Source organism: Meriones unguiculatus (assembly GCF_030254825.1).
Source record: "Meriones unguiculatus strain TT.TT164.6M chromosome 13 unlocalized genomic scaffold, Bangor_MerUng_6.1 Chr13_unordered_Scaffold_33, whole genome shotgun sequence".
Classification (NCBI taxonomy): domain Eukaryota; kingdom Metazoa; phylum Chordata; class Mammalia; order Rodentia; family Muridae; genus Meriones; species Meriones unguiculatus.
Window position 1 is genome coordinate 3,918,024 of NW_026843645.1, and position 144,179 is coordinate 4,062,202.

At 38.2% G+C, this 144,179-nt stretch overlaps 1 protein-coding gene and 1 long non-coding RNA gene across 3 annotated transcripts; both read right to left on the bottom strand.

The window, feature by feature from the left end:
- Positions 1 to 48,736: 48,736 nt before the first annotated feature.
- Positions 48,737 to 49,162, bottom strand: LOC132650775 (zinc finger protein ZFP2-like; the record flags this gene model as incomplete). The annotated part of the gene is made up of 1 exon (XM_060376096.1): positions 48,737 to 49,162. A coding segment is annotated over one exon (426 nt), but the record flags the coding sequence as incomplete, so codon positions are not given.
- A 1,971-nt stretch (positions 49,163 to 51,133) lies between these two features.
- On the bottom strand, positions 51,134 to 88,533 carry LOC132650776 (uncharacterized). Of its 2 annotated transcripts, XR_009588894.1 has the most exons (6): positions 86,977 to 88,533; positions 84,524 to 84,647; positions 66,787 to 66,915; positions 65,527 to 65,654; positions 65,052 to 65,164; positions 51,134 to 51,261 (listed from the first exon to the last, which is right to left on the bottom strand). It is a non-coding gene; the product is annotated as an uncharacterized LOC132650776 (long non-coding RNA). The 2 variants fall into 2 exon arrangements; XR_009588895.1 differs by lacking the exon at positions 65,527 to 65,654 and having other exon boundaries at positions 86,977 to 88,525.
- Between the last annotated feature and the right edge of the window lie 55,646 nt (positions 88,534 to 144,179).

Consider the following 144,179-nt stretch of genomic DNA (forward strand, 5'->3'; position numbering starts at 1 on the left):
CAGAGTTTGGAATGGCAAGCATTCAGCCAGACCAGAGACTGGAGTAGCAACTCCAGTATCTGTTGATCTTTACCAGATCTGAGACCCAGAGCAGTAGCCAAGCTATGCCAGACCAGAGACCAGAGACCAGTGGCAGAGGTGCCAAGCCTGGGGCTCTGCATACCACATACATCCCTTGGCACCTCCTTACCACTGTCACTTAGCCTTTGGAGCATGGCTCAAGGCTCCTTGAAATGGGAAATAATAGAATTTAGGGAGATAGAAGGATTCTGTCCCATGTCCTCAGTCAGGCCCAATAACAAAAACCAGGCAGTGACAGACAAGACAGTCAAACAAAAAGACAAAACAGCCAGATCCCACTGCTTGTGCAGTAGAAAAATAAACAGAGCCAGACAATAGATCCCACCACTCCTGCAATGGAAAAACTGAAAGTAGGAAATCAGCAAATCTGTGCTGCAGGAGCTAGCTGCCTTGTCCTTATCCAATGATCCAGAGATCACAGAAAACTGAGTTCTCTACCACCCTTTACAGATAGGGGCACATTCATGCCCTCTGAGATCCAGAGATCACAGAAAACTGGGTGTTCAACTCTCTTTACAGATGCGCCCCTTCAAGGGGGATCTGAACTGTCTTCCAGGCCCCGTGTGGCTCACAGCTCTCCAGAGCATCAGCTTTAACCTTTCTGACCACATAGATTACAGATTTTGTCTCAAGGCTTGAAAACAGAAACTACGGAAACACAGAGGCAGATGCAGACAAACAGACATGGGCAGAGTGCTCACTTAACAGGCTGGTGTTCAGCTTCATGTGCCAGTGGTGCTTGGGGCTCTTGGGAATCCTGTATGAGCACCCAAATGTTATGCCCTGATCTTAGGGTCCCCAAAGATCATCAGGAGCTGGACGACATATGCAAGAGCAGAGAGCTTTATAGGGGCTTAAGCCCAGTCCCTCCATGACCACCAACACAGCAGACCAGAGAGGAAAGCCCTGAGCAGTTGCATGGCAGGGTTTTGATTGGAGTCTGAAGAAGGAACAGGAAGTTCCAGTTTAACAGTTACAGGATTGGGTGACTTTCAGTGAGAGCAAACTTTTTACAAAGTGATTGGCTAGCTAACATAACTAACACTGAGTGAGGTAGCTATAGGTCTCAGGAATGTTATTTAATTTCTGTGCCATGGAATGTTCTAATACAAGGTTGGTGGGCTGCTCAGCACAAATATCCCAACTTGAGATAAGATACTTTCACATTCTTGTAGTTATCCTCAGACTGTTCCTTGGGTAGGGAATCTTATGACCTTATTTCTGGAATTGGTGATGCATCACCTAGTTTGTGGTGACCTTGTGGAGGGGCCACTAGTTTGGTTACCTTTATGTAACCATTTTAGGCCTAATTCATGGTTACCTTTGGAGGTGTCAGGTCTGGTTCTCTCAATTCTAATGATGCATTTGGATTTTGTGGGGATTATAAATGGTATGTCCTGTGTCAGAGAGCACTCCAATATTAAGCTGTGATATAGAAGATTAGAACTGATGATGTAAAGTATTTACTATTGCTTAGAAATAAGTGACACCAGTTAGAATTTAGATGAGAGAAGACTGCCTGTAAAACACTCCACAGATAAGTAGTATGCTAACCAGGCCTGTTAGAGATTAGGATCCCGGGATACATGTTTGCTCACCAGGATTATCTAGAAATGTGGCAGGATGAGGTTTTTAATTTGTAATTTTCCAACGTGTATTTATTAATTCATGAATGCAAATGAAAACATACCAGATTGGTGGGTGTACAATTTGGGTCAGGTAGCTTGATCCAGTGAATATTGAATTTCAAATTAAGGGACTGTCCTATGTCCATATGTACAATCTTCATTGACACAGTTATGTCAATTCAAATTTGAGACACAGGCAATTGGCTAAAGCTGTTTCTGTCAGGTTACAGATCTTAGCAGCTAATATTGTACACAGGGGCAAGGTCAAATAGTATCTTATTAACGGCTTTCCCTCTATAAGAGAATGACCTGTGTTTCTCAAAGTCAGTATATGTATGTGGGTTTTTTTTTCAACTAAGAGGTTAAGAGCACTGGCTGCTCTTCCAGAAGTGAAAAGTTCAATTCCCAGCAACCACATGGTGACTCACAACATCTATAATGAGATCTGGTCTTCTTTTCTGTCATGCAAGTATACATGCATGCAGTACACTGTGCACATAATAAATAAATATTTAAAATAGTCAGTTGTTGGTATTATTACATTTGTTTTGTTGATGCATTATTGCTCTAGTTTTTTATTTGTTAATATTCTGTGATATTCCCCAGTCATTAAGAATTTGTTTCCTTTTCTCTAGTCTTTGATATTTGTTTTTGTTTAAAGCAATGTCTCCTGTAGATAAGCCTTTCACATATTATGTAGTTTACATTTTATTTGAACACTGAATGCTACTTCTTCTGCCCAGTGCCTAGAACATAGTCCTGCAACTCTTTTCAGGTGTACCCTGACTGGTCAGTTTGAAGTAAAGGAGACCAGTGAATGAGTGTCCACTGACCTTCCTGGTTTGTTTGTTTGTTTTTGGAGGTGGGTGATTACAAATAAAGAGGGACCTGTGTAAGAACTGAGTTCACTGACCTACTTTGAAGCTGTAGTTACAACACAAAAAGGGAGAGGGTGAGGGAAGATGGCAATGAGTCAGGTAATCAATTTTAGACAGCAAAAGTGAAAACTGTACATTTGGGGGGATTCATATACAGTGAAATCAAGAATATGGATTAGGAGCTGAGCTTGTTTCTGGAAAGCAAATTTCTGTAGTTGAACTATAGATCTGGAGAAACTCATGTGGTAATTCCTAACAGGAATGTCCCCTCTGTCCCTGTTTGAAAATGCACAACCTGAGAGAAAAAAAAAAGGTTTGAGTAATAATTGATGTGCCCTAATACATACCTGAAGTACCTGAAGAATATTGGACCATAAGGCCATTTTCAACTTTTAAAAATAATTTTTGAGATTATAATGAAATCACTTCATCCTTCTCTCTTCTCTCTACTCTTACATCTCAAATGCTGGGATGAATCTTTAAGGAGGCTACTTAACAATCAAAGCAGACGTGGCTGTCAGGTTCTCCCAGCATCCCTCAGTCCTCATCTGTTATAAGGTATGGGTGTCATACACAGATCTCTAGCCCAGGAGTTGAGTTGCCCTCCTCCCAGCTGTCCTTACTATATATTCTAAATGTTTTGGTTACTTGGTCTTTTTCATTTGTTGTTTATCCTCCTGGCCCTTTGTTTAGGCTCTCCACTTCTCTCTCTCCTCTCTTCTCACATAGCTCAGGGTCATGTCAACTCTAGACTGTCCCAGATTTTCCTGTGTCTGACTATGTTCTCTCGTCTATCTATAATAAACTTTCTACTCCAACATACGTAGGAACAGCCACATCCTTTTTGTTTTATATCTCATTTTCATTGAGCTCCCATTAACTACTACTTTCTTTCAAATTCATGGCCATTTGTTTCTTTATTGGTTGTTACTCTTTGGCTTTGACTGGAGTTTGGCTGATGGACTTCCCAACTATGAGGTAGAGATGAATTCACTGGACACTGAGTGTGTAACATAAATTACCTGTATCTTGGAAAAAGAACAGGTGCCCTGGGAGAGTGGAAGATTGAATTTTAAATCATTTCCAAGATGAGGGTGTTGCAGGATATTTGATCCCAGGGTGATCCCTTAGATTGTGAACTGTAAAAACCTGTGCTTTGTTTGGTATGATTGAGCCCTAACACAAACCTTAATTCCAAGAATTTTCTGTTTATTCTAAAAAGGTGATTATGGGATGATTCTGTCAGCCCTGGAACATACCTTTAATTCAAAAGCTCTCTGTTAATTTAATGTTAACCCTAGGTCAAGAGGCAAAGCAAGAAACCAGCTGACAGGGATTAAAGAGTGAGTGGAAGTTTCAGCTGAAATGTATTTAAGACAAAGTGTAAAAGTGGAAGGAGTTTTAGATTGGTAGCTTTTGAGCTTTTTGAGCTTTGAGCTAGAAAGCCTTTGGCCTTGGGTTCTTTTGGCCTATCCCCCCCCCCCCCGAGCTGTCATCTGAACTGGTGAGCTTTTGGAGCTTTTCCTTCTTAGAGGTGAGGTGAGTAGCAGGGTCAGATGGGTGCTTTCTCTGCCTCTCTGAACTAGCAGGTTTTCTCCCCAGTATCTGGCTCCTGGGTCTGTATTGGTAAAATCGACCAATTGGGATTTTCATTCTTTTATAACAACACTAGGGTTTTGTGTGCCCATAGGGGTTAGGGAAAAGCTAGAATGCCTCTAATATCTGCATCATTTGATCTTTGATCCAGTGGTAGAGGAGCTACTACTGTTCTGAGACTCAGCTGTATTGTTCAAGCTAATTGAAGACTCTAGGTAGGCTTAGGAGTCAGGAGCATCAGCAAGAGGTAGCTTACTAGGTTGTTCATGGATTTTCCTTTGATGTAGCTGTAGGAAGCTATGAGTGAGTCGCCATGCCATACCATGGTGAGTGTGGGGCCATTGTTCCCAGGCCAGGCAGAGCAGGTCTACTGAGCTATCACAGCCTGATCTGCTTTGACTGAGATGGACTGTGGTTCAGACTGTGGTTCTGTTGTTCTCCATGTGGTGACCTGGGCAGAGAATCTTGGACTCTGACCCTTCCTGAGTATTGATTGTCCAGGAGGAGGGGACCATGCAGCCTGGGAAGTAGAAAGCTGTGGTGCTTATAATATCACTATTTAGTGTGCACACACAGGCATTGCTTTTGGTGTGCAGTAGATAGATTGGAAAAATGAAGATCTCATTTCTAGAAATGATGAATGTTGTATTCCACACTCGGTTTTGTGTAACAAATTGTACAAATAATTTTGAAACTGGAAGAAAAGAGTTGGTGGTGATCATCCTTCAGCAATACTTGGTTATTTTATTTTTATTTTTATTTTTTACCTTGCATTTACCACCAGGCACAATAGCATGCTTTAGAGAAATTAAATTCCAGGGTACAAAATTAATTTCTAAGATGCAGGTGTGCCTGGTTTTAGGTAAGTGGATAGGGCAGATTCCACATCTTGTGACATAATCCATGCATCAGGAAACATTAAATTATTCTCCAACATTGTTTTGGGTGTGAGTGTTGGCAAGGGCTGGGGTGTGCCTGAACCCACAAGAGGACATGAGGGACTGCAAGCCATAGCTTATCTTTATGATCACCTCCATTTTCCACTTCCAGAACAAAAGGGCTCTGTGGAAAGGAGGTTAGTAGTAGATGGAGGGTCAGAAATATAACAGTTTAGGTGTCACTGTGAGTTAGTCTTGTGTGAGTTGTGAAATCTGTTTTTATTTGGTTTATATTAAATAAACAATCAAAGGTATCTCTGGTCCAGTGCACATTTTTCATGTTAGAGTTTCCTTAGGTCTTTTCAAGTAAACTTGGCTATATTTTAGGCTTATGTTTTTGCCTTTTTCTCTTACTCCTTATTCTTTCACAAACACTGTACACATTCTTGATTATTGAAGTTTGTGGTAAGTATAGAAGTCACATCATGCCAGAAGATTATGAGATTCATGACAATAGAATCATCCCTTATTTTTCTGTTTTCTTCTGTTTCTTACCAGGTGGCTTTTCTGATACGAGATTGAGATTTTGGATTGTTCTTTAGCAATCACATAAAGACAATTTGCACTTATGTCTGTAGAAGACAGAAGAGATAACGTGAAGGTGAGTGATACCAGTTGGCCAGTTTACTCCTCTTTTGACATTTTCTTTTGTTGATCTGCCATTTTTTTCAGAAGTTTCATGTGTCTAGTGGTCTACATATTTTTTAGTTGGATGATTTTATTCTCCTGAAAAGGTTAAATCAAAACCCTGCCCCATTCCTAATTCTGGGTTGAGGGTTGTAGCTTTTTAGGCATGTCATACCTTTTATAGGGCAAAATGTTTTTTTGGAAATAGAAAAAGTATAATATCTCAATTAAAGTTAAAAAAATCTTTGAAAGTTTAAAAATATACCTTAGAGTGTATTTATTTCTAGATAATAAAGTGCATTCACTTTTATTTTCAGCCTGCCTTTTACAAGCAGCTTTTAAATAAAATCAATGTAAATCCCATGTGCCTGTCTCTGCCTCCCAGGTGGTATGTAAAAGGCACATGCTTCCAAATTCTGGGATTAAGGCTATGAACCACCAACACCCTGCCACTGTAACTCCTGAATTTAGAAAACAACTAATTAATAGATAATTGCTTGTCTCTGCTGGGATTAAAGGCACTGTCTATCACCACACAGCTCAAATATGTTATATTCACTCCAAATTATTCCAACTGAAACAAGTTTATACCTTTGAATTTACTTAAAACATTTAAAACCCTTAACTGTTTTTAATATGAAACAATGAAAGTATCCTTCTTTATTTAAGAAGAAAACACTAGTCTTTATAAGTTTGTTTGGACTCAAAGATCAAGCTGTCCGATGAACAGTTACCTCTGCTTATTCAGGAGATCTTTACTATTCAAATTTAATCATTATCAATTTTGATAGGATCCACCTTTCCTTTCCTGTTTTACCAGTGAAGACATGGTTCAGTAATTTCTCACTGTCTACTCCTTTTAGTTATGTTTACTTCTTTTTGTTCTAGAGTATTTAGGTGTGCTGTTAAGTTGCTACTAAGAGATCTTTCTGATTATTTTTCTGAATGTACTTAGTGGTATGAACTGTCTTCTGGTCAACACTTCCATTGTGTACTATGAGTTTTGATATGTTGTGTATTCATTTCATTGACTTCTAGAAAGTCTTTAATTTCTTTCTTTATTTCAGTTTTGATCCATTTTTTTTAATTTGGTAGAGAGTTGTTCAGTTTCTATAAGTTTGTAAGGTTTCTATTGTTTTTGTTATTGGTGATGTGCTGCTTTAAACCTTTGTGGTCTGATAGGATGCAGGAGGTTATTGCAAGTTTCTTATATCTTTTGAGACTTCCACTGTTCACGTATATCATTAATTTTGGAGAATAATATATGAGTTGCTGAGAAGAGGGAACAATCTTTTGTGCTTGGGTGGATGTTCTATAAACATCATTTGGGTATATTTAGTTTTTTGATGTTAGTTAGCTGGATCATTTCTCTGTTCAGTTTGGTCAGGGGGAGCTGTCCATTGATGAGAGTTATATATTGAAGCCTTCACCTATCAGTTTATGAGGACCAGGATGTGATGCAAGCTACAGAAGGGTTTCTTTTATAACTTGGGTGCTCTTATATTTGGGGCATAGATGTTAATTATTGATATGTTATATTGCTGGATGTTTTATTTTAATATGTCATATCTTTTGCCATGTTTTGATTAGTTGTTTTTGAAGTCTGTTTTGTTAGATACTAAAATTGCAATATGAGCTTGATACTCTAATTCATTTATTTGGAATATTTTTTCCAACCCTTTACCTTGAGATAATGTCTACCTTGAAGTGAAGCTGTGTTTGATGTACTTACAATAAGGGTGGATTCTGTTTTGTCATCAATTTTGTGAGCCTTTGTCTTTTTATTGGTGAATTTGGGTCAATGGTGTTAAGAGATATCAATGAACAGTGATTTTTAATCTTGGTATTTTGTTGGTGGCGGTGGTGGTGGTTTTAACACCTTGTTTGGAGCTGTATTTATAGATATATATTGTTTAAATTTGACCTTAACATGCAACATCTTATTTTCTCCATTTGCTGATTGAAAGGTTCTGGGCATAGTTAGTTATTTGTCTTGGCTTCTCTAGTTTTTTAGAGTCACAAGAACACTGTCTATATCCTTCAATTTCTAGTATCTTTACTGATAATACAGGATTAATTCCAATAGATCTGCCTTTATTTATTTCTTGGTTGGTTTTTATTTTATGTTTTTTTTTTTTTTTTTTTTTTGGTTTGTCTGTTTTATTGGTTAGTGTGGACTGTTTGATTTTTTTTCTGTTACAGCTTTTCATATTCTTTCTTTGTTCTGTATATTTACCGTTTTTATTTTTCTCTGGTAAAAGGACTTTCTTTCCTGGTCCAGTGTCTTTGGTATTTTTGTATGCTTCTTGTGCCTTGATAGACATCTTCTTCTTTAGGTTAAGAAATTTTTCTTGTATGATTTTGTTAAAAATATCTTCCAGAACCTTGATCTCATCCTCCTTTTGCTAATCTGATTATCAGCATGTTTTGTCTTTTCATATTGTCTCAGAGTTCCTGGATGTTTTTTGATAGGGAACTTTTGGATTTAACATTTTCTTTGACACGTGTATCTATTTCATCTTTTTTTCTGTTTTGTTGTTGTTGTTTATTTTCAGACAGGATTGCTTTTTATAGCCTTTGCTGTCCTGGAATCACTTTGTAGACCAGGCTGGCCTCAAACTCACAACAGTCCAGCTGTTTCTACATCCCTGACTTCTGGTGTTAAAGGAGTGTATAAAAACACCTGTCTTCCATTTCTTCTATTTTGTATTCAGTGCATAAATTTATCTCCTTGATCTCTGTTTTCTGTGTGAACCTTACCTCTGTATTTCCTAATTCATTTTTTATTTTGGGAAAGGAAAGAACCAGAATGTACAAGTTCAGTGCTGGCCAAGGAATTCTTTGACTCTAATCCTAATGTATTTGCTTATAGGACTGTGTTATATTTATAGGCATATCATTGTATTTCCTTTTGACAGGGGTGCTATGTATATTGTGTGGTTTGATTAGTTATAACTGTATTCTTTCTCTTGAAAGTGATAGACCTTCACCTCCTTTTGCCTTTTAAAAATTTATGTTATATTTCCTTGAGTTTTGTTGATTTGTAGACTTGATTTACAGAAACAATTTTACTGTTCTTGATCATAAAGGCTTATTTCTTGGTGTATCTGTGTTTTCAAATTGTTGCAATCATCAATGTCTCAAATTTTGCTACTTAAGTGATGGATAGAGTTAACACATTGGTTTGAGTTTTTAAAACTTTCTCATATATTGTCTCTGTGTCCTAATTAGCTTCACTTGTCAACATTTCAAAGCCTACAGTCATCTGAGGGAGCCTCAATTAAGGGCATGCCCTCATCAGAGAAACTGGTTGCTATATCTGTGAGAGATTGTATTGACAGATGATTGATGTGGGAAGGCTCTTCCACTGAAAGATGCAATATCCCTAAGCAAGTGAGCCTGGGCTGCATAAGACAACTACCTGAGCATGAGACACTGATGAAGCAAGAGACCAACCCAGGAAACATTTGCCCATGGCTTTTTCCTTAATTTTCTTCAAGCTTGGCTTTCTACGCTAAACTCCCAAAACAGTGGACTATGATCTGACAGTACCAAACTAAACAAGAAATCCCATTCATGACCTGAGATGCTTTTGGTTAGGGGATTTAGTCACAGTAACAAAGTAACAAATTAGAACAAAAAATTATATACACAGAATGATTTTGTTGCTGGAAAGAACCTTGGAATGTTCTCTTTTTAAGGAATGTGCAAAACATTAAGATTTAAGATGGTAAAAGCATTAGAAAGTTGTATAGAAAGCTTCATTATATTTTCTGGTATGACCTAGAAGATAGAGTGATGAGAGTATTGCAGACAGTATGTCAAAAGATTTAAGTGGGCAATCGACCCCATGGAAAATTAAGCTAGAGATTATTTGTGTGATATTTTAGTTGCAAATCATACTTATTTTGTCCATGCCTTGAAATTGAGTAAGGCAGAATTTAAAAATAGTGGGCTGGATGTCTTAGATGGAATATTGAATCTGTTGAATGGTTATTAGTGAGATGTTCAGGACCAGAGTCAAAGAAAGAGACAAGTGGAGTATAACTAAATGTAAATTCTTTGGTTTGTAGAGAAAAGCAGAACTAGGTAGTTTCAGATGGCAGTCACATGCTGAAAGAGAGGCAGGAGTTTTCAAGGAGATTATCCAAGAGATGGTTCTAGCTCTGGATTTGAAGCCTAAGATGTTGTCCATAGAGTAATACTCCCTCCGGCTAATTCTTCTATTAATGGAAGGAGTAAGCAAAGTGATTCCTAGTGCCAGGAAGGAATTTCATATAAAAGCTGTTCCAAATGTGGTCCAACTGTGGCACAGTCCATCCCAATTTGTCTATCCAGATTTAGAATCCAACTTGACTGGCTCACCTATGTTCTGCTGGTTCTGGAAACAATAAAGATGTAAAATTTAAAGTAATAGAGTCTTTCTTTGTGGTTTCATTTCAGCACTGTGCCAGCCATCTGTTTGGCAGAGTCTGATCCCCAGTGAAGATACTGTAAAGGTTCACTGCATGTAACAGTGAGGGTGAAGTCTGAGTTGCATCTTGACACCACAATATGTCGAGATACCTAAGTTATGAGACACCTCCTATAGAGTGCTGCCTGTAGGGAGTGGGAATAACCAAACTTGGAGATGTACAAGACATTGCCAGTATAGGACCATCTAAGCCTTTTGAAACAGCAACAGGATTTGTTGTTTTCCTTGCTAATCTTATTTCCTTGGTCCAGTTTTCCCTCACTATTTATACAATCTTCTATATTGGAATGAGGAGGGGTATTCTGTGCATCTATGTTGGAATGATGTAAATTGTTTCTGATGTTACAAGATGTGGCAGTCAAGAGATTTCCTTGTGTGTCAGAAGAGACTTTGGACATTTGAATAGTGTATGAGCTATTGCAGAATCTTAGGATGGTTGAAGTTAGACTACATTTTCATCATTGGATAACAATAAGCCTTTAGTGAATTTGGTCAGAACTTATTTGATTGAATCAAAAAAGCTCCCAGAGAAAATGATGTTTCTGTTTTGACATTGAAGAAAAAGTTTCTGTGTAGCGTTGCCTGTTCTAAAAGTCAGGATGTAGACCAGGCTAGTTTTGAACTTACAGCTCTAACTCCAGTTGAGTGTTGGGCTTAAATCTAGGCCAACGTGCCTGGCATCAACATCACCATCATTGGCTGCTGAGCCTGGAATATAGGGTTTTAGGTATTCATTCTGTTTTGTTTTGTATATGTAAGCATAGATTATTGTGCTGATCTTCATCAGCATCTTACATTTGAAATTTGGCAGAGAGTATATTTAATTTCTTAGGGTGGCATGCATTCATGACACTAACAGTGCCTGAGCTTTCTGAGCTTTTTGAATTGTGGGTGTGTGACATTCTTTCTACCTGTTGTATTTGTTTTTATTTTTTTTAGACTTTATTTATCTATTTATTTTATTCAAACTTTATTTGTTTTAATTTAAATTTGTTTTTCTATAATTTATTCTCTGACATGAATTCGGCTCTTTGAACACCTCCTCCTGGGTGGGTGCAGCCTTGTGAAGCTGCAGAAGAATATGGTGCAGCTATCCTTAATGAGACCTGATAAGCAAGGGTCAGATAGAAGAGGATGAGTTCCTCCACTATCAGGAGAATATGAAAAGGGAATAGGGGAAGAAGAAGGAGAGTGGGTGGGACTGGGAGGAGATGGTAGAGGGGGCTACAGTGGGTATACAAAGTGAATAAATTCTAATAAATAAATAAATAAAATTTAAAAATAATTTATCCACTTAAGATCCCAATTTTAACCCCCTCCCTTGTCTCTTCCTGGTTTCACCCCTCTGTTCCTCTTTCATCCTTATCCCATTTCCAATTCTCAGATAAGGAGAGCCTTCCTCTCCTACCATCTGAATCCAGACTATCAAGGCTCACTAGGACTACCTGCATTTTCTTCCTTTGTGGCATGGCAATGCCCCCTCTGCCAGGGGGAAGTGATCAAAGATCAGGCAACAGAGTCCATGTCAGAGCCAGCCCCTACTCTTCTTAATATGGATCCCACATGAGACTGAGATGCCTATCAGCTCCATCTGAGCAGGCGTCTGGTTCCTCTTCATGAATGGCCTTTTGTGGGTGCATCAATCTCTGCAAGTCCTCATGGGCCCAGATTTGTTGTCCTTGTTGGTCTTCTTATGGAGGTCCTGCCAGGTCTGGGTCTTTCTACTTTCTATCCCCCTACTCTTCCCTATGATTCTTTGTGCTCTACCCAAAGTTTGGCTGTGAGTCTTAGCATCTGCTTTGAACCCCTGCTGGGTAGAATCTTTTGGAGGAAAGATTAGGCTTTCATCCTGTTCCCTCTCCTCAGTCACTTCTGGTGTTGATTCTATTTTCCCTTTTGAATAAGAATTGACCATCCTCCATAGGGTCTTCCTTTTTATTTAGCTCATTTAGATCTGTGGATTGTAGTATGTTTATCTTATATTACGGCCCTTATCCACTTACAAATGAGTAAATACCATGCATGTCTTTCTGGTTTTGGAATAACTCACATAGGATGATCATTTCTAGTTTCATCGACTTGCCTGAAAATTTCATGGTTTACTTTTTGTATTTAAATACCCGAGTAGCATTCCATTGGGTAAATGTACCAGAATTTCTGTAAAACAATGGTTCAGTTGAGAGACTGTAGTTTGTGTCCCAATTCAGGCTATTATGAATATAGATGCTATGAACATAGTTGAGCAAATGTTTTTGTTGAATAGTGGAGCATCTTTTTGATATATTGCCAGGAATGGTACAGCTGGGTCTTGAAGTAACACTATTTCCAACTGTCTGAGAAAGCATCAGATTGATTTTTAAAGTGGTTGTATAAATTTTCACTCCCACCAGCAATGGAGAAGTATTCCTCTTTCTCCACATTCTCACTAGCTTGCTGTCACATCAGGTTTTCACCGTAGCCATGATGGGTTTAAGATGGAATGTCATTTGCATTTCCATGATGACTACAGATATGGAGCATTTAATGTCCACCTTTTGATATTCCTCTGTTGAGAAATCTCTGTTTAGTTCTGTACCCCAGTTTTAAAGTGGATTATTTGGATTGCCGGAGTTTAATTTCTTGAACTCTTTATATATCTTGTTTATTAGCCCTCTCTGTTGTATGAAGGGTTGGTGAAGAACTTTTGTCAGGCTGTAGGCTGTCATTTTGTTCTATTGACAGAGTTCTTTGTTTCATAGAAGCTTTTTGTTTCATGAGATCCTATTCATTAATTCTTGATCTTAGAGCAAGTGCTCTTGGTGTTCTGTTGAGGAAGTTACCTTCTATGCAAATGAGATCGAGGATCTTTCCCACTTTTTTTTCTAACAGATTTAGTGTATCTGGTTTTATGTTGAGGTCTTTGAAGAACTTGGACTGCAGTTTAGTGCAGGGTGATAAATATGTATCTATTTTCATTTTTCTACATGTAAACTTCAGGTTAGACCAGCACCATTTGTTGAAGATGCTGTCCTTTTTCCATTGCATAATTTTGACTTCTTTGTCAAAAATCAACTGGCCATAGGTGTGTGGGTTTATTTATGGGTCTTCACTTCAATTCCACTGATCCACTGATTATTTTTTTACAGTACCATGCAGTTTTTATTACTATTTATTTATAATAGAGCTTGAGATGAAAAATGGTGATACCTACTAAATATCTGCTATTGTACAGGATGGTTTAGTTATTCTGGCTTTTTTAATTTTTCCATATGAAGCTAAAAATTGTTTTTTCAAGTTCCTTAAGGAATTGTGTTGATATTTTGATGGGAATATCATTGAATCTGTAGATTGTTTTTGATACAATGGCAATTTTTCCTATGTTGATCCTACTGATCCATGAGCATGAGAAATATTTCTATCTTCTGGTATCTTTTTCAATTTATTTCTTCAGAGACTTGAAGATATATATATATATATATATATATATATATATATATATATATATGTTTTTCATATTTTTTCTAACAGATTTAGTGTATCTGGTTTTATGTTGAGGTCTTTGAAGAACTTGGACTGCAGTTTATATATATAAAATATATATATATATATATATGTTTTTCACTGGCTTGTTGAGGATAAAATTATGTTATTTTTCCTGGCTATTGTGAAGGGTGTTATTTTCCTAATTCTTTGTTAGTCTATTTGTCTTTTGTATACAGGAGTGCTACTAATTTTTTTTTTTTTTAGTTAACTTCATATCCAGCCATTTTGCTGAAGTGTTTTTCAACTATAGGAATCCCCTACAGTAGAATTTTGGGGTCATTTTTGTATACTGTCATATCTTCTGTGAATAGTGATATTTGACTACTTCCTTATCAAGTTGTGTCCCCTTGATCTCCTTTAGTTCTCTTATTGCCCTAGATAGGACTTTGAGTACTGTATTGAAGAGATTGGGAGAGAGTGTGTAGCCTTGTCTTGTCCCCGAATTCCGTGGAATTGCTTTAACTTTCTTTTCATTTAGTTTGATGATAGCTATGAAGTTTCTTTACACTGTCTTTACAATTTTTAGGACTGTGTCTTTGTCCCCAGTCCCTCCAAGACTTTAAACAAGAATAACTGTTGCATGTTGTCAAATGCTTTTTCAGCATCTAAGAAAATGATCCTGTTTTTTTTTTTTCAATTTGTTTATATGGTGGATTACATTGAGGGATTCCATATACTTAACCACCCCTGCATGCCTGGGATGAAGCCTACTTGGTCATGGTGGATGATATCTTTGATATGTTCTTGGATTTGGTTTGTGAGTATTTATTGAATATTTCTGCATCATTGTTCATAAAAGAGATTCGTCTGAAGTTCTCTTTCTTTTGGGGGATCTTTGAGGATTTATCAAGGTGACTGTTGTCTTATGAAAGGAGTTTGGTCATGTTGCATCCATTTCTGTTTTGTATTATAATTTGAAGAATATCAGTATTCGCTCTTCTTTGAAGGTCTTGTAGAATTCTGCTCTGAAATCATCTGGCCCTTCTTTTGGTTGGGAGTATTTTGATGGTTCCTTCTATTCCCTTAGGCAGTATAAGACTATTTAATAGCTTTACCTGATGTTGATTCAACTTTGCTGAGTGGAATCTAAAGATAATTGTATATTTCATTTAGATTTTCAAACTTTGTGGCATATAGTCTTTTGACATAAGAGTTAGTGGTTCTTTGGATTTTCTCAGTATCTGTTATATTTCTTTCTTTCAGATTTTGTTGATTTGGATAGTGTCTTTCTGCCATTTACTTAGTTTGGCTAAGAGTTTGTCTATGTTTTTTTTTTATTTTCTCAAAGAACTAGCTCTTGGTTTCATCGATTCTTTGAATTAATCTCTTTGTTTCTAATTTATTGATTTCAGCCCTGAGTTTGGTTATTCCTAGTGGTCTATTCCTGCTGGGTGTGTCTGATTCTTTTTTCCTGGGGCTTTCAGGTGTGCCAATAAGTTGCTTGTATGGGATGTCTCCAATAGTGTATGAAGGCCTTTAGTGCTATTAAAACTCCTCTTAGGACTGCTTTCATTGCATCCCATATGAAGTTCAGAATTTTTCTTTCAAGGTTTGTAGTTGTTTCAAGGTTTGAAGTTGTTTTTTTTTTTTTTTTTTAACATATATATATGTTTTTCACTGGCTTGTTGAGGATAACATCAGGATACATTATGTTTTTTTTTTCTGTTGTATTTTAATGGAAATTGCATTGAAACTGTAGATTGCTTTTGGTAAGATGTCCATTTTTATTATGTTAATCCTGCTAAGCCATGAGCATGGGAGATAGTTCTATCTTCTCATATTTTCTTCTAATTCTTTCTTTAGAGACTTGAAATTTTTTTCATACTTGTCTTTGACTTGCTTGGTTATGGTCACAGCAAGGTACTTTATGTCTTTTTTGTTATTGTGAAGGGTGTTGTTTCCCTAATTTCTTTCTCAGTCCTTTTATCTTTTGTATACAGAAAGACTACTGATTTTTTTTTCAAGTTAATTTTGTATCCAGCTACTTTGCTGAAGGTGTTTATCAGCTGTAGGAGTTTCCTGGTAGAAATGTTGGAGTTACTCAGGTATACTATCATATCATCTGCAAATAGTGATACTTTGACTTCTTCCTTTCCAATTTGTATCCTTTTGATCTCCTTTAATTGTCTTATTGCTCTAGCAAGGACCTCAAGAACTATGTTGAAGAGATATGGAGAGAATGGGCAGCCTTGCCTTGTCCCTGAATTCAGTGGGATTGCTGTAAGTTTCTCTCCGTTTAGCTTGATGTTGGCTATAGGCTTGCAGTGTATTGCCTTTACTATGATTAGGTATGTGCCCTGTATCCCTGATCTCTCCAATACTTTAAACAAGAATGGATGCTCGATTTTTTTTCAAATGCTTTTACAGCATCTAAGGAGATTATCATGTGCTTTTTTTCTTTCAATTTGTTAATATGGTGGATCATATCGATGGATTTTTGTTTATTGAACCACCCCTGCATACCTAGCATGAAGCCTACTTGGTCATAGTGGATGATATCTTTGATATGTTCTTGTATTGGGTTTGCAAAGTATTTTGTTGAGTATTTTTGCATCAATGTTCATAAGGGAGATTGGCCTGAAATTACCTTTCTTCGTTGGGTCTTTCTGGGTTTAGGTTCCAAGGTAACTGTGGCTTCAATGAATGAGTTTTGTAGTGTTCCTTCTGTTTCTCTTTTGTGGAATAGAATGAAGAGAGCTGGAGTTACCTCTTCTTTGAAAGTCTGTTAGATTTCTGCACTGAAACCATCTGGCTCTGAGCTTTTGGTGGATTAGAGATTTTTGATGAATGCTTCTATTTCCTTAGTGGATACAGGACTATTTTATTGATTTACCTGGTCTTGATTAAGCTTTGGTAAGTGGAATTGATCAAGAAAATTGTCCATTTTATTTAGACTTTTCAATTTTTTTGGCATATAGACTGTTGATGTAAGTCCTAATGATTGTTTGGAGTTCTTCAGTGTCTATTGTTTTCTCCTCCTTTTCATTTCTGATTTTGTTAATTTGGATAGTGTCTCTCTGCCTTTTAGTTATTTTGGCTAAGGGTTTGTCTATCTTGATTTTCTCAAATAAACAGCTCTTGGTTTCATTGATTCTTTGAATTGTTTTATTTGTTTCTAATTTATTGATTTCAGCCCTGAGTTTGATTATTCTACTCCTTTTTGGTGTGTCTGCTTCTTTTTTCTAGGGATTTTAGGTGAGCCATTAAGTTGACTGTATGAGGTGTTATAAATTTCTTTTTGAAGGCACTTAGTGCTATGAACTTTCGTCTTAGCATTGCTTTCATTGTGTCCCAGAAGTTTTGTTATGCTGTGTCTTCATTTCCATTGAATTCTAGGAAGACTTTAATTTCTTTATTTATTTCTTCCCTGACCCAGCTGTCATTTAGTAGTGAGTTCTTCTCTTTCCATGTGTTTGTAGGCTTTTTGCTATTTCTGTTGTTGTTGAGGTCCAGGTTTAGACCACGGTAATAGATAGGATACAAGGGATTATTTCAATCTTCTTGTATAGGTTGAGGCTCACTTTGTGACCAATGATATGGTCTGTTTTGGAGAAGTTTCCATGAGGTGCTGAGAGAAGGTAATTTCTTTTTTCTTTGGGTGTAAGATTCTGTAGATATCTGTTAGGTCCATTTGATACATGACATCTATTAGAGATATTCTTTGTGTAATTTCTGTTGGTTACCTGTACTTTGTTGAGAGTGGAGTGTTGAAGTCTCCCAGTAGTAATGTATGGGGATTTGTGTGTGTTTTAGGTTTTATTAATGTTTCTTTTACAAACGTGGGTACCTTTGTATTTTGGGCATAAATGTTCAGAATTTTGATTTTTTTCTTGGTGGAATTTTCCTTTGATGAGTATGAAATGACCTTCCTCATATCTTTTGATTAATTTTGGTTGAAAATCTATTTTATTAGATATTAGAATGGCTACTTCTGCATGTTTCTTGGGTCCATTTGCTTGGACCCATCCAGCTCTTTACTCTCAGGTAATGTCTATCTTTGTGACTTAGATGTGTTTCTTGTATGCAACAGTTTGTTGGGTCTTGTTTAAGTGTCCATTCTGTTAGTCTGTGTCTTTATTGGAGAGTTAAGTCCATTGATGTTGAGGGAAATTAATGACCAGTGGCTGTTAGTTCCTTTTATTTTGATGTTGCTTGTGGTAGTGTTTGTGTGCTTGGTTACTTTTAGTTTTGCTGTAGTGACATTATTTATTTCCTGTGTTTTCCTGAATGCAGTTAGCTTTCCTGGGTTGTAGTTTTCCTTCTAGGAGCTTTTATACCTCTGGATTTGTGGGTAGGTATTGTTTAAATTTGTTTTTGTCATTAAATATCTTGTTTGCTCCATCTATGATGACTGAAACTTTTGCTGGGTATAGTAGCCTGGGTGGACATCTATGTTCTCTTAGGGTCTGCATGATATCTGTTCAGTACCTACTGGCTTTCATAGTCTCTGTTGAGAAGTCAGGTGTGATTCTGATTGTTTTGTCATTATATGTTACTTTGCCTTTTTCCTTTGCAGCTTTTAGTATTTTTTCTTGGTTCTGTATACTTACTGTTTATTATGTGGTGGGAGGATTTTCTATTCTGCTCTAATTTATTGGGTGTTCTGTAGGCCTCTTGTAGTCTTATAGACCTCTCTTTTAAGTTGGGGAAATTTTCTTCTATGATTTTGTTGAAAATATTTTCTGGGCCTTGGAGGAGGGAATCTTATTTTTCCTCTATTCCTATTATTTTTAGGTTTTGCTTTTCATGTTGTCTTGGATTTCTTGGATGGTCTGTGTCAGGAATTTTTTAGATTAAACATTTTCTTTGATAGCTACATCTATTTCTTCCATTGTGTCTTCCACACCTAAGATTCTTTCTTCCATCTCTCGTAGTCTATTGCTTATGCTTACCTCTGTAGTTCCTCTTTTCCTCCTTAAGTTCTTTCTCTCCACAGTTTCCTTCACTTGTGTTTTCTTTAATTTTTTTCCAATTCTCTTATCAGGTCTTGAGCCATTTCATTGATTTCCTTCACTTCTCTGACTGTATTTTTCTTCAATTCCTTCAGCTGTTTGTTCAAACAATCCTCTGTTTCTTTAATATCTTTCGGTGATTTAAGTATTTCCTCTCTAAAGGCCACAAATTGTTTGGCTGCAACTTCCTGTATTTCTTTAAGGATGGCCATAATCTGTTTGACTTTATCTTCCTCCATTTCTTTGCAAATGGCAATAATCTGTTTGACTTTATATTCATCTAGGTCTTTACGCAGTTTATTTTTTTTTCCTCTATTATCCTGTTCATAAGCACAGATGTAAGGTCATCTTCTTGAATTTCATTTACCCTGGTGTGTCCAGGGCTGCTTGCCCCTGAATAAATGGTTTATGGAGATGCTATATTGCTCTGTCTTTTTGAGCTTTTACACTTGCCTCTACCCATTTGGCTATATTAGGTGTTGGGTGTTAGTTTCTGGTGCTTCTTGGAATCCTGTGGTGGGGATAATCCCCTTGACAGGAAGATGATTTTTCCTGAAGGAGGCTTCCTCAGCTTTTGGGGTTATGGTCACTGAATAGCAGGTATTTTTCAGGAATTGCCAAAACTCACCACAGGCATAGAGACCTGAGCGGTAATTGTGGTCTTTGTTAGTCAAGGGGGCGCTCCTCTCACCCAGAGAAGTGCTGGAGACAGTTGTCCTGCTTCTGGCTTTCTTGCTGTAAATTTAGTAAGCTGCAGCTGTAACCTGGGTACCCCATGGTTTGGTCAGTTTAGTTAGGGATAACTGGTTGTCCCTTGGAGCAGTATCTGGGGGTTGATCTTGGGTATCCCAGGCTTCTGTAGGTCTGAGGTTAGAGCTCTGTGCCCCAGTACCAAGCAGTAATCCATAGCAGCTGAGCACTGCTCTCACATGTGCAGCAGGAGGCTAGTGTCTGGAGCCTGTGAATAACCAGAAACTTTTCCAGAGCTAGGTGTCCTGAGGTAGGGCCAGATGTTTTCCCCACCTTTGGGTTTTCTCCCAACATGAAGACCTAATCTGTGGTGTTTGACGTGGTGTGTAGAATGGGTAGGCACTTGCCAGATGGCTACCAAGCTGGTGACTGGGAAAGAACCTGAAAACATTTCCAAGAATGTTCCCATGTGTGGTGGTGGTAGTGTGTGTGTGGGGGAGTTGGCTGAGTGCTCTAAGCTGGGACCTGCTCTTTCCCTGCCTGTGGGGTTTTCTCCAGACAGGGAAACCCATCTTCTAGTGTCCTGGGGCACACAGTTCTGTCTGTGATGGAGAGTAGGGCATGGAGGTCTAGTGACTGGAGGCCCACTCAAGGCTGACAGCTGTGTACCCACCAGTCTGCAGGACCTTTTGCAGGGATAGACTGGGTGACCTGAGGTCAGTCCCACTTTCTTCTTCCCTGTTTTTTTTTTTTTTTTTTTTTTGAGCCTGGAGCTCCCAGTCTCTGGTGCCCTGGAGCACACAGTTAGGCCTGGGAAGGTGATCAGGACAAACAGGTGTATCCTGCACCTGGAATATTTTCCCGGCTCTCACTGAGTGACCTGAGAGTGGGACTGAGTGATCCCCACACCACGGAGTTTCCTCTCACCTAGGAAACACGATTGCTGTTGTTTTAGGGCCCAGAGTTCAGTCTTTTAGTTGCTGTACCAACATTGCTGTCCTGTTCCTGTCGTGGTCCTCCTGGCAATGCCATCTTGGATTCCCTCTTCCTCATCCCTTTCAATTAATTTTGGTTGAAAGTCTGTTTTATTAGATATTAGAATAGCTTCCTTCTTGGATCCATTTGCTTGAAAATCTTATTCCTGCTGCAATATCCAAGAAATTTTTCCAGAGATTAGCTGGGTGCTCTGAGGTTGGACCCAATAGTTTCCCTCATCATTCGTTTTCTTCTTACCTAGGAAACACAGTCAGTGGTGTTTGGGGGCCCACAGATCCAACTATTGGTCACTGTGCAGTCTCTGCTACCCAGCTTATCAGAACAGTGTGCAATCAGCCCAGCCATCTGGGATCTATTTTTACTTTTTACTGAATATAAGTATTTTGATTGTATGCATGAATATGCACCTCTTGTGTGCCTAATCCTCACAGTAGTCTGAAGATGTCTTCAGAACTGATGAACTTATAACAATTGAAAGTAGCGGGTCCCATGTAAACACTAACAATTGAGCCCAATTATTTCCAAGAGCAGTAAGAGCTCCTCACTGCTGAGCCATCTCTCCTATCTTATGTTGCTCATTTATGATCAACATTTACACTGCTAATATTTTTGTCTTCTATTTTTACCTGTTTAAACATCCATTCCCTTTTAGTAAGATATCATTGAAGTTACAGTTTAAGCTGAGGTAGTGCAGATTTCTGGAAAATAAATATACAACAGGAGTGAATGTATAATTCCTCGTAGAATCTTCAGTAAAGAGCTCTGAGTTCCTTCAATATTTTGTTTGTTTGATTGACTTTTAGGGGAGGCTCTGTCTTAATATATAGGTCTGGCTGTCCTAGAACTCTTTGAATAGATAATACTGACATCCAGTTCAATAAGATACACCTGTGTCTGCCTCCTGAGTGATGGAATTGAAGGCATGACAGAATACACCCAGCTTGTCCACCATTTTTTGTAGTTAGTAACTGCTAATAAATTTCTCTGATCTGTAATTAGTATTGTTCATCTGTTAATTTCTCTCTCTGTGTGTCTCTGTCTCTATGTCTCTGTCTCTCTGTTTTACACTCTTCTCTCTGTTTGTCTTTGTCCACATAAATTGCCATGTCTATTCCAAAGCTATATCCTCTTCAAGAAGTTCAGATATGATACAGTTAAAACTTGTTATTCTGTTTTCTTCTAAAATGACTTAGTGATAACAATAACACTTATTTTTAATAGAAAAGTTTTAATCTTTATTTTTAATCTATAGACTACATTATTTAGTAAGGAGGATATACAAAACAATGATCAAAAAACAACCATGTGTTCTATTCCTTTGCTTTTGTCTGGTCACTCAGAAATAGCATGTTATTGGCTATGATTGTTGTTTCTTGCCACTCACATTATTTTTATTCATGTATTCACTGTTTTCCACTTTCCATTCCACAAATATATGAGGCCCCCTCTTCACATACTGATATGTCACATCCCTGAGCCCTGGTCAAAACATAATATTCAGTACCATGTTGTCTTTTGACTGATGTTACCCATCCGTTCAGTGTCCCCTGATCAACACATATCATTTGTTGCTAGATAAAATATAATGACTGTGTTTTGTCCTTCCACCTGTCTCATGACAGGGTCCTGACCTACTCACCCAAGTAACTGAAGAGGATTCATAGATTGCTCAAGAACCCAACTAATGGCTACTTTATATTCATGTCTTACAAACTGATGAAACACAAGTTTTTGAAGCACGCCTTTGGTTTTTATTTTTATTTTTCAATCTAACCTTTAGGCTTTTTCATATCCCCTACTTCACATCACGCAGAGCACCCAACTATAAAACATTCACACTTCTGTGTCAGAAAATGAATTGAAGATGCAGTAAAATTATATGATTATATTGACAATGAAGTATAAATTTATATTGTTGCCACTGTTTCTGTTGTACAAATGTATGGCATATTTTAGAATTCAGTGACCTTCAATGATGTGCATGTGAAATTCAGCCAAGAAGAGTGGGCCTTGCTGGAACCTTCCCAGAAGCAACTCTACAAAGATGTGATGCTAGAGACCTGTGAAAACCTCACTGCTATAGGTAAGATTGCAATTTTTCTTTCACTTTAAAAATAAAGAGACAACTCTTACTTTGTTATTGATCATCTTCTGTAATTCCAATTGAGAATGAGGAGGAATGAGGTAAATAAATCAGGCATGGTTCTAAGGGTCACAGAAGATAGTGATTTAAGTTTTGCCTTAATAATAACATGATATTTCCAATAATATATATTTTCTCGTACTATATTTTAGGCTACAATTGGGATGACCATAATATTGAAGAACATTTTCAAAGTTCTACAAGTAATAAAAGGTAACTTTATGTGCATGTTGATACAGATATAAATCTTAAATTTTAATGTGACCTGGAAGTTTGGTGTTTTTTGTTTGTTTTTGTTTGTTTTTTTGTTTATTGGCTGCTTTTTATTTTCTGTTTTTGAAATAGATTTTTTCTGAGTATCTGTGACTTTCTTAGACTTACTTGTTATACCAGCCTGACCTCAAAATCACACAGATCTGCCAGATTCTGCCTCCACAAGTGCCGGGATTGAAGGCATGTACCAGCACACATGGCTGTGTCCTGGAAGTTTTAAAGAAAGGCAACAGTATAAAGACAGCACTGCTTTAAGTGTACTGATGATCATTAAAATCTCATAATTCCATGTACTTCAATGTCAGGCATCTGATTTGTGTTTACAAGGCACTCCTCTAACATAGAAGAAAATAAAATAATATTGTAACAAAAATACCATTTGAATCATATGGACATTACAGCTACTGACTTGAACTGCCAATCTGTTTAGTCTCATTCTATCTACTCAGATATTGTAAAGGTATACACACTGAATTGGTGATCAGTATGTGTCCAAAACCTTCTAATAAGCAAAAATTTCATATTAGAACCAGTGTTACTTATTTTCATGCAGTAACATTGTAAAGTTTAGTGAAAGGAGCAGCTTATGAGACTCAAGAATATTGTTTTGGAGAAACCATAATCCCTATATGACATGTCTATGATGAACAAAAAACAAACTGTGTTAATTCAATATGGGAATCTTTATTATATTTGTAAATTAAACTGGTATATCATATGTCAAAATGATTCTAAGACATGAGCATAGGGATATTGAAAGAAGCAGTGTCCCTGTCTTTCTCCAAGAACAATTGATTTGGTAGTGGTCGCCACTGTGAGTAAATTTTCTGAATGTGATAAATGGTTACTGTTAATTGGTTTTGCAACTTCACTGAGAATTCATCAGCAAACTCATATTGCTGAAAATACCTATGAATACTAGGAATTTGGAACTTCTGCTTCTCTTGGCTCACTTTGAAAATGAAGTATCATTCATACAGTACAAAAATTTGTGAATGGGATTGGTGTGGTGAAACTCTGAATACTTACAATACTCTTCATATATAGGAGAAAACCTCTTACAGAAAAATGATGCTATAAAAGAGATCCACATAACAAATGCTCTTACCATCACAGGGATCTTCAAAAATACCCATAATGAAAGGGAATACCGTGAATGTAAATAAAGTGATAAAACTTTAAAATTTGATTCTTCTTTACCATTAGACCAAATTATGAAATTAATTCATGTAGATAAATATATTTATTAGTGTAATGAAATGACTGTGGTAAATCTTTCACATGTGCCAATTTTCTTTGCAGGCATGAAAGCAGTCATAGTGGAGAGAAACCCTTTAAATGCACTCTATGTGGGAAAGCCTTCCCCTATATCACTGTTCTCCTATGGCATAAAAGAACACACACTGGAGAGAAGCCTTACAAATATAATCAATGTGGTAAAGCCTTTGCAAAAAGCAGTCAGCTCATACGGCATAAAATAACACATACTGGCGAGAAACCTTATGAATGTAACCAGTGTGGTAAAGCCTTTGCAGAAAACAGTCATCTCATAAGCCATAAAAGAACACACACTGGAGAGAAACCTTATGAATGTAACCAGTGTGGCAAAGCCTTTGCAAAAAACAGTCATCTCATAAGCCATAAAAGAACACACACTGGAGAGAAACCTTATGAATGTAACCAGTGTGGTAAAGCCTTTGCAGAAAACAGTCATCTCATAAGCCATAAAAGAACACACACTGGAGAGAAACCTTATGAATGTAACCAGTGTGGCAAAGCCTTTGCACAAAACAGTACTCTCTTAAGTCATAAAAGAACACACACTGGAGAGAAACCTTATGAATGTAACCAGTGTGGTAAAGCCTTTGCAGAAAACAGTAATCTCATAAGACATAAAAGAACACATACTGGAAAGAAACCTAACGAATATACCTAACGTGACAAAGCCTTTGCACAGCAGAGTAGTCTCCGAAAATAGGAAAAGACACACAGTGGAGAGAAGCCTTGTGAGGGTAATTAGTGTGATAAAGCCTTTGCATGTAACAATCATCTCCTAAGACAACAACACATATGAATATAACTATGTGGCAAAGCCTTTGCACATAACATCTCTTAATATATAAAATAACACATACTGGAAAGATGTCTGACTGTAACCAATGTGAAAAAACTTTTGGACTTCAGAATAATCTCCACACTTATGAATGAAATCCTAATGGACAGAAAGCCTGTGAGTGCTTTTAACATGGTGAAACCATTCCACATTTGTATAATCTTCATCATCATGAAAGGATTCATAATAGAGGAAAAACTTATGAATGTGCTAAAAGGGTGATGCCTTGCACAAATCTAGAGTCATCATCATCATAAAAGTATTCTTACTGGAGAGCAATTCTGTGAGTATAAGCAAGGTGGAAAGACCTTTATGTACTTTGGTCCACTGAGATGCAACAGAACTGTAAAACTAGCTCAATGGAAAGACCTCCCTTTTCTGAAGGGGAAAGGTAATAGGGGACAATAGGAACAGAGGGCAGTCATGGGGCAGAGAAAGGAGGGGGATTACAATTGGAATTTAAAGTAAATAAACTTATTTTTAAAAAGAATACAATGAATGGTGAATATCAATTACATGCAACAGTACTATATAATAAGGTGTTTACGGAAGACTTTTTGATAGTCCTGTTTCTCAACCTTTACTATTTTCAATTGCCTCAGGTTAAACAAGAAACTTTTAGTCCAGTGGATGAATATGTAGGGAACGGTGAACTAACACCAGCCAGGAAGTTCTCTGAGAGTATCACAACAGTGGCAGCCTGTAGAAGTTTCTTTGTGTACACATACCTATTATTCCAGGGGTTCTATTGAAAACCATCACAACCCAGACTGAATTTTGAGATGTGAGGGAGGAGGCTTTCTCTTTCATGTATGACCCTGCTGCTGGCCTAGTTGTATAACCATGGCAAGGGTGAGTTTTCTCTGCCTGACTTCATCTGGAGAGTGTCTTTAGACATAGATGCCACCAACCAAAATTCATACATGGCCTTTGACACAGATCTCTGATAACTCCCCTCCCTTCAAATATAGGATAATCAGGTTCCATGTTCTTTTTCACATGATAGGAATGTGCTGTTTAATGCAAATCAAGCATCCTTGAAGTGCCCTGTTTTAAACAATTATCTACACCTATCCTTAGAGCATCCCAGTTACTCCCCAAGGGGTACATACCCTCTGTTTTCTAGAATTAAAGTTGAACTTACTTTCTGAGGTGGTTCCCCGAGTGTTCTGATCACTGTTATGCTTAGGTGGCTTCCAAGTTTTATACCTCATCCTCTGGGGCTCCTTCCTTCCTGGGCTGGTGGGAAACAGCCTCCAGGCAGCAAGAGAACCACGTTCTCTGAAATGCTTGTGGAAAAAAATGTTTCACACTTCATAGCATTTCAAATTTCACATGTTTCTTGATGTGAGATGGTAAATCAAACAGTGTCTTGGGGGTGGGACTCTCTAAAATGAGTTATACCTAGTGTTGATTTCACAGTAAGCTTTCAGGCAAGCTTCATAGTATGAAATCTTCTGAGGTGAGCACAGTGGCCTATGCAGAAGTAATAAGAGCAGAAATTTTATTTTCCTGATTTTAATAGCTGAGTAGTGTTCTGATAATGTGTGGATGGATGGGAGAGGAGGGGAACTCCCCCTTTGAGAGGATTAGGGGAAAGAGTTTGGGGGAAAGAGGGAAGGAGTATGGGACCAGTAGGAGTTGAGGGAGTGGCCTTTAAAAGGGGTATACAATGAATAAATTGTGAAAAAATAAAAATGATTAATAAAATACGAATTAATTAGAAAAGCAAAACTTGACATCAAAAATTTGAGTCCAGTCTGGGTACCCGCCCTCCCTCAAAGAAAAGAAAGATGATATAAAGAAAGCAAAGAAAAATAGAATCTTTGTCTTCGTGAGCTCATTTTTTAATCATTACCTAATGGAGACCAAGTGCTCGGTCTGAAGTTTATATTTCCATAGATGTAGGTTTCATACCTGGAACAAAAGGCAGAGGTTCATATTTAACATATCAATACAGAACTAGCTGCCAATTTTTTTCCCAGCAATCCTTCAGTTCTTCCATGTTATACGGTCCTCAAGGCTTGCATAGCCCACCCAATACCCTGAATTCACACCTCCCTGTAAGTTCACACCTCCTACCATGCTCCCACCTCCCTGCATGCTCATACCTCCTACAAGGCTCACACCTTCTTGCCCGCTCACATCTCCTTGCACTCTCACACCTCCCTACATGTTCACACATCTCCACACACTGACACATCTCCACATGCTCACACCTCCCTGCAAGTTCACACCTCCTGCCATGCTCACATCTCCCTGCATGCTCACACCTCCCTGCAAGTTCACACCTCCTGCCATGCTCACACCTCTCTGGACACTCACACCTACCATGCTCACAGCTCCCTGCACATTCACACATCCTTGCACATTCACACTTCCCTGTATGCTCACACCTCCCTGCAAGTTCACACCTTCTACTATGCTGACACCTCCTTGCATGCACACACCTACCTGCACATTCATACCTCTCTACATGTTCACACCTCCCTGCATGCTCACACATCCCTGCATGTTCGCTCCTCCCTATAAGCTCACACCTCCCTGCAAGTTCACACCTCCTACCATGCTCACACCTCACTGCACGCCCACTCCTCTTACAAGGCTCACACCTCTCTGGATGCTCACAAATATCATGCTCACAGCTCCCTGCACACGTACACCTCCTTGCATATTCATACCTTCCTACATGTTCACACCTCCCTAAAACTTCACACCTTCTTCCCCTCACACCTCCCTTCAAGTTCACACCTCCTACCATGCTCTCACCTCCCTGCACGCTCACAACTCCCTTAACATTCACACCTCCTTGCACCTTCACACCTCCCTGCATGCACACACCTGCCTGCACATTCACAGCTCCATGCATGTTCACAGCTATCTACATGTTCACACCTCCCTGCACGTTCACACATCCCTGCATGCTCACACCTCCCTACAAGCTCACACCTCCCTGCAAGTTCACTCCTCCTACCATGCTCACACCTCAGTGCACACTCACTCCTCCTACAAGGCTCACACCTCCCTGGACGCTCACACCTACCACACTCACAGCTCCCTGCACGCACACACCTCCTTGCACACTCACACTTCCTGCATGCTCACACTTTCTGCATGCTCACACTTCCTGCAAGCTCACACCTCCGTGCATTTTCACACCTCCTTGAATGTTCACCCATCCCTACATGTTCACACCTCCCTGCAGGTTCACACTTCATGCCATGTTCACACCTCCCTTCAAGTTCACACATCCTACCATGCTCATACCACCCTGCATTCTCACACCTCCTATGAGGCTCACACCTACTTGCCTGCTCACACCTGCCTGCATGCTCACACCTTCCTGGATGCTCACACCTCCCTGCACATTCATACCTCTTTGCATTTTCACACCTCATGCCATGCTCACACCTCCCTGCATGCTCACACCTCCCTGGACCCTCATACCTCCTACCATGCTCACACCTCCTTCCACACTCTCACCTCCCTGCATGCTCACACCTCCCTGCACATTCACACCTCCTAAAACTATCACAACTTTTACAATGTTCACAACTCTTACCAGGCTCACACCTCCCTGCACTTTCACACCTCCCAGTAGGCTTTCACCTTCCTGCTTACACCTCCCTGCTGGTTCACACTTCCCTGGACCCTCATACCTCCTACCATGCTCACACCTCCTTGCATGCTCTCACCTCCCTGCATGCTCACTCTTCCCTGCACATTCACACCTCCTTGCATGTTTACATCTCCCTACATGTTCACACCTCCCTGCAAGTTCATACCTCATACCATGCTCACACCTCTCTGGAAGTTCACACCTTCTACCATACTCACACCTCCCTGCATGATCACACTTCATTGCACATTCACACCTCTGTGCACATTCACACCTGTCTACATGTTCACATCTCCTTGCATGTTCACCCATCCCTACATGTTCAAAACTCCCTGCAAGTTCACACCTCATACCATCCTCACACCTCCCTGCAAGTTCACACTTCCTAACATGTTCACACCTCACTGCATGCTCACACCTCACTGCACATTCACACATCCCTGCATGTTCACTCCTCCCTGTAGGCTCTCACCTCCCTGCATTCTCTCACCTACATGCATGCTCACACCTCCCTTCATGCTCACAACTCCCTGCACACTCACACCTCCATTTTGGATCTCCCCTGTTGACTACTTTTGACTCAAAGTGCATGTTATCAGACCAAAAAATAAAAATATTCTCAGATGATAGAATATGGTTGTTTTCCGGTTCCACCTCCCTGTGATTCTTTCAAGCCTGTGACCACAAGTCAGTTTCTGTGTCTAATGTAGAGGGGATGCTCTTGGAAGTAGAAAACAGGCAGATCCTGTCTCTTAGACTGTCTGGTAGTTCGTGTGTTTTTTATTGAGAATTTTAGACCACTTATTGAGTTATTGTCGAAAGATGTATGCTGATTCCTGTCATGTTCATAACCTCATGCTGTTTTCTTAGGCTGATTCGACCACCTAACGTTGCAGAGGAACATCTTTAAGCACCTTGTGACATCTCGGATGTGTTAATTCTTCTCCTTAGGTGGAGGCATTCCTCCTCATTTTCTCTACAGACCCATCTCTGGACACATCAAATGTTTTCATATGTGTTTATCCTAAAAGAGTATCCCTCTCTCGGTTTTAATACATACCATTGCAGATGATAACCTCTTGGCTAATAGGCTCTGTGTTTTGATTTCCTTCTGAGTTTAAATTTGATGTATTATTCTAGCAGGCTCACCACCTTTGTAAGCTCATTCATCTTTTTCCATTCAAGTTTTGATAACATTTTTAATTTTGTGTGTCTAATGTTTTAACTACAATCCATTGTTAAAATTCATGTAACAATCTCTCTCTCTCTCTCTCTCTCTCTCTCTCTCTCTCTCTCTCTCTCTCCATCTGCTTTGGGAGGATTCCAGGGTTCTAGATAATACTAAGGACAGGACTTTAGCTCTCGGGTCACCAGCAACTGGTTAAGAAGTATCACCAGGAAAAAAAAAAGGGATATTGGAAGGAGCTTAGGATTCTTCTCTAGGAATAAGTAAAAATCAGCTTCTGAACTAAACTGGAAAGGTTTGTAAACAGGTTTGATCTGAGATTAGCTCCTGTGAAGGAGAAGACCTCTGCAGAGTCCTCCTGAATAAACTCACTTATTCGTGGATTAACAGGAAAAGAAAAAGAGGGAAGCCAGCAAAGACGGTTCATACACACTCAAGGGAAAGGGTGATGAAATGAAAACCTCAAAGTTCGACTTTGACACATTTTAACAAGTTTGTATATGACGATGATATTTCTTTTAGAAACTAAAACTAACTTGCAGTTTTAGCCTGCCGGTTTGACAGTATCCGACCATGCACACACAGAAACGCAATCAGACATACAGACATGTTCATAGTCCTACACACACTCCATGGATGATATAACTGTCGCTCCCTACATAACAACAATTGACATGCACCCATATAAAATCATGAATCTCCAAACCTCATGTATTATCTGTTTATACTTTAATGCTTTGGAGACAAAGGAATTACATCACAGTAAAAAAAAAGGCAGTTAGTCACAAAAACAACTGAAGTCTAAACTACAACAGGTTACATATTTTAAAAGTAAACATTTTTTTTAATCTATGTATCCATGACATGCATTCATGATGAGTTGAGAAAGACGAAGCTCGACCAAGGTCTCAAAGTTACAAGTATATATGTCTTTTCAATCAGGACTGACCTGGCTACTCATGTTTCAGCTATCTCTAAGTTTATAGTGAGCTCAGGACAATAATTTTATCTCTCTCTCTCTCATTCTAAGGAACAAGATTAATTTAAAAGGACAGTATATGATGCCATTAGCTGACTTGTTATAAGGAATTACAATGAAACATTTTGAATTTAACGATTTCAAGACTCGTACTTAATTTACACATTTCTTGGTAGCCCCATGATATTTTGGGTTCGTGGGAAGTTTAAACCAACTTGCCCATATTCATGGTGTATACCAGGATTCATGGCGCCATCCAAGGTCACAAATGTGCCTCATACCCGTCTCCTACTGAGGCCCCCGGAGGACCACAAAGGTATTTATTGCAGCCGTATATTTGCTAAGGTTGTTTTAGAAGTTCTAAAGCAATTGAACTTGCATCAGGAATTCCGACTCAGGAATCAATCCATGTTCGAGAAGATCCTGTAGGAAGTTTATCAATCAGAGTGGGTAAATGCCCAGAGAGTGACAGTTCACACCACGCCAGATTTTAGTGAGTTGCAGCAGCAGGCGCATGATGGTGCTGTCAGGGGTTGGAAGCAATTCTGGGGTGCATCACAGATCACCTTCAAGAAGGACCCTTTGCCTAAAGAGCTCCTTTCACGAAACGAATGGCGACAATACACCCTGGAGAATTTGAGTTCTAAGTCTCATGTAATTGGTGTTAGGTAGTTCTGTTATAGTTGGTAGGCATCACTTTTAGGAGCTTTTGGAAATTTTCTTCACCGCTTTTACTGGAGATAATTTCTATGCCTCTGCTAATGTTTTCTTCTCCTCTTTCTACGATCATAATTTAGGGATTTGGGTATTTTCTTGGTATCCACCAACCCTTTCATGCTACACTTATATATACTTTCAAGTTTCTCCATTTCTGTTATCGACTATTATTGGACTTTTTTTCTCAACTCTTTTTTAATTTTTTTTCTTTATTAATTACACTTTATTCACTTTGTATCCCCCCTGTGGTTCACTCCCTCCTCCTGTCCCAATCTCTCCCTTCCTCCACCCTCTGCATGCATGCACCACCCCAAGTCCACTGATAGGGGAGGTCTTCTTGTCCTTCTGATCCTAGTCAATTAGGTCTCATCAGGAGTGGCTGCATTGTCTTCTGTGGACTGGTAATGCTGCTTCCCCCTCAGACAGAGGTAATTAAAGAGCAGGCCAATCAGTTCATGTCAGAGATAGTCCCTCTTCCTATCACAATGGAACCCATTTGGATACTGAACTTCCATGGGCTACATCTGTGCAGAGGTTCTAGGTTATCTCCATGCATACACCTTGGTTGGAGTATCAGTCTCAGGAAAGACCCTTGTGCTCAGATTTTTTGGTTCTGTTGCTCTCCTTGTGGAGTTCCTGTCCTCTTCAGATCTTACTGTTTCCCACTTCTTTCATAATATTCCCTGCACTCTGCCCAAAGTTTGCCCACAAGTCTCAGCATCTGCATTGCTTTTCTGCAGGGCAGAGCCTTTCAGAGGTCCTCTGTGTCAGGCTCCTGACTTGATCCCTCTTTTCTCCTTCTTCTGATGGCTATCCTCTTTCCTTTTCTGGATAAGAATTGAGCATTTTAGCAAGAGTCCTCCCTCTTGATTAGTTTCTTTAGGTGTACAGATTTTAATCTTGTACAACCACTCTGGAAAGCAATCTGGCGCTTTCTCAGACAACTAGGAATAGCGCTTCCTCAAGATCCAATTATACCACTCCTAGGCATATACCCAAAAGGGGCTCAAGTACACAATAAAGACATTTGCTCAACCATGTTTGCAGCAGCCTTATTTGTAATAGCCAGAAGCTGGAAACAGCCCAGATGCCCCTCAGTGGAGGAATGGATGCACAAATTGTGGTATATCTACACAATGGAATATTACTCAGCAATAGAAAAACAAGGAAATCATGAAATTTGCAGGTAAATGGTGGGACCTGGAAAGGATCATCCTGAGTGAGCTATCCCAGAAGCAGAAAGATGCACACGGTGTATACCCACTCATATAGACATATAATATAGGATAAACCTACTAAAATCGGTACAGAACTTTTGCTAATCAAGATAAGATAGAGAGTAGAATACTTTTTTTCAAATTTGCTAATTACATACAGTCTAGACATTGGGAATGTAATTTATACCTGATTATAGATACTTTATTGATGTTAGAGGGAGAAGTCTTTCATTTAGCCAAAAGGGGAAATGTTGCAGGATATTTGATCCCATTATGAACCCCAAAATTGTGAATGGTAAAACACTGTTTTTTGATCAGTATGGTTGAGCCCTACACACACTTTCAATCCAAGAAATTTCTGTCTATTGCAAACAGGTGATCATGGTGTTGTTCAGCCCTAGCAAACACCTTTAATCCAAGAGCTTTCTGTACACAGGATTTACTAAAGTTAACCCTAGGTCAAGAATTGAAGCCAGAAACATGCTTACAGACATTAAAGAGCAGGAGGGACTTTGAGTCGAGGGGTATTTAAGACAGTGTGGAAAGGCTTATCTCAGACTTTTGCCTTAGCTTTAGCTTAAGCTTCAGCTCCTTAGCACCCTGGGATTTCTAGGAAGCCTTTGGCCTCGAGATTTTTGGCTTTTTTTTTCTCCTGGGCATGAGTTGAGCTAGTGAACATTTTTTTTTCTCCATTTGGACTGAAGCTGAGAAGGAAGGCCACCTGGGTACTTTCTCTGCATCTCTGAGCTGGAAGCTTTTCTCTGCAGCATCTGGCTCCTGAGTCTTTATTGGTAAAATACAATGGTTGGAATTTTCATTTTTGCTTATGACGACATTTGCCTTTCTTTTTTTTTTTTTTTTTTTTAGTCTGGAAATTTTATTTATCTTTACAATATTATTATTTTTTAAAATATATCAAAGAATTAATAACATTAATACCATTTTCATTGAATGAACCAACTGTTACAGAATTTATGGCTCTTGAGTTTTCTAAGTGGAAATCTTGAAACTATTTTTTTTTCAATGCACTTTATTCAGGAACATTGAACAATCCTCGGACCCCGGGGAAAGCCTTCAAAACGTTCACCCAACAGTCTGCCGGAACTGTCACAGCATTCAAAATTCACCCAATCATGGTAATCCCACGACCAGAAAATGTTTTTATGTACAATAAATCACGATGTTCACAATTTCTTGTAAATATAAACATTTCTTCTTTCCGGCTGCTTCCTGGGGACTGGGTTTCCAGCCTGGTCAGCTTAGCAGGGTTCGATGTCTCTACAGGAAAAATGAAAAGTTTCTTCCCCCTGGAGTGAGAGACTAGAAGTGTTCAGTGAATAAAAAAGAAATAGAAAAGAAATGAACCTGATGGGTACTAGGTATGGGGGAGGAGTAAGTTATTTCAGATCTGAGGAAGAGCATAGACAGAGCAGGGACACCTGGGAAAATCCAAAGTGGACATGACCCTGGGCCATGTGAATCATTAAAAAATAAAAACACACAAACACACAAAGAAACAAAGAGAGAAAGAAACATGCCTGGGGTTGTTTTCCCACTCAAGTAGATCTCTGTCCTCAGCTCTAACCTGAACCCTCAGAAATGTGTAAAGAAATTAACCTTTTTTGTTGACATCTCAGGAAGCTGTTTTCTGAGACACAGTTTTTTCTGTCTGACCTTGACTGATCTGGACAGGCTTTCTAGACCAAGCAGGCCTTGAACTCACATAGATCCACCCCCTTTGCCATCCAGAGGGCTGGTATTAAAGGCATGTGCCAATATGCCAGGATTTGATATTTTCTTTTCATTTCATTTCATTTAACTTAATGTGCTTTTATTGAGACATGGTGTCTCTGTGCATGGTTGCCTGTCCAGGACTCTCTCTGGAAACCAGTGTAACCTTGAACTCACAGAGATGCACCTTCTTCAGCCTCTCAAGTGCTGAGACTAAGGATGTGTGCCACCCTGCCCGGCCAGACTTTCTTATACCATAGGTTAAGTCACACTCTGTTATTTCCGACAACTCTAGTTATGTGGGTGTGAAGGACCCTGTTTTCTCAGACTCTGTTCCCTTGCGTGTCTGGAATTGCTTTGTAGACCAGGGTGACATTGAACTCATGCAGATCAGCATAGTTGTGCCTCCCAGAGAGCTGGCATTACAGACATATGCCACCATGCCTGGCTCAGATGTTATATATATGATTAAAACAAAATATGTATTGATATATATTAAATATATAATATATTAACTACATTATATATTTATCAAACATTAACTCATATTAATACATTCAATAACTTTATATTTAATAAATATATTAAAGATGTATTTAAATATATATTAAAATTTATATGCATGAATTTATATACATGAATGATTTGGTATTTTGAGACAGAGTTTCTCTGTTTTAGCCCTAGCTAACTTGGACTAAATTTGTAGACCAGGCTGATATTGAACTCACTGAGATTGGCCTGCTTCTGCCTGCTAGACTGCTGGGAATAAAGGCCTGTGCCACCAAACCCAGCTCAAATTTTCTGTTTTAATCTTATTTTCTGATCTGATTTTTAAGACTGGGTTTCTCTGTATAGGCCTGACTGTCCTGGACTGTCTTTGTCAGCCAGGCCTCCATTGAAATCACAGGGATCATCTTGTGTTTGCATCTCATGTGCCTGGATTAAAGGCTATTGCAAGCTTGCCTGGCAAGACCTTAGATTTACCGACACAGGGACCAGGGGAAAGGCTGTGTTGGCTGTGTGCCACTGAGGCCTGCAGTAGCGTGAAGAGGCTTCCCCAGCCTACTTCCAGGCTTTTTGCCATGCCACCCATGAGCAAAGCTGAGGGACCCCAGCACGTGTTTTAGGGACTAGCCTGCAGGAGCTTTATAGGCAGCACAAGGGACAGGATTCATGAGGGAGACATGGGGGGACTCAGATATTTGACTGAAAGCAATCCCTCCCCTGTCCACCACCATCTGTCAGTCCGTCTGCCTGGAGTCCCCTAACGCTTCGCGCGTGGGGCAGAACCACAGACGGGGGGAGGACTAAAGAGAGATGCACAATCCTGCACTCCCACCCTGCTGCCTGCATCCTGGGGGGGATTGGTCCACCCCGCCTGAGTTCAGGTTGGGCATGACCTTGTTTAGGGTGTTCTGGCGCCCTCTGCTGGCCAGTGGTGTGTGAGCAGGCTGGACACTAAATAATGCTTGGTGTGCTGGAGGCTTAGTAGGTAAGGTGCTCTGTGCTCAGTGGTAAGCTCTGTGCATAAGGCTCCCTCTGCTGACATGAAGGCATATATACATGAGCCAAGAAATAAAGGAAGAGGTGGAGGAGGAAGAAAGAAGGAAGAAAGATCAATCTATGTGTGTGTCTGTTTTCGGAAAAATTCCCAGCTAATAGATACTTGGGTACTAAGTTGGTGTTGATTTGCTGAACTTGAACCAAAATACACAGGCAACTATACAGGTAGTCTATAGTAATATAAATAATTGATGTGTTTTCCTTATGGCAAAATATTTTCAACCAGAAGGAAAGTGTGGAAAGTGGCCAAGCAACACATTATATTTAGAGTCTATCAAATAAGAATGATTTTATAAACTTTTTCAGAGGAATCTTTTCATGTTAAAAGAAAAGCACCATCCCTGGCTTAAAGCATTTTCTCGAGGCACCTATATCCCCCCAGTACCCAGGAGATTCTTCCATAAATTCTGGATTGACAACTGATTGCTCACCTGCTTTGCTATGTAGAAATCATAAACCATACCCAGCAAACATTTCAATACAGATTAAACCAGAAGAAAATGATGGGATGACCAAGTCTGAGCCCAGCTATTCCATATGAAATGTAGTGTAGGCAGTGGCCCATGCCCTCCAGAAAATGCTGTTGAGCAAAACTGAAACGGGATCTAAAGAAGACACAAACAAGGGTGAGAGTCTAAGGGTGGCAGGTAAGCCTCACTCATCAGCAAGAGAAGCTTCACAATCTTACATCATTTGTAAGTAATTTACTGTGGTCAAGACAGTAAAACATTTTCATCTTATAATTAAAAATATGAGTTAAAATGGAAAAGGGTTCTGTCACAGTTTATGTATATATGTCTGTAATTATCTTACATGATTTTGGAACTGAAAGCACTGATTAAAGACAATAAATTTGCATATACTTCAAAAAACAAGCAGTTTATATTTCAAAATACATGTATATATAACACATGAAGTAACAATGAGGAAAAAAGCCATGAATTTGAAAGTGAGCATGGGGCAGTGTGTGGGAAGGCCTGGAGAAAGAAAAGGGAAGGATGAAATTTCATGATGAAATTTTAGCCTCAAAATAATTGATAATTGTTAATATCCAGAAGTGAATACCCAGCTTGGAAAGACTGAAGCAGGTGAATTCAGGGTCAGGGACTGATATTTGTCTCTTTCTGTATACCTAAACTTGATTTGGGCATCTTGATGAAGTCAAAAGCAGTTTTATTTAGGTGTTAATCCCCAGTCTCCTTACTTGGAGCCTGGTGCTTTACCAATTGAGCCACTTAAGGCTTTCTGGTCACTCTGACGACAAAGTCACTCTTTCCCTAATGTTTTTATTGCTTAACAACAGGTGGTCTTAATTAGACTGACAAAGAATTCCAGGCTTGTTTACCCAGAGATATTCTTCAGGCCACTATGGGCTCAGTGGCAGTCATCTTTCCTTTCTCTTAGGCAGGCTCAAAGGTCTGGTAGAGTTTTAAGGTCCCATTAACTCTCCATGATCTAAAGAGAAATGGATAGAAAATATAGAGGTCACAGGCACACACACTGAAAAAAGTGGGTGAAACAAGAAATTTTACTAACAAAGTCCTACAAGCTTACTTATGACGATGATGCTGATTTCAGCTAGCATGTCCTCTGCAGGAACTGTAGCAAGTTCAGGCTTCCCTTTAAGAAAACATCTTCCCTGACCAGCTGTTGTGGCCTGTTCTCCCATACATACACGTAGACAAATGATCAGATATATAAATCTGTATATATTTGCACATATTCCATGGACGATGAAAAAGGAACTCCTTATAGCCAGATAATTGACATACACTCATGTAAAATATACCAAAAAAACAGACTGACCTAGTTCATGCAAACACATCAATATACATATTTACATATTTACATCACATGGGTGAAGCAAATTCCAGTGGGATTCATAGTTTTTACATTTCTGAGACAAAGGAATTACTACACAGTGAGAGACCAAAGAATCAAAATTTAGGTTTTATTTTTTAATTTTTTGGGGAGGGGCTTTGGTTTAAAGTTTAAAGCATAAGACTGAAGAAAGACCAGACAGGTGTATACATGTCCAGCCACCTTCAGGGGTGAACTAGCCCTACCACATTCTTTTCTTGCCCAGTAGAGATATAGTTGCTAGGTTACCAAACCAGATGTTCAGGCCAGAACCATTTAGTGTCTTAGCATGTAAAGTAAAACAGTCATTTCAAAAGTAAATTTCCCTTACACAGTCATGTAACTCCAAGGCATGTAACTCACTGCCTATGGCTTTTCCCTTTAAAAACCTTGTTGCCCTAGACCACCCTACCATACTCCTCCTCTTCACCAAGGAGGTTGTTGTGACCCAGACTCTAGCTTGTATTAAATAAACCCTCATATGTTTTCAGTGGAGTCAATTCCTGGTGACCTTTTGGGATCTCATGAACTGAGAATAACATTTGCGGGGCTCATCAGGATCCCCAAGACTCCAGGACCCTGACCTAGATGGTCTTATTGCAGCTGGTAAGTATCTAAGTGTGCATGTGTGTGATTACTTTCTGTCCTTATTCTAAAAAATCCTCAGGTGTTCATATTGGTGATGGCAGCAGGACGTAATCAGAGGAAGACTTCTGGGTAATCACAGCTGCCAAAGTCAGGGTATTACCCCGTCTTCATTTTTTTTTGTGGGCACTTGGGTAGAGTCCTGAAGTAGGGAGGTAGTTCAGAACCACCCAGTGCTCTGGAGGCTCTGTGGCAGGGAAACCAGAGCAGTGATCTGAAGTTCCATGGATCTGAGCTTACCTTATGATCTGGCTACACGGCCACTCAGTCTGCACCTGTCCTATTTTATTCCTTGTGTTTAGAAACTTCTTTGGCACAGATGTGCCTTTCCCAGAGGAAGAACCTGTTTCTGCTTTTGCCTTTCCAACCATGAACAAAAACCAAACACTTGGTTCTGGTTTTGTTTTCAGTAGTGTAGCAGCAAGTATGCATGCATTTGTCTGTCTATTTTGTTCCTTGTGTTTATGAATGTTTGTTTTTATTGGAGTATGGGACTGTGATGATGCTATGAGACAGACTTGCTGTAATCCCTCCTTGTTCCTTTCAGCCCCTCCACCCTCATGCTGTTCACCTTCCCCACGTCCTGCTGTGGCACAATCAGGTGTTCTGGCAGCCAGAGGGAGAGAATGCAAGGGTGGGTCTGGGGATGAAATTGTCAGGACTGCTCCTGCCCAGCTAGGAGCTATGATTGTTGAGTGCATTTTCATCATGGTGGGGGCAGCAGCAGCAATGCCCCATGGCAGGAGTGGGCTGAGGGAATTGAGATTTCAGATCAACTGGTCTGGTATAATAACGGGCTGCCATTTCAGGCTAGTATAATTGTATGGAGTGCAATTTGGGGGAAGACCACCCCCTAATGGAACAGGAAAGAGGGCCATTGAGAGATGGACCACTACACCTTCGGGTTTTCCTTCTTCTCCCTTTCTTTTTGTACACATTGTATTTGTACATTATTTTCTTGTGTTCTTTTATGGGTTTGTTTGTTTATGATGGTCTCAGTAGTCAGGTGACCAAACAGCTGTGCACTATGGTGACTTTGCTTGCCCCATGCTCCTAGCACTATAAGCTGGGAAGCCTTTGGTCTTTGGTGGGGGCATGCCTCAGGGCAGGACAAATAGAGGACTCCCAAGAGCAGGGTGGGCTGTGAGAGCTTGCCCAGACTGATAGGACAATTACAGCTGGATGGCGTAAGAGAAGTTTTCTCAGTTTAAATGTATATATCGCCACTTCATATTTTTGACTGATCTTAAATGTTTAATATGCTCTGTATGTCTTGTTTATAGCTTAACAGTTATTGAATATGTCTAAAGATTAAATTCAAACTCTTGTTTAGAACATATATGTGTGCATATGTGTTTATTAGATCTACAGAAGCACAGATGTTTTTAAATAGCAACCATGTGGCTTGTCACGCATTGTGATGTGACTCCACCATTTTGAAATTGCCACGTGGGGTAGAACAAAGGAAAAGAGTGGTTACAGAACCTCTTAGTCAAAATGAATTTTGTTTATCCCGTTTCCTTTTAGACTAAGAAAACAAGACTCATTTTAAATTGGTATTGAATTTAGAGATTGGATTGTTTGCACTGGTAAAATTTAGTTTTAAATTTTGATTCTGACTTTCAAAATTATGGTTATGCTTTGTGGTTTTGCTCCTAAAAAGGGTAATTTATTTTCATATGGCAAAAACAAGTTTTGGAGAATGTTTAAATTTTTAAGACTATGACACATTTTAAAGTTTATCAGGCATTTAAAATAATGACCTTGGGCTATCTAACAAAGAACATGGAACAGTTTCTTGACCCTTTGGGGAGGTCAAGAGACCTTGGTAATTGTTTTATTCATTTTACCAAATGAAACCAAGCCATATTGTTTGAAGCCATTAAGAAAAGTGCAGTTTTTACAGTATATCATCGCAAGATGGTAAAAAAAAAAAACATGGCTTAGTAAAGAAATGTTGAGAGAATTTTGATGAAGGTTTTTATGTTGTCTGAAAAGCAAGAGAGAAGGCAAGAGACTGTGACAATGAAAAAAAGAAAGGGAAGGAAAGGGAAGGGAAAGAAAAGAAAAGAAAGGAAAGGAAAGGAAAAGAAGAGAAAAGAAAAAAGAAAAAAAGAAAGGAATAGCTTGTCCAAAGTAACCTAAAGTTATATAGAATTTTATGGAATATCAGAGTATGTATAGAAAGCCAGAGGACATATGAACTGTATTTGCTTTGGTTTTGCGTTCCTGCAAATATGATTTGAGAAAGAACTGTAAAATATGTTGTTTTTCACTTAAAAGGCTGGAGATTATTCGATGCAAAATGTCTGCTTATGCTCTTTAACAGGAGAATAAAACTGCAGCTCCATGTTACCATAGGGTTATACAGGGTTGTATTCAGGTAATTATTAACCATTATATACCTACCACCAGCTCCTGAGTGAATGGATTAATGCTGTTTCTTTCTGGCTGACAGGTTTGGTATGGCCAGAATAGTTAAAGTACTGTTCTTTTATGCAGTTGGTTCTAAAACGTATTTGATTACAATTTTAGAAATTTTAGTTATGGGGAACTGTAAATGCTCCACAGTGCTATACTGTAGGCTGTAGTAACACCATCAGTGACACCTAATGGCTGTTTTGCATTGGCGGCCACAGTATGCAGCAACACATGGCTAGCCACCATGTTGGTTCATGGATAAAGAAGGTGGAGCCATGGTTTTACCACTATCTTTGTTGAAGACTGCCAGCTGTATTCAGTTCCAAAAGTGCTAAGTGCAACTTTTTTTCTTTAAACTTTTTGCTGTTCAGTTTTTTAAATTAAGTTTTTATTTTTTATACTAATTAGAGCTTATTCACTTTGTATCCCAGCTGTAGCCCCCTCTTTCCTCCCCTCCCAATCTCACCTACTCCTCCTCATCTCCTCCTATGCCCCTCTCCAAGTCCAGAGATAAGGGAGGTCCTCTTCCCCTTTCATCTGACCCTAGCTTATCTGATCTCATCCAAACTGACTTCATTGTCCTCCTCTGTGGCCTGGCAAGGCTGCTCCCCTATCAAGGGGAGGCAGTCAAAGAGCGAGCCAGTGAGTTCATGTCAGAGATGTCCATGTTCCCCTTACTGTGGAACCCACTTGGATACTGAGCTTCCATGGGCTACATCTTAGCAAGAGTTCTATGTTATATCCATGAATAGGCCTTGGTTGGAGTATCAGTCTCAGAAAAGACCCCTATGCCCAGATATTTTGGTTCTGCTGCTATCATTGTGGAGCTCCTGTCTTCTCCAGGTCTTGCTATCTCCCCCTTCTTTCCTAAGATACCCTGCAGTCTGCCCAAAGTTTGTTTATGAGTCTCATTATCTACTTTTATACAATGATGGTTATACTCTTTCAGAGGCCCTCTTTGGAAACAGGCTCCTGTCCTGTTTCCTGTTTTTATCCTTCTTCCAAAGTCCATCCCGTCTGCCTTTCTGAGTGAGGGTTGATCATCTTACACAGGGTCCTCCTTCTAGCTCACCTTTTTTAGGTGTTCTGATTTTTGTAGGTTTATCCTATCTCATAGGTCTAGTATCCACTTATAAGTGAGAATGTCTCATGTGTGTCTTTCTGTTTGTGGGATACCTCACTCAATATGATTTTTTCTATGTCCCACCATTTGCCTGCAAATTCCATGATTTCCTTGTTTTTAATTGCTGAGTAGTATTCCATAATGTAAATATACCACAATTTCTGTATCCATTCTTTAATTTAGGGACATCTCAGATGTTTGCAGGTTCTGGATATTGTGAATAAAACTGCTATAAACATGGTTGAACAAATGTCCTTGTTGTGTACTTGAGTATATTTTGGATATATGCCTAGGAGTGGTATAGCTGGATCTTCAGGAAGTGCTATTCCTAATTGAGAAAGCACCAAATCGATTTCCAAAATGTTTTTCAAGTCTACATTCCCACCAGCAATAGAGGAGGGTTCCCCTTTCCCCACATCCACTCCAGCGTATATTTTCACTTGATTTTTTTTAAAAATCTTAGCCATTCTGATGGGTGTAACGGAAATCTTAGGGTCATTTTGATTTGCATTTCTCTGATGACTAAGGACACTGAGCATTTCTCTAAGTGTTTCTCTGGCATTCTATGTTCCTCTACAGAGAATTCTCTCTTTAGCTCGGTACCCCATTTTTAATTGGATTACTTGATTTGTAGCTTTTTAACTTCTTTAGTTCTTTATATATTCTGGATATCAGCTCTCTGTCAGACATAAGGTTGGTGAAGATCCTTTCCCAGTTGGTAGGCTGTCATTTTATTCTGATGACAGTGTCCTTTGCTTCACAGAAGCTTTTCATTTTCATGAGATCCCATTCATTGATTGTTGCTCTTAGAGCCTGTGCTGTTGGTGTTCTGTTCAGGAAGTTGTCTCCTGTACCAATGAATTCTAGGCTCTTCCCCAATTTTTCTTCTGATTTATTGTGACTGATTTTCTGTTGAGTTCTTTGATCCATGTGCACTTTAGATTTGTGCAGGGTGAGAAATATGGATCTATTTGCATTTTTTTACATGTAAACATCCAATTAGACCATCAGCATTTGTTGAAGATTCTGTCTTTTTTCCACTGTATGATTTTGGCTTCTTTGTCAAAAATCAAATATGCATAGGTTTGTGGGTTTATCACTGGATCTTCTGTTCGATTCCATTGATCCACCATTCTGTTTCTATAAAAGTATCATTTGGGTTTTATTACTATTGCTCTGTAGTACAGGATGAGATCAGGAATGGAGATTCCTCCAGATGATCTGTTGTTGCACAGGATCATTTTGACAGTTCTGCTTTTTTTTTGTTTTTCCAAATGAAGTTGAGAATTTTCTTTCAATTTCTGTAAAGAGTTGTGTTGGTATTTTCATGGGAATTACATTGAATATGTAGATTGCTTTTCACAGGATGGCCATTTTCACAATTTTAATATTATTGATCCATGAGCATGGGAGATTTTTCCATCTTCTGATATTTTCTTCAATTTCTTTCTACAGAGACTTTTATTTGAACAGATCTTTCACTTGCTTGGTTAGAGTAACACCAAGGTATTTTATATTATTAATGGCTACTGTGAAGGGTGTTATTTCCCTAATTTCTTTATCGGCCCTTTTTTCTTTGGTATACAGGAGGGTTTATGATTTTTTTTTCTGATTTTTTTTTAATCAGCCACTTTGCTGAAGGTGTTTATCAGCTGAAGGTATTCTCTGGATGAATTTTTGGTGTCATTCATGTAGACTATCATATCTTCTGCAAATAGTGATACTTTGATTTCTTCCATTCCAATTTGTATCCCCTTGATCTCCTTTAGTTGTCTTATTGCTCTAGCGAAGACTTCCAGTACTATGTTGAAGAGAGATGGAAAGAGTGGGCAGCCTTCCCTTGTCCCTAATTTCAGAGGGATTGATGTAAGTTCTTTTTTTTCTGTTTAGTTTGATGTTGGCTATAGGCTTGCTGTATATTGTCTTCACTAAGTTTAGGTATGTGCCTTGTATACCTGATCTCTCCAAGACTTTAAACACGAATGGGTGTTGGGTTTTGACAAATGCCTAGGGAGATGATCATGTCATTTTTCTCCTTCAGTTTGTTTAAATGATGGATTTCCATATATTGAACCACCCCTGGATGCCTGAGATGAAGCCTACTTGGTCATGGTGGATGATATCTTATATGTTCTTGGATTCAGTTTGCCAGTATTTTATTTAGTATTTTTTCATCAATCCTCATAAGAAAGATAGGTTTGAATTTCTCCTTTTTGGTTGGGTCTTTGTGTAGTTTAGGTTTCACGGTGACTGTGGCCACCTAGAATGAGTTTGGCAATGTTCCTTCTGTTTCTACTTTGTGGAATAATTTAAGTTGAATTGGAATTAGCACTTCTTTGAAGGTCTGGTAGAATTCTGTGCTGAAACCATGTGGCCCTGGGCACTTTTTTTGTTTTTTGGAAGAGAGATTTGTGGTGACTGCTTCTATTTCCTTGGGGGATATGGAATTATTGAATCTTTCTGCCTGATCTTGATTTAATTTTGGTAGATGAAATCTATTAAGAAAACTGTCCATTTCATTTAGACTTTCTAATTTTGTGGCATATAGGCTCTTGTAGTATGACCTAATGATTGTTTGAATTTCCAGTGTCTGTTGTTATGCCCCCCTTTTCATTTCTGATTTTGCTGATTTGGATAATTTCTATTAGCCTTTTAGTTAGATTCACTAAAGGTTTGTCTATATTGTTCATTTTCTCAAAGAACCAGTTCTTGGTCACATTGATTATTTGAAATGTTTTCTTTGTTTCTAATTCATTGATTTCAGCTCTGAGTTTGAATATTTCCAATCATCTTCTCTTCTTGTGTGTGTCTACTTCTTTTTATACTAGGGATTTTAGGTTTGCCATTAAATTGCTTGTCTAGAACTTCTTTTTGAAGAAACTTAGTGCTATGAACTTTCCTCTTAGGAGCGCTTTCATCATTTCCCATAACTTTTGGTATGTTGTGCCTTCATTTTCATTGAATTTTAGGAAGTCTCCAATTTCTTTTTTTGTTTCTTTCCTGACAAAGCTGTCACTGAGTAGAGAGTTGTTTAGTTACCATATGTATGTATGCTTTTGTAGTTTCTGTTGTTGTTGAGGTCCAGTTTTAGGCCATGGTGGTCTGAAAGGATACAAGAAATTATTTTTATTTTCTTGCATCTGTTGAGACTTGCTTTGTGCCTGACTATTTGGTCAATTTTTGAGAAATTTCCATGAGGTACTGAAAATAAGGCATACTCCATTGTGTTTGGTTGAAAAGTTCTGTAGACATATTTGCTTCAGTAAATTTGCTCTGTAAGTGTCATTTCTCCCTATTTAGCTTTTGTCTAGATGATCTGTCCCTTGATGAGAGTGGAGTGTTGAAGTCTCCCACTTTTAAGGTGTTGGGGTGTGTGATTTAAGATTTAATCATGTTTTTTATTTACAAAAGCAGGTGCTCTTGTATTTGGGGCATAGATGTTCAGGACTGTGATGTCCTCCTGGTGGAATTTTCCTTTGATGAGAATGAATTGTCCCTCCTTATCTTTTTTTAAATTTCTTTTTTAAGATTTATTTATTTATTTATTATGTATACAGTATTCTGCCAGCATGTACACCTGCACACCAGAAGAGAACACCAGATCTCATTATAGATGGTTGTGAGCCACAATATGGTTGCTGGGAATTGAACTCAGGACCTTTGGAAGAGCAGTCAGTCAGTTCTTAACCTCTGAGACATCTCTCCAGCACCCCATCCTTATCTTTTTTGTTTAACTTTGGTTGAAAGTCTATTTTTATCAACAGTTTTGTCCTGTAGTTTTCTTTTGTTGTTGTTTTTTTGTTTTTTACTGGATTGCTTATGACAGCAATACTGGATTTCTAGAAACAGTTTCAAAGAGTTCCTTCTTTTTCTTTTCTTTTTTTTTCTTATCTTCTCTTTTCTTGATACTTTAGGAAGGATTATTATAGCTCCTTTTAAATGTCTGGTAGAATTATGGTGTGACTTCAACTTTAGCAGACACACCCAAGTGGAGTAGATGATTGGAAATATTCAAACTAAGAAATCAATGAATTAGAAACAAAGAAAACAATTCAAACAATCAATGGGACCAAGAGCTGATTCTTTGAGAAAATCAACAAGGTAGACAAACCCTTAGCCAAACTAACTAAAAGCCAGAGAGAAAATACGCAAATCAGCAACATAAGAAATGAAAATGGGGGCATAACAACAGACACCAAATGAGGAATATGGGCATCATAATGGCATCAAATAGAGCTATGTTCCACAACAGCACAAAGTCCTCAGTATAAGCAGTTCTTGGGGTTATGCTTCTCCAAGACAAACTCTTCATGACTATGCTAACGGGGGAGCCACATTCCATGAGTGCTACAGATGTTTTGCTGTTGCTCCTGCATGGCTTTCAACAGGACCAGGAAGCCAAAATAGTTTGCCTATATATGGGGGAGGGAGGAATGAGTTTAGCTCAGGCCCTGGAAAGAATTCAGTGTATTAGGTGCGCTATGCCAGCCTGGAGGACCATATAACATGGAAGGACTGAGGGATTGCTGGGAGAAAATTAGCAGCTAGGTCTGTTTTGATATGTTAAATATGAACTTCTGCCATTTGTTCCAGGTATGAAACCTATGTCTATGGAAATATAAACTTCAGAGAGAGCAGCATGTTCTCCATTAGGCAATGATTAAAAAATGAGCTCACAAGGAAGAAAGGTGGCAAAGACAAAGATTCTAATTTTTTTTCTTTCTTTATGTCTTCTTTCTTTTCTTTGAGGGAGGGTGGGTACCCAGACTGGACTCGAAGTTTTGCTTATAAGTTTTGTTTTTCTAATTCATTTTTATTTTATTAATCATTGTTATTTTTTCACAATTTATTCATTATATATCCCTATTAAAGGCTACTCCCTCAACTCCTTCTGGTCCTACCCTCCTTCCCGCTTTCCCCAACTCCCTTTTCCCTAGTCCACTGAAAAGAGGAGTTCCCCTCCTCTGCCATCTACCCATAGATTATCAGAACACTACTCAGCTATTAAAAACAGGGAAATAAAATTTCTGCTCTTATTTCTCCTCCATAGGCCACTGTGCTCAACTCAGAAGATTTCATACCATGAAGCTTGCCTGCAAGCTTACTGTGAAATCAACACTAAGTATAACTCATTTTAAAGAGTCCCATCCCAAAGACACTGTTTGATTTACCATCTCATATCCAGAAACACATGAAATTTGAAATGCTATGAAATGTAAAACATTTTATCACAAGCATTTCCGAGAACGTGGTTCTCTTGCTGCCTGGAGGCTGTTTCTCACCAGCCCAGAAAGGAAGGAGGGGCCAGAAGATGAGGTATAAAGCTTGGAAGACCCACAAGCATAACAGTGATCAGAACACTCTGGGAACCACCTCAGAAAGTAAGTTAAACTTTAATTCCAGAAAACAGAGGGTATGTACCCCTTGGGGAGTGACTGGGATGCTCTAAGGATAGGTGTAGATAATTGTTTAAAACTAGGCACTTCAAGGATGCTTGATTTGCATTAAAAAGCACATTCTTATCATGTGAACAAGAACATGGAACCTAATTATCCTATATTTGAAGGGAGTGGATAGTTATCAGGGATCTGTGTCAAAGGCCATGTATCAAACTTGATTGATGGCATCTATGTGTAAAGACACTCTCCAGATGAAGTCAGGCAGAGAAAACTCACCCTTGCCATGGTTATACAACTAGACCAGCAGCAGGATCATACATGGAAGAGAAAGCCTCCTCCCTCACATCTCAAACTTCAGTCTGGGTTGTGATGGTTTTCAATAGAACCCCTGGAACACTAGGTATGTGTACACAAAGAAACTTCTACAGGCTACCACTGTTGTGATACTCTCAGAGAACTTCCTGGCTGGTGTTAGTTCACCATTCCCTACATATTCATCCACTGGACTAAAAGTTTCTTGTGTAAACTGAGGCAATTGAAAACAGTAAATGTTGAGAATCAGGATTATCAATAAGTCTTCTGTAAACACCTTATCATATAATACTGTTGCATGTAATTGATATTCACCATTAATTGTATTCTTTTTAAAAATAAGTTTATTTACTTTAAATTCCAATAGTAATCCCCCTCCCTTCTCTGCCCCATGACTACCCTCCATTCCTATTGCCCCTTATTATATAGTACTGTTGCATGTTCCCTTCAGAAAAGGGAGGTCATTTCCATTGAGCTAGTTTTACAGTTCTGTTGGATCTCAGTGGACCAAAGTACACAAAGGCCTTTCCACATCGCTTATACTCACAGAATTCCTCTCCAGTAAGGATACTTTTATGATGATGATGATTCTAGATTTATGCAAGGCCTCACCATTTTAACACATTCATAAGTTTTTCCTCTATTATGAATCCTGTCATGATGATGAAGATTATACAAATGTGGAATGTTTTCACCATGTTTAAAGCACTCACAGGCTTTCTGTCCATTAGGATTTCGTTCATGAGTGTGAAGATGATTCTGAAGTCCAAAAGTTTTTTCACATTGGTTACAGTCAGACATCTTTCTAGTATGTGTTCTTTTATGTATTAGGAGATGTTATGTGCAAAGGCTTTGCCACATAGTTATATTCATATGGTTTCCCTCCAGAATGTGCTGTTGTCTTAGGGGATGATTGTTACATGCAAAGGCTTTATCACAATAATTACCCTCACAAGGCTTCTCTCCACTGTGTGTCTTTTCCTGTTTTTGGAGAATACTCTGCTGTGCAAAGTCTTTATCAGATTGGGTATATTCATAAGGTTTCTTTCCAGTATGTGTTCTTTTATGTCTTATGAGATGACTGTTTTCTGCAAAGGCTTTACCACACTGGTTACATTCATAAGGTTTCTCTCCAGTGTGTGTTCTTTTATGGCTTAAGAGAGTACTGTTTTGTGCAAAGGCTTTACCACACTGGTTACATTCATAAGGTTTCTCTCCAGTGTGTGTTCTTTTATGGCTTATGAGATGACTGTTTTGTGCAAAGGCTTTACCACACTCATTACATTCATAAGGTTTCTCTCCAGTGTGTGTTCTTTTATGGCTCATGAGATGACTGTTTTTTGCAAAGGCTTTACCACACTCATTACATTCATAAGGTTTCTCTCCAGTGTGTGTTCTTTTATGGCTTATGAGATGACTGTTTTGTGCAAAGGCTTTACCACACTGGTTACATTCATAAGGTTTCTCTCCAGTGTGTGTTCTTTTTTGGCTTAAGAGAGTACTGTTTTGTGCAAAGGCTTTGCCACACTCATTACATTCATAAGGTTTCTCTCCAGTGTGTGTTCTTGTATGGCTTAAGAGAGTACTGTTTTGTGCAAAGGCTTTGCCACACTGATTACATTCATAATGTTTCTCTCCAGTATGTGTTCTTTTATGCCGTATGAGCTGACTGCTTTTTGAAAAGGCTTTACCACATTGATTACATTTGTAAGGCTTCTCTCCAGTGTGTGTTCTTTTATGCCATATAAGAACAGTGATATAGGGGAAGGTTTTCCCACATAGAGTGCATTTAAAGGGTTTCTCTCCAGTATGACTGCTTTCATGCCTGCAAAGAAAATTGGCACATGTGAAAGATTTACCACCGTCATTTCATTACACTAATAAATATATTTATCTATATGAATTAATTTCATAATTTGGTCTAATGGTAAAGAAGAATCAAATTTTAAAGTTTTATCACATTATTTACATTCACGGTATTCCCCTTCATTATGGGTATTTTTGAAGATCCCTGTGATGGTAAGAGAATTTGTTATGTGGATCACTTTTATAACATCATTTTTCTATAAGAGGTTTTCTCTTATATATGAAGAGTATTTAAGAATTCAGAGTTTTACCACAGCAATCCCATTCACAAATTTTTGTACTGTATGAATGATACTTCATTTACAAAGTGAGCCAGGAAAAGCAGAAGTTCCAAATTCCTAGTATTCATAGGTATTTTCTGCAATATGAGTTTGCTGATAAATTCTCAGTGAAGTTGCAAAACCAATTAACAGTAACCATTTATCATATTCAGAAAATTTACTCACAGTGGGGACTACTACCAAATCAATTGTTCTTGGAGAAAGACAGGGACACTGCTTCTTTCAATATCCCTATGCTCATGTGTCTTAGAATCATTTTGACATATGATATACCAGTGTAATTTACAAAAATAATAAAGATTCCCACATTGAATTAATACAGTTTGTTTTTTGTTCATCATAGACATGTCATATAGGGATTAAGGTTTCTCCACAGCAATATTCTTGATTCTCATAAGCTGCTTCTTTCACTAAACTTTACAAAGTTACTGCACGAAAATGAGTAACACTGGTTCTACTATGAAATTTTTGTTTATTAGAAGGTTTTGGGCACATACTGATCACCAATTCAGTGTGTAGACCTCTTACAATATTTGAGTAGATAGAATGAGACTAAACAGATTGGCAGTTCAAGTTAGTAGCTGTAATGTCCATATGATTCAAATGGTATTTTTGTTACAATATTATTTTATTTTCTTCTATCTTAGGGGAGTGCCTTGTAAACACAAATCAGATACCTGACATTGAAGTACATGGAATTATGAGATTTTAATGATCATCAGTACACGTAAAGCAGTGCTGTTTTTACACTGTTGCTTTTCTTTAAAACTTCCAGGACACAGCCATGTGTGCTGGTACATGCCTTCAATCCCAGCATTTGTGGAGGCAGAAGCAGGCATATCTTGCTTGTTATTTTGAGGTCAGTCTGGTCTAACAAGCAAGTCTAAGAAAGTCACAGATACCCAGAAAAAATCTATTTCAAAAACAGAAAATAAAAAGCAGCCAATAAACAAACAAACAAAAAACACCAAACTTCCAGGACACATTAAAATTTGTGATTCATATCTGTATCAGTGTGCACATAAAGTTACCTTTTATTACTTGTAGAACTTTGAAAATGTTCTTCAATATTATGGTCATCCCAATTGTAGCCTAAAATATAGTACGAGAAAATATATATTATTGGAAATAACATGTTATTATTAAGGCAAAACTTAAATCATTATCTTCTGTGACCCTTAGAATCATGCCTGATTTATTTACCACATTCCTCCTCATTCTCAATTGGAATTACAGAAGAGGATCAATAACAAAGTAAGAGTTGTCTCTTTATTTTAAAAGTGAAAGAAAAATTGCAGTCTTACCTATAGCAGTGAGGTTTTCACAGGTCTCTAGCATCACATCTTTGTAGAGTTGCTTCTGGGAAGGTTCCAGCAAGGCCCACTCTTCTTGGCTGAATTTCACATGCACATCATTGAAGGTCACTGAATTCTAAAATGTGCCATACATTTGTACAACAGAAACAGTGGCAACAATATAATTTATATGTCATTGTCAATATAATCATATAATTCTACTGCTTCTTCCATTTATTTTCTGACACAGAAGTGCGAATGTTATACAGTTGGGTGCTGTGCGTGATGTGAAGTAGGGGAGATGAAAAAGCCTAAAGGTTAGATTGAAAAAAAAAACCAAAAACAAACAAACAAAATAAACAAAGGCTTGCTTCAAAAACCTCTGTTTCATCAGTTTGTAAGACATGAATATAAAGTAGCCATTAGTTGGGTACTTGAGCAATCTATGAATCATTTTCAGTTACTTGGGTGAGTAGGTCAGGACCCTGTCATGAGAAAGGTGGAAGGACAAAACACAGTCATGATATTTTATATAGCAACAAATGAGATGTGTTGATCAGGGGACACTGAACAGATGGGTAACATCAGTCAAAAGACAACATGGTACTGAATATTATGTTTTGACCAGGGCTCAGGGATGTGGCATATCAGTATGTGAAGAGGGGGGCTCATATATTTGTGGAAAGGAAAGTGGACTACAGTGAATACATGGATAAAAATAATGTGAGTGGCAAGCAACAACAATCATAGCCAATAGCACCATATTTCTGAGTGACCAGACAAAAGAAAAGGAATAGAACACATGATTATTCTTTGATCATTGTTTTGTATATCCTCCTTACTAAATAATGTAGTCTATAGATTAAAAATAAAGATTAAAACTTTTCTATTAAAAAAGAAGTGTTAATGTTATCATTAAGTCATTTTAGAAGAAAATGGAATAACAAGTTTTAACTGTATCATATCTGAACTTTTTGAAGAGGATATAGCTTTGGAATAGACATGGCAATTAATGTGGACAAAGAAAAACAGAGAAGAGTGTGAAATAGAGAGACAGAGACATAGAGACAGAGACACAGAGAAAGAGAAATTAACAGATGAACAATACTAAGTACAAATCAGAGAAATTTATTAACAGTTACTAACTACAAAAATGGTTGACAAGCTGGGTTTATTCTGTCATGCCTTCAATTCCATCACTCAGGAGGCAGATGCAGGTGTACCTTATTGGACTGGATGTCAGCATTATCTGTTGAAAGAGTTCTAGGACAGCCAGACCTATATAGTAAGACAAAGCCTCCCCTAAATGTCAATCAAACAAACACAAAATATTGAAAGAACTCAGAGGTCTTTACTGAAGCTTCTACAAGGAATTATACATTCACTCCTGTCGTATATTTATTTTCCAGAAATCTGCACTGCCCCAGCTTAAACTGTAACTTCAATGATATCTTACTAAAAGGGAATGCATGTTTAAACAGGTAAAAATAGAAGACAAAAATATTAGCAGTGTAAATGCTGATCATAAATGAGCAACATAAGATAGGAGAGACGGCTCAGCAGTAAGGAGCTCTTACTGCTCTTGCAAATAATTGGGCTCAATTGTTAGTGTTTACCTGGGACCCGCTACTTTCAATTGCTATAAGTTCATGAACTCTGAAGACATCTTCAGACTACTGTGAGGATTAGGCACACAAGAGGTGCTTATTCATGCATACAATCAAAATACTTATATTCAGTAAAAACTAAAAATAGATCCTAGATGGCTGGGCTGATTTCACACTGTGTCTGATAAGTTGGGTAGCAGAGACTGCACAGTGACCAATAGTTGGACCTGTGGGCCCCAAACACCACTGACTGTGTTTCCAAGGTAAGAAGAAAACCAATGATGAGGGAAACAATTGGGTCCAACCTCAGAGCACCCAGCTAATCTCTGGGAAAATTCCTTGGATGTTGCAGCAGGAATAAGTTTTTCAAGCAAAGGGACCCAAGAAGCAAGCAGCAGTAGCTATTCTAATATCTAATAAAACAGACTTTCAACCAAAATTAATTGAAAGGGATGAGGAAGAGGGAATCCAAGATGGCATTGCCAGGAGGACCAGGACAGGAAAAGGACAGCAATGTTGGTACAGCAACTAAAAGACTGAATTCTGGGCCCTAAAACAACAGCAATCGTGTTTCCCAGGTGAGAGGAAACTCAGTGGTGTGGGGATCACTCAGTTCCACTCTCAGGTCACTCAGTGAGAACCCGGAAAATATCCCAGGCACAGGATGCACCTGTGTGTCCTGATCACCTTCCCAGGCAAAATTGTGTGCTCCAGGGCACCAGAGACTGGGAGCCCCAGTCTCAAAAAAAAAAAAAAAACAGGGAAGAAGAAAGTGGGACTGACCTCAGGTCACCCAGTCTATCCCTGGAAAAGGTCCTACAGACTGGTGGGTGCACAGCTGCCAGCCTTGAGTGGGCCTCCAGTCGCTAGACCTGCATGCCCTACTCTCCATCACAGACAGAACTGTGTGCCCCAGGACACTAGAGGCTGGGTTTCCCTGTCTGGAGAAAACCCCACAGGCAGGGAAAGAGCAGGTCCCAGCTTAGAGCACTCAGTCAACTCCCCCACACACACTACCACCACCACACATGGGAACATTCTTGGAAATGTTTTCAGGTTCTTTCCCAGTCACCAGCTTGGTAGCCATCTGGCAAGTGCCTACCCATTCTACACACCATGTCAAACACCACAGACTAGGTATTCACGTTGGGAGAAAACCCAAAGGTGGGGAAACATCTGGCCCTACCTCAGGACACCTAGCTCTGGAAAAGTTTCTGGTTATTCACAGGCTCCAGACTCTAGCCTCCTGCTGCACATGGGAGAGCAGTGATCAGCTGCCATGGATTACTGCTTGGGTACTGGGGCACAGAGCTCTAACCTCAGTCCTACAGAAGCCTGGGATCCCTAAGATCAACCCCCAGATACTGCTCCAAGGGACAACCAGTTATCCCTAACTAAGCTGACCAAACCATGGGGTACCCAGGTTACAGATACAGCTTACTAAATTTACAGCAAGAAAGCCAGAAGCAGGACAGCTGTCTCCAGGACTTCTCTGGGTGAGAGGAGAGCCCCCTTGACTAACAAAGACCACAATTACCGCTCAGGTTTCTATGCCTGTGGTGAGTTTTGGCAATTCCTGAGAAATACCTGCTATTCAGTGACTGTACCCCAAAAGCTGAGGAGGCCTCCTTCAGGAAAAATCATCTTCCTGCCGAGGGGATTATCCCCACCACAGGATTCCAGGAAGCACCAGAAACTAACACCCAACACCTAAGATAGCCAAATGGGTAGAGGCAAGTGTAAAAGCTCAAAAAGACAGAGCAGTATGGCATCTCCAAAAACCAGTTATTCAGGGGCAAGTAGCCCTGGACACACAAGGGTAAATGAAATTCAAGAAGATGACCTTACATCTATGCTTATGAACAGGAAAATAGAGGAAAAAAAATAAACTGCGTAAAGACCTAGATGGAGATAAAGTCAAACAGATTATTGCCATTTGCAAAGAAATGGAAGAAGATAAAGTCAAACAGATTATGGACATCCTTAAAGAAATACAGGAAGTTGCAGCCAAATAATTTGTGGCCTTTAGAGAGGAAATACTTAAATCACTGAAAGATATTAAAGAAACAATGGATTGTTTGAACAAACAGCTGAAGGAATTGAAGGAAAATACGGTCAGAGAAGTGAAGGAAATCAATAAAATGGCTCACGATCTGATAAGAGAATTGGAAAAAATTAAAGAAAACACAAGTGGAGGAAACTGTGGAGAGAAAGAACTTAGGGAGGAAAAGAGGAACTACAGAGGTAAGCATAATCAATAGACTATGAGAGATGGAAGAAAGAATCTTAGGTGTGGAAGACACAATGGAAGAAATAGATGTAGCTATCAAAGAAAATGTTAAATCTAAAAAATTCCTGACACAGACCATCCAAGAAATCCAAGACAACATGAAAAGCAAAACCTAAAAATAATAGGAATAGAGGAAAAAGAAGATTTCCTCCTCCAAGGCCCAGACAATATTTTCAACAAAATCATAGAAGAAAATTTTCCCAACTTAAAAGAGAGGCCTATAAGAATACAAGAAGCCTACAGAACACCAAATAAATTAGACCAGAATAGAAAATCCTCCCACCACATAATAAACAGTAAGTATACAGAACAAAGAAAAAATACTAAAAGCTGCAAAGGGAAAAGGCCAAGTAACATATAATGGCAAACCAATCATTATCACACCTGACTTTTCATCAGAGACTATGAAAGCCAGAAGGGCCTGAACAGATATCATGCAGACCCTAAGAGAACACAGATGACCACCCAGGCTACTATACCCAGCAAAAGTCTCACTCATCATAGATGGAGCAAACAAGATATTTAATGACAAAAACAAATTTAAACAATACCTACCCACAAATCCAGAGGTACAGAAGCTCCTAGAAGGAAAACTACAACCCAGGAAAGCTAACTACATTCAGGAAAACACAGGAAAGAAATGTCACTATAGCAAAACTAAAAGTAACCAAGCACACAAACACACTACCACAAGCAACATCAAAATAAAAGGAGCTAACAGCCACTGGTCATTAATTTCCCTCAACATCAATGGACTTAACACTCCAATAAAGACACAGACTAACAGAATGGATATGTAAACAAGACCCAACAATCTGTTGCATACAAGAAACACATCTAAGTCAAAAAGATAGACATTACCTGAGAGTAAAAAGGTGGAAGGTTCCAAGCAAATGGACCCAAGAAACATGCAGGAGTAGCCATTTTAATATCTAATAAAGTAGATTTTCAATCAAAATTAATCAAAAGACATGAGGAAGGTCATTTCATACTCATCAAAGGAAAACTCCGCCAAGAAGAAATCACAATTCTTAACATCTATGCTCCAAATACAAAGGTACCCACGTTTGTAAAAGAAACCTAAACCGCACACAAATCCCCATACATTACTACTGGGAAACTTCAACACCCCACTCTCAACAAAGGACAGGTAAACAACAAAAATTAAACAAAGAAACAATATCTCTAATAGAGGTCATGTATCAAATGGACCTAACAGATATCTACAGAATCTTACACCCAAAGACAAAAGAATTTACCTTCTTCTCAGCACCTCATGGAACCTTCTCCAAAATAGACCATATAGTGGGTCACAAAGCAAGCCTCAACAGATACAAGAAGATTGAAAGAATCCCTTGTATCTTGTCTGATCACCATGGAATAAAGCTGGACCTCAACAACAACAGAAATAGCAAAAAGCCTACACTCACATGGAAACTGAACAACTCACTACTAAATGACAGCTGGGTCAGGGAAGAAATAAAGAAAGAAATTAAAGTCTTCCTAGAATTCAATGGAAATGAAGACACAACACAACCAAACTTATGGGAGACAATGAAAGCAGTGCTAGGAGGAAAGTTCATAGCACTAAGTGCCTTCAAGAAGAAATTTGTAACATCTCACACAATCAACTTAATAGCTCATCTAAAGGCCCTAGAAGAAAAGAAGCAGACACACCAAAAAAGAATAGACACTTGGAAATAATCAAACTCAAGACTGAAATCAATAAATTAGAAACAAATAAAACATTTCAAAGAATCAATGAAACCAAGACCTGGTTCTTTGAGAAAATTAACAAGATAGACAAACCCTTAGCCAAACTAACTAAAAGCAGAGAGAGATTATCCAAATTAACAAAATCAGAAATGAAAACGGGACAAAACAAAAGACACTAAGGAAATCCAAACAATCTTTAGGACTTACTTCAAAAGTCTATATGCCACAAAATTTGAAAATCTAAATGAAATGGACAATTTTCTTAATCAATTACACTTACCAAAGCTGAATCAAGACCAGGTAAATCAATAAATAGTCCTTTATCCACTAAGGAAATAGCATTTCTCAAAAGACTGCAATCCACAAAAAGCTCAGGACCAGATGATTTCAGTGCAGAATTCTACCACACCTTCAAAGAAGAGGTAACTCCAGCTATCTTCAATTTATTCCACAAAATAGGAACAGAAGGAACTACGAAACTTATTCATTGAAGCCACAGTCACCTTGTAACCTAAACCTCACAAAGACCCAACAAAGAAAGAGAATTTCAGGCCAATCTCCCTTATGAACATTGATGCAAAAATACTCAACAAAATACTTTGCCAACCCAATACAAGAACACATCAAATATATCATCTACTATGACCATGCCAGGTATGCAGGGGTGGTTCACTATACAAAAATCCATCAATGTGATCCACAATATTAAAAAAATTGAAAGAAAAAAAAACACATGATAATCTCCTTAGATGCTGAAAAAGCATTTGAAAAAATCCAGCAGCCATTCATGTTTAAACTATTGGAGAGATCAGGGATACAAGGCACATACCTAAACATAGTAAAAGCAATATACAGCAAGCCTGTAGCCAACATCAAACTAAACGGAGAGAAACTTACAGCAATCCCACTGAATTCATGGACAAGGCAAGGCTGCTCACTCTCTCCATATCTCTTCAACATAGTTCTTGACGTCCTTGCTAGAACAAGAAGAAAATTAAAGGAGACCAAAAGGATACAAATTGGAAAGGAAGAGGTCAAAGTATCACTATTTGCAGATTATATGATAGTATACCTGAGTAACTCCAAAACTTCTACCAGGGAACTCCTACAGATGATAAACACCATCAGCAAAGTGGCTGGATACAAAATTAACTCAAAAAAATCAGTAGCCCTCCTGTATACAAAAGACAAAAGGGCTGAGAAAGAAATTAGGGAAACAACACCCTTCAAAGTAGCCACAAAGGACATAAAGTACCTTGGTGTGACCATATCCAAGCAAGTCAAAGACTTGTATGAAAAAAAAAAAAAAAAACTTCAAGTCTCTGAAGAAAGAATTAGAAGAAGATATCAGAATATGTAACTATCTCCAATACTCATGGCTTGGCAGGGTTAACATAGTAAAAATGGACATCTTACCAAAAGCAAGCTACAGATTCAATGAAATTTCCATCAAAATACCAACAGAATACTTTACAAACCTTGATAGAAGATTTCTCAACTTCATATGGGATGCAATGAAAGCAGTCCGAAGAGGAGTTTGAATAGCAACAAAGGCCATCATAAGCTATTGGAGACATCCCATACAAGCAACTTAATGGCATACCTGAAAAACCTAAGAAAAAAGAAGCAGACACACCCAGCAAGAGCAGACAACTAGGAAAAACCAAATTCAGGGCTGATATCAACAAATTAGAAACAAAGATAATAATTCAAAGAATCAACGAAACCAAGAGCTAGTTCTTTGAAAAAATAAAAAAAAAAACACAGACAAATTCTTAGCCAAACTAAGTAAATTGCAGAAAGACACTATCCAAATCAACAAAGTCTGAAAGAAAAAAGATATAACAGTCATTGAGAAAATCCAAAGAACCATTAACTCTTATGTCAAAAGCCTATATGCCCCAAAATTTGAAAATCTATATGAAATATACAATTCTCTTTAGATTCCACATACCAAAGTTGAATCAACATCAGGTAAAGATATTAAATAGTCTTATAATGCCTAAGGCAATAGAGGTAGCCATCAAAATACTCCCAACCAAAAAAAAAAAAAAAAAAGCCAAGGCCAGATGATTTCAGAGCAGAATTCTACAGTTCCTTCAAAGAGCAAATAATGATATTCTCCAAATTATTTCACAAAATAGAAATGGATGCAACATGACCAAATTCCTTTTGTAAGACCACAGTCACATTGATAAATCCACAAAGATCCCCAAAAAGAAAGAGAACTTCAGACCAATCTCTTTTATGAACAATGATGTAAAATGCTCAATAAAATACTTGCAAACCAAAACCAAGAACATATCAAAAATATCATCCACAATGACCAAGTAGGCTTCATCCCAGGCATGCAAGGGTGGTTAAGTATATGGAATCCATCAATATAATCCACCGTATATACAAATTCAAAAAAAGACCATTTTCTTAGATGCTTAAAAAGCATTTGACAATATCCAACAGTTATTCTTGTTTAAAGTCTTGGAGAGACCAGGGACAAAGGCACATATCTAAAAATAGTAAAGACAGTATACAGAATATATACAGAATAGTATATAGCTAACATCAAACTAAATGAAAAGAATGTTAAGTCAATTCCACTGGACTTGGGGACAATACAAGGCTACACACTCTCTCCAAATCTCTTCAATACAGTACTCGAAGTCCTATCTAGGGCAATAAGACAACTAAAGGAGATTAAGGGGATACAAATTGATAAGGAAGAAGTCAAAGTATATCTATTCACAGATGATATGGCAATATACAAAAATGACCCCAAAAATTCTACTGTAGGGAACTCCTACAGTTGAAAAACACTTCAGCAAAGTGGCTGGATATAAAGTTAACTAAAAAAAAAAAACTCAACAAAATACATTCCTGTATGCAAAAGATAAATGAACTGAGAAAAACTTAGGAAAATAACACCCTTCACAATAGCCAGGAAAAAAAAAACATAATGTATTTTGGTGTTATCCTCAACAAGCCAGTAAAAAACCTATATGAACAACAACAACAACCAAAAAACCCAAAATCTTCCAGCCTCTGAAGAAAAAATTTGAAAAAGATACCAGAAGATAGAAATATCTCTCATCCTCATGGATCAGTAGGATCAACATAGTAAAAATTGCCATCGTACCAAAAACAATCTACAGATTCAATGATATTCCCATCAAAATATCAATACAATTCCTTAAGGAATTTGAAAATATCATTCCCAGCTTCATATGGAAAAATAAAAAGCCAGAATAGCTAAAACAATCATGTTCAAAGACAGATCTTCATTAGGTATCACCATCCCTGATCTCAAGCTCTACTATAAAACAATAGTAATAAAAACTGCACAGTACTCTGATAAAAACAGAATGGTGGATGAATGGAATTGAAGTGAAGACCCATAAAAGAACCCACACACCTATGGCCACTTGATTTTTGACAAAAAATCCAAAACCATGCAATGGAAAAATGACAGCATCTTCAACAAATGGTGCTGGTCTAACTGGATGTCTACATGTAGAAAAATGAAAATAGATCCATATTTATCACCCTGCATCAAACTACAGTCTAAGTTGTTCAAAGACCTCAACCTAAAACCAGATACACTAAATCTGTTAGAAGAAAAATTGGGAAAGAGCTTGATCTCATTGGCATAGAAGGTAACTTCCTTAACAGAACACCAAGAACACTGGCTCGAAGATCAAGAATTAACAAATAGGATCTCATGAAAGAAAAAAGCTTTTATGAAGCAAAGAACTCTGTCAGTAGAACAAGATGACCGCCTACAGCCTGACAAAAGATCTCCACCAACCCTACATACAACAGAAAGAGCTAATAAACAATATATATAAAGAGCTCAGGAAATTAAACTCCAACAATCCAAATAATCCAATTTAAAACTGGGGTACAGAACTAAACAGAGATTTCTCCACAGAAGAATATCAAATGGTGGACATTAAATGCTCAATATCTGTAGTCATCATGGAAATGCAAATGACATTCCATCTTAAACTCATCATGGCTAAGGTCAAAACGTGAAGTGACAGCAAGCTAATGAGAATGTGGAGAAAGACGAATACTCCTCCATTGCTGGTGGGAGTGCAAACTTATACAACCACTTTAGAAATCAATCTGATGCTTTCTCAGACATTGAAAATAGTGTTACTTCAAGACCCAGCTCTACCATTCCTGGGCATATATCAAAAAGATGCTCCACCATTCAACAAATATATTCACTCAACTGTGTTCATAGCATCTATATTCATAATAGCCATAACAGGGAAACAAACAACATGTCTCTCAACCAAACCATTGTTTTACAGAAATTGTGGTACATTTACACAATGGAATGCACCTCGGGTATTTACAAAATAAAGGAAATTATAAAATTTTCAGGCAAGTAGATGGAACTAGAAATGATCATCCTAAGTGAGTTATTCCAAAACCAGAAAGACATGCATGATATATACTCATTTGTAAGTGGATAATAGCCATAATACAGGATAAACATACTACAAGCCACAGGCCTAAAGGAGCTAAATAAAAAGAGGACCCTATGGAGGATGGTCAATTGTTGTTCAAAAGGGCAAATAGAATCAACACCAGAAGTGACAGTGGAGAGGGAATAGGATGAGATGAGAGCCTAACATACATATTCTCTGAAAGACTCTACCCAGCAGGGGTTGGAAGCAGATGCTAAGACTCACTTTCAAACTTTGGGTAGAGCACAAGGAATCACAGGATAGAGTGGGGGGATAGAATGTAGAAAGACCCAGAACTGTCAGGACCTCCATAAGAAGACCAACCAGGACAACAAATCTGGGCCCATGGGACTCGGAGAGACTGATGTACCCACCAAAGACCATTCATGAAGAGGACCCAGACTTCCGCTCAAATGATGATGATAGGGAGCTCAGTCTCCATGTGGGATCCATAGTAAGGGGAGAAGGTGCTGGCTCTGACATGGAATCTGTTGTCTGCTAATTGATCATTTCCCCTTGGTGGAGGGGGCATTGCTACGCCACAGAGGAAGAGGATGCAGGAAGTCCTAGTGAGACTTGATAGGTTGGGTTCAGATAGTAGGAGAGGAGGATTCCCTGTATCTGAGATATAGGAAGTGGGATAAGGAGGAAAGAAGAATGGAGGGTGAGACAAGGAAGAGTCAAGGGAGATTATAATTGGGATGTTAAGTGGATAAAGTATTTTTTAATTTAATTAATTTTTTATTACAATGTGTTCACTTTGTATCCTTGCCATAGCCCCCTCCCTCATCTCCTCCCAGTCCCAACGACCCTCCTTCTTCTGCCCCTATGCCCTTTCTCTAGTCTCCTAATTGGGGAGGAATTCCTTCCCTTCTAGCTTATCAGGTCTCATCAAGGATGGCTGCATCATTTTCCTCTGTGGCCTTCCAATCCTGCACCACCCAGAGGAGGTGATCAAAGACATGAGTTCATGTCAGAGAATTAAAAAAAAAAAAAACAAATTTAAATTAAAAATGAATTAAATGTGAATAAAGCAAACAAACTAAAAAAAAAAAAAACAAACAAATACAACAGGTATTAAGAGTGTCACACACCTACAATTCAATGACTCGGAAAGCTAAGATAGTGTTACTGTCATGAATAAATGGCATCCTAAGAAATTAAATATACTCCCTGCCAAATTTCAAATGCAAGATGTTGATGAAGATCAACACAATAACCTATGCTTACATATACAAAACAAAACAAAATAAATACCTAAAACTCTATATTCCATGCTCAGCACCTAATGCTGGTGATGTTGATGCCAGGTATGTTGGCCTAGATTTAAGCCCAACACTCAACTGGAGTTAGAGCTGTAAGTTCAAAACCTGCCTGGTCTACATTCAAACTTTCAGGAAACATCCAGGAACTCTGGGACATTATGACACCACAAAACATGCTGATAATCAGATTAGAAGAAGAAGGATGAGATCAAAGGTCCAGAACACATTTTCAACAAAGTCGTACAAGAAAAATTTCTTAACCTAAAGAAGAAGATGTCTATCAAGGCACAAGAAGCATACAAAATACCAAAGACACTGGACCAGAAAAGAAAGTCCTCTTAACAGAGAATAATCAAAATGCTAAATATACAGATCAAAGAAAGAATATGAAAAGCTGCAAATGAAAACAAACCAAACTAATCAACCAATCAGACAAACCAAAACAAACAAAAACCAACCAAAAAAGAAAAAAAAGGCAGATCTATTAGAATTAATCCTGTATTCTCAGTAAAAATGCTAGAAGTTGAAGAGCTTAGACAGAATGCTTCTAATTCTAAAAAAACTACAGAAGCCAACACAAATTACTAACTATGCCCAGAAACTTTCAATCACCAAATGGGGAAAATAAGATGTTCCATAAAAAGGTCAATTTTAAATAATATGTATCTATAAATACAGCCCCACTCAAGGTGCTAAAACCACCACCACAACCAAAATAACAATCACTGTTCAATGATATCTCTTAATAACAATGACCCAAATTCACCAATAAAAAGACACAGGCTCACAAAATGGATGATAAAACAGAATCCACCCTCCTAAATACATCAAACACAGCTTCACATCAAGATAGATATTATCTCAAGGTAAAGTGTTGGAAAAGATATTCCAAATAAATGGACTAGAGAATCAAGCTTGTATAGCAATTTTAATATCTAACAAAACAGACTTCAAAAACAACTAAACAAAAGATGGCAAAAAATATGACATATTAAAATAAAACAACCAGCAATATAACATATCAATACTTAACATCTATGTCCCAAATATAAGAGCACCCAAGTTATAAAAGAAACCCTTCTGCAGCTTGCATCACATCCTGGTCCTCATAAACTGATAGGGGAAGGCTTCAATATATAACTCTCACCAATGGACAGGTCCCCCTGACCAAACTGAACAGAGAAATGCTCCAGCTAACTAACATCAAAAAACTAAATATACTCAAATGATGTTTATAGAACATCCACCCAAGCACAAAAGATTGTTCCGTCTTCTCAGCAACTCATATAATGTTCTCCAAAACTGATGATATACTTGAACAGTGGAAGTCTCAAAAGATAGAAGAAACTTGCAACAGCCTTGTATATCCTATCAGACCACTAAGGTTTAAAGCAGCACATCACCAATAACAAAAACAATAGAAAGCTTACAAACTCATAGAAATTGAACAACTCTCTACTGAATAAAAAATGGATCAAAACTGAAATAAAGAAAGAAATTAAAGACTTTCTAAAAGTCAATGAAATAAATACACAACATATCAAAACTCATAGTATACAATGGAAGTGTTGACCAGAAGACAGTTCATACCACTAAGTACATTCAGAAAAATAATCAGAAAGATCTCTTAGTAGCAACTTAACAGCACACCTTAATACTCTAGAACAAAACGAAGTAAACATAAGTAAAAGGAGTAGACAGTTAGAAACTACTGAACTGTGTCTTCACTGGTAAAACAGAATGTTTCCACAGAAAAAGAAAGGTGGATCCTATCAAAATTGATAATGATTAGATTCGAATTGTAGAGATCTCCTGAATAAGCAGAGGAAACTGTTCATCAGACAGTGTGCTCATTCACTCCAAACTAACTTAATAAATACTAAAGTTTTCTTCTTAAATATAAAAAGCTGCTTTTGTTGTTTTATATTAAAAACAGTTAAGAGGTTTAAAATGTTTAAAGTAAATTCAAAGGTATAAACTTGTTTGAGTTGGAATAATTTGGAGTGAATATAACATATTTGAGCAGCATGGTGATACACCATGCATTTAATTCCAGCAGAGACAAGCAGTTCTCTATTACTTAGTTGTTTTCTAAATTCAGGAGTTACAATGACAGGGTGTTGGTGGTTCATAGCCTTAATCCCAGCATTTGGGAGGCACATGCCTTTTATATACCACCTGGGAGGAAGAGGCAGGCACATATGATTTACAGTGATTTTATTTAAAAGCTGCTTGTAAAAGGCAGGCTGAAAATCAAAGTGAATGCCCTTTATTATCTAGAAATAAATACACTTTAAGCTATATTTGTAAACTTTATGATTTTTTTAACTTTAATTTTCTATTTCCAAAAAAAACATTTTGCCCAATAAAAGATATAACATGCCTAAAAAGCTACAAAACTCACCCCTGAAATAGGGTTGGGGCAGAGTTTTGATTTAATCTTTTCAGGAGAATAAAATCATCCAACTAAAGAATATGGAGACCACTGGACACATGAAACTTCTGAAGAAAATGACAGATCACCAAACAAAAATGTCAAAAGAGAAGGAATAAACTGGCCAACTGGTATCACTCACCTTCATCACCTTCATGTCGTCTCTTCTGCCTTCTACAGACATGAATACAAATTGTCTTTATCTAATTGCTAAAGAACAATCCAAAAATCTCAATCTCATATCAAAAAAGCCACCTGGTATGAAACAGAGGAAAACAGAAAAATAAGGGATGATTCTATTGTCACGAATCTCATAATCTTTTGGCATGATGTGACTTCTGTACTTACCACAAACTTCAATAATCAAGAATTTGTACAGTGTTTGTGAAAGAATGAGAGGGTGCGAGAAAAAGCCAAAAACATAAGCCTAAAATATAGTCAAGTTTACATGAAAAGACATAAGGAAACTCTAACATGAAAAATGTCCACTGGACCAGAGATACCTTTGATTTTCTAATTAATACAAATTAAATAAACACAGATTTCACAACTGTTATAAGACAAACACAAAGTGAAACCTAAACTATTATATTTCTGACCCTCCAGCTACTACTAACCTCCTTTACAGAGAGTCCTTCTTCTCTGGAAGTCTCTTGGAAAATGGAGGTGATCATAAACATGGGTTATGGCTTGCAGTCCCTCATGTCCCCTTGTGGGTTCAGGCACAGCCCAGCCCTTTTGGACACTCACACACAAAAAAATGTTGGAGAATAATTTAGTATCTGTTTCCTGCTGCATGAATTATGTCACAAGATGTGGAATCTGCCCCATCCACTTATTTAAAACCAGGCACACCTGACAAAATTCTGCATCATGGAAATTCCTTTTGTACCCTGGAATTGAATTTCCCTAAACCACGCCATTGTGACTGGTGGAAGTTGAAAGGTTAAAAAAACATAATCAAGTATTGCTGAAAGATGACCACCACCACCTCTTTTCTTCCAGTTTCAAAACGATTTGTTACACAAAGGTGTATGTGGAATACAACATTCATCATTTCTAGAAATGAGACTTTCAGTTTTCCAACCAATGCCTGATATTATAAGCACCACAAATTTCTACTGCCCAGGCCACAAAATCCTCACTTCTCTAGACAATCAACTTTCAGGAAGGGTCAGAGGCCACGGGTCTCTGACAAGATCATCACATGGAGACAAACGGAACCACCGCCTGAACCACAGTCTGAACCACAGTCCATCTCGACCAAAGCAGATCAGGCTGTGATAGCTCAGCAGCCTGCTATTCCTGGCCTGGGGACAATGGCCCCACACTCAGCATGACTTGGCTTCTGGTCTCATTCACAGCTCTTTAGAGCTACATCAGAGGAAAATCCCAGAACAAACCCATAAACTACCTCCCACTATTGCTCCTGACTGCTAGGCCTACCCAGAGTCCCTCATTAGCTTGAACTATACAGCTGAGTCTCAGGACAGTAGTAGCTCCTCTACCAGTGGATCAAAGATCAAATGATGCTGATAGCAGAGGCATTCTAGCTTTGCCCTAACCCCTATGAGCACACAGAACCCTAGCGTTGTTATAAAAGAATGAAAATCCCAATTATTCTATTTTAAAACCTTCTAGTGCAGAGAGGCAGAGAAAGTACCCATCTGACCATCCTACTCACCTCAACTCCAAGAGTAAAAAGCCCCAAAACCTCACCAGTTCAGATGACAGCTCAGGGGGAGGGATAGGCCAAAGGAACCCAAGGCCAAAGGCTTTCTAGCTCAAAGCTCAAAAAGCCCAAAATCTACCATGCTAAAACTCCTTCCACTTTTACATTCTGTCTTAAATACATTTCAGCTGAAAGTTCCACTTACTCTTTAATCCTTGTCAGCAGGCTTCTTGCTTTGCCTCTTGACCAAGGGTTAACATTATTTACTCCTGTGCACAGAAAGCTTTTGAATTAAAGGTATGTTCCAGGGCTGACAGAACCATACCATAATCACCTGTTTAGAATAAACAGAAAGTTCTTGGAATTAAGGTTTGTGTTAGGGCTCACCCATACCAAACAAAGCACAGGCTTTTACAGTTCACAATCTAAGGGATCACATTGGGATCAAATATCCTGCAACACCCTCATCTTGGAAATGATTTAAAATACAATCTTCCACTCTCCCAGGGCACCTGTTCATTTTCCATGATATAGGTTATTTATTTATGTTACACACTCAGGGTCCAGTGCATTCATCTCTACCTCATAGTTGGGAAGTCCTTCATCCAAACTTCAGTCAAAGCCAAACAGTAACTGAAGAGCTTAAGATAGCCTGAATATAACTCCATTTTGAAATAAAGATCTTGACTGGGAACTGAATTCAGGCACCAGAAAATATCACAGAATGTACACCTGGTAGAAAACAAAGTTAACTCTCCTAGCAACAGCCTCCAGGAAATATAACAGAATAAATGCTTCATAGAAAATAGAGACAAACTCCCTGGCAATAATCAATGGGAATCAGTTGAGAATTGGGTGGGAAAATTCTCCCCAATGTTTCAGATATGGTTTAGAAAAATAGCCACTGTGATTATATGCCTTAGCCATTGTGATTGTGTGCCTCAGAAAAGGTCACCCTTCCCTGCTAAACTTCACCCAATTCTGTAACACCAAGGCTTGTGCCCCCCTGCTTGCTGCCATGGAAACCCCTGGCTCACAGACTTTCCCTTTAAAAATTCTGTTTACTCAGAGCTCAGGGTCCCACTTCTCTACTGCTGCGCTAGTGAGACTTGGGTCCCGAGTTCGATCGATCTCATAAGAAAGCTCTCTTGCAATTACATTGAGTCATTTCCTTGTCGTCTCTGAGGGTCCCGTGAACCTGGCATAACATTTGGGGGCTCATCCATCCAGGATACCTCAAGAACTCTAGGAATCCTGGCCCGGAGAGCTTAATCCCATGGGTAAATGTGTTCTATGTTGTCCATCCGCTTTAAATGTTTGTTTGCCTTTATTCTTTGTTTCTTATCCTGAAAAGCCTGGAGGTGCTTATGGGAGCAGCCAGATTAGGTATGACAGAGGTGTCCGGGCCTAGGCTGTGGGGGCTTCAAAAGATGTTTTGTTGCCCTGGAGTTTCTGCCTCCTTGGGACCTCTGGGATAGGGGGACTGGAGTGAGAATCCGTTTTTACCTCCTCGGAACTCCTGGGATAGGGGAACTGGAGTGAGGATCGGTTTTCTGGAACTTCTGTGGCAGAGAAGTCCAGGTTTTCAGTGTTACTTGGTTTCTGTGTGTGATTGTTTGGTTGTTTTCACTTGGTGTTTTGCCTGGAGGTAACTGTTTAATTTTTGTGATTAATTGTTTGTGGTTTTGCGTCTACTTGAGAGTACTTGCTTTTACTTTTGTTTAAAACTGCAGCTGTTTTTGTTTCTATGATTTTAGTTTTGTCCTGTGATGTTAGCCCAGGTATAGGCTGTAAGTTGGTTTGGTTTCGTTTTTGTCTGAGACAGCCGGTTCTTTTTTTGTGTGTATGAGTGATTTACTGTTTGTTGAAATTGTTCTCTTTACTTTTTTTGCGCTCTCCTGAATTCTCTTGACGAATAGACTGACTGATGATATGGGACGGAATACCTCCAAACCTCTTGACTTGGTTCTGACTCATTTTGGAGAGGTTAAAACTAGAGCTCACTGTCTTTCAGTTGATGTGAGAAAAGAAAAAAAAATGACTTTTTTGCAGCTCAGAATGGCTCACATTCAATGTGAGCTGGTTGCCAGAAGGAACTTTCCACATTCCCACTGGCCTTAAGATTGGAAATAGTCTTTCAGAAAGCATGCAGGCACCCAGACCAAGTGCCCCATATTGTAGTTTGGAAAGATGTAGTTATTCATCTGCCTCCATAGATTAAGCCTTTTATGACACCCACTAACAGTCCTCCTTCCACAGGCTTTCCAAAACCAGAGTCCACTGCCCTGGCTCCATAGACCCCCTTAATCTGTTTTACAGCATGGGACTCCCATGGAAATAATTTTTTCACCCCCTCTTCCTCCCACTCCTCAACCAACTCCAGCTCCTTTATCCAGGTTGGAACCACCATCTGGCCCAGCACCAAGGACCCAGAGCCTTCATGCAGCTTCTCCCTCTGGGGAACCAGAGGCAGATTCTACAGTCCTTCCTTTATGGGCCATGGGACCCTCCAGATGCTAATGGCAATCTGTCTCATCATTATTGGCCTTTTGCCATATCACAGGTTTAACTGGAGAACTCAGAATGCCAAGTTCTCTGCTTTTTACCCACCAGCCCACCCAGGACGATTGCCAGCAGCTTTTACATTTCTTGTTTACCAAGAGGAGCGGGATGTATTATGTCAGAGGTGCACGAAAATGTCCCAGTCACTACAGGAGTTCCAACTACAAATCCCATATTGATGATTACTTTCCCTATAAGAGGCCCAATTGGGATTACAACACGACTACAGGTAGGGAACGTCTCCTAGTCTACTATCAGGCTCTGTTGGCAGGTCTCAAGGTGATCACAGCACAGCCCACTAATTTGGCCAAGATGTACAGAAACAGGAAAGAGTAGGCCAGCATTTGTGTCCAAGGTAAGTCAGAATGTAGCTAAGTTTATTGGGGCAGATGGGAGATTGCATTATGCATATAGGCCCCAAAGCTCAGGACAGGTAGAAAGGATGAACAGAACATTAAAAGAGACCTTAACAAAATTGACCTTGGAGCCTGGCACTGACTAAGTGATGCTCCTCTCCATTTCCCTTTATAGGGTTAGGAATTACTCTTACCAGCTAGGTTTAATTCCCTTTGAGATTATATATGGGATGCCAGCCCCTATAGTACCCAACCTTAAGATTGATGCTACTGCTGAAATAGACTAAAACAGGTTTTGAGAAATGTTTAAGGCTTCTGTATAAGCAGGCAGCTCTTAAAGGGGCAACAGCAGCTTCTAGGATAAAAAAAAATAGGCTGCAAGCCTCTATGGTCATAAAAATTGGATTTAACAGATAACAAGATGTTCCTGCAAGATATGATAAACATAATGAAATCTACACACCTAAAGAAGATAATCAAGAAAGTGTACAAGGGAGAAGATGATCAATCCTCACTTAGAAAGAGAAATGGGATGTGCATTGAATGACAGGAATCTACAGCAAAAGGCATCTGAAAGACTCTACCTAGCAGTGTCCCAAAGTAGATACTAAGACTCATAACCAAACCTTCGGCAGAGTGCAGGGAGTCATATGAAAGAAGGGGAGTTTGATGTGGAAAGGATAGGAGCTCCACAAGGACCAAACGTATCTGGGCACAGGGTCTTTTCTGAGATGGACACTCAACCAAAGACCATGAGTGGATAAAACCTAGAACCTCTGCTCGTATGTGACCTGTGATAGCTCAGTAATCAATTGGTCTCCTATAGTAAGGGGAACAAGGACTATTTCTAACAGGAACTCAATGACTGGCTCTTTGACCTCCCCACCCCACAAAGAAGGAGCAGTACTGTTAGGCTACAGAGGAGGACTTTGCAGCCAGTCCTGAAAATACTTGACAAAACGGAGTCATATGAAAGGGAAGGAGGTCCTCCCTTATCATTGAACTTGGAAAGGGGCAGGGAAGAGATGAGGGAGGGAGGGTGGAACTGGGAAGGGAATGAGGGAGCGGGATACTGCTGGGATACAGAATTTAACAAAATGTAACTAATAAGAAAAATAAAATTAAAAAAAGAGAAAAAAATAAAAAGACAAAAAAAGAAAATGTTTCAAATTTTTCTTCCATCTGCTATTTTTCCTATAAACTCTATTACGTGCCTTCCTTATGAAAGGAACACAGCAGTGTGCCAGCAGGCCTGGCTCTGATTTTTTGTTTTAATTTTAAATTACTATTATTATTATTATTATTATTATTATTATTTTGTTTTTCTGAGACAGGCTTTCTCTGTGTTGCCCTGGCTGTCCACTACTCTCTTTATAGACCTGGATGGGCTCGAACTCACAGAGATCCACCTGCCTCTGCTTTCTGAGTGCTGGAATTTAAGCTGTGCACCACCATGCCTAACAAGACTTTCTTATAGCCTAGTGGAAGTCATACTATGTGACTTAGAACATGTCCAGAGTTGTGAGTGTAAAGAGCTGGCAGTGAGTGTAAAGCCCTTGTTTTTGGAGACAGGGTTTCTCTGTGTGGCCTTGCATGTCCCGGAATTGCTTTGTAAACCCAGATGACCTGGAACTCACACCTGCCTTTGCTTGCCCCAATGAGGGTCACAGGCATGTGACACCACACTTGGCTTTTTGTTATAATCCTTCAAAATGATTTATAACCTCTGTCTACCTTCCTGAGACCAGGCCTGTTTTGACTGGGCGAGTCGGGACTCACTAAAGAAAAGGGGCCAGGGACACCAGGATTCCTTTTTCAGTGAGCAGGGACTGGCTCGGCACTGGCTGAGGAGGAGAATTTAAACTGGAAACATTTAAACTGGGCTTATGTAAATTTATGGCTGGGACTGTGGATGCAATGAACTACCTTTATTTACTAATGGAGGGTTGTGTTTTTTTTTTCTCTCCTAAGAAGTGTAAATCCCATCTATTTGTTTATTTTTATGTGTATGAGTGTTTTGTTTGCATGGGTAGGTGTGCCTGTTTAACAGGTGAATGCTTGGTGCCTGAGGAGGCCAGAAGAGCAAGCTGAATCCCCCAAAACTGGAGTTACAGATGGGGGGAGGTACCAAGTGGGAAACAGACATGGTCCTTTTCAAGAACAAGTGCTCTTATTCCCTGAGCAATCTCTGCAGCTCCTGAATTGTAAAAGGCATCCATGATTATCCTCAGTGTTGGGGCATATTGGTAGAAATCATCTCATGATATTGACCCTAAGTCTAGAAGGCAGTCCCTGAAATTCCTGGGTTCCCGTGATGCTCTGAAGCTACTGTGACCTTGCCCCCAGTGCTATGCGGGTCAGTCAGGAAAGTGGCCAAGACACTGCAGAACAGCAGCATGCTCGGTGTTGGTAGGCTGGCTTGTGTAAATCAGTTAGGAAAGCTCTAGCCAGAAAAGTCACAGTTGACACTCCTTAGTGATTGGATGGCTGGGTAGCCCAGGACACAGTAGAAAGCAGGAGTTGTGTCCTTGTTAAATATGACAATTGCCATGGCCCAGGAACATAGATTTGGGTCATTCCAAATTCCAGCTTCCGATGTGGAGGCAGTCCCATTTATACTATCAGAACAGCGATAAATGCTCTTCAGTTAGATCTTAGAAAAGCAGGTTACAGCAAAGCAGAGAAAACTCAGCTTTGGGGTCCTACGCCATCAGGTGAAATTCTTAACATTGGGTCTGGTAGATATTTGTGTTACAGTTAGCATGCTCCTACAGGTATTCACCAGTCCTAGAACAGTAGGGCCAACAAAGAGGCTGACAAGGAATGCTAAAGATGGCCCAAGACAAATTGTTATTAGGCTCTGGACACACTAACGTCTCCATGTCACTCCAGTTCTGATCTGTCAGTCAGACTCTGTAGACACAGCTCCTTTGTGAGAATTCTCATTCACATGATGAGGTGGGAGCTCAGGGTGAGCAATTCTGTCAATGTGGAGGAGACTTTCTGACCAAACTCCACAGAGCAAAAGTCGAATCCCAAAGCAGATGAAGAGAACAGACAAGTGACTAATACCAGCAACCACCTCAGTGTTCCTGCATTAGGGTAATATTCACACACACACACACACAGCAACATTGTCTCTCTATCTCTGTCTCTCTTATTTCACACACACACACACACACACACACACACACCCCAAATGAATCACGAAGAGAGCATCAGAGTTGCATACTGGGTGACACAGATGACTGTGCTGTGGTGGACAGTGAAGAATAAATAGCAAAGGAAGCAGCAGCAGCAGATCATCAAGAGATGGCTTAGAATTCAAGAATTTTTCTCTACAATGGGGCCAGGCTTAGTACTTCAGTAAATGACCTGAAATAACAGCAGTGATAACAAAGAAGCACAGACATGTGCCAAAGCCATGACCAGAGGACCCTAAAAGGTGGTGCAGATCACTTGTTTGGGGAAGTGAGTTTATGTCACAGGCACACACTTTCATATTTCATAGAGAATAAATTGTCAGGCTCCAAATTTCCAGAAATCAATGAAAACATAGACGTGTTTATTGTTATTAATAAAAAGAGTGAAGAAAAAACATGAGGGATACATGTGGGTGCAAAGATGTTCACTCACATGGAAATACCATAAAAGCATGAAACCAGAAGCCATAATGTACATAAAGGAGTTGTATATATATAATAAAAAGCCTTGGCAACCCACAAACGTGTCCTTGAGTTTTTCTGTTGCTGCTCAAGGGGCCAACCTGTTAGTCTGGTTTGCCCCAATAAGCCTCCCTTGGAGAAACTTAAGTTTTATATGTATTGTTGTTGTTGTTATTATTATTATTATTATTATTATTATTATTATTATTATTTAAAGAGATATTAAGTGTTCTTTCTGGAGGGAGAGAAACTTTATCGATGACCCATGGTGTAGTTCTTGTTTTTTTCTTTTTGAAAGATTTATTATTTGTGGAGTATTCTGCCTGCATGCCAGAAGAGGGCGCCAGATCTTACTACAGATAGTTACGAGCCCCCATGTGCGTGCTGGGAATCGAACTCAGGACTTTTGCAAGAGCAGCCGGTGCTCTTAACTTCTGTACCATCTCTCCAGCTCCCTTATTTCTTATTTTTATTTTTAATTGTTATGTATTCATTTTACTTCCTTGCCGTAGACCCGTCCCTCCTCTCCTCCCAGTCCTACCCTCCCTGTTTTCCCTATTACCCCTTACCTGGATCCTCAGAGAACAGGATAACCCCTCCCCTGTGCCCACCGACCCACGCCAGTATATCAAGTAGCATCAAGACTGAGCTCATCTTCTTCCCCTCTGGCTTGGGGAGGCAGCCCCGACAGGGTTAAATGATAAAAAAGCTAGCTTATGGGTCAAGGTGCATTTCATATGTCTGTTGGACCTGCTTTGTTTACAAGGCCTTGTTACCCTCCTGCCCTTCATCCCCTCTGGCTCTTACACTCAGCACACAGTTGAGCCCTTAGGGGAGGGATTTGCTGGAAACATCTCATTTAGGGAGGAATGGTCCAAGGCCTCTCACTGTCTGCAAATCAACTGGATATGGTTCTCTGTATTAGTTCCCATCTGCTGCAGGAAGAAGTTTTCTATGATGGCTGAGTAAGGCATCGATCTGTGATTATGGCTGTGCTCCTTTAGCGCAACTATAGCATTTACATTTCTCTGATGTCCCTGGCCTGTGTAGATGCAGGCTCCTGGCCACCCAAGCCATGTTGGATCAAGGTTCCTTTTCATGGAGTGGGCCTCCTGAAACTCAACCAAATATTAATTGGTCACTTCCATGAAATTTGTTCCACAAGCACACCAGCAAATCTTGTAGGCAAGTTACCATTGGAGAGTGAAAGGTGTATGGCTGGATTGGTGTGTACATTCCTCTTTAGGTGGACTATGGTGAATGTTAAGGGGAATGCGAGCACCCACAAGCATGCATGCCATGTCTCCAATGTCTTATGTATTGTTGAAAAAGCAGGCACTTGAGAATAACTATACAGTTATGCTCCAAGAATCTGACACTTGGTGGAAATTAAACTTTCAGGAGTTACCATGGCTCCTCTTCATTTTCCTAGTTCCTCATTCTGTATCCTGTTATTTTCAGGTATTTCAGACTGAACAAAAAACATCTTTTCAGGCTGGAAATGGACTGTAATTTTCAGGTTAGATATAACAGTAGAATAATATTTGGTCAGGGGTGGACTATAATTATCTGTGTGCATTATTAAAAATATCAAGATTACAGCATGTTTTTATTCATGAATGGACTTACATGTATTATAGGGATTTTATGTAGATAATTCACAATATGATTGCTGAAAACACTTTCAAAAATTTACTGTTATTTCACCCACTTCCTTCTTTTATATTTATCCTCCTTCATAATTAGAGTACCTCCCCTGGTTTATCCCAACCAGATCAATTGTCCCTGCCATTGTATTGCTTCCCTACCATGCTTTCTTGTTTCTACAGTCATTCCATGATGAATACTCACAAACCAACATTTTGAGGTAGATGCCCCAGAGTAGAGAATGAAAGATATTTGTCTTCTGGATATGAGTTACCTAAATTATATTTTTCTTACTTACATCTATTTATATGTATGATATTTTTCATGTTAAACATATTTATGAGTTTCCATTTCTTACCTATTGTGAACAGAATAGCAATGAAGGTGAGTGAGCAAGTATTTGTAGAGTGGGATGTCGAGTCATTTTTATGTATGTCAAGGAAAAGAGAGCAGGGTCAGGCATCAGATTCATTTTTTCCGTTTAGAAAATTCTCTACTCTGATTTCTGGGATGGCTCAACCTTTTTAAAAGACACCCAGCCCCCCATTTCCAGAGATCAATTTTCATGCCTGTTCTGTAGAAGAATCTCATATACCACCCAAATCCTATTATACTCCCAAAAATAACAAAGAAAACAAGTATTTAGTTCATGTACTATTTATATCAATTACTATCATATAATTACATTTTGAATATGTATATTGTCCACACATTAATAAGTAACATGCATAACTTACTAAAATATATTTTTAACAGCAGCTTCTATTCTGAAATAAAATGTCTGTGATTGGGAGACAATGTGAGGGGCTCTTATTTTTCTTTAAATACACATTTCAGAAAAAGTTACTTTAAAGTAGGTAAATGATTTAATTTTAGTATACTAATGGGTTTTATTAGAGAACTAATACATCAAAATGATCAATTTTTATTTGCTAGTTTTTGTTTTTCAAATGTCTCAAAGAGTTTTTATCAGGTCTTAAGAGAATAATATAGCACTTGGGGAAAAAGATGCACACCAGCAGCCCGGCACTGGAGGCCAGGATGGAGAAGATCTCCACAGCCACCATGCCCTTGCCCTTGGTGCTCTGGTAGGCAGGGATGAATGTGACCCAGACACTAAGGAATACCAGCATGCTGAATGTCAGGAACTTGGCCTCATTGAATGTGTCAGGCAGGTTCCTCACTAGGAAAGCCACAGTGAAGCTCCCTAGGGCCAGGGTTCCTAAGTATGCCAGCACACAGTAGAAAGCCGTAGCTGAGCCCTTATTGCATAAAATGATGACATGAGCATGTTCAGAGTGTACATCTATGTCAATATAGGGAGGAGAGGTTCCCAGCCACACTCCAGAGAGAATAAGTTGAATCAGGACACAGATGGGGATGACAGCATTATAGATGCCTGAGACAAACAACCTTCTCATTGTTCTCCCAGGTTTCATGATCCTAAAGGCCAGAATTACAGTTATAGTTTTTGCCAAAACAGTGGAAATAGCCAACGTGAATACAAGTGCAAATGTTATTTGTTGCAGTATGCAGGAGACAGTATTTGGGCGTCCAATGAAGAAAAAGGAGCAGAAGAAGCAGAGGAGGATGGAGATGAGCAGGATATAGCTGAGAGTCTTGTTATTGGCCTTAACAATGGCTGATTCTCGGTGTTTAAGGAAGATCCCCAAAACTATAAATGTGCTGACAGAGAAGAACAGAGCTGTGCAGGCCAGAGCCATGCCCAGAGGATCCTCAAAGGATAGGAATGTCACTGCCTTGGGTAAACACTGGTTTCTCTCAGGGTTTGGATAGTCTTGACTTAGGCAAGCACTGCACTCCTGCTGATCTGTGCGGAGTAAGTGAATCAATATTTCAGTTTATACATGTATTTATACATTGCACATTTAATTCATAAGAGTTCTTTTCAATGATTTGTATAGCCTGGCATATTTGGCTTCATGATAGTGCCAAAATCATGAACTCTTTATAAATCCCAATCTATTGTTTTCCTTGATACTTAATAATAAGTTTTGTTTAAAGAATTTATTACTGTTTGTCTAAGGCATTTAAAGTGAAATTTATATTTCTCATATTCAGAAAAAGTAAAACTCTCAAGTAATCCTTCAGGTACTTTTTATTTTTTATTTATTTATTTATTTATTTATTTTTATCAGTTACATTTTATTAACTCTGTATCCCAGCCATGTCCCGATCCCTCATTCCCTCCCAGTCCCTCCCTCCTTCCCTCATCTCCACCGTGCCCCTTTCCAAGTCCACTGATAGGGGGGACCTCCTCCCCATTCATATGATCCTGTTTTATCAGGTATCTTCAGGACTGGCTGCAAAGCCCTCCTCTGTGGCCTAACAGGACTGCTCCTCCCTTCGGGGGTGGGGAGACCAAAGAGCCAGTCATTGAGTTCCTGTTAGAAATAGTCCTTGTTCCCCTCACTTTGGGAAACCAATTGGTTACTGAGCTACCACAGGCTACATCTGAGTGGAGGTTCTAGGTTATATCCATACATGGTCCTTGGTTGAATGATTTAAATTACTAAGTATAGTATTTTGATCACATCAGTGTATCCAAATGCACTTCCCTGATTACACCATCATGGGTTCTTCTCATTTTGCTTGTTACTCACAGTTTCAGTAGATATTTATTACCCTGCTTCTACATATTTTCCCAAGGTACCATGTGAAGAAATTAGATCCCATCCATGGCCTATGAAACAATTCTGATTTGGTGGTAAGCATACAACACTTGCATCAACAAATTGCAGCTCTAAGCTCAGATCAACCAGTACCCATCTCAGCTGTAGAAGTTGCAAATGCATTTCTACATTCTTTGACTCAGTACAGGACTCTTGGTCTTTTCATTATAATTCCAGAGTAATCCTAGGAATTATTCTAATTTCCACACTTGTTTTTCTGGTCATTTTCTGAAGACTAAAAAAAGCCCTATATGTCACACAAGAGGTCTATAAATATTTAAATCATTACATCAGAAAGGGGAAAATGGCACAGTAATATTCACTGGAGTTGGTGAAAGTCATTTACTTTGCTTGATGTAATGCCAGCAAAGCTGAGCAGATTGTTAAAATCACTGTTCTTCTAACTTTTTGGATATTTTTTCTGTGTGTCTCCTTAGTAGTGGCTTTCTGCGCTATGATTCCATTTGTTTTTTCTACAAAAATTTATGTCTGAGTCTTTTATGAAAATCCAAAACTTAACTTTATGTGTACACTGTTTATAAATCTTCTTTCTGCCTGGGACATCATTAAGCATAGATAAGCATATTAGATATGAGGCCATTATTTCAGAAGTTTTCTTGGGGTATCTTCCCCTAAACAGTATTTTGGTGCAGAGTAAACAAGGCATTGTGCAAACCCTGAGAGGCCAGGAGATTCAGTTATAGATTTAAGACTTCCTTTCATTATAGGTTTAGAGCTCTTTGAAAATGTAGTTTAAAGATCATAGAGGATACACTCCTGATGGAATAAAACTCAGTAAATAGGACAGATTGACTAAAATTAACTTTTTCTACTTTATAGCATGATGATGATGCATATAGTAAAAGGAGTTATTTATTAGTATTTGCTATTCATACAAATACCTGTTAAAGTATTTTCTGTTTTTCTGGACTGCACTCATACTACAAACAATGCCAGTCTAAAAGCAAACTGTCATACATTAAATATGTTTTCTTTGCAGGAGATATTTTTTTTTGATTCCTTAAAGTAGAGTCATGGGCTTATAATACTATCTTTTCTGTTTGTATTTTTTTAATTGTTGCTGAACTTGTAACCATGAAAAAAACTCAAACACCCACTCTGTTCCACTTGTATAATCATTAGTCTACGTTTGAACTGTGAAACTTGTATAAATACAGAAGGACCTTTTTGATAGTAAATCAGAGCTACAGAAATGTCTGAATTTTAAATGTCAACTGAGAGATTCCCCTGACCACTGCACCTGACTCACGCCCTTCACTTGCTGAACCCTCATATAGTATATACTCTGTGGAACACCCTGCTTGCAAACATACTCCAATTCTCTTTTCCATGCTGAGGATGGCCTCACAGAAAGGTTCCTGGTGCAAGCTCACAGAGAATGAACTGCCTACAAGAAAGTATTCATGGGACAGATATGTGCTCTCTGCACATATGTAGTAGTTGTGCAACTTGGTCCTCATGTGGGACTTCTAAGAGCACATGTGTAACCATTGTGCAGATTGGTCTTCATGGGGTACCTATAAGCAAGATCAAAGCTGTCTCTGACTCTTTTGCCTGCCAATGGATTCCTTTTCCATAATTAGACTGCCTTGTTTAATCTTAAGAGCAGAAGTTGTGCATAGTCTTATTGAAACTTTATAAGCCAAGGCTGGTTGATATTCAAGGAAGGCTCCTTTTTTTTTGAAAAGAAAGAGAGGAAGGGCACATGGGTTGGCAGGTGAGGTGACAGAGAGGGACTAGGAGGAAAAGTGTGATTAGATGCTGCAGTAGTACATAAACAAATTAATTAATAATCCATTAAAAAGAAATAGTAAGATTGTAATAGAAATGCAAGTGTTAACTAAAGGAAGAGTTGGTTCATTCTGAAGTTAAACAAAATTGACAGACCCTTGTCTCAAGTAAATCAAAGAAAGAAATAGAGGACTCAAATTAGTAGAATCAGAAGTGACAGAAAAACATTGCTACAGAATCCAAAGAAATTCAGAATATTCTAAGGGAACATTTAAAGATATATATATATATATATATATATATATATATATATATATATATATATATATATATATCTCAGAGTGCTTAAAATGCACATGAAATGGGTAAGTTTTATGCCCAAGCAACCATGATTCAAACATGAATTCAACTTTTATTCAACAGCCTAAATAGACCTAAACAGACCCATGAGGAAATTCAACGCTCACAAAAGCATCTTACCAAAAAAGAAATTAAGGAAGGCTGAAAGATTACAAAAGGAGACTCCAATATGTTGGAGACCAGAATGCACCATAACTGAAGGGTAGAGGATCGGAGTCCCAAAGACCATTGAGCAGATCCAGGGGTAGCAAACTATGGTGCAGTCGGCCCTTCTACATACTCCAGTGAGTTTGGACCCCCAGGGTCTCTCAGCTGTAGCAACCAGACCTCAGATTCCTCCTGCTCCCCTGAGGTCAACATCAGGATTACTGGAACAGCATCCCATCCACCAAGCCACAGTTCCTTTGGTCAACCTGTGGACCTCAGGGAAACAAGAGAAACACAGGGATCCCAGATCCAATATGGCAGAGCAGAGAGGAATCTGCATACAAGGAACACAGTTTTAGGCAGGCCTATAAGCTGCAGCCCAGCTTTCTTCTGATTAGCCCCCACTGTTGTCACCTTGGCCTGGAGCCCTTTGGGGCATCTGCATATGCTCAGTGTTCATGACCAGTAGCAGCACCTGCACCCCAAACATCGGGGCTCCCATGCATGCACACTCCCTGACCTTCAATTCACATGCCCCCATCTGTTTTTTTTGCTCACTACATGGCCTGTTCAATGCCCTTCAAGACACTGGCATCTGAATTGCCAGCACCCATTCTTGAGCCACTGCACATTCCTCATCTTCCTGAACACTACACTAGACTCCAAAGACAGGCTGGTCCAGTCTTTGGTGCAGGTTCCAGGAACAAACAGCTAAGGCTACAGAAAACCACATGGCAAAAGTCTAGCATAAAATAACAGTCAACAAAAATCAGGACACCATGGCTCCACCAATCCCCCCCAAAAAAAAAACAATGTATATAATAATGTAGCTGTAACACAAGAAAATGACCTTAAATCTATGCTTATTCAAATATTTGTTGCATATGAAGAGGAAAACAACTAATCTCTCAAAGAAATACAGGCAAATACAACAAAAGAGAGGCCATCATAGACAGGAAACCACAATCAAACAGGTGAAGGAAATATAATTATTCATGACCTTAGAAAATTAGAATTAATTAAGAAACCACAAACAAAGAAAACTGGGGATGGAACACTTAGAAAAGTGATCGAGTACCATAGAGATAAGCATCACCAACAGAATACAAAAAATTGGGGAAAGAATCTCAGGCGTTGAAGATGTAGTTGAAGTAACTGGTAAATCTCTCAAAGGAAAGAAAAAGTATAGTTTCTGATGCAAAACATTCAAGACATCCAGGACACCGTGAAAAGATGAAACCTAAGAATAATAGCAATAAAATAAACAGATGATTCCAGGCTCCAAGGTCCAGAAGCTATTTTCAATAAAATCATAGAAGTTTCACCAACCTTAAGAAAGAGATAGCTTTAAACATAAGAGCGGCTTACAGAACACCACATATTCTAGACCAGACAAGAAAATACTTGTGCAACATAATAATCAAAACACTAAATCTACCCAATGAAAAAAAATAAAAGCAGCAAGGAAAAAAGCCAAATAAGATATAAAGGCAGACCGATCAGAATCACACCAGGCTTCCCAAAATAGACTATGAAAGCCAGAAGGGCCTCAGTGGATGTCATGCAGACACTAGGAGACCACAGATGCCAGCAAAAGTGACCCAGCAAAAGTGACCCAGCAAAAGTTACAGTCAACACAAATGGAGTAAACAAGATGTTCCATGACAAAACTAAATTTAAACAATATCTTTGCAGCATCCAGACCTAGAGAAGCTACTAGAAAGAAAACACCAACCAATGAGATAATCTAAACCCAAGAAGCACAGGATATAGATGACATCACAACAAAAAAAATCAAGAAAACACAAGTACACAAACATACCATCAGCACCAATTCCACAATAATAAGAGCGAACATTCATTGGATTTTAATATCTACCAACATCAATAGACTAAACACTACAAGAAAAAGACATATTCTAACAGAATGGTTACAGAAACAGGATTCAACATTCTGCTGCAAACATGAAACACTTCAGCCATAAAGATAGACACTAACTTGAAGTAAAGTGCTAGAAAAAGATTTTCCAATCAAATAGGCTGAAGGAGCAAGTGGCAGTAGCATCCTAATATCTAATCAAATAGGTTTTTAAAAAATATTAATTAAAAAAGATTGGGAAGGATACTTCAAATTCATCGAAGAAAAATCCACCATTAGGACATCAATATCTTGAAAAACTATGCCCCACATACAAGGGCACCTGCACTGTAAAAGAAACATTCAAGCTGAAATCACACATGAGTCCCAACTTAGTAATAGTGGGAGACTTCATCACCACACTCTCACCAATTGACATATCATTGAAACAGAAGCTAAATAGTGATAGTGAAGATTACAGAGGTCATGAATCAAATGGATCTAAGGGATTTCTACAGAAATTTTCACCTAGACACAAACAAATATGCTTTCTTCTCTGCACATCACGGATCCTTCTCCAAAACTGACCACAAAGTCAGGAACAAAGCAAATCTCAAAAGATACAAGAAGACTGACATAAGCCTTGAATCCAATCACACTACCATGTTCTAGAGCTGGACCTCAGCTATGACAAAAAGAGCAAAATACCTGCACATATATCAAACCTGAACAACTCTCTACTCAATGACAGGTGTGTCGTGGAAGAAATAAAGAAAGAAATTAAAGATGTTCAAGAATTAATTGAAAATGAAGGTGCAACATACCGAAACTCCTATGACAAAATGAATGCTGTGCTAAGAGGAAAGTTCATAGTTCTTCATAAAGGAACTTGAGACATCTCATACATGCAATTTAATGACACACCTGAAAGATCCAGAAAAAATACAAAAGATACAGACACACCCAAGAGGAGTAGATGGCTTTAAATAATCAACCTCAGTGCTGAAATCAATATACTAAAAACAAAATGATTCAAAGAATCAACAAAACCATGAGCTGGTTCTTAGAGAAAATCATCAAAATAGACAATCTCTTAGCTAAAGTAACTAAAAGGTAGAAAGACACTATCGAAATGAACAACATAAAAAATGAAACATGTATGTAAGGACACACACCAAGAAAATTAAAAGAAAAGTCTTACCTCAAAAGTCTATATGTCACAAAAATTTTAAATCTATATGGAATACACAATTTTCTTAATAGAGTCCACTTGCCAAAGTTAAATCAAGATCAGGTAAATAAATTAAATAGTCCTATCTCTACTAAGATAATAGACACTGTAATAAAAAAATCCCCATCAAAAAAGCCCAGGTCCAGATGGTTTCGGCAAAGAATTCTACCAGACCTTCAAAGAAGAGGAAATACCAATATTCTTCAAACTATTCCACAAAATAGAAACAGAAGGAACATCACCAACCTCATTGTATGAGGCCACAGTCACATTGATACCTAAACCACACAAAGATCCTACAAAGAAATGAACTTCAGACCAATATTGCTTATGATCATTGGTGCAAAACTACTCAGTAAAATTCTTGAAAACTGAATCCAAGAATACAACAAAAATATTATCCACCATAACCAAATAGGCTTCATCCCAGACATGCTGGGGTGGTTCAGTCTACAGAAATCTATCAATGTAATCCACCACATAAACAAACTGAAGAGAAAAAAAAAGACATGATCATTTCCCTACATGCCAAAAAACATCTGACAAAATCCAACACCCATTAATGTTAAAAATTTAGGAGAGATCAAGAATAGAATGCACATACCTAAACATAGTAAAAACAATATGCAGCAAGCCTATAGCCAACATCAAACTAAACAGAGAGGAACTTAAATCTATCCCACTGAAATCAGGCACGAGGCACGACTGCCTGCTCTCTTGATATCTCTTCAACATAGTATGTGAAGTCATATATCACACTGCAAGGAATTTAACCTATGGTAGCACTAGATCTCAGAATATAACGAATATTTAATCTTTCAACATTTTAGTGTTTTCAATAAATCATAAAATGTTTTGTTTGTTATCCAGTTGTCTAACGGTTGGCCTTTTTGAATTTGATAAAAAAATAGTAGATTCTCATCGTTATATTAATGTATTTTCATTTTGACTTTTTACTTTCTTATGAAAATTTTCATTTTAAAAAGAACATAATTATCTCACTATACCTCTTCTTGTTCTTTGCCAAGAACATCTTCTTGAGCCACTTTATATCTATTCTCTCTCAAATTCATGGCCTCTTGTTTATTATATGTTTAGTTGTGTGTGTGTTTGTTTGTATTAAAAATAAAACATGCACATGCCATATGAAGTTACTTGTCTATGTTAACACACATTTGACCATAACCCTAAACAGGCAACCATATTTTTATTTACATCAACTTTCTTTTTCTACTATTGTTGATACTGAAGATAACAAATGTAAGTGTTGTAAATGCAGTTCAATTTCTCATGCATTCAGGAAACAATCACACATGTACTTTTCCTGGAGTTATCTTCAGGCAAACATCATTAGGTTTGTTTATTGCAGAAATAAAAATCAATTCTGGACCAGTGGAGATCTCACAATTAATGGGGAACCTATACCATGGAGATAGCCATGTCATGCACCAAAAGGCAGGTTTTTTTTTAAGTAGTTTTCATATGACACAATAGCAAGAGAATTGCCACTCAAATCTTCACACATTTTGTGGCATCAGCAGTGATTACTAATGGATTCAGGGATGAGGGAAAGAGACATGGAGAATAGCATTGCATTATGACACCATAGTCAGTTTGTAACTTTCCCCTTCTACATTCCCAAGCAGTTGAGGATAGGTGTTATTTTTCTACCTGTCTGGTTGGAAATGTGCCACTCCGGACAAAATACACAAGAAAAACAGCAAATGGGTCTTTCTTCTTGTAGAACTTTCCAGAATCCTGGGCCACAGCTCTGTGTACATACAGATTGAGGAGTCTGAAGGCAACACAGAAAAACTGGTCATAATATTGAACATTAATTTAAAATACTTTAGGCTAAACAACTTAAATGTACATACTCTATGTAAAGTGTATGTATTTTTTGTGTGTGTTTAAGTTTTTTATAATTTTTTATTTTTTTATATTAATCACAAGCTCAGTATCCAAGTGGGTTACCCTAGCAAAGGGAACAGTGACTATCTCTGACATGAACTCAATGACTGGCTTTTTGACCTCCCTCTTCCCTCTGAGGGAGGAGCAGCCTTGGTAGGTGACAGACGAGGACATTGCAGCCAGTCCTGAAGATACCTGAAAAGCTAAGGTCAGATGGAAGTGGAAGAGGACTTCTCCTATCAGTGGACTTGGAAAGGGGCAAAGAGGAGATGAGGGAGGGACAGTGGGATTGAGAGGGAATGAGGGAGGGTTTATGACTGTGATACAAAGTAAATTATATGTATTTAAGGGGAACTCCGAGGTTATCATATGTGAGTGTAGAATGGAGATTTGAAGTTAGCTCACTTCCTATTATTAAGTGTTCAACAACCATTTATGGTGATCAAACTGTGACTCACTTCTGCCTTACCTATGTGAAATGTATAAGGCATCCACATATTCTCGCCTCTGAGGCAGCAACTCAGAACTCATTTATTGTATGAATTATGGAAGGGTTTGATTGTCAGACAGAAAACCTAACACTCTTGCCTCATCTGTTTCTACCTTTACATTTCCAGTCATGTATTAAAACCCACACACTCTGATTCAGCTGAAAAAGGAAGCTCAATTTTCTCATGAAAGATTGTTTGGCCATTGGTGAATTATAATATATTTCTGTGATGTTTACCCATGACTCCCAGTGGTAGGAATTATACTGTACCTTTCCTTTCAAACGTTAGAGACATCATCACATAGGATTTTTACCAATTGCATTCTTAGTTAATCACAATAACTACTAAACTAATACAGTTTTAGTTCATTATATTTTAGAAATTGTGTAGGACAGGAAATATTTCTATCTTTCCTTAGACATCTCATCTGCCTTGATTTGGATTCAGTTTCTGTCTCATAAATATGTCTATATTAACAGTATTATGCTTGTAGATAACTGGCTCAGCAGTTAAGAGTGCACATCGCTCTTGCATAGAAATATGAGTTCAGTTCCAAACATACGTATTGGGCAGCTCATATACATTGGTTCCAGAAATGTCTTTTATCAAAATCCATAATTATTTCTTGTTTATGCTACCTCAAAATCTTGTAAAACTATTGATATGCTTGTGTTGGAGTTGTGTGAATGGAAGGATGCATTGAGCTTCAGCTTGCCTGTATAATTAACATATGTGACTATATAGATAAGTTTGTATCCATGTGTGTGTTATCATGTGTGTGTGTTTACATGTGGTAACACCCACAAACATGCCTATATATAACCATGAACACTCATTCATTCATTCATTGCATCATCAATGAACACAAGCATTCAGGTTCAATTCATCTAATTCTAGCTAAGGAATTAGCTGACATTATGTGTGCGTCTGTAGGTGTACTTATTTGTGTATGTAGACATTATATATATTTGAAATACTGGTTTATTTCAGATTTAAAGTCATCATACAGAAATAAAGGGATTACTACGTATATAATGCTCTTGCCACATAAGCATGAAAGTCTGAATTTAATCATGATGAAGGGATGAAAAGAAAGTTTGGGTGCAAAAAATATGCCTGTAATCCAAGCTTTATGATCATGAAGACAGAGAGAGTACATAGGTAATACTGTCCACTGAGCAGAGCAAAATCAGAAAGTAAGGGTTTCAGAAAGATATCCTATTTAAAAAGAAAGTGGACAGCAACTGAGGAAGATAATCACAGTTAACTGTGGCCTTAACCAGCACATGTGTTCATATGCATGAATACCCACAAACAAACTCACAGTCACAACAGAGCTAAGAGCTTGAAATTTCACAACAGGAACTCAATGACTGGCTCTTTGGTCTCCCCACCCCCGAAGGAGGAGCAGTCCTGTTAGGCCACAGAGGAGGGCTTTGCAGCCAGTCCTGAAGATACCTGATAAAACAGGATCAGATGAATGGGGAGGAGGTCCCCCCTATCAGTGGACTTGGAAAGGGGCACGGTGGAGATGAGGGAGGGAGGGAGGGACTGGGAGGAAATGAGGGATTGGGACACGGCTGGGATACAGAGTTAATAAAATGTAACTGATAAAAAATAATAATAATAAAAAAAGAAATTTCACAATATATATTACACAATCAAGTTTATAATTCTTTACAAATAATTCCCTTTATATTAAATGCTGAAAATTTTTCCAACCTGATTAAAATTGCTTGGCCATTGAATCAGAACTTCATTGATGAAAAAGCCTTGGTCTTGTGGACTCTTGAAGACAAATTCTCCCACTTTAAGTATTAATGAATTTTGCTTACTATATGCAATAAAGTTTTGTATATCATATGTTTCCATGACATTCTTGTTCTCATCAAAGCTTATTTCATCTCCAGCAGCATTTGTCACTTTAATTTTCCTCAAAAATGGATGCAGCTGAAGAGAGACAAAATTTTATATGAGTGGCCCACACAGATTACTGGTTGACCTTTAAGAGAAATTCATTTTCCCTCTCTCTGATATGGGTTTCTTTTTAAAGGTGCTTAGTTTGTTTAGGAGTCTCCCCAGTTGTATAGCAAGATTAAAATTATTCCCCTTTGAAGTAATGCTAGAGTTACTAAACACAAGTAGAAATATCATTTATGAGAGAGAAGATAGTATAGTGTGTAACGTGTCCTTAGTTGGAAAAAGGTCCTGTGTCTTTCTCCAGCACCAGAAAAAAAATATTTCCATTTAAAAGATGGATATTTGAAGAGGATTCAAAATGGTGGTGCCCAGTCCACATGGTTTCTGAGTGCTAGGACTCTAGTGACTCCACAGCAAGTAAGAGGCTGTGCTGTGGACCCCAAAACACCAATGTCTATGCTTCTCAGCTTTAACGTACACTAGAAGGAAAACTCCAAGCAAATAAAGTTAACCACACCCAAGAAAACAAATAAGATATAAAAAACACCATTGCTGCAAAACCAAAAGGAGAGAAACACAGAAACTCACTACAACCATAAAAATCAAAATTACCAGCACTAGCAAACATTAGTTATTAATATCACTCAACATTAATGGATTCAATTCCTCAAAAAAAAAAAAAACAAACACAGACTAACAGAATAGATGCATAAGTAGGACTGCTGCAAACAAGAAACACATCTTAACAAAAAAAGAGGACATTACCTCAGAGTGAAGGGCTGGAAATAGCTTTTTCAAGGAAATGGACCCAAGAAGCAAATTGAAAGAAGCCATCCTGATATCTAATAAAAATAAACTTTTAACTGAATTTACTCAAAAGATATGGGAAAGGATGCATATCATAGTAAAAGGATACATATCATATCAAAAATCCACCAAGATGATGTTTCAATTCTGAATATTTTGCTTCAAACACAAGGGCACCTACATTTGTAGAAGAAGCATTACTAAAGCTTAAATAATACACTTATATGTCCACAGTAATAGTGGGAGACTCCAAAACACCACACTAACCAAAGGACAAATCATGAAAACAGAAACTAGATAGAGAAACAATCAAACTAACTAATGATCAAATCAAATGGATTCAACAGATATTTACAGAATTTTCACCCAGACAAAAAAGGATATACCATCTTCTCAGCACATCACAGAAACTTCTTCAAGATTGCCCATTAACTTGGTCAGAAAGCAAGCCTCAACAAGTATAAGAAATTTGTAATAACACCTTGTATTTTATCAGACCATCATGGATTAAAGCTAGAGTTCAATAACAATGGAAACAATAGAAAACCTATAAAACTAATGGAAACTGAATGACTCAGTAATCATTGGGTCAGGGAAGAAATAAAGAAAGAAAATATAGATCTTCTAGAATTCAGTGAAAATGAAGAGACAACATACCTAAACTTCTGGGACACAATGAAAGCAGTGCTAAGGAGAAGGAAGGTTCATAGCATTAAGTGCCTTTCTAAAAAGAATTACGGAATTCTCATAGCAGCAATTTAAAAGTACATGTAAAAGCTCTAGAACAGACTGAAGTAAACATCTAAGAGGAGTAGACAGGAGGAAATAATCAAACTCATAGCTGAAGTTAGTGTCAAAGAAAAAAAAATGGGAACAATACAAAGAATCAGTGAAACCAAGAGCTGTTTTTTTGAACATCAACAAGATAGACAAAGCTCTAGAGAAGCTAACAAAAAGGGAGAGAGATAGTATCCCAATAAACAAAATCAGTTATGAAAAGGGAGTGTAACTCCAAAGAATCATTAGGTCTTATTTCAAAAGACTGTATTCTACAAGTTTGGAAAATCAAAAGGAAATGGAAGATTTTCCTGATATATGTCACTTGCCAACATTAAATTAAGATAAGGTAAGCAGTTTAAACAGTCCTATAACCTCTAAGAAAATAGAAGCTGTCATCAGAGGTCTCCCAACCAAAAAATCCCAGAGCCAGATGGTTGTAGCATGGAATTCTACCAGACTTCCAAAGAGGACCTCATTCCAACACTCCTGAAACTATTCCACAAAATATAACAGAAGGGATATTGCCAAATTCATTCTATGAGGCTACAGTCACTCTAATACCTTAAACCACACAAAGACCCAACAAAAAAGAAAATTTCAGAGCCATTTCCCTTACAGACTTATATGGAAAAGTACTCAATAAAATACTAGAAAACCAAACCAGGATCACATCAAATACATCATCCACCATGATCAAGTAAACATCATCGCAGGAATGTGGGGATGATTCAACATATTTAAATCCATCTCTGTAATTCACTGGAAGAAAAAAATAAACATGTTTATCTCATTAGATGCAAAAAAAATGCCTTTGATAAAATCAAGCACCACTTCATGATAAAAGTTCTGTAAAGATCAGGGTTACAAGGCCCATACATAGACATAATAAAGGTAATATACAGCAAGCAGATAGCCAAAATCAAATTAAATGGGGAAAAATTCAAAGCAATTATACTAAAATCAGGGACAAGACAAGGCTGCCCACTCTCTCTATGTATCTTCAATGTAGTACTTGAAGTTATAGCTAGAACAGTAGTATAACTAAAAGAGATCAGGGGGTCCAAATTGGAAAGGAAGAAGTAAAAACATCCCTATTTACAGATGATGTACTATTATATATAAGTGACCCCAAAAGTTCTACCAGAAAACTTATACAGCTGATAAACCACTTCAGAAAAGTGGTTGCTTTAAAATTAACTCAAAAGATCAGTAGTGGCCTGAATACAAATGAGAAATTGGCTGATAAGAAAATTGGGGAAATAGCATCCTTCAGAACAGCCAGAAATAATATCTTGGTGGAACTCTCCCCAAGCAAGAGAAAGACTTCTGTTACAGGAACTTCAAGTCTCTGAAAAAAGAAACTGAAAAGATATCAAAAGATGGAAAGAGCTCCCATGCTCATGGCTCGGTAAAATTAACATAGCAAAAATGACCATATTAGCAAAAGCAATCTATATATTTAATATAATTCCTATCCAAAAAACAACACAATTCATCACAGACCTTGAAAGAACAATTCACAATATTATATTGAAAATAAAAAATAATAATAATAACCCAGCATTTCTGTGCAATAAAAGAACTTCAGGCCACAGAGGAAGACAATGCAGTCAGTCTCGATGAGACCTGATATGCTAGGGACAAAGGGAAGGGAAAAATGACCCCCCATCAGTGGGCTTGAGGAGGGACATAAGAGGAGATGAGGGAGGGAGTGTGGTGCTGTGAAAACACATGCTGACAAGGACGTGGAGAAAAATAACCCTCCTCTATTTTTCATGGGAGTACAAATTTGGACCACTATTTTGCAAATCAATCTGGTGCTTTCTCAGAAAATTGGGAACAGTTCTACCTCAAGAACCATCTATAATCTTCCTGGACATATAACAAAGATACTTCACCATAAATGGACATTTGCTCAACTGTATACATTAAGCTTTATTTGTAATAGAAAGAATCTGGGAACAAATAGGTGTTCCTCTACCAAAGAATGGGTAAAGAAAATATGGTACATTTACACTACTCAGCTATTAAAATCAAACAAATCATGAAATTTGTAGGCAATTGGGTGGAAATAGGAATGATCATCCTGAGTGAGGTAACCCATGGACAGAAAGACACATATGCTATGTATTCCCTTATAAGTGGATATTAGCCGTATAATAACCACACTACTAATCATGGACCTAAAGAAACTAAGTAACAAAAAGGGCTCAAGGTAGGACCTTCTTAAATCTCACTCAGATGGGGAAATTAAATGGACAGTGAAAAAGGAAATATAGAGGGAATTGGACAGGAGAGGTTGTGTGGAGTGAGATGAGGGAAAGCAGATATGAGGAGAATTGGGAGGCAAGGTTTAAGGGCCTGGAGACAAAGGGTGAAAGAAGGTTGGGGAAATCATTGAGACAAACTGTTGAGATGGGTCAGGCTACAGGCTACAGGCTACAGGGAGGATATGGGGATGTCTCTAGCTGAGCCTGCCATCAGTGTGGGAGTTGAGAGTGTAGAAAGCCCCCTTCTAGCCAGGAAGGACCTATAGTGGTGGGAAGGAAATACCAATTTACCTAAAAACCTCCCAAACAAAATTTATCTTAACTCCATGATGGACAAAGACAAAGATACAGTAGGTCTGATGGAATGAAAAATTAATACCTGCCCCAATGTGACACCCACCCCATGGGAGATAGCCAATCCTTGACAACATTAATGATATGTGCTATGTTTAGGGACAGGAGCCTAACTTAACATTTCTCTAAGAGCCTCCTCACCCTTAGCAGTTAATCGAATCACATGCTGAGACTCACAGTCCAGCATCTCACAGAGCTTGAAGAGTCTCATGTAAGAGTGGTTGGGAAGGATAGAAGGAACCCAAGTGGACTAGAATGCTGCAAGAATACAGAGTAAAGTGACCTACATCCACCGGGGCTTTATACTTGGAATGGAACTAGGTGCAATACATATATGTAAATGATGGGATGTTGGATCTTCATGTGGGTCCCTTAGTAAGTTGAGCAGTTGTACCTTAGTAAGTTGTGAGTAGCCATGTATGTGCTAACAACGACACTTGGGTCCTCTGCATGTGCAGCAAGTACATGTAACACTGAGTCATCCTCCAGTATGATTCAATTACATATCTAACTTAATACAATGGGTAAACAGTTCAGCTACTGAGACATGATATTGTGTTACCTAATTAACAATGTGTGTTATAAAGGTTGCTTAGGTGCTAAGTTATTTGTACACAGGACATACTAACTTAGATAATATCACATCTCTAGAAAGCTATATTCACAAACTGTGTCAGTGTTTATGCCAAATATTATTGTTTTACATGATACTCTAAATTACACAGTGCACTCTATGTTCAGAATTCATTTTATTTATTTTTGAATGGATTTAAAGTCCAATTGACTTGTCCAACAAACTTCTTCATGGCACCCTATTTGAATGTGACCATCAAGGCTCATGTATATAAATGAATCCCATGTTTATATCTTGTCGGTTTAAAACCCAAATACATCCATCTACCACTAATACACAGAGATAGTGCCTAAGCTTATGAGCACTGTGTTCTAACATTTAATAATAGAAACACAGTCTTGGTTTTTCCTTCATTTTAAGTAATTAAGAATGAAGAAACTATAAAAGCCATTACTTTTCAGTTACTTATGTCACTTGCACAGGCTATTAATTTTATGGTCTTCTGTCATTAAATATAGATTGAATTTTACGTGAAATAGCAGCTTTGGATATGGTCATTATATCTAAAGCTTATTTCAATGGGTATATTCCAAGAAAATACAAATTTTGATTATTGAACTTGCTATATTTTGACATTAATCACATATTTATATTCAGAATTTCATGTTAGGTTAGGAAACATTTGTTTAAACACATTCTAATTTAATGTCTTCAAATCTGTGCTTTCAGTTCCAAAATCATGTCAGATAATTGTAGACATATATAGATATACTATGACAAACCCTTTTGCATTTTAAAATATTCTTTTAATTATAAGAAGAAAATGCTTTCTTGGTTAACCACAATAAATTGCTTACCAATAATATGTGATCCTGGTGATTCCCTTGCTTATGAATGAGGCTTACCTGCCATGGTAGAATCTCACCCTTGTTTCTGTCATCCATAGGTCCCATTTCAGTTTTGGTCAACAGCATTTTATGGAGGGCATGGGCCACTGCATATACTGCATTCCATATAGAATAGCTGGGCTCAGAAGTAGTCATCACATCATTTATTTCATCCCCAGTCTTTAGGGAAATATTTGCTGGACAGGGTTTAAATTTTTCACATAGAAAACCAAGAGGTGAACAATCAAAATTGTCAACCCAGAATTTAGAGAAGTAAGAATCTCCTGGGTACTGGGAGGGTGTAAGTGCCTCAAGAAAGTGCTTGAAGCCAGGGATACTTCTCCTCTTTGAAAACGAGAAGCTTCCTCTGAAAGCATATATCCAAAAATTCCTGTCATTGAATGTAGATTCTAAATATGTCAGGTGTTGCTTTGCCATGATCCACACCTTTCTTCTTAAAAATTTTTTAATGTATGGGAGAGAGATCACCAAGTCATCTATATTACCATAGAATAAAATCACATTTACTTGTATATGTTGGTACAAGTTCAGCAATCCATAATCATATATTATTCTATATTTTGAGTTATCAGACAGTTTTTCTGTAAAAGCCACACAGATATCTTCTGATCCAATCTTTACTGTCAGGTCTGAGAGAAACTCCCTTCCTCTCCCATCATCAGACACAATGACCCCCAGCCACTTCCAGCCAAAGTGGAGCAATAAAGAGATCAACCCTTGGGTTAGAGCTCTGTCTTTAGGAGACATCTGATAAAGGGTTGGGAATGTATCTTTGTCACTTAGCATGGAATCAAAGGGACCATATGTGACCTGAAGAAGAAAAGGGAAAAAAAAGGTGATTATAAGTTTTATGTATTTGGAATCATCATCACCTGGAGGGAGGAAGTGAGTTCGTACTTTGCATATGAGAATCAAAGAACTGCTTATTGGTGAAGAGGATGTCTTCTCTGAGATTAGCTTGTCTCTCTGATCACATGATGGAATATGTCTTTTTTTCCTAATACTATGATCTCCAACATTACTCAGATATCTGAAGTAAACAATATTCTGTTCACTGTCTTTGAAAGACCTGATAGATCTCCCTTGTTGCAATACAATGAAACTGAGTATCTGATGTAGTGAAAGACTGCAGAAAACATTACCATGTACTTTCTGGTCACATAACACCATATTTCTCAGAACCATCAGCTTTAGGAAAGCAAATACAGAAAGAGACTAACAAAGTTTTTAGAGATTCATTTACCTAAGTTAAAATGGTGCAGGTTGTGAAGATCTGAAATCACATTGCCAGGGGTTATTGCATCATCCCTGTCTAATGATAGATTTGACTGAGACAAAACTCTGAAACAGATGTAAACTATTGTGTGTTTCATTTTTTTTTAACATTAGGATAAAATACATTTACAAATTATTTAACTGAGTGATAACAATCAGAGTTACACTATGGGTTTTATAATCTTGATTATTCCTGACCCTTGTGCTCACAGAGTATTTTCTTTGCATGTAGTAATGCCTGCTGATGGATGCCTTTATTCAGTGTATCCTTGAAAGAGTCAATTGTGGCAATCTATTTAAGTGTTTGGTCTCTGTGAGTGCTATTCTGAGATCTACTTTCCTGCATGAGATCGTTAATTCCTTGATTTAACATCAGATTTTCATCAGTGATGACCTTGAAGATTGTTCTAAATTTAGTTACATGTCCCAGACTTTCTTTTTTTCATACATCAGTATTGACAACTGCAGGAATTCTGAGATGGTTATATGCTTTCTTTGGTACTTAGGTATCTTTGTTGTACAATTTGACTTATGACAAAATGCAGCCTGAGTATCCACAGTATATCTTCCAGTGTTTGACAATAGAGTCATGGTTTCCACTAAGTGATCTGCTTAGAAATTTTCAGAATGTACTGAGCATGATTTTTACCACACTCTTTCTACTGTTAACCATTGCCATATGAAAGTAATATATTCACTTCTCTTTTAAATCTGCCTATCCTAAACATAAAACACTTCTCTGTTTTCTTTTGTTTGTGTTGTTTTGTCAGGTTTGACCTGTGATTGTGCACAAAAAAATACTTCCCTAACTTACTTGTGGGACTTTGTAGAGCTCTGAAAGTGTTCCAATTGCAGCAGAAAATTCTGACTTGGTTCCTGAAATGATTTCTAGAGCTTTGTGTTGTGTTTTGCATTTGTAGTTAGGAACATACTCTCTTATTCCAGACATCAACATCAAAAGGCCCTCTAAGGTTCTTTTGTTAGAATTAAAGGCATTGTAGACATGAAAACCCAAGGTCACATTGGGAAGCAGTTGTGTGTCCTTATTGATCTGACCAATGGCAAAGTATAAGGTCAGCAAATATAGATAGTTTCTGCATTTTGGTCTAAACAGAAGAACAGAATGATGAGTGTAGTCAGTCCATTTTTTTTCAGAAACTCTTTATCAAATTCAGGAACCTAGAAGTGTTAAACCTTGACTTTTACTGTGACATGTACAGCTTTTGTGAATAAGCCCCTGATGAATCAGGAACACCATGGAATGGCTCCTAAACTCTCAGAAATTGAACTATAACTAATAATGGTTTCCTTGCTGTAGATTTTGTGGATAAAGTGTCAATTTTTATGTCCTGTGACTGCTGACTATATAGGTGCTTATGATGTTTTCCTTTATGGAAGCATTGGGATACGGAAGAGTCACTAAGGTGTTCACTAGGAATGTGAATAAGAGCTTCATATTCTTTTGTTTTGCAATTATTCATTTTTGTACTCACTTACAAAAATTGTAACAACTTTGTATGCACTCTTAGTGTTAAAGTGTTGCACTGAAGGATGGATAGACGTCCAGGCATCTAGGCACACTGACCCCTTTTGTACAAAGAAGAGCATCAGTCTCAGTGCCCACAGGATGTCCTGGAACCATCTGTAGCTCTAGGACATGAGATCCCTTTTGGAATTTAAGACCACCAGGCACACATGTTGTATTCACACAAGAAGGCAAACACTCAAGTACATGAAATAAAAATAAATACACCTGTGTAAAATAGTGTTTGGGGAATGACTTCAGAAATGACTGAGATGTTATGAGTACTTGATACACTTATGGAGGACTCTGATTCAGTCATAGTAGCCACTTTTTGGATTACCATACCATTTAACACCAGTTCTAGGGGTCCTCCTCTCCCCTCTGCACACACCAAGCATACCTGTGGTACACAAAAAAACAAGTAGGCAAAACACTCATAAACACAAAATAAAAATACAAAATTTTTTTATAAAAATGTAAAAAGTAATAACTTATAGAAAAGTGCTTCTATAAGTTTTCAGACTAAATAGTTAATTTGAGTTTCCTGGGTAAGGTAAGGCAGTGAAGGAAAAGAAGTTAAACTAGCATAAAAAAAGGAGGAAAACACAAGTCCTATCAGGCAGTAAAAAATTACTCATTATAGGAGGAAATGTAATTTTGGTGCAGGTAGTTGGGCTGAACTGTCTCACTCATAGACTTCCATGTTTGGGGAAGGGTCTTCAGATCCTTCTTTCCAAACTCCAGGTAGGTGAGAGGCTGCCTGGCACTAATAGAGGCAGAGTAACAGAAATCATTAGCATGAAGTCCACTGGTTTCTACTGAAGGAAAGATTCTGCCTTCATTCCAGCCATCACCAAGTAGAAATTCCATGTGGTTGCAATATATTAAATTGAGGTCTATGGCTAGATGCTGTAAAGAGAATCTATTGTTCTAAACCATGAAATTAGCAACCATTGACAGAGGGAGGAGTACTCTTCCCCAGGAATTACTCAAAACCAAATATTCAACTGTGTGAATGTGTACATGTATGAATGATAACTCCTGGAAAGAGCTATATCTGCAAAGACTGGCTATAAAAACTTCATTGATGATTTTAACCTTTGGCTACCTGAGGTCTGACTTTGGATCCTAGTCCTTTAGCCAGGCTGCATTGTCTGGCCTCAGTGGGAGAGGATGATCCTGGTCTTGTAGAGACTTAATATCCCAGGGCTGGCTGATGCCTATGTGGAACCTTCTGCTGCTGTGTAGAGGAGAAGGGAAAATGGGGGAAAGTGTGTGTGAGAGGAGGGACTGGAGGATAATGGGAGGGCTTCTATCAGAATGTAAAATTAATAAATATATAAATTAATGGAGAAAAACTTGTAGCTTATATATAAGCTATATATAAGATTTATATAAATTTTAAGATTTCTAAGAATATTTTTTATACATTCTATGACTCAGGATTTGTAAATTCTTGGGTGTGGTTTAAAACTCTGTAAAGTCATCAACAAAATGTCAGGTTAAAAATTGTAAGAAAAAAGATTAATAGCTAAAAAATACAACATGCTTGTGTATGATGTGCATTCAATTAATATTTATAATATTTATAATATATATATTATATATAATATATATATAATTTTATATATATAATATATTATATATATATAATATATATATTATATATATTTATAATATATATAATATTTATAATATTTAGTTAGCTAGGCTAACTAAAAGGCAGAGAGACACCACCCAAATCAACAAAATCAGAAATGAAAAGGGGGATATAACTACAGACACTGAGGAAATCCAAACAATCATTAGGACTTACTTAAAAAGTCTATATGCCACAAAATTTGAAAATCTAAATGAAATGGACAATTTTCTTGATCGATTTGACTTACCAATGCTGAACCAGGACCAGGTAAATCAACTAAATAGACCTATATCCCCCAAAGAAATAGAAGCGGTCATCAAAAGTCTCCCATCCAAAAAAAGCCCAGGACCAGATGGCTTCAGCGCAGAATTCTACCAGACCTTCAAAGAAGAGCTAACACCAATTCTCTTCAAACTATTCCACAAAATAGAAACAGAAGGAATATTACCAAATTCATTCTATGAAGCCACAGTCACCTTGGTACCTAAACCTCACAAAGACTCAACAAGAAAGAGAATTTCCAGCCAATCTCCCTTATGAACATTGATGCAAAAATACTTAATAAAATACTTGCAAACCGAATCCAAGAACACATCAAAGATATTATCCACTATGACCAAGTAGGCTTCATCCCAGGTATGCAGGGGTGGTTCAATATACGGAAATCCATCAATGTGATCCACCATATTAACAAACTGAAAGAAAAAAACCACATGATAATCTCCCTAGATGCTGAAAAAGCCTTTGACAAAATCCAACATCCATTCATGTTCAAAGTATTGGAGAGATCAGGGATACAAGGCACATATCTAAACATAGTAAAGACGATATACAGCAAGCCTATAGCCAACATCAAACTGAATGGAGAGAAACTTAAAGCAATCCCACTGAAATCAGGGACAAGACAAGGCTGCCCACTCTCTCCATATCTCTTCAACATAGTGTTGGAAGTCCTTGCTAGAGCAATAAGACAGTTGAAGGAGATCAAGGGCATACAAATTGGAAAGGAAGAAGTCAAATTATCACTATTTGCAGATGATATGATAGTATACGTGAGTGACCCCAAAAACTCTACCAGGGAACTCCTACAGCTGATAAACACCTTCAGCAAAGTGGCAGGATACAAAATTAACTCAAAAAAATCAGTAGCCCTCCTGTATACAAAAGACAAAAGGGCTGAGAAAGAAATTAAGGAAACAACACCCTTCACAATAGCCACAAATGACATAAGGTACCTCGGAGTAACCCTAACCAAGGAAGTCAAAGACTTGTATGAAAAAAATTTCAAATCTCTGAAGAAAGAATTAGAAGAAGATATGAGAAGATGGAAAGATCTCCCATGCTCATGGCTTGGTAGGATTAACATAGTAAAAATGGCCATCTTACCAAAAGCAATCTACAGATTCAATGCAATGCCCATCAAATTACCAACACAATTCTTTACAGACCTGGAAAGGAAAATTCTCAACTTCATATGGAATAACAAGAAACCCAGAATTGCTAAAACAATCCTCTACAATAAAAGATCTTCTGGAGGTATCTCCATCCCTGATCTTAAGTTGTACTATAGAGCAACAGTTTTAAAAACTGCATGGTACTGGCATAGAAACAGAATGGTGGATCAATGGAACCGAACAGAGGACCCAGAAATAAACCCACACACTTATGGACACCTGATCTTTGACAAAGACGCCAAAACCATACAATGGAAAAAAGATAGCATCTTCAACAAATGGTGCTGGTCTAACTGGATGTCTACATGTAGAAAAATGAAAATAGATCCATACTTGTCACCCTGCACAAAACTGAAGTCCAAGTGGATCAAAGACCTCAACATAAAACCAGACACATTAAATCGGCTTGAAAAAAAAGTGGGAAATACCCTAGAACTCATTGGTACAGGGGGAAACTTCCTGAACAGAACACCAACAGCACAGGCTCTAAGAGCAACAACCAATAAATGGGACCTCATGAAACTGAAAAGCTTCTGTAAAGCAAAGGACACCGTCATCAAAACAAAGCGACCACCTACAGATTGGGAAAGAATCTTCACCAACCCTTTATCTGACAGAGGACTCATATCCAGTATATATAAAGAACTAAAGAAGCTGAAAAGCAGCAAACCAAGTAATCCATTTAAAAAATGGGGAACAGAGCTAAACAGAGAATTCTCTGTAGAGGAATACCGAATGGCCGAGAACCACTTAAAGAAATGCTCAACCTCATTAGCCATTAGGGAAATGCAAATCAAAACAACCCTGAGATTTCACCTTACACCCATGAGAATGGCCAAGATCAAAAACTCAAGTGACAACACATGCTGGAGAGGTTGTGGAGAAAGGGGAACCCTTCTCCACTGCTGGTGGGAATGTAAACTTGTACAACCACTCTGGAAATCAATCTGGCGCTTTCTCAGACAACTAGGAATAGCGCTTCCTCAAGATCCAGCCATACCACTACTGGGCATATATCCAAAAGAGGCTCAAGTACACAAAAAGGACATTTGCTCAACCATGTTTGTAGCAGCTTTATTTGTAATAGCCAGAAGCTGGAAACAACCCAGATGCCCCTCAACTGAAGAATGGATGCAGAAAATGTGGTACATCTACACAATGGAATATTACTCAGCAATGAAAAATAAGGAAATCATGAAATTTGCAGGTAAATGGTGGGATCTGGAAAGGATCATCCTGAGTGAGTTGTCTCAGAAGCAAAAAGACACACATGGTATATACTCACTCATATAGACATACAACATAGGACAAACCCACTAAAACCTGTGCATCTAAAGAAACTAAGCAAGAGAGAGGACCCTAACTAAAACGTCCAATCCCCATCCAGAAAGGCAAAGAGGAAGGACATCAGAAGAAGAAGAAGAAAACAGGAAACAACCTAGGAACCTACCACAGAGGGCCTCTGAAAGCCTCTGCCCTTCAGACTATCAAAGCAGATGCTGAGCCTGATGGGCAACTGTTGGGCAGAGTGAACGGAATTTTAGGTAAGAACTGGGAAATAGTAAGAGCTGGAGAGGACAGGGTCTCCACAAGGAGAGCAACAGAACAAGAAAATTTGAACATAGGGAACTTCCCAGAGACTCATACTCCAACCAAGGACTATTCATGGAGATAACCTAGAACCCCTGCACAGATGTAGCCCAGGGCAGTTCAGAGTCCAATTGGGTTACATAGTAATGTGAAGAGGGACTGCCTCTGACATACTCTGATTGGCCTGCTCTTTGATCACCTCCCTCTGGGGGGGGGAGCAGCCTTACCAGGCCACAGTAGAGGACAATACAGCCACTTTTGATGTGAACTGACAGACTAAGATCAGAAAGGAGAGGAGAACCTCCCCTATTAGTGGACTTGGGGAGTGGCATGCAAGCAGAGGGAGGAGGGAGGGTGGGATTGGGAGGGGAGGAGGGAGGGGCTTATGGGGGGATGCAGAATGAATAAAGTGTAATTGATGAAAAATTTAAGAAAAAAGGGAAAAAATAATTTAAGAACCTTAAATGACTTTCAAAATTGGAGGAAAACATGGAGTTAGTCAATTGGCATGGAGCATGTCTCGCCCCTGGGGGCAATGGTCTCCTGAACCTACTCAGACCTCGGACACCACCACTGCTAGTTCTAGAACTGACGCAGGATGTTCCAACGAGGGGTTAAGGCTTCTCATAATATTTCCTATAAGCCCACACCTGTTTGTCTATATCTCCCATTTTTATTCATTATTAGCCAGATAGAGCCAAGTAATTGTGGTAATGATACTTGCTTTTTTGCCCAATGCTGGAATGCTAGTAAAGTTAGGTATGCCCTGGTTACTCGCATGCCTCACTGGGTGCCTATGCCCATTGATGCCCCTCACGCTATGACTCTCTTCAGACAGAAAAGGGATCTTGGAACTACAGCCACCATTGTTACTACCATCTCATTGACGGCTGTTGGAGCTACCACCAGGGCATTAGCCATGAGTCATACTGGGCAGACTGCTCAGACCCTGAATAATCATTTAGCCAATGTAGCTCATGCCTTAGTTGTACATAAAGGAATTAATGCTCAACTAAAAGGAAGCTTGATGGTGTTCAATCAGAGGATTGACCTCTTGCAGGAGCAAATTGATACCCTATGGCAAATCGCTCAACCTGGCTGTCAATGAAAGTATGCTGGACTTTGTGTCACTAGCATACAACATGAGAATTTCTCCTGCGCTGCAAATCTGTCTAAACAATTGTTGAGCTATATTTTAGGTAATTGGACTGGAGAATTCGATACTACGATGGAGCAGCTGAGAGTGGCCATTGTCACAGTAAATTCTACCGGAGTGGACGCAGGACTAGCCACAGGATTATCAACATGGATTGCTGCAGCCATGAATCATCTGAAGGAATGGGTGGGCATGGGAGTGTTAGCAGGCCTTCTGGTGTTGGTCTCCTTGGTTTGCCTGTGGTATATATGCAAGATTAGAGTCTCACAACAGTGTGATGCAGCCATGATCATTCAGGCCTTTACAGCCATTGAAGCAGGACATTCTCCCCAAGCATGGTTGGATACCATAAAAAGCTAAAATGATACGCTCAGGATGCGAGGCTAAGCACTGCACTCAGGGTCAGCCGCTTTGGACCCAGAGAAGAGCATGTCTGATTGCATGCGGGTTGATGCCCCAGGTCCCGCCTCTGAGAAAAAGGTATTGGACGGGTCTGATGCTCTTTGGGTGGATGACACCTAAATGAACATCTGTACAAAGTCCCAATTTATTTCTAATATCAGAGATCAGACCTCTACTCTTGCCTGATGCATCTAAAACAAAAAGGGGGAACTGTAGAGAGCTGCGGAATGCTATGCCTTAAAGATGGAGCTGGTTTCCTCCTTCCACCTTCCCGATGGTGAGTGCTCTCTGTCACGAACAACTCCACATTTGGCTAAGGCCGAGGATCTGGCTTGCTTCTATGTATGTGGACCTATCTGCGTTGCCCCCGTGGCACGCCTGGGTTGGCTACCCAGAGGCTATTTAAGCTGTGGGCTGGCTTTCCCCGGGGTCCGAGGATTGTTCAATGTTCCTGAATAAACTGCATTGAAAAAAAAAATAAATAAACGTGTGAGAACATAGTGTATATGTTACAGGAATACAATTTCTATTTCTGGAAAATAGAACTTACTAACATCAAATGTTTGACAATGGTTTATAAATTTCTAAGGTCATAAATATCTATTCAGGTTAACAGAGACTGACTTAGAGATGTATGTCTAAGTTTTTAAGTGTCTAAAAACACACATATATCTCTACTAACTGTGTTCAAAATGAGGCTTGTAAAAACCTAGGTAAGGAAAAACAGACGTTAAATAACTAAGTTATGTTTTATAAATAAGGTCTATTGGAGGTTGTTCTGATGTGTGTTACTGGCACTCAAGGTCTGTTACAACTATCTTAGTTTTGAAAACCTGCCTAAGACATACCTGATTGTTTGATTAAATGTCCTATATCTGGGCAGGGCAGAATGGGTTAGGCATGGCAAAGATTCTGGGGCTTTTGGGAAAGGAGAATCATAAGACAGATGGTCGGGAAGTGAGGAGGAAGAAGGATGCCATGATGGGTTGTTGTGAAGAAAAGAACATGTGGGCTGAGGAAGGACTCTAATAATGGCACGAAAAGGCTCATATGTAGAATGCTACTATGTACCATGGAATTATAGATTGAAGGTGGACCAGATGAGGAGGATTAAGGTGGAAGGCATTGGATGAGGGCTGGGAGATGAATGGTGAGGTTATTGAGGCAGCATATGTGAAATATCTGTCTGGCCCAAAAGAAATAAGGCAAATATAAAATCTAACCAGTATCTGAGTCTGATTTGTGATACTGGGTTAAATAATACCACAGTGATAGTGTTATTGCAAATAATAATAAATAGTATAGAGCCCAACAATCATTTTTTTAATTTTCTGCAACAAAGGTCTATAAATTCCTAAGTTCTATCTAGGATACCAGAATTTTACATGAAGATGTAAATATAACCTCTCTGTCTTTTCTTAGTATGTTAGCGTTTAACTATCTGGACAAACTGAGTCATATAAGAAACTAATATTCTGTACGATACACTACAAATGGATCTGGAAAGTGACATTCCTAGTCTTTCTGTGAACTCTATGTTTTAAGGTTCTTTTTTGTTGTAAAAAATCTTTACCTAAATCTTCATATCAAAATGTTAAGGCTCAAACTTACCATGGGCAAAAGTGCAAAAGTCTAATCTTAAAAGCTGTGAGCTTGTTGAAAACTGTAAAAGATAATTAATATTACGGATAATGGTCAGACACCTTACAGATGACCAAATACTTTAATATGTTCAAAGGTAGGCCTGTCATCATGCACAGTATAAACATAATGCCTACACAGAGATAAAAGTGTCTGTGTGTCCAATCAAGGACAAACCTTACACAAGTAACTAAATATCCATGAAGTTTATTTAATATAAAATATGGTTAATAAATTAGATGTTGTTCCCCAAACCCTTCAGAGAGTTCTTCTAAATACGGATTTAAGAAACCTAAAGAAAAAGTCTCCCTCTAGTAGACAAAAATATACACTTCCAGTCATAAGCTAAGGCAATTCACAAATACTATGGACAGAAATGGCCTTTGTCTTGATCATATTTGAACTGTAGTAATGCTGACAATTGAACCAAGAATTGACATATGCTTCATTATATCTCTGACCAACCTCTGAACACTGTTGAGATGAATACCCTAATCTCCCTGGCCAAGACAGGTTAGTTTTCTCAAGTTCCTCTTCCATAAGACATCTCTCAGACTTTACGAGTCTGGTGCTTGAAAGCTGTTGATTCCCTATGTTGCAGCTGAAGTCTTAATGTTGTTTGGGTGACATCCAAAGAACCTCTGCTCACCACAAAGTATTTGAACACCATGGAGGAACCTAGACTGGGTTCTTTTTGACTGATACAGAGGCCATTTGGTTTTATACTACTTACTCAATTTAACCCTCTCAGATCTCTGGTGGTGTTGACAGCAAGTTGTCACTATAGAAGTTGAACAGCAACCAGGAAACCCTAGGCAGATCTTCAAAATGAGGCTGCAAATGCATGGTCAGTCTATACTATATGTGACAATCAATCCTTGTTCTTTCTACAGCTAGTAGGTCACCTGCTGAAGGAAGCATTATGCCAGAAAGATTTGCCTTACTGACAGGCATCACAGTGAACAACATAATCACACAAAAATAGATACATATGAAAGTCAAACTAAAGCTATTATGTAATTAATATCCATCAATTTAATTGTTAGAATTTTATTTAAAACAACGTGCTTTTCAAGCACTGCTCAATTAACAGAGTCTCCTGGTAAAGGTTTGGGGGGGAACAAAGTCTTTAAACCTGACATGAAATTAATGGTGGGCTCTTTGACCTCCCCATCTCCAAAGGGTGGAGCAGCCCTGCTAGGCCACAGAGGAGGACTTTGGAGCCAGTCCTGAAGATACCTGATAAAAAAGGGTCAGATGAAAGAGGAGGTCCTTCCTTATCAGTGGACTTGGAAAGGGACAGAGAGGAGATAAGGGAGGAAGAGTGGAATTGGGAGGGAAAGGGAGAGCGGGGTACAGCTGGGACACAAAGTTAATAAAATGAAACTAATAATAAAAAATAAATAAATATAATAATCAAAAACTTCACACAAATTTTTACTGTCTAAGACAGTGAATGGTGGTACCTAAATGCAAGTTGTGAATATCTGAGACAGTGGTTTAAGGTATGAGAAAATGAGAATTTATGATTTCAAAATGTCAACGTTTTAAAATATTAATCAGTGGAGTTCTGATATCCTATGGAAACCACCTGATGAAAGATGTGGTTCCTGTTTTCATAGTTACAGAATCTCATTTTAATGTCCTATCATTGTTTTAAAGACACAGTACTTCCCATTATGCAGAAATCTTATCTGTCATTACATATATATAGACAGAGGTAAGTCTGTTCACTTTTCATGACTTTAATCCAGAACCATCCTTTTTTGATCTCCAAGCTTTAGGTATATCTGTAAATCATGAATCTATCACAGCTGTTTACAGACACTTGCTTTTCCTACAGTGAGGATTACAGTGTGTGTTCTGGATGGTGTTCATATTAATATATTTGAAATGTTCATCTCCTTAAGTAAAGTTTTAAAACATATTTTAAAATTCAAGCAATTGAGACTTAATCCCCCTAACACAGGTCAAACAGATTCTAGATTAAGACTTCTGACAATTAATAATTCATTCTTTCTGTCTCTTTCCTATCTCTGAGGAGGGATTCTTTTCTTTCTCTGGTCTTGGGACTCTTTCTACCTCCTGCTGTAGGGGGCTAATGAACTATAGTTTCTCCCTCTTTTGAAAGCATTCGTAAGAGTACTTAACTTGAAAAATAAATCAGGCAACCTAGGATTTTTTCTCTTCACATGCTCTATAACAATACAACTACAAGTTAAACAGGCTTATAGGTTTGTTTCCTCCTCACAGAGAGGTGCATAGAATGAGCCTTCCAGAAGATACTTCTCAGTAAAGTATCATCCTAAGCCAGAATCATTACTCAAGTGAACAAATATGCCAAGTATACCATGAATGGAAAAACAGGAAATATGGAAAACCCAAATGACTCCTCCATAATATCATACATAACCAACAAATGAACACAAATGTACTCAGAGAGATAAAGTGGCCAATGAATACTTCAGAAAGTAAAGAGGTGAGTAACCCAAAGGAAGATGAAATCAAACAGTGAATTTGACTGGGCATTGAGACAAGAATCAACAGTGCACAGGAGAACTTGGATGAGGGATCAAAAAGAATAATATAAATAAAACATTCAGTACCAAAAAAAGAGAAATCCTAAGACAAAATTCAATTTCTAGAGCAGGAGAAGGACAAATGTTAATATTGAAATGAAAACCACTAAGCCCCCAATCACACCACAAGGCACTGTTTCCAGCAGAACTAAGTAGACAACAGAATATCATGCATGAAGGACATGACTTTCAGAGCATTGCATTAAAGTATCAGTGAGAAATAAATAAGCCATAACTATGACTGCAGTGTCCAAACTCTGAGACACTTTAAAGAAACTAATGCCAGAGAATGTGAAACAGTAGATGCTCAGATTTGTATTAAGGAGGTGGAGATACTCAACTTCATTTTAGCTGAAATCTCCAAATCTGGGGAAATAAACATTCAAGCAAAAGATACTTAAATGCCCAAATAAAGGTGCACAGAGAAGAAAATTACCTTGACATATTAGAGTCAATGCGTTAAAAATATATAAGCCTGATCACGGAATTCTACAATGAAGCAAACATAAAAGGTGGTGGATTCTCTCATTGATTTCTTCCTCTCTTGACATAGAAGGAAGAGAAATATAAATATTTGTAGATGTGTAATGAAGGAGGACAGTTTGAAACTTTCTTTTACATTTCTCTGTAAGTAGTTCAATATTGTAAAAGAAATTATATGTTCACAGAAGAGCAGGCACTGTCTTCTAGCCACAACACCAAATGCACATTCACACAAATACTCACAGAAAGACGTTCCATAGCAGACTTGGTTCGCTGTCAAAATTATTCATGAAGTTGATGTGTGCTTCTACTGTGGTGTAAATTGGGATAAATGCACCTAGGATTATGTCTGCCTTCATGTATGTGTTGGGCTGCTGCCAGTAATCAAAACAACTGTGGTGAGTCCCCTCCATTGATGTAAATGGAGATTGCAGGAGTAGTAAGAGACATAGCAAAGGAAAGGACATGTCAGGGTCTTCACAACACAGAGACAATGCACTGCATCTATGTTGATCCAAGGAGATTATTTGCTTCGGTCATGCAGCAGGCTCAGACCTCAACCTTGTCCAAGAAGTCTTTGTATGCTACAGCTGCTTCCTACTGTTACTTCAGGTTCTGAGTCTGTGTACAACCAAGGGGTCTCATGACAAACCCACTCACAAACTGAAGCAAAGTCCAGACATTAGGATGTGGGTCACAGTGCTGAGATATTTCTGTAATTGTAACCAGAGTCACTCGAAATTTCCTGGCTTTTCATTGTTGTATTTTCCTCTCCTACCTGTGTTCTGGGGATCCCATAACCCTGGGGCTCTGCACCTGCATACTCGATGTGGATGAAAACATGTTTGATTCTTTCTTTTTTCCCCAACCTCCATGATTTCATCATGGTCCACAGTGACTTCGGAGAGTCCCATAATCTGAAACAGAATTGTAGGTCATCTAAAACTACCTTTTTTGTTGTGGATTGCTGTTGTGAAGGTAGTTCGAACAGGTGATTTTTAAAACAATAACTGTATTCCACAAAACTGCACTTAAAATATTTCAAGATTGGCAACTGGTGGTGTCAGTCTCTTGTGTCTGCCATTCAAAAGCACAATAGCCTTGTATCTATCTTGACTCCATTATCTATTGTCTTCTCTTTTCACCAATAATTATTTTTAAAGATTAAAGATATTACAGTCAAGTACACATGATCATTTCCTATGTCACCCATTCATAATATTAAGATACTCAAACATTAATCTCACAATCTGTGTTCTGCTAATAGCACACTCATGTACTCCACAATTACATTTTTTAAATAAATCCAGTGTTGAATTTTGAAGCACCAAAACAATCCAAAAATCACAAAAGCCCAGGAAAACATGATCTTTATTTGAATTATGCATCAAAAACTGACCATTCTGGGACAAAAGCACAAATTTGGGTATTGACTGATTTTCTGAACATTCCTCATAGTAAATATGGAAGCTGATGACAAAAATCTTACTGCATTCAGGCCACTACTGATTAATTAGGGTCCCAGAACAGACTTTGTAGCTGAACTACAATGTTAAAGTAAAATTGTACAGCATTTTTATAGGATTAAAATACAAATCAAGGGGGAGCAGGGAAGGCTGTAGCATTTTCCAGTCATATTTTGAAAGAGAGCTTTGATCAAGAAAATAAACATTGGTGACAGAGCCCTATCCAGGACACATGCTTTTTGAGTTCTTGACTAAGCTTTTGCAATCACAACCCCTCCTGGCCTTACAGGAACTAAGAGGGGAAAAGCTGTTCATAATCAATTTAAGTCATGACAGGCAACACATTTACAACTTGTGTGCCTCAGTTTAGATGATCAGCAACTTCCCTCTTTACTTTCTTTACCTATTAACAGGTAACACCTGAAGAAGAAGGTTAAGAGTTGGGTCTGGGGCCTGGGAATATGAACTCAATTTTCACCCTGCCAGTAAGAAGCAGGTTGTTCCTGAGATGGCTTGACTCTGGCAACCATCTACTAACAACTAAAAAGAATAATACTTTACTTCTATACTTTTTCTGCTATTCTTTAATACTGTTTATCATAAATATGCTGAATCTAATTTCATGTTTATATTATATATTACTGTTACTATAATATAAACAAAATTTTGAAATGTTACTTATATAAAAACAGTTTATGAAAAAGTGGCCATGAATTTTTAAAAGACCAAAAAGTGTGTTCAGGAGGCTTTGAAAGGAGGAAAGTGAAAGAAAAATGATTTATTTATAATTTACTATATAAATAATATATGAATAAATGAAAGAGCCATGCCCAAAGGATCCTCAAATGACAGGAAAGTCACTGACATGGGCAGGCAGTGGTTTCTCTCAGGGTTTGGGTACTCTTGACTTGGCTCAGGGTTAAGGTTAGGGTTGATGCAATCCCGCTGATCACCGGGGAGGAAGACCAACATTTCAGCTTGTGTTCTTATTTACTAATTGAACATTTAATTCATCAGTGTGATTTCCTATGATATGTGTAGCCTGACATATTCTGCTTCATGATAGTGCCAATATCATGAAAATTTTTATGAGTCCGAAATAGCAATATTTTGACTTCTTCCTCGCTGATTTGTATGCCCTTGATCACCTTTAGTTGACCTACTTTAGTTTCATGAGGTCCCATTTAATAGTTGTTGATCTTAGAGACTGAGCAGTGGATATTCTGTTTAGGAAGTTGTCTCCTGTGCTAATGAATTCAAGGCTCTTCCCCAATTTTCTAATCTAACATATTTAGTGTATCTGCTATTATAGTGAGGTCTTTGATCTACTTGGGTTTCAGAGTTTTTGCAGGGAAATAAAGATGATCTATTTCATTTTTCTACATGCAGAAAAACAGTTAGACCAGCACCATTTGTTGAAGATGCTGTCTTTCTTTTTAATTGTGTAGTTTTGGCTTCTGTCAAAAATCAATTGACCAAAGGTATGTGTGTTTATTTCTGGGTCTTTGATTCAATTCCATTGATCAATCAATCTATCTCTATCCCAGTACCACACAGTTTTTATTACTATTGCTTTGTAGAATAGCTTGAAATCAGGGATGAAGATAACTCTAGGGGTTCTATTATTGTGTAGGATTGTTTAAGCTATTCTGTTTTTTTTTTTTTTTTTCTTCCATATGAAGTTTAGAATTGTTCTTTCAAGTTCTGTAAAGATCTGTGTTGGCATTTTGATGGTAATTGCATTGAATCTGTAGCTTGCCTTGGCAAGAAGGCCATTTTTACTGTGTTAATCCTCTGGATCCAGGAGCATGGGAGATCTTTCTCTCTTCTGATATATTATTCAGTTTCTTCAGACAGTTGAAGTTCTTTTCAAACAGGTCTTTCACTTATTTGGTTACAGTCATACCAAGATACTTCACAGTATTTGTTTCTATTGTGAATGGTGTAGTTTCCCTAATTTCTTCCTCAGCTCATTTCTCGCTTGTGTACAGGAGGGCTACTGAAGTTTTTTAATTGATCCTGTATCCAGCTACTTTGCTGAAGCCGTTATCAGCTGTAGAAGGTCTCTGGTGGAATGTTTGAAGTCACTTACATACATTACCCTCTCATCTACAAATAGTAATATTTTGACTTCTTCCTTGCTGATTTCTATGCCCTTGACCTCCCTTAGTTGTCTTGTTGCTCTAGTTAGAACTTCAACTACTGTATTGAAGAGGTATGGAGAGAGTGGATATCCTTCTCTTGTCCCCGATTTTAGTGAAATTGCTTTGAGTTGTTCTGCATTAAGGTTGATGCTTGCAATCAGCTTGCTGTATTAGCAGCCTTGTTTAAGTTTAAATATGGACCTTGTGTCCCTGATCTCTCTAAAACTTTCATCATGAAGGGATGTTGGATTTTTGTGAAAAGCATTTTGAGATGTTCATGTGATTTTTTTTTCTTTGAGTTTGGTTTCATGGTGCATTGCATTGATGAAGTTTTGTATATTGAGCCATCCCTGCATCACTCGGATGATGCCTACTTGGTTCTTATTGGATGATGTATATGATGTGTTCTTGGGTTCAGTTTGTGAGTATTTTAGTGAGTATTTTTGCATCGATATTCATGCATGAAATTGGTCTGAAATTTTCATTCTTTGTTGAATCTGTGTGGTTAAGGTAACAGAGTGACTGTGGCTTCTTAGAATGAATTTGGCAATTTTGATTCTCTTTCTATCTTGCAGAATACTTTGAAGAGTGTTGGTATTAGCTCTTCTTTGAATGTCTGGTAGAATTCTACCTAAAAATGTCTGGACCTGAGATTTTTTTAGGGGGGGTTGGGAGATTTTGATGACACCTTCTATTTCCATAGTGGTTATAGGACCTTTTAAGCTGATGTAGTTTTGGTATGTGAAATCTATCAAAAAAATCATGTTTCCTTATCCAAATTTATGGAACACAGGCTTTTGAAGTAGGACCTAATGATTTTTTTATTGACTCATAGTCTGTTATGTCACCTTTTTTGTTTCTGATTTTGTTAATTTGGAAACTCTCCCTCTGTCTTTCACTTAGTTGGGCTAAGAATTTGTTCTGTTGATTTTCTCAAAGAACCAGTTGTTGGTTTTATTGATTCTTTGTATCAATCTCTTTGTTTCCATTTTATTGATTGCAACTCTGAGTTTGAATGTTTTCTGTCCACTACTCTTCCTTGATGTGTTTGCTTCCATGTGTTTGAGAGCTTTCAACTGTGCTGCTACATTACTCATATGGGATCTCTCCAATTATATTATGAAGGCACTAAATGCTATAAGGTTTTCTCTTATTACATTGCTCATTGTGTCTCTTAAGTTGGGTATGTTGTGTCTTTGTTTTCATTGAAAACTAGAAAGTCTGTACTTTCATTCATTCTTTCTTTATTTTCCTGAACCAGTAGGGTTGTTCAGTTTCCATGATTTTGTAGGCTTTCTGTTGTTTCTCTTCTTGAAGTACAGGTTTAATCCACCGTGGTCTGATAAGATTCAGAGTTTATTTCAATCTTCTTATATCCACTGAGGCTTGCTTTGTGAATGAATATATGTTCAGTTTTGGAGAAGGATCCACAAGCTGCTGAGAAATGTTATGTAGCTATCTCTTAGGTCCATTTGATTCATGATATATCTTAGTTTCTTTATTTCCACATTTAGTTTCTGTCTTGATTATCCATCAATTGAACATAAGGATATGTTCATTATCCTTAGATATCAAGAAAATTGAAATCAAAAGTAGTTTGAGATATAGTCTAGAAAGAGTCACAATGGCTAAGAATAGTCTTACACTGCTAATAGGAGTACAAATACTGCTAAGGATATGCTTGGGTTTGTTCCTCACCAGGATGGGATTTGTTCTGCATGAAGAACTAGCTATACCACTCTTGGGCATATATACAAATGATGCTTCATCCTACCACAGAGAAATTTGTTCAAACATCTTTATATCTGCTTTAATCAACATAAACAGAAATTGGATATAATGCAGACACCCATTAACAGAAGACTAGATAAAGAAAATGTGGTACTTTTACACAATAAAATATTACACAGTCATTTTAAAAAGTAAATCATGTAATTTCAAAGTAAATGTGTATTTACAGGTAAACTAGAAAAAACAGTCCGAGTATAATAACACAAGTTCAGAAATGCAAGTATGGTTTGTATCTACTTACATATTACCATTACTTATAAAGTGAATGATAAGCATGCTACAGTACATAAAATCATGTAGTATTCAAACAGAATGAGGGATTAGTATCCAAGAAAAAGAAGCAAATGGCTCTCCCTAGGATAGGGCAATAAAATATATATTTATAGATGGAAGCTGGGCTCGAAAAGAAGAATCAGTTGGAAGTGGGGAGGGAAGAGGGCAATGTGGAATATAATATAAGGAAACAGGTAAAATTAAATGTCATTTGAATGTTACTGTAGTAAAAATACAGTAGAAGCTTCCTAAAATATATACATTTCTGAAAATCATTTGATGAAATAATATGACAGTCCCAACAGGATTTCACTTGTAATCAAATGAAGATTCCAATACTGGGAATGAGTTATATCTACTTGAGTTTTTGGCTAAAGGAGTAGTATTACAATGCCCAAACAATGCAGGTTTTGTCAAGATTTTAGGTTGCTCTCTACAAATTGACTGCAAGGCCTTATTGCTGAATACAACACACTGAACATAGAGAAATCGAGCTGGTGCCTACATAGAAATTTCAGTGTGTGTATATATATATTTTTATATAATATAATTTATAAAAGTATAATAATAATCTATAAAATAATAATTTATATTAAAACAATAATTTATAAAATATATTATGTATTACATAATATTTATAATATATAAATTATGCATACATATATATATTTGAAATTATATATATACATATATATGTATATATAGAGATACATACATAGATAAACAGAGAGATAGATGTTTTTGTGTATAATCCATTAACCGAAATTTTGCAAGATTTTACATAGATGTCAATTTTTTATTTCATTTGTTTGTTTATATATTACACAATCATTACATCTTTTTTTTCATGTTCCTCCCTTCAAAGCCTCTTGAACTTTTTGCTGTTTTGGAAATTCATGGCCATGTTTTCATGAATGGATTTTTCAAAAGCAAGTTATCAAAATTTAATTTGAATTATACTGTATATACTGTATTATAATAACAATAATATATAATAATACCATAATTATATCAATTATATATATATCAATTGTATTAATAAAAATAGTATTGCAGGAGAGGAGAAAAGCATATAGATGGACTATTATTTTGTTGTTGTTGTTAGGAGACATTTGCCTAAGTCCAGCTATCTCAGGACTTCTGCTGCCATGTTCAAAACTAATTTCATAATCACAGTCCCCAGAACCTTCTATCCTGATTTTTCATGTGTTTCATGTTTGCTGTTAATCAGGAAAAAATGCAAAGAATGAATTTGCTGATCATCTAAACTAAAGCACAGAAGTTGTGAATGTGTTTCCTGTCATGACTTAAATTCACTCTGATCAACTTTCCCCCTCTTTTGTTCCTGTATAATTTTAAATTTGGTGCCAGGTGTCCAGAAGGAGATATTAATGCAAAAGCTGAGTTGAGAACCTTAAGCCCAGGTTTCCTGGATAAGTCTGAGTCACCAGTGTTTATTTTCTTGGTTAAAACCTTGTGTCAAAGTATGATTGGAAAATGCTACAACTGCTCTGCTTCCCCTTGACTTGTGGTTCCATCCTATAAAAATGTTGTACAATTTCATTTAAGGTCATATTTCAGCTCTCAAGTCTGTTCTGAGGATCTGTCCAATTCCTAGCAACCTGAGTACAATAAGATTTTGTCATTGCATAAACATTTACTAAGATAAATATTCAGAGAATTAGTCAGTGCCCAAATCTGTGTTACTGCCCCTGACTGGTCAGTTTTTGCCCCCTAGTTCAAATAAAGTTCTTGCTTTGATGGACTTTTGCAACTTCTTAGATTGTTTTGGTGTTTCAGAGCCCAACATTGTGTGTTATTGTGTATTATTGAGAATGTGGAATGGCTGGTGCAAGAGTATACTAATAGCAGAACACAAATTGTGACACGAAGGCTTAAGAATCATAATACTGTAAAAGGGTGAGGTAGAAAATCATCATCTTTACTTGGCTGTAATATACTTACTTTTTTTAACAACTTTAATATTATAGCTGCAAGGGAGTGCTTCTGAATGGCAGACAATAGAAACTGATATTACTAGTTCCTCTTAAAAAAAAGCACAGAATTGAATATTTTAAGTGTGTGCTTTGTGAAATGCAGCTATGGCTTTTGTTAAAATCACCTGTTTCGATGATTTTTTTCATCAGCATCATCATCATTGTTATTAATTACATTTTATTCACTTTGTAACCCAGCTGTAGCCCCCTTCCTCATCTCTCTGTCCCACCTTCTTTCTTTCTTCCCCCCATGTCCCTCTCTTAGTCCACTGATAGGGGAGGTTCTCTACCCTACAACTTGACTCTAGCTTATTAGGTCTCATCAGGACTGTCTGGACCCTCTTTTTCTGTGGCCTCGTAAATCCACCTCAACTGGGGGAAGTGATCAAGGGATTCACAACCAAGTTCATGCCAGTGACTACCCCTGATCCCTTAATAGGAGAAATGAGATGTTCAAACTACCTTTCACAATAGCAATCCTAACCAAACAAGTTGTTTTTTGATGACCTATAATTCTGTCTCAGACTATGGTGCTCTCCAAAGTCACTGTGGACCATGATGAAATCATACAGGTTTGGGATGAAAGAAAGAACCAAACATGTTTTTCACCCACATAGAGGAACCAGGTGCAGAGCTCCATGACTATGGAATCCCCAGAGTACATGGATGAGAGAGAAATAGAACAATGAAAAGACAGTAAATTCATAGCAAGTCTGGCTACAGTGACAGAAATATCTAAGCACTGTGGCCCCCAGGTGTCTGGACTTTGCTGCAGTGTGTGCACTGGCCTGTCATGAGAACCATTGAGTGTGCACAGACTGAGAGCCTGAAGCAACAGTAGGAAGCAGCTGTAGCATTCAAAGTCTTCCCTCACATGTTGAGGTCTGAGCCTGTTCTAGGACCTCAACCAATAATCAACCTGGATGCAGAGGACTCTCTCTGTTTAGTGAGGAGCCTGACATGTCCCTTCCTTTGCTCTGCTTCAGCCTCCTCCTGCAACCTGCATATACATCAATGGAGATGTCTCTGCTCAATTGTGATCATTACTGGACGCCCAGCACCTACATGGAGGCAGACATTATCCTCGGTACATTTATCCCCATTCACATCCCACTTGTTCTACCCCAAGATGTCCAGAACGTTTCTGACAGAGGACCAACTCCTTTAGGGAATGCCTTTCTGTGAGTACATGTTTGAATGTGCTATGATTGTTCTGGCTACAATATAGCACATGACTTACTAAACATGTGTGATTCCATTGGGAATGATGAATTAGCTACAGAACAATGTGAAAAACAGTTTCACATTTTCCAGCTTCATTGTGCATCTACAAACATTTCCATTTCTCTTTGTTATATTTCCAGTCAGAAAGAAATCGGGAAAGAAACCACCAACTTTTGTGTCTGCTCCATGGTGTGATTCCATGGTCAGACTTATGAATTTTTACCACATTGATGCTAATATGTCAAGATAAGTTTCAATCCCTTTCAAGTCTATTTGGCCATCTAAATGCCTTTTGTTTGAATATCTGTTTCCTCCCAAAGACTTGGAGACTTTCTGCTAAATTGAACTTGAATATCCCTATGTCCTCAGTACAGATCTTAGAATCTCCAGATTCATGTGTTCTGGCTTTAGTATCTTTAAAGTATCTCAGAGTTTAGACACTGTGGTCATACTTATAACTTAATTATTTATCACTGATATTGTAATGTAGTGTTCTGAAATTCATGTCATTCATGCCCATATTCTGTCTTCTGCTTAGTTAGCTCTGCTGGAAACCCAGTGTTCTGTGATTAGATTGGAGGTTTTATGATTTTTTTTTCATTTACAGCCTTTCTATATGTCTTTCACCTTCTTCACAATCTCAGTTTTGTCTTATGATTTGTCTCTTTTGGTACTCAGTCTTTCCAGTGTATAGCTGTTCATTATATCCCTCATCCAAGTTCTGGTGGAGACTGCTGATTCTTGTCTCAATGCCCAGTTGAATTCATTGCTTGGTTCTGTCTTCTTTTCTGTTGTTCATCTCTTTACTTTCTAAAGTATTCATCTGCCATTTTATCTCTTTGAAAAACTGTGAGTTAGGTTGTTGGTTATTTATGATACTGTGGAGGACTCATTAGGATTTTTCATATTCCTGTTTTTCAGTTGATGCTATAATTAGTACATATGTTCATTTGAACATCAGTTTTGGGATTAAGGTGGTCCTTTGCTGAAAAGTACCTTCTTGAAACCTCAATACATATTTCTTCTCTGAGCAGGAAACAAACATACTAACATTAGGTCCTGGTAGTTGTATTGTTATGGAGTACTTGAATAGAAAACAAAAACAAAAACAAAAACAAAAACCAGGATGTCTAATTTATTCTGAAAGTAAAGAACTCTTAAGAATGCTTTCACAAGATAGAGAAACAATAGTTCAGTAGCCCACTGCAGCCAGAGAGAGAAGGAATCCCAACATACAAGGAAGAAAATAGCCCATCCTCAGAGATAGACAAAAGACAGAAAAGACTGAATTGTTATTTGACAGAAGTCTTAATCTAGATTCTGTTTGATCTTTAATAGGCAGATCAAGTCTCAATTTCTTGAAGTTTAAATCATAGTTTTTAAAGTTTTCACAATGATATAAAAGTTTTAAATATATTAATATGACCACAATCCATAATCTACACTGAAATTCTCACTGTAGGAAAAACAGATAATTAGTGTCTGTAAACAGTTGGGAGTAGGCTGATGCTTTACAGATACACTGGGTGACCAAAAAAGGATGGTAGTGGGATAAAAACCCAACAGCCTTTCCTCTCTCTTAATATGTAATGACAGATAAGCTTTCAGCACAATGAGAAGCATTGAAGTATATCTTCAGCAGGAATGAAAGGACATCAAAAAGTTTGATCCTGTAACTATGAGAAGACTAGCCAGTGATTTCACCTGGTGGTTTTTATAGCATATCAAACTCCACTCATTAATAATTTAAAACTCTGAAATTTTAAACTCTTTAAGTCTCATTTTCACATACTTTAAACCACATTCTGAGACATTTACAACTTGTATTTATATACCTTAAATCCCTTTCTTAGACATTCAAAATTTTCATCAACTTTAAAGAGTTTGTTTCCCATATCCATGCATTTACCAGGAGACAGATTTGTTTGATAACTAGGAAAAATGATTGACAAGCAAGTTCTTTTAAATGAAAGAACAATAAAATTTAAACTGTTAGGTATTAGTAGGTATCAGTTTGAATTTCATGTAAATCTAATTTTGTGAGATTATAATTTTCAGCGTGAAGCCAGCAAGGTAATGCCTTCTTCAGCAGGAAATCTAGTATCTGTAGAAAGAACAAGGTCTCACTTTCATGTATGATATGGACTGACTATGCAGCTGCAGCATTGTTCAGAGGAGCTGCCTAAAAATTCATAAATTCTGCTAAACTTCTATATTGACAACCTGCTGTGAACATGACAAGAGATCTGAGATGGGTCAATTTGAGCAGGAAATATAATCTATATGGCTTATATATAAGTCAAAATGACAGAGACTTATTGGATACCTGGGTACCCAATCTGGGGTCCTCCATGGCATTCTTAAAGACTTTGTAGGGAGCAGATGTTGACAGTCTTTGGATGCCACACAAAACAACCTTGTCTTCAGCTGCCACACAAGGCATCATGACCCACCAAACATCAGACTTGTGAGGCCTGAGATATATTTTTAGGGAGCAGGAACTTGGAAACATCACCTACCTTGGCCAGGCAGAGTAGAACCTTTAACTCAACAATGTCCATAGGTTGGGCAGGGATTTGTTGTTGGGTGAAGCATGTGGCAATTCATGGTTCAGTTGTCAGCGTTATCACATTTGAAATATGATCAAAGGAAAGACCATTTCTGCCTATCTTAACTACTGACTAGAGCTGAGAAATGGTTTTCATTACATTCCTTAAATCCATAATCAACAGAACTCTCTGAGAGCTTTGAGGGAGAACATCTAACTTAGTACCATATTTTTCACTTGAATATATTTATTAATTAATTCAATTTACATCTTGGTCATAGGTCCCACCCTCTTCTTCTTTCATTCCTACTTTCTCTTCTATATTCACCTCCACTCTTCTGCCCCCTACCTACACACTCCAGCCCCTATAGTCTTATGATGACTGTTTTGTGTTACTCCCCTGTGGTCTGTTAGGGCCTGATCAGGGGAAAGTGATCAACAAGTAGAAAATATAGTCCATGTCCACTCCACTAACTAATGGGCAGACATGAAGTCTAATAAGCACATCAGCTACTTATATGTAGAGGACTTAGGTTGAGACCATGCATTGATATTGGTGGGTACTTCAGAATCCATAGGACCCTCTGGGCTCTGGTTGATTGGCCCTGATGATCTTCTTGTGGAGTTCATGTCACACAAATATAAATGAATAAGTATACAGATGTAACCAACTGAATGGATAATTTATTCTTTAGTATTGCTTTTATGTGATTGGAAAAACATAAGCCATCAGCTCAAATGAAAAAAAGAGTGAGAATTTCTTCTTGAATAAATTTGAGAATCTGTGAACACACTTTAGGTTATCTGAAATTCCATGAAACAATGCAGAAGCAGCTTCATGCATTTTTTCATAGTAACAATAAATAAAGAAAACTATAAATCTAATACATCACTAGAAACCTCAGAGAAGACGTTGACAGCAAAAAGGGGCAAGTTATCATACAGGACCAAGATGGCTATGTGATTCCGTTCTTGTCTTTTAGATTGGCAAAAGCCAGTAATGTGATGAGATACTACATTCTAAAATGATTTTATTCATCAGCTATAGGAGATATATAGATATAGATACAGATATAGATACAGATATCGATGTAACTATCATCTCAACCACAAAGGTGTCTAAATGGGTACTCAGAGTGCTGTAGGTAGCCCACACTATGGTGATTAGCCTCTCAAACAACATTGCAATCTTTCCACATCAATGAAGTTTTTATAGCCAGTCTTTGCAGACAAAGCTCTTTCCAGGGGTTCTCATTGATATATGTATACATTCATGCAGTTCAATATTTAGTATGGGATAATCCTTGGGGAAGACTAATTCTCTTTCTCTCAGTTGTTGCTAATTGCCTGATTTTGCCCAAAAGATTCTCTCTTAACAGAACATCCAGCCACAGATCCCAGATTAATGTAGTACAACCAAATGGAATTTCTTCTTGATGATGGCAGGTCAGAAGGCAGAATCCTTCTTTCAGTAGAACCCTGTGGACCTCAGGCTAATGATTTCTGTTAAGCTCCCTCTATATGAGTCACTCAGATTATTATCTACCACAGGTTTTGAAACAAGCTTCGGAGGAACCATCCCCAATCACTGAAGGCTATGTGTAACACAGTTCAACCCATCTAAGTGTAACAAAGTTCAACTTTCTCCCATTGTGAGCACTTTTGTACTGTCTTAATGTACTTGGGGTTTTCCTCTCTTTTATATGCTACTTTAACTTAATTTTCTCCCTACCTTACCCAGGAAACTCTACTCATTCATTTAATCTGCAAGCTTAGGGAAACACTTTTCCTTTACTACTTTTTACTACTTTGTGAATTTTTGTAAGGACTTATTAATTTTTATATTATGTTTATGAGTATTTTGCCTACATGTTTGCATGTGTGCCACTGTGTGTATGGTCCCTTCAGAGGTCAGTGGAGGACATAGATACCCTAGAACTCATGTTACACATTATTGCAACCTGAAACTGGCTACTGTGACTTGAATCAAGGTCCTCCACAAGAGCAGAAACTAGTCATAACGTATCAGTTATTTTTCAAGACCTAATGAAACTATTTTTCACATGCTTATTTATTTTTATTTCATGTACTTGAGAGCTTACCTTCTTATATATGTGTGAATATCACAGGTGAGCCTGGTGTCTAAAGATGCCAGAAGGGATCTTATGAACTAGAGCTACACATGTTCCAAGGCTACCCTGTGGGCACTGATAACTGATGCTATCTTTTATTCAAAGGGTTCTATCTATAGATAGATGGCCGGGCATCTGTCTATACCACAGAGAGACACTGTAACACTAGAAGTGCCTATAAACTTGTTAGCATTTTCATAAGTGAGTAAGAAATTAAGTCTTTACAAAAGAAAAGGATATGAAGCTCTTACTTATATTCCTAGTGAACACCTTAATGTCTCTTCCATAACCCAGTGTTTCCATGAACTGAAACATAATAAGCACCTATGTATTCAGTACTAATAGGATACACACAAGTGACATGTTATGCATACACTGTACACTGTACACCAAAATATATTAGAAAAAGTTAAACTTCTGAGAGTTTGGGAGCCATTTGATGATGTTCCTGAGTTGTCATGGGCTTACTCACACAAGATTTACATGTCACAGGAAAAGTCAAGTACTATGATCTCTAGGTTCCTGTACTTGATAAAGACTTTTGGAAAAAAATGTACTGACAATACCCATCATTCTGTTCCTCTGGTTTAGATTGAAATGGAGAAACTATCAATATTTGTTGACCTTATACTTTGCCATTGAAGAGATCAATAAAGACTCAAACCTGCTTCCCAATATGACCTTGGGTTTCCACATCTACAATGCCTTTAATTCTAACAAAAAAACCTTGGAGGGCCCTCTGATGTGGCTTTCTGGAAGAAGTGTGTGTATCCCTAACTACAGGTGCAACACTCAACACAAAGCTCTAGGAATCATTTCAGGAAACAAGCCGGAATATTCTGCTGCAATTGCAACACTTTCAGAGCTCTACAATGTCCCACAAGTAAGTTAGAAACATATTTTTAAGCACAATCATATCTTATACATGATCAAAACAAACAAAAAAACAATAACAAAAGAAAACAGAGGAGTCGATTATATTTAGTGTAGGCAGATTTCAAATCGCATTGAACGAATTATTTTGATAAAGCAATAGTTAACAGATGACAGAGTGTGGTAAAAGGCACGGACAGCAAATTCTGAGAATTTCTAAGTAGATCACTTAGCAGTATCCATGATTCTGTCTCCAAACAATGGGTGATGTACTGTGGATACTCAGTTTACATTTGATCATAAGTCAAATTCTACAGCAAAGATACCTAACTACCCAACCAAGCATATACACATTTCAAAGTTCATACAGTTGTCAATATCTGACATATGGAAAAGAAAAGTCCACGACATGTAACTAAATTTGGAAAAATCTTTAATGCCATCACCGATGAAAATATTTCAAGGAATTAATGATCTCATTCAGGAAAGTAGATCTCAGAATAGCCCCCACAGAGACCAACCATTTAGCTGTATGGTCACAATTGGCTCTTTCCAGGCTACAATGAAGAAATGCATCTGTCAGCAGTCATTACTATAAACAGAGAAAATACTTGGTGAGCACAAGAGTCAGCAATAATCAAGATAATCAAGATTTAAAAAAACCACATAGTAACTCTTATTGTTATCCCTCAGTTAAAGAATTCGTTAATGTATTTTAACCTAATGTAACAAAAAATAAAAGACAATAATTTATATATATCAGAGTTTTGTCTCTATCAAATCTATCGAGAGGGATGATATAATAACCCCTGGCAATGTGGCCCCAGATCTTCACAACCTGCATCATTTTAACTTACGAAACTGAATCTCTAAAAACCTTGTTAGTCTCTTTCTGTATTTGCTTTCCTGACGGTGAAGGTTCTCAGAAATATGGTGTTATGTGACTAGAAAGTACCTGGTTAATGCTCTCTGCAGCCTTTGTCTACATCAGATACTCTGTTGCATTGTTATTGCAGCAAGAGAGCTCTATCAAGCCTTTCAAAGACAATGAACAGCTTATTGTTTACTTATTGGCTGCTTCAGACATATTAGTAATTTTGGAGACTATGGTATTTTAAAAGACTGTATTCTACCAAATGATTAAGAGACAAGCTAATCTCACAGAAGACATTCTCCTTAACAACATTTAGTCCTTTAACCCTAAATTTGAATAATGAAGTCACTTCCTTACTCAGGGTGATGATTCTGAATACCTGAAACTCAGAACCACTTTTTTTTTCTTTGCTTCTTCAGGTCTCATATGCACCATTTGATTCCATGCTTAGTGACAAAGATACATTCCCATCCCTTTATCAGATGTCTACTAAAGACAGAGGTCTAGCGCAAGGGTTGATCTCTTTATTGCTCCACTTTGGCTGGAAGTGGGTGGGGCTCATTGTGTCTGATGATCAGAGAGGAAGGGAGTTTCTCTCTGACCTGAAAGTAAAGATGGTAACCGAAGAAATCTGTGTGGCTTTTACAGAAAAGCTCCCAGATATTTGGAAGTATAGCGTAAAATTTGATTATGGTTTGCTGAACTTGAAACAACATACTCGAGTAAATGTTAATTTATTCTATGGAGATATAGATGACTTGCTGTTCTTCTGTGTAGACTTTCATATCTTTTTAACCCTAAAGAAGGTATGGATCTTGGCAAAGCCACACTCGACATACTTAGAGTCTATGATAAATGACAAGCATGTTATGATAAATGTATTCAGTGGAAGCTTCTCATTTTTAAAGAAGAGAATTATCCCTGGCTTCAAGCACTTTCTTGAGGCCCTTACACCCTCACATTACCCAGGAGATGTTTACTTCTCTAAATTCTGGATTGACAATTTTAATTGTTCACCTCCTGCTTCACGATGTGAAAATCATAAACCCTGTCCAGTGAATATTTCCCTAAAGACTAAGGATAAAATAAATGACATGATGACTATTTCTGAGCCAAGCTATTCCATCTGGAGTGCAGTGTATGCACTGGCCCATGCCCTACACAAAATGCTATTGAGCAAACCTGAAATAGGATCTAAGGAAGACAGAAACACAGACTGGCTTCTACCATGGCAGGTAAGCCTCACTCATAAGCAGCAGAATCTTAGAATCTTACATTATTAGTAAGTAATTTACTGTGTTCAAGCCAATGAAACATTTTCATCTTATAATTAAAGGTATAAGTTAAAATGGAAAAGGGTTTAAGTTTCTCTCCATTTAGTTTGATGTTGGCTATAGGCTTGCTGTATTTTGTCTTTACTATGTTTAGGGATGTGCCTTGTATTCTTGACCTCTCTAAGACTTAGTTAAACATGAATGGGTATTAGATTTTGTCAAATGCTTTTTTTTGGCATTTAAGAAGATGATCATGTGTTTTTTCTCCTTTAGTTTGTTTATATGATTGATTACAATGATGGATTTCTGTCTATTGAACCTGCATGCATGGGATGAAGCCTACTTGGTCATGGTTTATGATATCTCTTATGTGTTCTGGGTTTCAGTTTGCAAGTATTATATTGAGTATTTCTGCATCAATATTCATAAAAGAGATAGGTCTGAAGTTCTCTTTTTGCTGGGTCTTTGTGAGGTTTAGTTATCAAGGTGACTGTGCATTCATGCCTTCATAGAATGAGTTTGGTAATGTTCATTCTGCTTCCATTTTGTGGAATAGTTTGAAAAGAATTGGAGTTATCTCTTTTTCTACTATTTTTTTATTAATTACACTTTATTCACTTTGTATCCCCCCTGTAGTTCGCTCCCTCTCCCTTCCCAATCTCTCCCTTCCTCTTCCTTTACCATGCAGGCCCCTCCCCAAGTCCACTGATAAGGGAGGACTTCTTTTCCTTCCTTCTGATCCTAGTCTGTTAGGTCTCATCAGGAGTGGCTGCATTGTCTTCTTCTGTGGCCTGGTAAAGCTGCTCCTCCCTCCGGGGGAGGTGATCAAAGAGGAGGCCAATCAGTTTGGGTCAGGGACTGTCCCTGTTCCCAATACTATGGAACCCACAAGGAGACTGAACTGTCATGGGCTACATCTGTGCAGGAGTTCTGGGTTATCTCCCTGCATGCTACTTGCTTTGACTATCAATCTCAGGGAAGACCCATGTGCCCAGATTTTCTGAATCTGCTGTTCTCCTTGTGGAGCTCCTGTCCCTTCTAGGTCTTACTAATTCCCACTTCTTTCATAAAATTCCCTGCAATCTCTTCAAAGGTTGTTCATAAGTCTCAGCATCTGCTTTGACAGTTTGCAGGGCAGAGCCTTTCAGAGGCCCTCTGTGGCAGGCTCCTAACTTGTTTCCTGTTTTCTCCTTCTTCTTATGTCTATTCTCTTTGCCGTTCTGGAGGGGGATTGAGCATTTTAGCCAGAGTTTTCCCTCTTGTTTTGTTTCTTTAAGTGTACAGATTTTAGTAGGTTTATCCTATATTATATGTTTATATGAGTGAGTATATACCGTGTGAGTCTTTCTGCTTCTGGGATAGCCCACTCCGGATGATCTTTTCCAGTTCCCCCCATTTACCTGCAAATTTCACGATTTGCTTGTTTTTTATTGCTGAGTAGTATTCCATTGTGTAGATGTACCACAATTTCTGTATCCATTCTTCAGTTGAGGGGCATCTGGGTTGTTTCCAGCTTCTGGCTATTACAAATAAAGCTGCTACAAATGTGGTTGAGTAAATATCCTTATTGTGTACTTGAGCCTTTTTTGGATATGTGCCGAAAAGTGGTATAGCTGGATCTTGAGGAAGCTATTCCTAATTATATGAGAAAGCACCAGATTGATGTCCAGAGAAGTTATAAAGTTTACATTCCCAACAGCAGTCTAGGAAGGTTCCCTTTTCTCCACAACCTCTCCAGCATGTGCTGTCACCTGAGCTTTTTATCTTTGCCATTCTGATGGGTGTAAGGTGAAATCTCAGGGTTGTTTTGATTTGCATTTGCCAGAGGGCTAATGAGGTTGAACATTTCTTTAAGTATTTCTCTGCCATTCAATATTCCTCTATTGAGAATCCTCTGTTTAGTTCTGTTTCCCATTTTTAATTGGATTATTTAATTTGTTTCTTTTTAACTTCTTTAGTTTTTTATATATACTGGATATTAGCCCTCTGTTGGATATAGAGTTGGTGAAGATCCTTTCCCAATCTGTAGGTTGTCATTTTGTTCTGATGGCAGTGTCCTTTGCTTTACAGAAGCTGTTCAGTTTCGTGGGGTCCCATTTATTGATTGTTGCTCTTAGAGCCTGTGCTGTTGTTGTTCTGTTCAGGAAGTTGTCTCCTGTGCCAATGAGTTCAAGGCTCTTCCCCACTTCTTCTAACAAGTTTAGTGTGTCTGGTTTTATATTGAGGTCTTTGATCCACTTGGGCTTTAGTTTTGTGAAAGAAAATTTCTCAACTTCATATGGAATAACAAGAAACACAGAATTGCTAAAACAATCCTCTACAATAAAAGATCGTCTGGAGGTTATCTCCATCTCTGATCTCAAGCTGTACTATAGAGCAACAGTAATAAAAACTGCATCTGGCATAGAAACAGAATGGTTGATCAAGGGAACTGAATAGAAGACCCAGAAATAAACCTACACACTTACGGACACCTGATCGTTGACAAAGATGCCAAAACCATACAATGGAAAAAAGATAGCATCTTCAACAAATGGTGCTGGCCTAACTGGATGTCTACATGTAGAAAAATGAAAATAGATCCATACTTATCACTGTGCACAAAACTAGAGTTAGCTCTTTTTAATGTCTGTAAAATTCTTTACTGAAACACTCTGGCCTTGAGCTTTTTTGTAAGGGATACTTTTGAGACTGCTTATATTTCCTTGGAGTATATAGGATTATTTATTCTATTTACACAATCTTGATTTAATTTTGGTAAATGGAATCTATCAAGAAAATTCTCCATTTCATTTACATTTCCATATATTTTGGCATATAGGCTTTTGTAGTAGACCTAATGATTGTTTGGATTTCATCAGTATCTGTCATTATGTCCCCTTTATAATTTTTGATTTTGCTGATTTGGATATTTTCTCTCTGCCTTTTAGTTAGTTTGCCTAAGGGTTTATCTATCTTGTTGAGTTTCTCAAAGAACTAGCTCTGGGTTTCATTGATTGTTTGAATTGTTTTCTCTGTTTCTAATTCATTGATTACAGCTCTGAGTTTGATTATTTCTAGTCATCTACTCCTCTTGGGTATGTCTACTTCTTTTTCTTTCCCCTATTGATTTTAGGTGTCTCATTAAGTTGTTTGTATGAGATATCTCAACCTTCTTTCTTGCAGCACTTTGTGCTATGAACTTCCTCTTAGCACTGCTTTCATTTTGTCCCATAAGATTTTATTACTATTGCTCTGTAGTACAACTTGAAGTCAGGGATGAAGATATCTCCAAAAGTTCTTTTATTATTCAAAAAAAAGTTTTAGCTATTCTCTTTTTGTTGTTATTGTTGTTTCTTTGTTTTTGTTTTGGTGTTCGATATGAAATTGAGAATTGTTCTTTTAAGGTCTGTGAAGAATTGGGTTGGTATTTTGATAGTAATTGCATTGAATCTGTAGATTGCTTTTAGTAGGATGGACCTTTTTACTATGTTATTTTTACCGATTCCTGAGCATGGGCAATCTCTCCATCTTCTGATATCTTTTTTAGTTTTTTTTTTTTTTTTTCAGAGATGTAAACTTCTTGTCATAGAGGTCTTTCTCTTGCTTGGGCAGTTATACCAAGATACGTTATATTTTTTCTGGCTATTGTGAAGGATGTTGTGTCCCTAATTTTGTTTTCAGCCAATTTATCATTTATAGTTAAGCAGAATACTGATTTTATACTAGTGTATCATCTGTGAATAGGGATATTTTGACTTCTTCCTTTCCAATTTGGGCCCCTTGATCTTTTTTAGTTGTCTTATTGCTCTAGCTAGAACTTAAAGTACTATGCTGAAAAGATTTAAGAGTGTGAACAGCCTTGTATTGTCCCTGACTTTAGTGTAATTGCTTTGAGTTTCTCCACATTTAATTTGATTTTGGCTATCGGCTTGTTGTATATTACCTTTATTATGGTACTATTATGGTAATATTATCAGGCCTTGTATCCCTGATCTTTTCAGGGCTTTTATCATGAAGTGGTGCACAAATTCATCAAAGGCTTTTTTTTTTATCTAATGAGATGAACATGTTTCTTTCTTTTTTTTTCTTTCAGTGAATTACAGTGATGGATTTAAATATATTGAACCATCCCGGCATCCCTGGGATGATACCTATTTGATCATAGTGGATGATGTATTTGATGTGGTCTTGGACTGGTTTTACCAGTATCTTACTGAGTATTTTTGCATCAGTCCATAAGGAAAATGGATTTGAACTTTTCTTTCTTTGTTGGATCCTTGTGTGGTTTAGGTACCAGTGTGACTGTGGATTCATAGCATGAGTTTGGCAATGTTCCTTCTGTTTGATATTTTCAATAGTTTCTGAAGTATTGGTATGAGCTCCTCTTTGAAAGTCTGGTAGAATTCCATGCTAAAGCCATCTGGTTCTGGGATTTTTTGTTTTTTGTTTTTTTTTTTTTTTTATTGGGACACTTTTGATGACTGCTTCTATTTTCTTATGGGCTATAGTACTCTTTAACCTGCTTATCTGATCTTGATTTAACTTTGGTAAGTTAAATCTATCAGGAAAGTCTTCCATTTCCTTTAGATTTTGAAACTTGTAGAATACAGTCTTTTGAAATAATATCAAATGATTCTTTGGAGTTATTCCTCCTTTTCATTTCTGATTTTGTTTATTTGGAAACAGTCTCTGTGACTTATTGTTAGTTTGTCCAGACGTATGTCTATCTTGTTGATGTTCTCAAAAAAAAACAGCTCTTGGTTTCACTGATTCTTTGTATTGTTTCCATTTTTTCTATGATACTGATTTCATTCATGAGTTTATTTCCTGTTGTCAGCTCCTCTTGGGTGTGTTTACGTCTGTCTGTTCTAGAGCTTTTACATGTGTTTTTAAATTGCTACTATGAAAATTTGTTAATTCTTTTTAAGAAGGCACTTAATGCATTGAAACTTCTTAGCACTGCTTTCATTGTGTCCCAGAAGTTTAGGCATGTTGTCCCTTCATTTTCATTGAATTCTAGAAAATCTTTAATTTATTTCTTCCCTGACCCAGTGGTCACTGAGTTGTTCAGTTTGTTGTTGTTGTTGTCATTGTTTATATTTGTTTGCTAGTTTTTTTAGGTTTTGTCTTGTTTCCATTGTTATTGAAATCTAGCTTTAATCCATGGTCATCTGAAAAGATAAAAGGCTTATTTTAACTGTCTTGTACCTGTTGAGGCTTGTTTTCTGATCAAGTCAATGGGCACTTTTGGAGAAGCTTATGTGAAGTGCTGAAAAGAAGGTATATACTTTTTTGTCTGGGTGAAAATTCTGTAGATGTCCATTAAATCCATTTGATCTTGCATCTGTTACTTTAATTGTTTCTCTATTTTCTGTCTTCGTGACCTGTCCTTTGGTGAGTGTAGGGTTTTGACATCTCCTTCTATTACTGTGGCAGTATTAGTATATAAATTAAGCTTTAGTAATGTTACTTTTACAAATGTAGATGCCCTTGTATTTGGAGCAAAATATTCAAAATTGAGACATCATCTTGGTGGATTTTTTCCTATCTTATGTATCATTTTTCTGTGATATGTGTCCTTTTTCATCTCTTTTGAATAAATTCAGTTAAAAGATTATTTTATTAGATATTAGGATGGCTACTTTCAATTTACTCTTGGGCCAGTTTCCTTGCAAAACCTATTTCCAGCCCTTCACTCTGAGGAAATGTCCTCCTTTGTTTTTAAGATGTGTTTTTTGTATGCATCATATTGATGAGCCCTGTTTAAGCATCCATTCTCTTAGTCTGTGTCTTTTTATTGAGGAATTGAGTCCATTGATGTTGAGTGATATTAATGATTAATGATTGCTCATGCTTGTTATTTTAATTTTTATGATTGCAGTGAGTTTGTGTGTTTGTCTTCTCTTGTTTCTGCAACAGTGGTTTTATTTATTTTCTGTGTTTCTTTGGGTGTTGCTTACTTCCTTTGGTTGGGGTTTTCCTTTTAGTAAATTCTATACAGTTGTGAAGCATAGACACTGGCATTTTCAAGTCCACAGCATGACCTCCCACTTGCTGTGAAGTCACTACAGTTGAAGCCTTATTAACCATGTGCACTTGGTGCCATCATTTTGGATCTTCTTCAAATCTGCATCTTCTAAATGGAAATATTATTTTCTGGTGCTGGAGAAAGACACAGTATTTTTTCCAACTAAGGACATGCTACACACTATACTATCTTGCATCTCGTAGACAATATTTCTACTTGTGTTCAGTAGCTCTTGCATTATTTCTATGGGGAAGAATTTTAATCTCACTAAACAACTGGGAAGACAAATAAACAAATCAAGCACCTTCAAAAAGAAAGCCATGTTAGAGAGAGGGAAAATGAACTTCTCTTTAAAGTCAGTCAGTAATCTATGTGGGCCACTCATATCATATGATGTCTCTCTTCAGCTGCATCCATTTCTGAGGAAAATTAAATTTATAAATGCTGCTGGAGATGAAATAAGCTTTGACAAGAATAAGAATATTATGGAAATGTATAATATACAAAACTTTATTGCATATAGTTTTCGAAATGCATTACTACTTAAAGTGGGAGAGTTTGTCTTCAAGAGCGCACAAGATCAAGGCTTTTTCATCAATGAAGTTCTGATTCAATGGCCAAGCAACTACAAACAGGTCTGGAAAGTTTTCAGTATTTTATATGAAGGGAATTATTTGTACAGAATTATAAAAAATGATTGTGTAATAATTCTTTGAACTTTTAAAATAACTGTGAAATTTTAATTTCTTAGCTCTATTGTGACTGTGAGCTTGTGTATGGGTGTTCATGCACACGAGTACATGTGCTTCTTAAGTCCACAGTCAACTGTGGTAATCTTCTTCAGTTGCTGTCAAGTTTATTTTTATCTCTGTGAAACCCTTACTTTCTGATTTTGCTGAACTCTGTGGACAGTGGTACCTAGGTTCTGTCTCTGTCTTCATGATCCAAAGTTTGGATTACATTCCTATTTTTCTGTTCTCAACTTTTCTTCCATCCTTTCATCATGATTAAATTCATGTTTTCCTTTTTATTGTGGCAAGCATGTTAAATACTAAAACATCTCTTTAGTTCTGTTTGATTACTTTAAATCAGAAATGAACCGATATCTCAGAATTACATATATGTATATATACATACACATAGTAATATACATACAAATGCACACATAATCTCAGCTAATTCCTTAGCTAGAATTAGATGAATTGAATTTGAATGTTTGTGTTTGTTCATAATGCAGTGAATGAATAATTGACAGCTTATGCTTATATAGAGGCATGTATGTGTGTTTCTATATGTAAACACACATGCACACAAACTTATGTAAATTTTCACATATAGTAATTATACAGGCTAGCTCATGATCAAGCATTCTTCCATTCACACAATTCATATTCAAGCATATCAATAATTTTACAAGGTTGTGAGCTAGCATATATAATTAATAAATTATGGATTTGGACACAAGACATTTCTGTAAACAATGTGTATGAGCTGCCTAACATATGTGTCAGGAACTGAACTCCTATTTCAGTGCAAGAGCTGTATGCATTCTTAACAGCTGATCCAGTTGTTCAGAAACATATTCCTGTTAATATGTACATATTCATTAGACAGAAACTGAATCCAAACCAAGGCAGAAAAGTGGTCTAAAATAGAAATATTTCCTTCAAAATTTCTAACAAACTAAAATTGCATTAGAATTTTATTAGTAATGTGATGAAGAATACAACTGGTGAAAGTCCCAATTGATGATGTCACCAACGTTTGAAAAGAAAGGCATAGAACAATCCCTAGCATAGGGAGACAAGAGTAAAATTTACAGTTACAGATTATAATTCACCAATGGCCAAACCATTTTCATGAGAAAATTGAACTTCCTTTTGCAGCTGAATCAGAGGGCATGGGTGTTACTAAAAGATTGGAAATATAAAGGCTGAAACAAGTGTGCTTGGAGGCAAGTATGATTGGATTCTTGTTTTGAAGTCCAACTGTTCCAAAATTCATGCAATAAAATCAGTTCTGGCTCACTGCCTCACAGAAGAGAATATGTTGATGTCCTACACATTTCACACAGGATAGGCAGTAGTGAGTCACGGTTTGGTCACCAGAAAGGGATGTTGAACTTTTAGTATTGGAAAGCATGTTAAGTTTAAATCTCCATTCTACATTATCACATTACAACCTCAGAGTTCCTCATAAACAAATACAATTTTCATAGGTTATGTGTATTGAGCCTAAACTCTTTTAAACTGATGTTTAATATCATGACCAGTTTTTCTGTGTTGCCTTCAGCCTCCTCAATCTGTATGTACACAGAGCTGTGTTCCAGGATTCTTGAAAGTTCTACAAAAAGACAGACCGGTCTGCTGTTTTTCTTGTGCATTTTGTCCAGAGCAGCACATTTCCAACCAGACAGGTAGAAAAATAATACTGTTACTCAAAATGCTTGGGAATTGAGATGGGGAAAGTTAAGAAGTGACTGTGTTCCCTATGTCTCTAACACTCATCCCTTAATCCAAAATGCTTGGGAATTGAGATGGGGCAAGTTAAGAAGTGACTGTGTTCCCTATGTCTCTAACACTCATCCCTTAATCCATTATTAATCATTGCCGAAGCCACACAATGTGTGAAGTTTAGAATGGCAATTCTCATGCTATTGTGTCATATCCACCCTACTTTTAAAACCTCCCTTTTGGTGCATGGAATGGACATCTCAGCTCTTGCAGTGTTCCAGCTCATGCAGTGTTCCTCATTAAATATGAGATCTCCAGTTGTCCAGGATAAATTTGTATTTCTGTGATTCTAATGACTCTTGCCTCAAAGTAACTCCAGGAAAACTACATGTCTGATGGTTTCTGAATACACAAGAAACTGAACTGCATTTACACCACAGTTGTCATTTTCAGTATCAACAATAAAAAAAGCAAGTCTTTGTAAATTAAAACATGGCTGCTTGTTTAGGGTTGTGGTCATCTGTGTGATAAAATATATAAATAACATCATATGGAATGAGAAGGTTGCATTTTTATATACAAACACACACACAAAGACACAAACATAAAGAACATATTTGGTTATCATTATTAGCCCTGTAACTCTACTTTAAGGAATCTAAAGAATGTCTCCTTCAAAAAAAAAAAACACATTTAATATGTGAGAGCATGCTTTTAGGTTGGAATTGTTTACAGCATGCTCATACTGTCCAGAGAAACAGAAAATACTTTAACTGATCTTTTTATGTATAGCAAATACAAATAAATAGCTCCTTTACTATATGTATCATCATGCATGCTACAAAGTAGAAAAAGTTTATTTAATTCAATCTGTATCATTTACAAAGTTTCATTCCATATGGGGTGTACCCTCTTTGACCTTCTATCTTTAAGCTGCATTTTCCAGGACCTCTAAGCCTGTAAGAAAAGCATCTTAAATATATACCTGAATCTCCAGGCCTCTCAGGGTTCACATATTGCCTTTGTTTATCCTACACCAATATACTGTTTAGAGGCACATACCCCAAGAAAACTCCTGAAATAATGGCTTCATCTCTCTATGTGGTTACCTCTGCTTAATAATCTCCAGGGCATAAAGAAGATTTGCAAACAGTGGACAGATAAAGTTAAGTTTAGTATTTTCATAAGACTCAGGTATCATCAGGACTGGTTGCAGTGTCTTCCTCTATGACCTGGTAATGCTGCTCCCTGTTCAGGGGAGGTGACCAAAGAGCCAGCCACTGAGTTTATGTCAGAGACAGTCCCTGTTCCCCTTACAATGCAGCCAGTCCTGATGAGACCTGATAGGCTACAGTCAGAGGGAAGGGGAGGAGGACATCCCTATCAGCACACTTGGAGAGGGGCAGGGGAAGAGATGAGGGTGGGAAGATGTGGAGGGAATGAGCAAGGGAGCTACAGCCAAGATACAAAGTGAATAAACTATAATTAATTTTAAAATGCCTAATTTTTAAAAGACTCACTCATAATTTTTCTGTAGAAAAAAACAGAAATTAAATCATAGTGCAGAAAGTCCCCAGTAATGCAACACACACACACACACACACACACACACACACACACATACATACAAACCCCAGAAGTTAGAGATAGAAGAACAATGATTGTCACAATCTGCACAGTGTTGCTGTAATAGCACCAAGCAACTGTGCTGGCTTCATGACTCTCAACAATTTCAGTGAAAAATGGCTGTGTCATTGTCCCTTTCTGATTTAACATTTTTATAGATTCATGGTATTTATGACATGTACGTCATTTTTTAGTCTTCAGAATATTACTGGAAGAACAAGAGTGTAAGTTAGAACAATTCCCAGGATTATTCTGTAATTAATAATGAAAGAGAAAGAGTCCTGTCCTGAGTCAAAGGATGTCAGAAACTATAGAAATTTATTTGCAACTTCCACACTTGATATAGGTAATAATTGGTCTAAGCTTATAGCTGGTGTTTGTTGATGCAAGTGTTGTATATTTACCACCAAATCAGAACTGTTCCATAGTTCATGGAGATGGGACCTAACATATCCCCATGTTACTTTAGAAAAATTATTATAGGAGTAGGGTTAACAAATTTCTACTGAAACAGTGAGTAAGAAGAAAAGTGTGAAGAACCCATGACGATGGAAATATTTTTATACACTGATGTCTTCAAAATACAAGGTACACATACTTAGAAACTCAAAGTATAATAAAAGCATTTGAAGGCTTACTTGACAGTATTATTTTATCTGAATATGAATAAAATAGATTTCACTATCCTAGAGAAACAGTGATAAGCTATTGAGCAGAAAGCTTATTTTTTAATTAAACAAGATAAACTGTAGAAATGTGAATTATAAAAAGTTCATGTCCTTGGCAGTAACAGGAAGCAGAATACACCAAGTTAACACACCTCATCGGGAAGCACTTTAATGAATTAAATGTGCAATGAATAGATACTTATATAAGATGAAATATTGACCTAATTTCTCCACACAGATCAACAGGAGTGCATCCCTTGCCCAAGTCAAGAGTACCCAAACCCTGAGAGAATTCACTGCCTGCCCAAGGCAGTGACCTTCCTTTCCTTTGAGGATCCTCTGGGCATAGCTCTGGCCTGCACAGCTCTTTGCTTCTCTGTCAGCACAATTGCAGTTCTGGGGATCTTTCTCAAACACCGAGAATCAGCCATTGTTAAGGCCAATAACCGGACTCTCAGCTACATCCTGCTCATCTCCATCCTCCTCTGCTTCCTCTGCTCCTTTTTCTTCATTGGCCACCCAAACACAGCCTCCTGCATACTGCAACAAATAATATTTGCACTTGTGTTCACCTTGGCTATTTCCACTGTTTTGGCAAAAACTATAACCGTAATCCTGGCCTTTAGGGTCACAAAACCAGGAAGAACAATGAGAAGGTTGTTTGTCTCAGGTGTCTATAATGCTGTCATTCCAATATGTGTTCTGATCCAACTCATTCTCTCTGGAGTCTGGCTGGGAACCTCGCCTCCCTATATTGACACAGATGAACACTCTGAACATGCTCATGTCATCATTTTATGCAACAAGGGCTCAGTTACTGCTTTCTACTGTGTGCTGGCCTATTTAGGGACCCTGGCCTTAGGCAGTTTCACTGTGGCTTTTCTGGTGAGGAACCTGCCTGACACATTCAATGAGGCCAAGTTCCTGACATTTAGCATGCTGGTGTTTTGCAGTGTCTGGGTCACCTTCATCCCAGTCTACCTGAGCACCAAGGGCAAAGCCATGGTGGCTGTGGAGGTCTTCTCCATCTTGGCCTCCAGTGCAGGGCTGCTGGGGTGCATCTTTTTCTCAAAGTGCTACATTATTCTCTTAAAACCTGATAAAAACTCATTGAGATGTTTGAAAAACAAAAAATAGCATACAAAAACTGATCATTTTGATGTATTGGTTTCTCTAATAAAACTCATTAGTATACTAAAAATAAAGTATTTACCTACTTTTCAGAAACTTTTTTTCTGAAATATATATTTAAACAAAAATAAGAGCCCCTCACTTTGTCTCACAACCACAGACATTTTATTGCAGAAGAGAAGCTGCTGCTAAAATTTTAGTATGTTATGCATGTTACTTATGAATTCAATTCATAGACAATATAAATATTCAAATGTAATTACATGACAGTAACTGACATAAATAGTAAAAGAACTAAATACTTCTTCTCTTTGTTATTTTGGGAAGTATAACAGGGCATTGGGTGGCATTTGAGGTTCTCTATATAACAGGCAAAAAAGTCGATCTCTGCAAAAGGATTTTTAAACAGGTTGAGCCATTCCAGATATCAGTATAGAGAATTTTGTAAAACATAAAAATAAATCTACTGCATGACCCTGTTCTCTTTTCCTTTACATATGTAAAAATGACTAGATATCCCACTTAGAAATACTTGCTCAGTCATGTTCATTATTATTCTATTCACAATAGGTAAGAAGTGGAAACTCATAAATATCTTTAACATGATAAATCGATAAGAAAAATATCACACATAAATATATGTAAAAGAAAAATTATAATTAAGGTAACCCATATTCAGAAGACAAATATCTCCCATTCTATACTCTGGGGCATCTAGCTCCAAATGTTCAGATGTGAGTATTCATCACAGAATAACTGTAGAAACAAGAAAACATACAATGGCAGGGTATAATTGATCTGACTGGGATAATGTGTGGGAGGAACTCTAAATATATAGATGGATAAATATATAAAAGAAGGAAGTCAGTGAAATAATAGTAAATATTTGTGAAAGAGTTTTAAGCAACCATTCTCTGAATTATCTACATGAAATCCCTATAATACATGTAAGTCCATTCATGAATATAAACATCGTAACTTAAATATTTTTAATAATGCACACAGATAAGTAAAGTTCACAAATAAGTTTCATCAGTTCATGTCTGATGAAAGAAGCTTTTCTTTACACCAACAATCATAACTGAAAAGCACAACCAATCATAAGGCAGAATTCTGGAGAACACTCACACTTATCTACAAAACAATTCCCAGATCTAAGGCTCAGAGATCATGCAGCACAGCTGATGAAAAAAGTATATAAGGCAGAAGATCAGAATAGATTCTGGTAGTGTGTCTCCTAATAATACCAGAAGCCACAGCCATAAGACTTACCGATATAACAAATAAAGAAAAAAAAAAAGACTTACCAATATATCTGCAAAAACATGGACTGAAAGTTGAAAAACATAAGACATGTGAACATGCTCCAGAAAGAAACCACTGGCCTCAATTGTATGTAAAAATTTACAGGGAACTGATAAAGGCTGAGAGTAGGATAAATATTCTTCCCAGGAAAGAGCGTACAATCAGTTATCCAACACCAAACAATCAGCCCTGAAAACATCCATGGAAGTCACATTATTAAACTAAGTAACTAATGTTGGGAGTATAATACCAATTTACGAGAAAAAAAAAAACATGAATTTATTTTGGAGGGAAGAAAAGAGAAGGCACAAAATGGTAGAATTATGTTATAACCTGAAAAATCAACTAAATATTACCTCTTTAGCTCATGATTTTAAAATGAATTGCTATTGAGTGGTATAAAAATTTTGTAGGTGAAGAGATGGAACTAGAAAAAAAATCATCTTATATGAGGTAATCCAAACACAGAAAGACAAACTTCACATATTCTCTCCTCTAAGGTTCCTAGCTCTAAACTGAGTACGTATGCACTCAAATGTGAGTCCATATCTGGCAGTAATTGCAATAACAAGGAATGAAAAAGAGAGCATTTTCCAGATGAGAATGGAGTTGTTGTGGGAGCAGCAGGAAGCAGAAGGGTTTAAGTGATTTGAAAGAGGAAAGGGAGAAAACATGAGGGGTTTATAATAATCAGGAGGTGAGAGTGAGAGAAATACAAAAGTGTGGAAGGTAAAATAACAATAAGGATGTCTGGAAAAATAACACGGAATCACATTAGTAACAATCTACCTAAGATAGGTATAATCCATATAAGTTGTATAAAATGAAAATTTAGTTTAAATGAAACTTTGCCCCTGTGATGACAATGGTCCCTCCATCTAACAAGAACTCCAACACGAGGCATGAGAAGTCCACTTTTGAATTATTGGTGAGGGTTGTCTAAAAAAATCCTCAAAAATTATATGCTATTACTTATCTGACCTGAAAAATACAGTCCATTTCCAGCCCGAAAAGATGCTGTTTGTTCGGTCTGAAATAACTAAAATAACAGGATACAGAATGAGGAACTAAGAAAACAAAGGGGTGCCATGCTAACTCTTGAACTTTGAATTTCCACCAACTATCTAGTTCTTGGAACTTGAGGATATCAAGTGCCTGCATTTTCAACAGTACATAAGACATTGAAGACATGGCATGTATGCTTGTGGATGCTCGTGTTCCATTTCACATTCACCACAGTCCTGTCCAAAAGCCCCCACCCCATCCACCCTCTTAGGAGCCATTCAGGCTCTACATCTATCTATAGCGTTTCGGCCCCCCATCTAGCCACTCACATTGTAGTATAGATGTCTCGTGGACAAAATTTATCTGTTTTATCTCGTACGACTGTGAACATCCTTATGACAGACCACTGAACTCATGATGAAATGTCCCAGACACGGACGGGAAGGACGGACCTGGAAAATTCCTAAAGTGGAGATCTCTGTAGTCAGGGAATACAAACAATTTCCGAGTGCATTGTGCCGGCTGCGAGCCTCTGTGAGGACTACAAATATGGCGGGTCTTGGAGCAAAGACTTCTGGGATTGTTTGTAGTCACACAGCCTGGTCTCACCTTTTCTTCTGCTATACCGAGTCGCGTACGCGGAAATACATTTCCCAGAATGCTGTGCGCACTGCTTACACCCTCTCACGCCATCCTCTGTGTCCTTCCTTCTCCTGCAGCTTTGCCAGAACCCAGAAGTGTCCCCCAAAGCCCTTTCCATTGCCACAGTGCACACAGCGTTTTTCCCTGTCCCCAGTATTCTGTTAACGTCCCCGCCCTGCGGCCCTCGTTGTCTTCAGAATTCCGCACCTTTCGGAGCCGAATCATGACGTCATTGCCCCGCCCCTGGTACCGAAAGTAAACCCACCCGGGTGCTGGAAGCTGCTTGTATGCAAGAAAAAAAAAATGTGTACTTTGAATTTCCCTCATCAGATGCAGTTCAGCCAGTCCCTGGTCCATGTAGAAGGGATCCTGTTGTCCTTGCCCCCTTTTTAAAAGAAATTTCGAGTCTCCCAGTCAAAGCAGGGCTTGTATTGTTTAGGCAGAAATGCGCCAATTCAGATAATAAATCCTTTTTAAAGATTTAAAAAGAAGAAGAAGAAGCCAAAGGCAGAAGCGGTGGCTCGTTGGTTAACAGTGCTGGCTGCTTTTGCAGAGGTTCTGAGTTCAATTCCCAGCAACTACATGGTGGATCACAACCATCTGTAAGGAGATCTGGTGCACAGGCAGAATGCTGTAGAATGAATGAATGAACGGATGGATGGATAATGGCTGGCTGGCTAGCTGGCTGGCTGGCTGGCTGGCTGGATGGATGGATGAATGAATGAATCTAAAAGTACAAAAACAAAAATCCGGACTCAGTGTCTCACACCTGTCATCCAAACTGCCAGGGCTCTGTGACACTGAATCCCTGTCATTTCCCAAGGTGCCGGTTCCATCCCCAGTGAGTGGCGCTCCACCTACCTGTCAAGGGATCCAGTGCCCTCTGGTGGTGCACGTGTCACTATGATGTGCTTAATTTAATACTATGTATTCATTTCAATTTAATAAGAACACACAAAGGAGTGTCTTGAGAGCCGGCCTCCTCCCAGAGTCCCATGGGGTCAGAAAGTGGGAGGACTCTGTGCTAGATCAAAGCAGGGCCTGGGGCCACCCAACCTGTATCCATCCTCTCGTGCTCTCCTCAACCTGATAGTAAGATTCTGTTGCTGAGGACAACACCTCCGCAAGTCATTGGACACAGAGAATCCCAGCGGGCGCCTACCTAGAACCTTCACCTTCTATGGACTACTGTTCATGATACTGGAACATACGCTGCGTTCCACCGGAAGAGAAAAGTACACACCAAACCAGCCATATGCCCTTCACTCTCCAACAATGACCTGAATACAAGATTTGCTGGTGTGCTTGTGGAACAAACGTCATGGAATTGACAAACTAATATCTGGTTGGGTTTCAGGAGGCCCACTCCATGAGAAGGAACCTTGATCCAATACTGCTTGGGTGGCCAGCAGCCTGCGTCTTCACAGGCTAGGCTATTTAATTGTGCTAAAGGAGCACAGCCATACTCACAGAACGGTGCCTTGCTCGGCCATCATCGGAAACTTCCTCCTGCAGCAGATGGGAACAAATCCAGAGACCCACGTCTAGTTTGATACAGTGAGAGGTCTTGGACTATTGCACCCTAAATGATATGTCTCCAGTAAATCCCTCTCCCAAGGGCTCAAGGAACTCTGTTCACAGAGTGTAAACTCCAGAGTAGATGAAGGACATGAGGTCAACAAGGCCTTGTAAGCATAGCAGAACCAACACACATAAGAATGCACCCTGACCCACAAGCTAGTGTTTCTCTCACTTTCCCCTGTCCGGGCTACCTCACCAGGCTAGGAGAGAGAGGATGCATTCAGTCCTGATGCGACTTGATGAGCTGGTGTGGGTGAATGGGCATGGGGGAGGAGGGTGATCCTCTTCTCTGAGGAGCCAGGTGAGGGGTGATATGGGAAATAGGGAGAGTAGGACTGGGAGGAGAGGAGGAAGGTGTCTATGACAGGAATGTAAAATTAATAAATAAATAATGAATTAAAAAATAACGAATAAAAAATAAAGAATAAGGGTGCTGGAGAGATGACAGAGAGCTTAAGAGGGATGGCTGCTCTTCCAGAGGTTCTGAGCTCAATTCCCAGCACCCTCATGATGGCTCATAACCATCTATAGTGAAATCTGGTGCCCTCTTCTGTGTGCAGGCAGAATACTGTTCAAATAATAAATCTTCCACACACAGAAAAGAAAACTACACCATGGATCATCAATAAAGTTCCCTTCCCTTCCAAAAGACACTCACTATGCCTTTAAATAATAATTATAATAATAATAATAATAAATGAAGAACTTAGTGTTCTCCAAGGAGGTCTAATTGGGGCAACAAACCAGACTAACCGGTAGGTCCCATGAGCAGCAACATATGGCAACAGAAAAAAATCAAGGGTATACTTGTGGGGTGTCAATGCTATATATTTACATATGTGTGTGTATATATGTACATATGTATATATCTACTTATATATGTACATATATACATAGTTCCTTTTCGTACATTATGGCTTCTGGTTTCATGCTTTTATGGTATTTCTGTGTGAGCAAACATCTGTATCTCTGCAGACACATGTATCCCTCATGTTTTTTCTTTGTTCTTTTTATTAATAACAATAGACACATCAATCATTTTAACAATTTCTGTAAAACTGGAGCCTGACAATTTCCTCTTTATGAAATATAAAGGTGTGTGTCTGTGAGATAAAGCCACTTCCTCAAACAAGTGATCTGCCCCGCCTTTTAGAATCCACTGGTCATGGCTTTGGTAAAGCACTGTGCTTCTACATTATCACAACTGTGGTTTGGGGTCATTTTGTGAAGTATTAACCCTTGTGCCATTGTTGAGGGCAATCCCAGAATTCTAAGCTGTCTGCTTCTTTTGCTTCCTCTGCTCTTTATTCTTCATTGGTCACCACAGCACAGTCATCTGCATCACACAGCAAGCCACTCCGAGGCTCTGTTCGTGATTCATTTGGGGGGGGTGTTTGAGAGAGAGAGAGAGAGACAGAGACACAGAATATTGTTCTGTCTGTGTGTGTGTGTGTGTGTGTGTGTGTGTATGAATATAATTCTAATTCAGGAACACTGAGGTGGTTGCTGGTATCAGTCACCTGTCTGTCCTCGTCATCTGCTCTTGGATTCCACTTATGGTCTGTGGAGTTTGATGGAATGTATCCCCTGTGTTGACACAGTTGCACACCCTGAACCAGACTTTTCTGGCTAGAGTTTTCCTGACTGATTTACAGAAGCCAGGCTCCCAACACCCTGCATGCTGGTGTTTTGCAGTGTCTTGATCAATTTCCTGACTGATCCCCATAACACCAGGGGCAAGGTCATGCTGGCTGCAGAGCGTCGCAGGATCGCAGAAATTTCAGTGTCTGCCTTCTATACTTATGGTCAATATCGTGAGAGGATTTCTACCAATATGCCACAACACTGAGGACAATATCATGGATGCCTTTTATAGATCAGGGGCTATAGAGATGTCTTGGAAGTTAAAAGCACTTGTTCTTGCAAAGGACCAGGTCTGTCCCCCCCCGGGAAGTTCACCCCATCTGTAACTCCAGTTCCAAAGCATGCAGCTTCCTCTTCTGAACTCTTCAGGCACCAGGCATCCACCTGGTCCACAGGCACACCTACCCACACAGGCAAAACACTCAGACATATAAAAACAAACAAATAAATGGGATTTACACTTTTTAGGAGAGGAAAAAAAAGCACAACCCTCCATTAGTAAGTAAAGCTAGTTTATTGCGTACTCGGCCCCAGCTTAATCCCAGTTTAAATGTGTCCAGTTTAAATTCTCCTGCTCAGCCAAAGCCTAGCCAGTCCCTGATCACTGGAGAAGGAATCCTGGGGTCCCTGCCCCCTTTCTTTTAGTGAGGGCCAACTTTCCCAGTCAAAACAGGGATGGTCTCAGGAAGGCAGACACATAATCAGAGATTATAAATCATTTTTAAAGATTATAACAAAAAGCCAAGTATGGTGTCACACACCTGTGACTATCAGTGGGGCAAACGGAAGCAGGTGTCAGTTCCAGGTCATCCAGGTTTGCAAAGCGAGTCCCAGACACCCAAGGTCACACAGAGAAACCCTGTCTCCAAAAACAAGGGCTTGCACCCCCTCCCAGCTCTTCACTCACAACTCTGGACATGTCCTAAGTCACAAAGTGTGACTTCACCCGGGCTATAGGAAAATCATGACAAGCATGGTGGCACACACTTTTAATCCCAACACTCAGGAAGTAGAGGCAGGTGGATCTCTGTGAGTTCCAGGCAGGCCTGATCTACAATGAAAGTACTGTACAGCCAGGGTTACACAGAGAAACCCTGTCTCAAAAAAGCAAAAGATAATTAATAATGATGATAATAATAGTAATAATAATAATAATAATAATAATAATAATAATAATAATATTAAAACAAAAAATCTGAACCACACCTGGCACATGCCTGTAATCCATTGCTGAGTTCCATTCAAAAGGAAGGCATGCAGTACTGTTTATTAAAAAAATAGAGATGGGAGAAAGTTGTGAAACTTCATTTTATTTCATTTTTTTTTAAATCTCCATCACAAGAAATTCTTAATGGGTTTGAAACAAAAGAAATTAAAGAAGGTAGGAGTAACCACAGAAGATCCACAGGGCAGGTGTTGTGGGGAGACACAGGGTTCTATTTTTATTTTGTATAGAGAACATGTGAAAAACTTTTATTTAAGAAGCAAGGTGTAAAACACGTAAGGAAATATTCTGCATGTCAAGGCCACAATATCATGGTGCCTCTCAGCTGCACCTCTTAAAAATGTGCTTTTCTAGTTGTGAGGATGATTGTACATTTACTTTTTAAAAGACATATGTCCATGTGTGCTTAGTGTGGGTGTGTGTGTGTCTGTATGTCCATGGAGGGTAGAAGAGGACACTGGATCCCATGAAGTTGGAATTACAGTTGGTTAGGGGTTGTCTGACATGGCAAAGGCATACACTTTAATAATTTATTAAATGTGTAAAATATGTTATGCATAAAAACTCTGAAAATCGGGGCGGAGCCAAGATGGCGACTAGCACACACAGTTTCTGAGCGGTGGGATACCTGATCTTCTGAGTTGGAGAATGGAAGGACCCCAAACCCAGGAAAACCACAGCGAGGCTTTCTGAACACCAGAGAACATCGCAGGAGGTGAAAACTTTGGCCTCCGGTCACCCGGAGACTTGCTTGGGGAAGGAGAGAAAAGATCCTTTGTTCTTGCTGCACTCCCTTCCCCCAGACCTCCTTCCTCCTCGGCACAGAGGCACAGCGGACTCATCTTTCTCAGCGCAGACCTAACTGCCTGGGGTATACAACCGCTGAGACGGAGCCCCAAGCACTTTAGCGGCAGACAAAAGCCAGCAGTACGTGCCCCGGAGTCCCAGATTCGCGCAGCCGCTACACCATCCTCCCAGGGCGCGAATCTGCTAGACACCATACTAGCTCCGCAGGATCGCCATCACTGACGGTACGGCCCGCCCAATCCCACAGTGACAGAGAATACGCTATATACTCACCGAAACCAGGCAGAAACGTCATACAACCTGGACACACCAGGCACTGGGCCTCCCAAGCTTGGAGAGCACAACGAAGAGATCCCAAGACTTCCCAGAAAGCATTGGGACTAGCAAGCTAGTCTCCAGTTACAGCGGGACATGGCAGCGGAGCAGTACTGAACTGGCGGGGCACCACAGCCCTCCAGTTTAAGACTAACCAGGGCCAAACCAGAGAACAGAGAGCCTGGTTACCCCATCCCTGCTGAAGTGACCACCCTGAAATCTCCAGCTGCAGCAAGACCTCAGAACCTGGCAGTGACAGCAGCACAGAACTGGCGGAACACATCAAAGAAGCAGGGCCAAACCAGAGAGCAGAGAGCCCCGGATACCACGATCTCGACCAAGAGACCTGCCTGTAAGTGAGTGCACCCTTGAGAATCTGCAGTTCCCCAGATCCTGGGTCCTTCTAAATCAGAAGCCAGGCATCGAACCCCCCTCCCACCCACATACCCACTTTGGGAAACAGAGGGGCACTAGGGACATTGAAGTTCCTGCCCTGTGGACCTGATTGAGGAGCTAAGACAGTTAATGCCAGAAATTGCGCTGCGATCAGCATTAGC